The sequence below is a fragment of the Bos grunniens genome, chromosome 3, assembly GCF_055505025.1.
Source record: "Bos grunniens cultivar Pamir isolate PY7600 chromosome 3, Bosgru_T2T1.0, whole genome shotgun sequence".
Classification (NCBI taxonomy): domain Eukaryota; kingdom Metazoa; phylum Chordata; class Mammalia; order Artiodactyla; family Bovidae; genus Bos; species Bos grunniens.
Window position 1 is genome coordinate 113,423,808 of NC_141167.1, and position 132,517 is coordinate 113,556,324.

Consider the following 132,517-nt stretch of genomic DNA (forward strand, 5'->3'; position numbering starts at 1 on the left):
TTTAGTGAGCACCTCCTCACGCCAGGCCGCAGGCAGAGGATAGAGGTGTGTAAATCATGTGGTCCCTGCCTCAAGGGCCCTCAGTTAGGAGAGACAGATGCATAATAACACGCCAGGCCCCTCCATCACGCGTTCCCTGCACGTCTCTGTATGTCCATGCCCAGGGCTTTCTGTGTGTGTCTAACTTCAGATGTTCATCGTCTAATGTGTCCAAGCATCCGCTTGTAACCTGTGTCTGTCTCCACGGAAGGCCGCACACCTCAGCCAAACCGGTTGGAGTGGGTTGTGCTGAAATTTTTGTTTGTGTCAATGGGACTTGGAGGTGAGTCAGGGAAGACCAAGGCTGGGTGGGGTGCTGTGGAGGAGAAGAAGAGTGAGAGTGAGGGTCAGACTGAGTGAGCAGGGGAAGAAGGGAGTGGGTCAGGATGGGAGGGGCTGGGGTGGGGCATCAGCTATCAGGAGGGTATCAGGAGGATGGGTTGGGGGAAGGAGGAGATGAGAGGGCCTCTTAGTGAGTAATATCCTGTTTGTCTGAGGTGAGATCCCAGGTCAAAGAGTCAGAGGCTGGCAGGGAGACCCTTGGGCTTTGCAAGAGACAAAAGCAGACAGTAAAGCCGAGCAGAACCAGTTGGAAGCATGAGGGTGGACGAAATGTCTACATTCCATTTCTATACAGCTTTGTTTCTTTGTGTGGTATTAAGCCATTTCTGCCGTTTGTACAGAGAAGTGTCAGGGGGTTGACTGAGGCTGTAGTGGAAGATTACTGATAGGGGACGTGACTCCATCCCTCAGGACCAAGGCTATTTCCAGTAGAAGCTTCGAGATCCCTCTTCCTGCTCCTCCCTGGGACTCTGTTCACCCACAGAGGGCTGGACAGTGACCCCGATACTCTGGCAGCTTTTCCTCCTCTGAAAAGTGCCTTTGCTCCCCTCCAGCTGGAGCTTCACTGCGCCTGGTATCAGGACGATGGCGTCCTGCTTCCTAAGAGATTTCCTCTAAACATTGCCATGCGCTGTGCTGTTCCTATCTGGCTATCCTGCGAGTCCATTGATTCCCCAGTACCCAGCCCCATCCTTTCCTGTTGCCTAATAACAACCACACTTTCCTGTTGCCCAACAACATCCCTTAGAGCTTAGGGGGCTGGATTTGTTTGTTCCTAAAAAGCCCTGAAGCTGAGTGAGGAAGTAGCTGAGCATAAGGCATATTTGGGTCCTGTTTCTCAGTAGGATGATGCGTGCAGAGCCCCCTCCTCCTTGCGTTCATCCCAGGACCTCCCCAAGCTTCTGTAAATACATAATCACAGAATCAAGGACCACAGTTTGGGTAAAGAGAGAGATGCCTTCATTCTTTGACACTGTGGTCTCTGGGTACTCCTGCCCAGTCGCTCAGTCATGTCTGACTCTTGTGACCACATGGACTGTCGCTTGCCAGGCTCCCCTGTCCATAGGATTTTCCAAGCAAGAATACTGGAGTGGGTTGCCATTTCCTCCTCCAGGGCATTTTTCCTCACCCAGCGATCGAACCCACATCTCCTGCATTGGCAGGTGGGTTCTTTACTATGGAGCCCCCGGGGAAGCCCTGGTCTCTGGGTGGACTAGCACTTTTAGAAGGTTCTGGAAATAGGTCCTGACTGGCCAAGGACAAGAGTAGGAGCCCTTGTGGAAATCAGAGTCTTCCAAGTGCTGACAAGAGCAGGAGAAGATGGCAGTGGTTTAAAGGGCAAAGCTCAGGTGGAGACCAAAGAGTTCAGTGAGAGAATGGATTCTAGCGATGACCCCAAACTGTGCTTCCCTGCATTTCCCCATTCCTGTCCCCACCCCCAACCACAGAAAGAACCAGGCTCCTTCCAGGGAGCCCACCTGTTAGAAAACATGTAGACAGCCCCCAGGGACTAGCCCCACATGCAGAGCCTATACTACCAGGACATCTTTAGGTAATATCTGGCCTCTTAGTTTCTGAAACTTGTCTCCAGGTATCCAGCTTAGATACTGAGGGTGTGGCTCCTCTCTGCACCAAAGAGGCTGCCACTTCCCAGCCATCAGCCTGGGTTTCTGACACCACCTGGCTTGGCTTCCCCAGGGGAAAGCCTTCCGAGGCCCTGAGATATAGCATCACCCCAGGACCAGGCCCTGGGCGGCAGGACAGTGCAGAGCAGAATATGGGGCTGTGGATGGAGAAAAACATCATGACACCCAGGAAGCCTGAAAGGACTGGGAGACTGGAGGGAAGGGCCTGAGGGGAGAGGCCAGTCATCAGATGAGAGGGGCAGAAGCTGAGAGGACATGAGCAGGAGGTAGGAATCAGGGGAACCAGTAGGATCTGGGGTTTCCTGTAATTGGAGGATGGATTTTAGTATGACATTTGTTAGCGGAGTCCTCCTTCTGTATGATCCAGGAGTACTCACCTCTCTCTCACCTCAATTCGAATCCCCTCCTTCCCACGTGCGTGCTAAGTCACTTCAGTCGTGTCCGACTCTTTGCGACCCTACGAACTGTAGCCCACCTCTGTCCGTGGGGTTCTCCAGGCAAGAATACTGGAGTGAGTTGCCATGCCCTCCTCCAGGGGATCTTCCCAATCCAGGGATCAAACCTATGACCCTTACATCTCCTGCATTGGCAGCTGGGTTCTTTACCACTAGTGCCACCTCGGAAGCCCTTTCTCTCCACACCAGGACCCAAAGTTACATCAGACCTGCAGCTCCACCTGTTTCTACAACCATGCTCAACTCTCAGCAGGCAGGCATCGCTGCCCTGGTCAGAGGCCAGGATGCCATGCAGCTGTGGAGGAACCCTAGTCTAAGTGCCCTGGTTCTCGCTCTGCCTGGTCCTGGAAAGCAGGGACTGGGTCCTTCAGGTTCCGAGACACCCCCAAAGCCCCACTGCAACAGGACTAGTTCTTAGTCTTGCTCCCGCTTCTCGCTCTGCCTGGTCCTGGAAAGCAGGGACTGGGTCCTTCAGGTTCCGAGACACCCCCAAAGCCCCACCGCAGCAGGACTAGTTCTTAGTCTTGCTCCCACTGCACTCAGAGACTTGGGCCTGTCCTGCATCAGTTTTCAGTCCCAGAGATAGCCAGGCGGGGAGCTTTTGAGCTGAGGATGGAGGAGGTAAGTCCCAGTTGCAGGAGAAGCAGGAAGAGTGGAAGTGGAAGCTTCAGAGTGGAAGCCCAGTTAGAGCATGCCCCTGACTCCCTCCTGAGCATCTTCCACCACACATTCCAAGATGTACTTGAGGCTTTCTGTGAAGAAATCCCTAGTTACTGCCCTCCAGCCTCATCTTAAAGCCTTCCTGCTGAACCTCAGTTTTTCCTTCAACTCTAAAAGTGGCATAGAAGAAGGGCTGGGGATCAAGAAACAGTGCAAGAGTCCCTTGCCTGTGATAACCAGTGAGATCAGGAAGCACTGGTCTATGGGCTATATGGAGAGGCAGAGGAAGAAGGACTAGAGTCTAATCTCCCCATTCTAGCCGGCTTCTCTCCCTGGGCCCAGGCCTCCACACTCGAAGGTCCTCTGTGGAGAAATACTACTCCCCATATATTGAAGCTCGCTTAGGTCCTCATCAGTGATCAATGATGAGGTCCCTATGACTGTGTCCAGGGACCCCAAACTGCTTCTACATTTCTAGCACACAGCCAAAGGGGAGAAACCTGGTCACCCCTAGAAGGTTCCAGAGCTCCTTGCAGAAAAGTCAGATGGTCAGCTCTGTTCAGCAGCAGAGAGAGGGCACGGGGACAAAAGACAGAGATCCAGAGAGAAAAACACAAAGTGGAAATGGTGAGAGAGACCTCAAGGCATAGTGATACAGGTTGAAACTTAGACAAAGAAACGGAAGGAGAAACTCACAAGTTATTGAAGAGGGGTAATTTAAAGAGACAACAAGCTGAGACAAAATCTGAAACAGACAGAAAGACCTAAAGAGACATTTCTGGATGCCTGCTTGCCCACTGTTGGGATCACTCAGGTATTTCCCTCTTCCACCCTCAATTTCCACCACTCAATTGACCCATTGATACTTTCCTACTTAGTATCACCATGGCTCAGGTTCTTCCCCATCCTCATCCCACTGCTCTATCATTCTCTAACTCACCTGATGTTCACTCCCCTCCACCCCAAGTCTGCTTACAGTTCTGCTTTTCTCTCAAACTCCTTTCAACTCACGTCTCAATCACGACTCAAGATCTGGCCTCTTGAAGTCTCTGGTCCTGGTCATTCCTCTGGCCTTCCGTTTGCCCACTTCCTTATTCTGGCTGAGCTGAGCAAAGAGTCAGTGGGGCCAAGAAGGTATGGGGACAGGAAATCAACTAGCCAGAATGAGCTGTGGGAAAAATGTAGAAAGGTCAGAGGACAAAAAAGCAAGAGCCAGAGAGACCGCCAGAAGGATAGGACAGCCTGGGAGATGTAGGTAGAGGAAATTGAGAGTCCTGACAGTGTGACTAAGACCCCTAGGGTCCAATTGTTGGCTTTCTGTGTGACTGGACAATGCTGAGAACCAGAGATGGTTCCAGGGGAAGAAGATGGGGTTATGGAAGGGTAAAGACAGACTAAGAGTTTTGTGAAGGTTTGAGACAAGCGGGTGTAGATTTAGGGCTGGGACAGATATGAGACTGAAAAGCTGAGCTGCAGGGATCCTTGCTTGCCAGAAATAGCCAACTGAGGAGACTGAAGTCATAGGGTCACATCAGGATTCTGAGACTTTCAGGATGATCAGCCCCTCCCCCTACTCCTGGACAGAGGTTGTCCCTGTATATTATTAGCAGGTGGAAAGCAGGTCCAGAGAAGGAGAAGCCCTGGTAGCCCTTCTCCCTATTTCTCACAATTCTCTCACAGGTGTCTTTCACTTTATCTTAATGCCCTTTCAGCTTTTTACCATTGATGGAGCCATTGCTGCTGCTGCTGCTGCTGCTGCTAAGTCGCTTCAGTCGTGTCTGACTCTGTGCGACCCCATAGATGGCACCCCACCAGGCTCCCCCGTCCCTGGAATTCTCCAGGCAAGATCACTGGAGTGGGTTGCCATTTCCTTCTCCAATGCATGAAAGTGAAAAGTGAAAGTGAAGTCACTCAGTCGTGTCGGACTCTTAGCGACCCCATGGACTGCAGCCTGCCAGGCTCCTCCGTCCATGGGATTTTCCAGGCAAGACTACTGGAGTGGGGTGCCATTGCCTTCTCCAGATGGAGTCATTACACACCACTTAAGATGCTGTCCTGGAGTGTCAAGTGTGTGTCAGACAAGCACAAATTGGTTTATTTTCTTCCTCTCTTCTCTCCTTTTTCTTCCCCTCTTTTCCCCTCTCCAAGTTTTTTTTTTTTTCTTCCTCCAAAATACGGGCTTGATTCAGGCTAACCAGGGGAGGAAGGAGTCCTCCCCCAGGTCTATGTTTGGGATGCCAATGGACATGTCAGACACCTCTGACTACTAGGTGGAACTGGAAGAGGTACAGAAGTGGCAGGAACAGCTAAGGAGCACGTGAGGTTCAGGCTGCATGTTCAAGTGAGATGCGGACTGCTGAGGACTCAGAGTGGCAGCTGGGAGGAGAAGGAAAACAAAGCTGGGAGAGAGGAGCTGGAAAGGCCCCTGGGGTGGGGAGTTCCCTGTTGTGTCCAGGAGAAGCAGAAAATGAGTCTGGCGGAACCGCCAAAGACTTAAGCAAAAGCAAGAGCCTAAAATGGGCATATAGGGCAGGTCGGTTAAAGCAAAACGACACCACCCTCAAGGCAGCTCCTCATTGAAATCTTAGGAGTCCTCAGTGAAATCTTAGGACAGATTTGAATCCAGCATTTGGGAGATTAGCTAGTTAGAAGCCTTAGGGAAAGACTGACTTTCAGATTTCAGCCAAGGATGTTAGTAATGATTTTTTTTTTTAACCACGATCTGGAAAACTGAGGATCCCCTTTGCCAAAATCAGGGAAAGCTATAGTTGGGTGGGCAGGGACTTTCAAAGCTACTGCTGGGTCTCGGCTTAAAGGTATAGGTAAGGAATAGGTCCTCATACCTTCCTGCCCATACCCTCTTCATGCTATTTTTCTCTAAGGACCAAGAGTTAGGATCTGGAGTGGGAAAAGCCCTGCTGTGCTGTTCCTGAATGACACCTCCATCCCTACTGTAGCTCGAGTCACTCTCTAAGGCCTTGGTTTCTGGGACATGATGGGGACCAAGCTGATGCTATAGAAACCAAAGGCAAAAGTAAGCAGTCATCACTCCCATTTACAGCCCAGCCCCGACAGACACAAGGCCTGTTTCTGTCCTACCTCAGCAATGCTGGAAGTAGAAACCTGCCTGCATTCTCACCTGTAGCTAAATCTAGTCAGTGTGGGTCTGGGCCTCTTCATTCTTCCCTGGGTCTTGCAGGGATGAGTTAAGAAGCAGCTCAGGGACCTGGCTTGAATAAAAGGCTGATACCAGGAAGGGGCAGGAGTCTGTTCTTCTCACTCCTCCCCACCTTCACCTCTATCCAGCTTCTAAGGCTGGGCAGCTTCTGCCCTGGATCTTATCAGGAGAAACTCCCTGCCCTTAATTCTGAGTTCCAGATGCCACAGTACCTGTTTCCTTGTGCTGTATGAGTTCATGAGACAAGATGAAATCAGGAATTACTCTTCCTAGGACTCAATAGTGAAAAGTTCTCCAAAGTTCCAGATCTCTTCCCTCACCCCAACCCAATCTCTCCTCTAGCCCTCGCCCTGGCCCCCTCCCCCCTGCACAGTACCCTGAGACTGGGCTCTACTACCCTCTAGTGGCCAGAGAGGAAAGGGCTGTCCCACCCAGTCAAGACTTTCAAGCCTTTACCACAGATCTCTGGTTTGTAAGACAACTAAGAGATTAGCCTTTGCCCTGCTTCATTCCGTATACCAAGGCCAAATTTGCCTGTTACTCCAGGTGTTTCTTGACTTCCTACTTTTGCATTCCAGTCCCCTATAATGAAAAGGACATCTTTTTTTGGATAATCACGATGGTATGATCACTCACCTAGAGCCAGACAATCCTGGAATGTGAAGTCAAGTGGGCCTTAGAAAGCATCACTACGAACAAAGCTAGTGGAGGTGATGGCATTCCAGTTGAGCTATTTCAAATCCTGAAAGATGATGCTGTGAAAGTGCTGCACTCAATATGCCAGCAAATTTGGAAAACTCAGCAGTGGCCACAGGGCTGGAAAAGGTCAGTTTTCATTCCAATCCCAAAGAAAGGCAATGCCAAAGAATGCTCAAACTACCGCACAATTGCACTCATCTCACACTCTAGTAAAGTAATTCTCAAAATTCTCCAAGCCAGGCTTCAGCAATACGTAAACCATGAAATTCCAGATAGTCAAGCTGGTTTTAGAAAAGGCAGAGGAACCAGAGATCAAATTGCCAACATCCACTGGATCATCAAAAAAGCAAAAGAGTTCCAGAAAAACATCTATTTCTGCTTTATTGACTATGCCAAAGACTTTGACTGTGTGGATCACAATAAACTGTGGAAAATCCTGAAAGAGATGGGAATACCCAACCACCTGATCTGCTTCTTGAGAAACCTATATGCAGGTCAGGAAGCAACAGTTAGAACTGGACATGGAACAACAGACTGGTTCCAATTAGGAAAAGGAGTACGTCAAGGCTGTACATTGTCACCCTGCTTATTTAACTTATTTGCAGAGTACATCATGAGAAACGCTGGGCTGGAAGAAGCACAAGCTGGAATCAAGATTGCCGGGAGAAATATCAATAACCTTAGATATACAGATGACACCACCCTTATGGCAGAAAGTGAAAAGGAACTAAAGAGCCTCTTGATGAAAGTGAAAGAGGAGAGTGAAAAAGTTGGGTTAAAGCTCAACATTCAGAAAATGAAGATCATGGCATCTGGTCCCATCACTTCATGGGAAATAGATGGAGAAACAGTGGAAACAGTGTCAGACTTTATTTTTCTGGGCTCCAAAATCACTGCAGATGGTGACTGCAGCCATGAAATTAAGAGACACTTACTCCTTGGAAGAAAAGTTATGACCAACCTAGATAGCATATTCAAAAGCAGAGACATTACTTTGCCAACTAAAGTCCGTCTAGTCAAGGATATGGTTTTTCCAGTGGTCATGTATGGATGTGAGAGTTGGACTATGAAGAAAGCTGAGCGCCGAAGAATTGATGCTTTTGAACTGTGGTGTTAGAGAAGACTCTTGAGAGTCCCTTGGACTGCAAGGAGATCCAACCAGTCCATTCTGAAGATCAGCCCTGGGTGTTCTTTGGAAGGAATGTTGCTAAAACTAAAACTCCAGTACTTTGGCCACCTCATGTGAAGAGTTGACTCATTGGTAAAGACTCTGATGCTGGGAGGGATTGGGGGCAGGAGGAGAAGGGGATGACAGAGGATGAGATGGCTGGATGGCATCACCGATTCGATGGACATGAGTTTGGGTGAACTCCGGGAGATGGTGATGGACAGGGAGGTCTGGCGTGCTGCAATTCATGGGGTTGCAAAGAGTCGGACACAACTGAGCGACTGAACTGAACTGAACTGAAGAGATTAACCAGCAACGTTTTATAAATGAGAAAGAAAAGGCCTAGAGAAAAATAATCACTTTGAGAGTCAGGATATAGCTGGAACCAGAACCCAGGTTTCCTGACTCCCAGGTGAGTATAGTTTACGTTCACTGTCTCCACTCTGAGTTTTGTCTCCTCTTCCTCACTCATCCCTGGGGAAATCAGAACCAAACAGAAAAGTGCCAGAGCGAACTTGCCTGGCTGCCCAGTGGTGAAGACGCCGGGCTTCCACTGCCTGGGGCGAACGTTGCATCCTTGTTGGGGAACTAAGATCCCACATGCCAAGTGGCAGGCCTCTTCCCCCTCCCCTCCCGACCCCCAAAATATGCTAAAGTCAGAAGCACATGGTTCCTCCTCAATATTTGCTGAGCAACGCCGGCACCTGAAACGTCGTAGTCCCAAGTGAATTCGCAGCTTAAACAACAGGGGTCTTTCTGAAGAACTGGCTCTCCTCGGTCTGAGTTCAACACTCATCATTTTTATTGACCTAGCACAGCTCCTGTTGCCATGGTGACAACACTGCTTCCCGGTAGCTCCCCAGGTCTCCTGTCTCCACGGTTACCAGTGCTTTGCGACGTTCAATTTGCAGCGTCGTGCTGCAGCCGCGGCAGTGGTTGCTGGGTGACGGCGGCAAGAGCCGGGGCCTTGAGGTGGGGACCTGGAGGGGCTTCCGGTAGGGGCGGTTCCAGAGAAGCTTGAGCCCCCATATAGCTGGGCTCCGGGCCGCCGGCCCCGCAGCTCGCCTCTACCGGGTCCCATGGCTGGGGCTGTGGGCGAGGCGCGGGGCTCGGGCTGGACCTGGCGGCCGGTGGCGCAGGACCCGCTGCTGGCGCGGGCCTTCCATTCATGCACTGAACTGCGGGGACGGTTCTATCTGGTCGGGGGGCTCCTAGCTGGAGGAGCGAGAGAGCCGAGCAGTGAAACAGTGGTCTTCGATCCGGCTGGGGGCCAGGCCGTGCGTGTGGCAGCACGGGGCGGCCCGAGGCGCAGCCACCACGACGCGGCGCCGGTGGGCGGTCGCTGGCTCTGCGTGGTGGGCGGCTGGGACGGGTCGCACCGCTCGGCCACTGTGACCGCTTTGGACACGGACCGCGGTGTGTGGGAGGCGTGGACCGCCGGCTCCGGCAGCTGCCCCCCCGCCGGCCTCAGTAGTCACACCTGTACCCGAATCTCCGACCGAGAGCTGCGGGTAGCAGGCCGGGAGGGCGGGACCCGCACTCAGCGTCGTTACGGAAGCATCTACACGTTAAGGCTGGACCCTGGCGCCCGCACCTATTGGTATGACCTCCCCTGCCCTAAAATTTTGACCCTTCCTTCACCTGCACCCTGGAAAAACAGATTCGCAGGCAGTTTATCTAACATCCTCACCCTAGCACCATTCTTCCCTGGGAACCTTCCATGTCTAAGAGTTTAACTCCCTTTCAATATTACCCTTCATCTCAACTGAACTACATGTGGCCCTTTCCATGTCTCCCTTCTATCGCTGGCGAGGGGAGTGGGGAAAAGGCAGTATACAGCACTTACATTTTCTAGAAAACCCAACTCAGGCCTGAATTTCACAGCTATAAGGAAGAAGGCTGCCACACTGCTTCACGCTCGGGTCACTGTGCTGCTTTGCTCCAAAGTCCTGGGCCCCACCCAGGTCACCAGCTATTACTCTTTGGGGGCTGCAACTCAGCTGAACCAGAAGTAGCTGGGCATTGGAGTCATGGGAAGATTAAGGTATTGTCTACTCACATCTCGCTAAGGGTGGAACGCGGCTAAACTTTGGATGCCCAAATCCCTCCAGACAGTCCCTTCTTTCTCCCTCAAGGAGGAACCGCCTGTTGCCCCCCATTTGATGGAAAAGCTTTCAAGGCTCGTGAGCAGCGGGCAGGGGTCCCGGCAGGGGCCTCGAGGACTGCGCCATCACTCATGTTCTGTGGTTGGGCCCTTTGCTGTCCTGTTCGGTGGAGAAACTTTGACCAGAGCCAGAGACACCATCTGCAATGACCTCTACATCTATGATACCCGTAAGAGCCAGCTTAAAGGTTGAGAAGGGGGAAAGGTGGGAAGACAGGAGAACCTGAAGACTACAGAGAGATAAAGGATGGAGTAAAGGGGTAGGGAGGAGGAAGAATTAGTCGACAACTTAAAGGAATACACAGAATATTAAATTTTTGAGAGGCCTGCAAATCATGGGAGGAGAAAAACAATGAGCAAGCCTTTGTCTTCTTGAGAGCCCCATGGGAGCCAAAGTGCTACGGCCTCAATAACCACCCTCTGCCCTTACCCAACAGGAAAGTCTCCTTCTCTGTGGTTCCACTTCCCCTGTGCCGACCATCGACTAAAACGCGTGGGCCATCGCACCTGCCTTTGGAATGATCAGCTCTACCTGGTTGGGGGTTTTGGTGAGGATGGCAGGACAGCTAGTCCACAGGTTTGCATTCTAGACCTCTTTATCTAAAGAATAGTGCCAAGATACACTGCCAAGCCTCTGTTTTGTCGCAAACTCAAAGCATTATCACAGAGCTATCTTCCTCTTTTCAAATGCTGATTAAATTGCAACCTGAGAGTCAACACTGTCTCTGAATCTTTTGGTGGGGAGGGAAGTAAATAAGGAGATGCATCTTTATTTGCAAAGGAAAGGATAAAATATAAGACCTAGTCTGATACTGTGAGCCATTAACCTGACAGAACCAAAACCACAAATCATATGCTTATCCATGCCCCATGCAAATTCTACCCCTCATATTGGGTGAAAGGTTCAGGCTAGAGCTAAGCATTCTGACCAAAACATTTAATTAACAAAAAAATATTACAATAGCAGAGAAAATAATAATAACAATAAAGAGAAATTAGAAGTGGGAATCAGGGTAGAAAACAACGCGAAGGCTTTGGTTTCTAGGAGACCAACACGCCAGCTGAGCTGGCCTTAGCCCCAGCGCCTTCTGAGTTTTCCTTGGCTGCTGGCTTCTCGTCTTCCCCCATGAGACGAATGTTGTGCTTTTCCCGGAATTCATTTAGTTCTTTTCCCTTTGCCTGAAGCTGTTGTGTCAGTGTCTCAATGATCTTCTGTATCTAGAGGGCAAGCGACAGGGGTTATGTAAGGATTTCAGGACTCCCTTCCCCCATCTGTTACAGACAATGGTTGGGGGAAGTGAAGGACAGATGATACCTCTAACCTCATCTTTAACCAAATATTAATAGTAGAGCCCAGACACTAAAAGTATTCCTTTCTTTAAAACAATGGCTTAAAACTTTAGTATACATAAGAATCACCTTGGCTGATTATTTTAAAAATGCTCTTCATGGCTCCCATCCCCAGCAGTTTTGAATCAGTGGGTACAGGAGAGGGTTTGGGAAGCTGCATTTTAAATTAGTCCTCCAGGTGATCTGGATGCAGGTACCCATGGACTACACTGTGAAAAACACACTCTAACCACCTTGCTTCTCCCAACTCAGCCAGGTCACAGAACCCATGGTGAGAGGCACAGTCAGCAACTCCTTTGTCTAAGGAGTTAGACTGAGCATAACATAAAGAGCATAGGCCAATAGGCTATTTATGCTGTCTTCAATGAGAGTCCCTACCCAAGCCCTCCTCTCCACATTCCCTAAAGCCCAAGCCTCCCCTTCCTTACTGTTGCTCAGAGCATCTATACGGGGATCTTGCTCACCTGCTCCTTGTTGTTCTCCAGGGCAGGCAGCACCTCTTTGACGGTCCGCTCCACCAGCACCCCTCCAACCATGCGGTAGCACTTGCGGGTTTCATCGACCTCCTTCAGAGTATCAATCACTAGGCTAAGGTAGGAGGACAAAGCAGAGCCTGAGAATTCAGTCCCACTCTGCTGCAACCCTCGTACAAAGTGGCCCATCCAACTCTCCTACTCTTTGCTCCTCACCTATGCTCATTCAACTCCATCTCCAGCTCAGCTGCTTTGGATGCCAGGCCCCGCTGTTCCTGCCTAAGACGGTTGAAGCCAGCAATTACCTAAGATGAGAAAGAGATAAGGTGAGAGAGGGGACAGTGGAAATGGCGGAGGGTCAACATACAACCGACTCACTGGAAAAGACCCTGACACTAGGGAAGATTGAAGGCAAAAGGAGAAGAGGACGGCAGCGGATGAGATGGTCAGACAGCATCACCAACTCAATGAAAATTAATCTGAGCAAACTCCAGGAGACAGAGAAAGAGGACAGAGAAGCCTGGCACTCTGGAGTCCACGGTGTCGCAAAGAGTTGGACATGACTTAGTCACTGAACAACAACATACAACACAGCATGGCAGCCTTTACAAAGACGCAGTAGTCGGCACCTACCTGGCAAAAGGAGAACACGGTCTGCAATTTGTAACTTATGTCTGTCTGGAACTCCATTCAACCAACACTGAGTGCCAGCTAGGTGGCTAGGCCACCTTACAACTTAGTCTGGTGAGGACTAGGCATTTGTTAGCCTCTTGATGAAAGTGAAAGAGGAGAGTGAAAAAGTTGGCTTAAAGCTCAACCTTCAGAAAACGAAGATCATGGCATCTGGTCCCATCACTTCATGGGAAATAGATGGGGAAACAGTGTCAGACTTTAATTTTTTGGGGCTCCAAAATCACTGCAGATGGTGACTGCAGCCGTGAAATTAAAAGATGCTTACTCCTTGGAAGGAAAGTTATGACCAACCTAGATGGCATATTCAAAAGCAGAGACATTACTTTGCCAACAAAGGTCCGTCTAGTCAAGGATATGGTTTTTCCAGTGGTCATGTATGGATGTGAGAGTTGGACTGTGAAGAAAGCTGAACGCCGAAGAATTGATGCTTTTGAACTGTGGTGTTGGAGAAGACTCTTGAGAGTCCCTTGGATTGCAAGGAGATCCAACCAGTCCATCCTAAAGGAGACCAGTCCTGGGTGTTCATTGGAAGGACTGATGCTGAGGCTGAAACTCCAATACTTTGGCCACCTCACGCGAAGAGTTGACTCATTGGAAAAGACCCTGATGCTGGGGGGGATTGGGGGCAGGAGGAGAAGGGGAGGACAGAGGATAAGATGGCTGGATGGCATCACCGACTCAATGCACATGAGTTTGGGTGAACTCCGGGAGTTGATGATGGACAAGGAGGCCTGGCATGGTGCAATTCATGGGGTCAAAAAGAGTCGGACATGACTGAGCAACTGAACTGAACTGAACTGAGGCATTTGTTATAAGAATGGGAAGTGGAGAGCTACTGAACACCTACAGGGTAGCTTAAACTTGCAGGTAAAGGAAAAGCTTTGTAGTGAGTAATTCTTGTTTGGGTCTGCCCAGCATCCCTCTCATTAGGGAACCGCCCCTTCTAATTCACTGGGGTTCTTGTGGGGCTACTAATTACAGGACCCTTGCCCCTTGACCACAGGGACAGTAACCTATTCTATACTACAGTCTCTCTACAGGAGAGACAAACAGGTACAAAATGCAGCTGGAGCTCAGACACCTATGTGAGTATTCAGTCATCTCTGACATTTTGCAACCTTATGGACTGTAGCCCACCAGGCTCTTCTGTCTATGAGATTTTCCAGGCAAGAATACTGGAGTGGGTTGCCATTTCCTCCTCCAGGGAATCTTCCCGACCCAGGTATCGAACCACCATTTCCTGTGTCTCCTGCATTGCAGTCAAATTCTTTACCATCTGAGCCACCAGGGAAGCCCCAACACCGACAGTTGTCCTGTAAAGATTATCCTCCATTCCTTTCCTGAAACCCCTGAAGCTGCCCTAGTTCTTGAACTCTGTGTGGCCTAGATGATTAATGTGTCTTTTCACTGTGTTCAGTTCTACCACCAGCCTTCTAAAACAGTCCTTTAAAAAAAAACAAATGGCCCAAAGCTCATATCTGCAGCCTGTAAATCCTAACTGATAAGAGGTTTCCTGAGAGAGAATGCCTTAACTGAAGCCCAAAGGATGAGAAATCGGGGGTGAGGGTGGGGTGGGCAGTGGTGCAAAAGAAGCATAATAACATACTTAAAGGCCCAGAGAAGTGATTATGACCAGCTGCTTCTTCCCCAGAAACTGAGCAGAGAATTAAAACAGACTGAAAGTCAGCTGGATACTAATGCCACCACCAGCAACACATCTAGTATAGTGCTCTGATGACTGTATTTGGAAAGAAATATCAGATGAAAGGCAGAAGACTAGGTTTCAAGTTTTGTCTCTCACATATTGGTTCTATGACAAGACTTTTAACCCTATTCATTTAACCCTGGCTACAAGTGAGGATCAGGGGATCCGTTTTAAAGCATGAATAGTGGAACCTCAGAGCAGCTACCCAATCACTGGGAGTGAGGCTCTGGGCCTCAGTATTTCAGAGAAGATCTCCCATGAAATTCTGAGGTGCAGCCAGAACTGAAAACCACTGGGTTAATCTCTCTGAGCCTTAGTTTTCTTACCTGTGATATGCAGGTGATACCTACTTCACAGCGCTGTTGTATCACATGAATGAATGAATGTGGACAGTTTTGTAAGCAGTGAAGTACATTAATTACCATCATGACCTCTCTCCAAATGGAGTGTCCCTTGGACCCTCATGGTCCGCTGAGAGCAACAGGCCCACTCATTCCATCATCTCCATTCTCACTGCATCGATGACTAAGCACCTCATCTTTACGAGGATCCCTTATTTCTAGCTCTCTCTCTGCAAGATGCATATACAGCTAATATGCTGTCCTGTACCACCTCTGCATCCCTTCTAAGGCCCAATAAATGAAGGAATAAATTTGACGAGGAACTTGTCATTCCAGCAGCTTGTTTCCCTCTCCCAACCATCCTTTCATCTCAATCTGCTTCATCCATTCATTTCAGCAGATGCGTTGGAAATCTCACTCATCTACAAGCTGTTTTTCCTTCATTTTCATTACCTATAATCGAAACTATTCCATTTATAATTAGCATTTTCTCCACTGTCAACGTAACCTCAAAATACTTTCATCTAAGAAAATTTCACAACTAAGCTAGATTCCAGATGCCCTCCTAGAATCTGAATGACATCCATTCTTCTGGATATATGTTGTATTTAACACACATTAATGAAATCAGCTTAAATGTCTAAAATTTCTGAGACCTGAAATTATTTTCTTTAGTATAATAATTAGTAGGAATCTACTTTTCAACCACCAGTTTAACACCACTAAAGGCAAAGAAATTTTTTAAAATTCCAACTTTTCTTCAAACATTCTTGCTGATTAACAATGCTATATTTCAACCCTACACTTAACAACCCTGTAATAAGCAGAGATGGCCAGGCCACTGTTGACTCCCTCAGCCCTATTAAATCATCTCACACATAAACACTCCTCCTGAAAAAGAATCCAATTAAAATACCAACTCTTTTTCCTTTTTTTGGCCGTGAGGTGTAGCAGGATCTTAGTTTCCTGATCAGGAATCGAACCCCCAACCCCTGTAATGCAAAGGCAGAGTGCAAACCACTGGATCACCAGGAAGTCCCTACTGTTCCTATTCTAAAGTAACTTCAAGCCTGACAGCTATACAGTAGAGCACTCACATTCTCATAACTGGCATGTAGAAGTAATTTTACAGAGGACATGATCATCTTTTTTTGTTTGTTAGTTCCCAGTTTTCTTCAGATATAATTGATAGGGGACTTCCCTGGCAAACCAGTGGTTAGGACCCAGCTTCCACTGCAGGAGTCCTGGGTTCGATCCCTGTTTGGGGAACTAAGCTCCCACAAGACACACAATGCTCCCCTCCCCAAAACAAAGATAACTGACACAGAGCATTGTGTAAGTTTAAGGTATATAACATTATGATTTTATATATATATTTGAAAACGTTAGCACAATATTAGTTAATATATCCATCACCTCACAGTTACTTCTGTGATGGGAACTTTTAAGATTTCTGCTCATAGCAACTTTCAAGTATACAACACAGTATTGTTAACCACAGTTGTCATGGTATACATTAGATCCCCAGAACTAATTCATGTTATAACTCCAATTTTGTTACCTTTTGTACCCCCCCTTCACTCATTCCCCCTCTTCCGGCTCCAAAGCACCAATCTACTCTGTTTCTATGAGTTCAATTTTTTTTTATTCCACATATAAACGAGATCATTAAGTACTTGTCTTTCTTTGACTTATTTTCACTGGACATAATACCTTCAGGGTTCACTCATTTTGTCACAAATAGCAGAATTTCCTTCTTTTTTTTTACAGGTGAATAATATTCTTCTGTGTGTGTATATGTGTGTGTGTGTGACATTTTATGTATTCGTCTATAGGACATGGTATTCTAATTTTTAAGGGCTATATAGCACTTAAACTTTATCGATACTTTCTTTTAATACATAAACCATCTAACCATTCTTCTCTTGTTGGGACATTTAGGTTATTTCCAATTTTCCTGTAATAAATAGCACTGATTTTACATATCTGGACAAACAGCACAAAAACTTTACAGTCATTTCTCTTGAATCATACTCTCCTAAGACTGAGTCAGAAGGGTATTAACATTATTATAGTTTCTTTTTTTTTTTAAACTTTACAGAATTGTATTAGTTTTGCCAAATATCAAAATGAATCCACCACAGGTATACATGTGTTCCCCATCCTGAACCCTCCTCCCTCCTCCCTCCCCATACCATCCCTCTGGGTCGTCCCAGTGCACTAGCCCCAAGCATCCAGTATCGTGCATCGAACCTGGACTGGCATCTCGTTTCATACATGATATTTTACATGTTTCAATGCCATTCTCCCAAATCTTCCCACCCTCTCCCTCTCCCACAGAGTCCAAAAGGCTGTTCTATACGTCAGTGTCTCTTTTGCTGTCTCGTACACAGGGTTATTGTTACCCTCTTTCTAAATTCCATATATATGCGTTAGTATACTGTATTGGTGTTTTTCCTTCTGGCTTACTTCACTCTGTATAATAGGCTCCAGTTTCATCCACCTCATTAGAACTGATTCAAATGTATTCTTTTTAATGGCTGAGTAATACTCCATTGTGTATATGTACCATAGCTTTCTTATCCATTCATCTGCTGATGGACATCTAGGTTGCTTCCATGTCCTGGCTATTATAAACAGTGCTGCAATGAACATTGGGGTACACATGTCTCTTTCCCTTCTGGTTTCCTCAGTGTGAATGCCCAGCAGTGGGATTGCTGGATCATAAGGCAGTAAAAATATGGAACACTTCACGAATTTGCATGTCATCCTTGCGCAGGGGCCATGCTAATCTTCTCTGTATCGTTCCAATTTTAGTATATGTGCTGCCGAAGCGAGCACATTTATTATAGTTTCTACTGTATGTTGCTATAAACTCCCCCAAGATGACCAGAAGACTTTACAGTGCTACCAGCAATATCATGACTGTGCCTGACAGTAGCTCATATTACCTATGTTAATTTAGTAATTTTTAGAGCAGGAAGAGATCTTAATTCCAGAAGCCTTGGAATCATCCTCAATTCACTATCCACCCTCAATTAACTTCTAAATCATATCTATCTACTGAATACCTCAAATCCATCCACTATCATCTCTCACCTGTACTACGGAGCCTCCGAGGTGAGTTCCACACTTGACTCCTTCAATCCATTCCCCACACTTCAGCACAAGTAACCTTAAATTTAAATCTAACCATCCTATGCCTAAACCTTCCATTATTCCCACTGCTCATGGGATAAAACCCAAACCCCTGAAGACAGCAGAAAAAAAAGTCCTTCAGATCTGGTCCTTGCTGCCTCTTGCAGGCAGTCCTCCTCTCACCGCTCACACTCAGCACTATCAGGTCTCCCGCACTGCAGGCAGATTCGCTGCTGTCTGAGCCACCAGGGAAGCCCATGGCCCAGCAGAACCACTTGCAATTCCCCTATCATTTACCTTCAGGTATTTGCAGAAAATCCACACCCTACCTGGTACACTTACCCAAACCTTTCTTGTCGCATTTTTCTCTGCCTAACTCTAATTCGTTCTTCATGTTTCAACATAGATTCTTCTAGGAAGCAGTTCTTGCCATCCCCTAGCCCCATATTAACTCCTTGTATGTACTCACATATAGTGTGACTGAAGTCACTCAGTGGTGTCTGACTCTTTGTGACCCCATGGACTGTAGCCCACCAGGCTCCTCCATCCATGGAATTTTCTAGGCAAGAGTGCTGGAGTGGGTTGCCATTTCCTTCCCCAGGGGATCTTCCCGACCCAGGGATCGAACCCGGGTCTCCTGCATTGTGGGCAGACGCTTTACCATCTGAGCCACCAGGGAAGCCCACTCACATATAAGCATCTATCAATTTCTTACACTTTTTGATAGAAAACTTTTTCTATTTTCACATACTATGTTCTTTATTTTCCATTATACCGCCTACCTCTAAACTTTATTATCTTCTTTGAAAATTTAAAAATATGTAACTGTACCTTCTTTTAAAACACCTGTATCTTTTACGGTCCTACACTAACCTGCCTGCCTTCCACCACAGTCTGCACAGTAAGGGGGCACTACTATGTGCCAGGTACTCTGCTGGACTCTTTATTTCATTTAATTCTAAAACAAACAACAAAAGCAACAAAACACATTATAAGACATGTACCTTCATTATAAGACATTTTACCTTCTGTAAATACAGATCATGAAACCAAGGCTGGTGGAACGTGGGGGTGGATAAAATAACACAGTGGACAGCAGGACTGCTACTTTCACCATGGTTTAACTCTAAGAATTCATTTTCTATTAATGTATTATCCCTGGCTTGTAACATAATAATCTCTTAATGAGTCAAACTATTTCCATTTGATTTATTTTTGTTTTCTTTCTTTTTTGTTTGATACCATATAGTTTTGATAAGTACGGGGAAAATCTATAATCATATTTATCACCCAAAGGTCTTATCTACATGATATTTACTCTTCCTGGGTTTAATGGAAGAATAAAAGAGGTAGAGAATTATGACTGGATGCATCTGGAAGAGCATTTTCTGGGCTGTCACTGCACTTAGTATCTTCTTTTTAGTTCAGTGCCCCCTGTTCTGACTAACATGTGCTGTGTGCTTAGTTGCACAGTCACGTCTGACTCTGTGATTCCCTGGAATATATATAGCCTGCCAGGTGCCTCTGTCCATGGGGATTCTCCAGGCAAACATATTCAACTCTAAAAACTTTTCTGAGCTTATCAAATGATGATTCTCATCCTTTCTCTTCATCAAAGTTTTTAGGACGAGTCTATACTCACTGCCTCCACCTCCTCACCTCCCAATTCACTTTATTTATTTAAATGTTTAACCATGCCATGAGGCTTGTGGAATCTTAGTTCCCTGACCAGGGATCGAACCTGGGCCACAGCAGGGAAAGCACCAAGTCCTAACCACTGGACCATCAGAGAATTCCCAAGTTATGTCTTTTTGAATCTAAGTTTTTTCACCAAAAAATTGGAGGTGTCTATCTCGTACAATGTTGTGAGGATTCATTAATTACATCAAGGACTCAGGACATTATCCAACATACAACAGATTGTCAATAAGCAGTACCTGCTATTATTATAACACAGCTCCACCTAAGTGTCCTACAGATACCTTAAACTCAGGTCATTCAAAGCTCAACTTTCTTTTACTCCTTTTTTCCCCCCCCCATTTTGGCAACTCAAACAGCATGTAAGATCCTAGTTCCCCGACTATGGTTCAAACCCGCACGCCCTGAATTGGAAGCTCAGAGTCTTAACCACTGGACCACCAGGGAAGTCCTTTTACTCCGTTTTAAACTGCTCCTCTTCTTGTCTCCCGTCTTTCTGCTAATGACACAACTCTAGCCTGTTAGGAAACCCTGGTTTCATCTTTGAACACACCCTTACCCCATCAACTGCCAAATTTCTTACCTCTACCTCAGCAATTTTTCTTAGGCTTACTGACATTGATCATGCCAATTGAAGGCCTCATTACCTCTTGTCTGAGGTACTGCAACAATCTTTTAGATTATCTCCCCATTTTTGGACTCTCCAAATCCATCCTATACATTGTTGCTAATTTAATTCTTCTAGCACTTGGATGACACAGAAAAATATTCATGATATAGTATTAAGCTTAAAAGCAGATTATGAAATAGCAAATAACTGTATTTAGAATACTACATAAAATTAAAGATGTAAATGTGTAAAACACACATGTACAAAAACATAAAAGAAGGGGAAAAACCTCTCAAATGATACATTTCAAAATGGTAAGAACAGTTATCTCTGGATAGTAGGGCCATGGGTAATTTATTTATCTTGTACTTTTTCTTGTGTTTTCTACAATGAATATATATTTTATGTAATAATAAAAAAATAAATGATATAACATATATCCTTCTGTGAGTCCCTCACTGCTTACATAAAAAATTCCTGAATTCTTTGCCATGCAAAGACTCAGTATACTTTAAGGACTATACCTCTCTAACTTATAACTCATAATTTAGCTAAACAAAGTAGTCACTGCACTTCATGTCAATCTATGCTTTCTCTAGATCTCCTCTTACCCTATTCTCTATATTCTGTTTCTACTGCCATCTGTTCAAATTTATCCAATCCTTCAGGTTCAGCTCAAATATCTCTAGTAGGATCATGGTATAAGCAGGAAAAAATAGGTCTGTCTGATTCTCAAGTCCCTCAATTAAAAACTCTCCCAGTCTGAGTAAGTTAAAGCCTTTGAAACTCAAACATTCTGAGGACAACACTGCTACTTCAAATGGCAGTAATTAAGTAACAGAAGATAAAACAAGTCAAGTGCGCAGCACAACGTGCCACTTGCCTCCATCCTGTCTATATGGCTCAGATTTGAAGCAGTGATACAGATTTTTTACCCAGTGTTCTCTCTGGAACACAAAGGTCAGAGAATGTTAAGCAAGGAACAGCCTCAGAACTCAATTACCACAATTCTTCAGTCTGTTCTGACAGCCTCTTTTTCTCTATCGTCCCTTAAAACTGGTTTCACTCTGTTCTACTTCTTCACTTTCTGTACAAACCTTAGGTGATTTCACCCACAACCATGGCTTTATCTACCATTCATAAACGTATAATTCTCTGTATCTCCAATTCAGATTTCTTTCTGTAACCTGACATTATGAATCAAACTATCTACTAAATGTCTCTACCTGTATGTCCCACAAGAAACTCAAACTTATTTTCTCCCCAAACCTGTTCATCTTCCTACATTCCCTAAAGGCACCATCCAAGGCAGAAACCTGAAGGACATCGAAGATTCCCCTTTTGTCCCCTTTTCTCCACTTTCAAGTCTTGCAGTAATCCATTCCAAACTTTAAGTCCATCTGCATCCCAAACATATCAGGAAGTTTACTGCCACAGTGTTTTTAAACACATTATTCCCTCTACCCAGAAAATCCTCCAGTTCCTTCTTTGCTTGACTAACTTCTCTCATCCTTTAGAACTGAGCTGAAAGATTATCTTTTTTACAAAACAAAATAATTAACATTTATTATGCACATCAGGTACTTTGGCCACCTGATGCGAAGAGCTGACTCATTTGAAAAGACCCTGATGCTGGGAAAGATGAAGGCAGGAGGAGAAGGGCATGACAGAGGATGAGATGGCTGGATGGCATCACCGACTCAATGGACAGGAGTCTGAGTAAACTCCGGGAGTTGGTAATGGACAGGGAGGCCTGGCGTGCTGCAGTCCATGAGGTTGCAAAGAGTCACACGACTGAGCGACTGAACTGAACTGAACACACAGTAGTATATTTTGTTTTATATCACTGTGCAAAATACTTTGTATACGTTGTCTAAAAACTCTTCTCCCCTCCCCCAAAATTCCATAACACTTCATATCTCTCATACATACACTTCTGCCTCACATTAGCATTTTGTGTATGTCTTATTTTTCTCACCAGACTAAAAGCTCTTTGATTGCCGGAGTCAGTTTTAAAAATCTTTATGCAGAATACCTCTGCCTATAGTAACTGTTCAACAAATAACTGATAGACAAACCTATAATTAAAAGAGCTATTGTTTTAATTACGTTTTCCTATTTACACGGATTTCTTCCCACCCGTAACAAACACTAGCCCCACTATCAGCAAACCACGGTTCCCAGGCCACAAACGGCCTTCTGATTAACTTATCAAACGTTCTCCCGGTGCTAGGCACTGGGAGAAATGCATGCTCGAATTTTTAGTAAAGGATTTCTGGTGTCTAAATTCAATCTAGTAATGACTCTCAAAACAGTATCAAACACTAGACTGTTCGAGTATGTGAGTCACGTGGCTCTGCAGTGACGACGATTTTCAGCGTGGCTTCAGAGTCAAGTAACAGACTACACTAGCCGTTCGTCGACTAATCCCCTAGGACTCGCCATGACCTGCCTCACCTAGCCATATCCTGTTCGAAGGTGCGGAGGAAAAGGGGGAAAGTGGCCACCCATTTTTCCTCAGACCTGGGCATCCTCCCAGCCCCTGCTTCCCCCTCGCCTAGGCTCACCCAACCCTCCGAGGGGGCGTGGCTCTCACCTACCAATCCGCCTACTCTCTCCCCGGGGGCTCGGCTAGCTTCTCCAAGGACCCTCCCCTCTCTGGACGGCCACGCAAATGCGGGACTGGAGTAAAGGTCTGCACAGCCACAGGCTAACCCCCCTCCTCTCACGACGACTCTGGACCCAGCCAGCTTGCCCTACTGCACGTTCCCTGGTCCTCACCTGCTCTGCGGACACCGCCCCCTTCCCCGTGCCGCTCCCGCTGCTCTTGCCGGCGCGACCGCCGTTCTCCGCCATCTTCACCGCCTGCTAAGCTTCCGGCCTTCGCGGCTCAGCCCCCTGCCCTGCGTCACGTCCGGTCTCGGAGTTACCGCCCACTCACCCCTGGCACCGGCACCTCCACCTCCAGGCCGCAGTTTTGTTCGGTTCCCGCGGATGATTTTGGCCATATCTTGATGTAGGACCTACTACCTATCCCGCCCACCCCGATGAATTCCACCTGTGGTGCTTTAACTTGTGCAACAGAGACGCTGCCCCTGGGAGGCGCGGGAAAGAATGGGTTAACTGGAAAGTGGGGCGCTGGTTGAGATCTGGGTGCCAGTGCCCCCCTGCCCACCACTGGGTGGTGAGAAACAAGGGAGGGTGAACTTCCCCTCAGAGATTCTGGTGGGGAAATATGCTTTGCGTCAATAAAACTGACTGTGCTGCACAGTCAGGGAGAGAAGCTGGGAAGACCAAGAAGTAACTCGGAGATGGCTTTTGAACTGCGGAAATATTAGTCTGAGGAAAAAGGCTTTAATTTAATGTGAGATCAAAGGCCTTTCCTCCATCTTCCCACTTTATGATCTCTTCCGGTAGCCCATAATTACCTATGATAAAGAATGTTTTGACCCTTTGGGAGGTTTTGCAGGGAGGGTCCTGATTCAGCCTCACAGTATGAAGAGAGAAGTCAAGGGATCTTAGAAATTTATTGCTTGAGAGAAGGGTTGGTGTCCTGATTTCTCACTTTCTTCAGGCTGGGCTTCATCATCAGGCCTCCTCACCAACTCCTGTCCCTTCTTTCGTGTCCTGGACTCCGGATACCTCGATTTTCAGTACTTTGTGCTCCACCCAGGTAACCTGTTTTGCTGTGCTCAGTTGCCTGGCACATAATAGATACTCAGTAAATGTTTGTTAAATGTATGGATGGTGGGAAACACTGGGGCATCAACCATCCACAGAAATATTTGATTAGTGGCTCATTATGCCATGGGTCATTGTGCCCTTTAAGAGTAAAATTAAAGGAAAGTCCAGCTTTCCTGTCTCCCTATTTTAGCCTCTTATCCTTAAACTTAGGTTTCCCCATGCTAGTCACTCTGAGGCTTGCCTATGCCATTTACAGACTCAGAACCATGGCCGCCTCATCTTCTTCCTCGGAACTGCCCCTGGTGGCTGTGTGCCAGGTAACATCGACCCCAGACAAGGAGCAGAACTTTAAAACATGTGCTGAGCTGATTCGGGAGGCTGCCAGACTGGGCGCTTGCCTGGCTTTCCTGCCTGAGGCATTTGACTTCATTGCACGGGACCCTGAAGAGACACGCCGCCTGTCTGAGCCACTGAGTGGGAACCTTTTGGAAGAATATACCCAGCTTGCCAGGTATCAAGGAAGGGGAGGGAGAGGTAGTTTCTTTTTGAGTAATGTCCTAGGATTGCCAGATATGAGGGTAGAACTTGAGAAGAGTTGTCAGTGTCCCCTCCCCCTCAGGGAATGTGGACTCTGGCTGTCCTTGGGTGGTTTCCATGAGCGTGGCCAGGACTGGGAGCAGACTCAGAAAATCTACAACTGTCATGTGATTCTGAACAACATGGGTGAGACTCTTTAGCCTGCCTCCTCAGGCAATTATACCTAAGATTCTCCAGAATTCTGTTTTCTCAACTGTTTCCTTGGCCAGGGGTTTTTGGGGGTATTTGTACTTCTGTTCCTAGTCTATAAGCTATCTCCTCTTTGGGAGGAGAGGATCTAAGCTGGCTTTCTAGGGCACCAGCACCGAGTATTTTTTTTTCCCTCTTACTCTAGGGTCAGTAGTGGCCACCTACAGGAAGACGCATCTGTGTGACGTAGAGATTCCAGGACAGGGGCCTATGCGTGAAAGCAACTCTACCATACCTGGGCCCAGTCTTGAGTCTCCTATCAGCACACCAGCAGGCAAGGTGGGCACTGTGAAAGGATGAGGGTAGGAGGGGAACAAGAGGGAAGGGAACAGGAATCCTTGAAAGACGTGGTAGAGGACAGAAAGCCCTAAGGAGTGGGGTAGCAGGGTCATGACCAAATGCTGTGACATAAGGGCAGGGGGGCTAAATAGGCTGGTTTTCATTCCAGATTGGTCTAGCTATCTGCTATGACATGCGGTTCCCTGAACTTTCTCTGGCATTGGTTCAGGCTGGAGCAGAAATACTTACCTACCCTTCGGCTTTTGGATCTGTTACAGGCCCAGCCCATTGGGAGGTAAGAGTATACTTCTTTGGAACATAAGGGCTTTTCTTACTTCATTCTCCTTCCTTGGTTCTACCAGTTAAAAGATTTTCTTTCTCCTTCCCAACTAGTGGGAAAATTCACTTTCCCAGATTGTTGCCTCTCAGAGTAGTAAATAATTCATAGGCAATTATCAGGATGGTCACAATGGGTAGATTGGGCTGTAATGTCCATGGCTTATCACTTCCCTACCAGCTGCTACATGTACTTAAGTGAACAGCTGTCTTCTCCATCCCTAGGTGTTGTTGCGGGCCCGTGCCATTGAAACCCAGTGCTACGTAGTGGCGGCAGCACAGTGTGGACGCCACCATGAGAAGAGAGCAAGTTATGGCCATAGCATGGTGGTAGATCCCTGGGGAACAGTGGTGGCCCGCTGCTCTGAAGGACCAGGCCTTTGCCTTGCCCGAATTGACCTCAACTATCTGCAACAGTTGCGCAAACAACTGCCTGTGTTCCAGCACCGCAGGCCTGACCTCTACGGCAATCTGGGTCACCCACTGTCTTAAGACTTTTGACTTCTGTCCACTGAGACCTCCATTGTGAGCTGGTGGTGTTGTGACTTGTAGGCAGGACCCAGGCGCAGCTTCCCTCATTTGGAGAACCTTGTCTCTTGATGGAACACAGGCTCAGCTTCTTGGAAAAGAAGAAACTTTCACCTGAGCTCAGATTTCAGTTTCAGAAAGGTGGAATTTAATATAGTCACTGTTTATTTCATGAAAACTGAAGTTATGCTGAGGGCTGAGCAGCACTGGCATTGAAAAAAAATATATAATCATCATAAAGTCTGTGTCTGAATATCTCTTTTGGGAGCTGAAAGGGGAGGTGGTATTGTACCAGCTGGACTAGGCTCCAGTTCTAGGCCTCCTGGCTTATTCAACATGCCTCCCTACCTAAAGAAAAGTGCAACACTCAGTGCATGTCCCAGCCCCACGCTCCCAAGCTTGGGAGTGGGAGTGAGGGTAGAGGATGGGGAAAGACAAGGAAGAGAGGCATTGCTACCGCATCACTTCACTCTCACCTGTGATGCCCTTTGCCCAAGCCAGAAGAAAGCAAAAGGGGAAAGGGCTGCAGGGTACATTATTTATTTTCACTTGAACATGGAAAGAAAGTGTCACACTCCCCCTTCCCCTTTTCAGGGGGAGTGTATTCTAACCAGCAACCGCTTCTCCATCCACCCTGTGTGTGTGTGTGTGTGCGCACACACCACAGTTGGGACTGACTAGGCTGACCTAGTCCTCTTACCTATTATTCCTTTGAAGAGAGTTTGACAGAGAGGGAAAAGGAAGGAGCCACACCAGGCAGAGGTTTCAAGCCATGGAATGGAGGAAACGAGGCAGAGAGGAGCAGCACCAGAGGCCAGGAGAGAGTGGAAAGGGCCACAGCTTCTTTGTTTTTTAAAAATTCTATAATTTGGGAGAGGGTGGTGATTAATTTCCAAAATACACTTCAGAGTCCCACCTACCACACAGCTCCCTACTGACAGCCCTTTGGTTTTTCAGACAAAGTTTAAGAGCCCTCATAAAGCCAGAAGTACTGATAACCCCTCAATGCACCCCAAAAGCAGTGATCACTTCAATCCCTTACAAAGACTATGACCTATAGACTTTGCTTCTCCCTACACATTTCTTACGGCTCAGTGGCAAGGTGACTGTAGAGACACAATGAGGGGGTAAGTGGAAAAGGAACAAAGGGAAGCCAGGCACATGGGTGCAGGGAGGGGTGGGGGACACCACTTCCATTTTTCTTTTGTCTTTTCCTTTAAAAAAAAAAAAAAAGGCAGGGGTGTGATTGGTTGGAAGGGTAGAGAACAAACCCCAGAACAGTATGTAAGCTCCAGAGGTGGGCGGTGAGAAGTCCCCAGAGAAGTGAGAAGGGGAAAAAGGTCAGGGCAATGCTTGCAGCATCAAGTTCCTCAGGAGTTTCTGTCGGCCCAGCTCATAGTCCTCCTCGTCCACATTCACCAGCAGCTTAATGGCTTCGTGGCCCACAGCCTGCTTGAGGGAGTCTGTGATAAAGACACCTTTAAGTGCCTCTAGTAACGAGCCATTGATGTAGTCGCGCCAGAATGCATCGAGGTAGGTGAGCTCAGAGAACTTGATGTCACAGATGATGGAGCCCAGGTCCCGGGACTTGAGGATGGTGTTGGCCTGGTTAAAGCGCTCAAACTGGCGCTCAAGTGGGTCCTGCTTGTTAGAAAAGACGTTGCCCTGCAGAGCAGTTTCATGCTGGCAGTATTCAGCCCGAACCCGCAGTCTGATGTCTGTGGGGAAAAGAAGACACACAGAAGAGATTGCAGTGAGAGCTGAGTCTACACCCAAGTTTTGAAAAGTTGAAAAGAACGGCAGAGTAGCACAGTTGGGAACAACACCTGACAGCTTCTCTACCTCTTCCCAGGACTAGTTCTTTTCTATGAAGCTCTGAAATCCTTGCCTCAATTCAAGAGGTTCCCTTACATGGGACATGCCCAGGTCAGATTATTTCCATCACCCACAAGTAGCACCTTGATTCTAAGAGATTTTCCTAATTAACAGAAGTTCACTTTAATATTCTATCATGACTTGAGTCATACTACAATAAGGATGTCCTAAGAGCATCCTTTTCATCTAGTTATTACTTAGAAAGAGTTGACATGTACTCTGCCACAAAGACAGAGTTCTCCACCCAGAGACTGTAACATTCAACCTCACTGTGCAACAGCAGTCAAAGTGAGCCTCGCTCTAAATAGCCTAAGCTGCCCAGTGTTCTGAGGCTTCCCAGGTGGCGGTGGGGGGAAAGAACCCAGCTGCCACTGCAGGAGATACGAAGAGACAGGGATTGGGAAGATCCCCTGGAGAAGGAAATGGCAACCCTCCAGGATTCTTGCCTGGAGAATCCCATGGACAGAGGAGCTTGGTGGGCTACAGTCCAGTGTTCCAAAGAGTCGGACACGACTATAAGCAACTCAGCATGCCCAGTATTTCAGCAGTTCTATTTCCCCTCCAGTCTACTCCGCCTCTAGAACCCTTGAACTTTCTCACCGCATGTCTGCTTCTCCTTGGGATCTGGTGTCACTGACTTCCGGCGTTTCCGCTGGCTCCCAAGTGTGGCTCTCCCTCGAGCTGGCCGCTTGCTACACATCTGAGGGCCCGAAGCAGGGCAGCACACCACAGGATAGTGGGGAGGCACTGACCAGAGGGAAACAGGGAGACACAGCAGGGGAAAAGCAGAAACAGAGACAATTCACTTGGAATGTGGAGGGATCATTCAGACTCAGCACTACAGCAGTATCAATAATGGGACTTGAAAGGCAGACACAATATGGGAACCATTATAGGACCTAGATGAAGCATTAACACCTCATCTGATTTTGAAGGAGGAGCAGATGTGGGAGGACAGTGTCCTTTCATTTAGGCTGGCAAAAGATGGGTCCAGCATCCTCTTTCTTGATTATGGAAATTAGGGAGAGTTAATATCTCACCTGTTTTAGGGGGGTGGGGAGGCCTCGGTTCTGGGTCGCTGAGGGCTCTGGGTGTCACATAGCGAACTGATGTCTCCTCCAGGTATTTGTCTACAAGATCAGGGCACACTGTAGGGGGAGAGGGACTCACTCAGGAGAAGATACACCCTTCCCTTCTCCTAGTCCAATCCTCCAATGCACCTCGAAACGTCCTTCTCAGGACTCCCCGGAGTCAATGCCTCCTTCTGCCTGGACGCCTACGCTGCTGACTCCGGGCCGCCCACAGCTCTCCCCTGATCCCAGGGTCCCAGCCCCAAGTGCACCCTCACCAGCCCGTCTCCGCTTGAGAGTGACGTAGGGCAGCAGGTCATGGCGAGTGATGATGCGCAGCAGCTGCAGCACCTGGCGGAAGTTACTCTCATCACAGCGGCCCTGGCGCTCCAGCGCCAGTAAGAAGTCACGTCCATTTCGGATGAGGCCACGCTCGTGGTCATCAATGACGTCAACAAAGAGGAAGGAAAGAACACGCACGTCTCTGTGTGTCAGGTGGGTGCCCACGATGTCAAACATGCGGTGCAGGCTGTACAGCCCGTGCTCCTGCTCACCGTGCTCTTCGGGCCACACCTGGCTTGCCCTCCGCTTTAGGCCCGCCATGCTGGGGGCTCAGGTACACAGTGCTTTCCAGAATCCCTGCTCAGCAGCTGCAATCCCCACTATACTGTAAGGACAAGGAAAGAACCTGTGAACCACTCAATGTTAGGAACTAGTCTTAGCCGATCCTATATTCTCAGAGGCTAACACAATGCCTGGCACTGTGTAGTGCTTAATGAGCATTTATTAATTTTTACAAAGTTGTTGATTTTTTTGGCTCACTGTGCAGCATGCAGGATCTTATGTCCCTTGATCAGGGATCGAACTCACATCCCTTGCATTGGAAGCATGGACCCTCAACCACTGGACTGCCAGGGAAGTGCCTGTAAAATATTTATTAAAAAATAAAGCACAGAGCTCTCTATATTCAGCAGATAGTGCCCTAAGTCCAGATCTTACTAGAGAAAGATAGTCACATCTGCTAAGGAAGACTCACTAATTTGCAAGTTTAGTGTTACATATTCAGCAGACATTGTTGCGATTGTTGCTCTGGCCTCCAAAATACTGTTTTTGGTCCTGTGTGCTCTCCCTGACAGTGCCCCTGATCAATTCATCCCTTAAATGAAAGCAAAATGAAGAGAAGTAGAAAATTCACTCTAAATTCTAACACAGAAGCTGCATCAGATAAACTTAGGGGCTGACAGCAGGGAAACTGAAAGTCTGAACTAGTTTTAATTCTGCCCATATAAACTGTAGCTACGTGACCTTAAGTAAGTCACTTAGCTTGAAAGCCTCAGTGTCCCCATCTACAAAACAAGGAGGAAAGACTACTCCTCAGAGTTATTAAGAATCCAGTGAGAATATGCACATAAAATCACCGTAAAACTTTTCTAACTGGTTAGGAGATTTCAAAGAGACAAGCATCCTTGGCCTCTGCAGACCAGACTCATCCCTTCACAGACCTATCCTCATTTCTCCTACAATCAAATCAAGTCCAGGAGAATAATAACTGCTGAGAAAGTTAATCAAATATCCACCAAAACTCATGGATTTAAATCAACAAACATCACTACGCTCCTACACTGAGCATTCGTGGAATTCTCCTATGCCACCTGTATTCTCCTGATGGTCACACACCATTTGGATCTATGCCACTGTCTAACCTTTCCTCATGGTTGTCGTTTACCAATCCCCCGTCAATGACCAAGCACAGTCCTACATTTATGATGCATTTTGGCATTTGATTCACACATTTCCTCCATCATTGTGGGTAATGTCAGTGACCCAGCTAAAAACCAATCCTCAAGTCAAACAGCTTTCATCTCTAGCCACTCATATTTACTACCCTACCAAGTACCACCCAATACTACTACACCCTCTGACCACAACCTCCAATCACCCAAACAATTATAAATTCCTGTTGATACTACTTTCTATTTCCTAAATTTGCCTCACCTTTCCACCCCCCTACTACCATCATGCTGGTTCAGGTCCCAATAATCTCTCACCTGGATTACTGCAGAAGCCTCTTTAAGGGCTCTCCTTACAACCAATCTTAACCTGTCTAAATCCATCCCCTACATCCAGCTAGATTATCTAAAATGCACAACTGACCACATCACTTTTCATCTTAACACCTCTCCACAATTCTCTCCTTGAGTTTCCCAGGTGGTGCTAGTGGTAAAGAACCCACCTGCCAACGCAGGAGACATAAGAGATGTGGGTTTGCTCTCTGGATCAGTAAGATCCCCTGGAGGAGGACGTGGCAGCCCACTCCAGTATTCTTGCCTGGAGAATCCCATGGACAGAGGAGCCTGGCGGGCTACAGTCCACAGCGTTACAAAGAGTCAGACACGACTGAAGTGAATTCACATGCACAATCCTCTCCTTACCAATAAGAATACTCCAGATTCCTTACCCAACACACCAAACCATCCAAGATCAGGTCTTTGTCACTTTTTATTTCTCTAACGTTAATCATTAGTCTATAGTTCACATATATCACACAACTCATTTCTCCATAACTATCTTTAGACTATTCTCTTTGCCTGAGTGGCCCTTCCCTTCTTTTCCATATGCCCCATTACACCTTTTTTCAGATGGCTAATTCCTACTCATCCTTTAAGAATCAGTTCAGGGACTTCCTTGGTGGTCCAATGGTTAAGAATCTGACTTCCAAAGCTGGGGACACAGGGTCAATCCCTGATGGAGAACTAAGATCCTACATGCCACAGGGCAACTAAGCCCATGTGCCACAACAGACGATCCTGTGTGCCTCAGCTAATACCCCACGCAGCCAAAAATGAAATAAATAAATACTAAAAAAAAATACTAATAAACAAATACTAAAAAAAAAAAAAAAAATCAGTCCAGATGCCATCTTCAAATTCATTCTCTACAGCCCATGCTGGGGTTAAGTAGGCCTCTTCCAAGTTCCTATGGAACACTGTACATATATTTCCCTTAAACCATTTATCAGAGGGTACGAAAATTACCTGTACGCCTATCATATCTTAAGCAACTCAAGTAGAGGGACTAGGTCATATTCATCTTTATAGCTATAGTGCCGAGCAATGGACAGGGCTTGGCATATACTAGGAGCAACCTGCTGTTGAAATGAACTGAACCTCCAAGAGATCTCCACAAGCAATACCAGTTAAGAATAAACTCACTTAAGTCCAAGAGTAAGAGGACCCCATTAAAAGTACACGCAGCTCAGGTAACATGCATATTCTCTAGCGTTCCCCATACTGTAAAACTACCACTACCATAGCAACCTACTCAACAATAATACAGGCTGTTCTGTCCATTTTATACTCCAAGAAACTGAGGCTATGTTAAAAGGGAGAATAAAATGATAAACTACTTCAGAAGAGTCAAGCAACTGTAGACTCAGAAAACTGAAGAGCAAGTAGGACCTGGTCTTCTCTTTTAATCCTGAAACAAATGCACAGAGAGACTCACACCCTTAAGAAAACGGGAGGTCCAACCTGAAATCACCTAGCCCTGTGACATGGGTTCAGAATGTGGACAGGAAACACAGCCCACATCTAGTTATGAGAACCAGACATCCCACCCAAAGCATGGGAAACAACTGGGAATATGGCTACTCAACTGTTGACTGGTTTTCCTCGTTTCTTCCTCTCGTTTCCCCTGCTACAGTCACTGGCTACAAATAGAGGGGCCTGAAGGAAAACAACTTCTTGCTCATAGCAGAAGGCTCACATGAGAAAACTGAGCCTCCTTAGAGCCCCTACAACTTCGCCTTGTTCCTATCCCACCTGTTCCCCTTGGCCAGCTGTCTATTCTGTGGATCCCAGAAAAAAACAGATGGGCAGGTTTCACATTCAACCAATCAGAAAAGTAGGCTGCTCCAGAGTTCCCTAGTTCAAAGTGTCCTGACTATAAACCCCAGGAAATTGTCCCCACATACCTGGTCACTGGAAAATGAAGCAGAATACAAGAAAGCCCTGTGGTCCTAACTATATATCAATGGATGCAATTCTACGATAGACCTCAATTCTGAGGGTTACATCCCTAGATCTGAGGGGGAAACAGCCACTGTTAAGTCGTAGATCCTAGGCTGGGTCAAAGTGACAGGATTTATCAGAGCTTCTAGGTCAGTGGTTCTCAATCAGGGCAATTTTGCCCACCAGGGGACATTCAGCAATGTCTGGAGACTTTTTAGATCGTCATGAATGGGGAGTGGGAAGTGAGGGTGGTAACGGAGGGCGCTGCTGGCATGCAATGAGTAAATGCAATGGATAATGCCAGACATCCTATAAAGCACAGGATGGCCTCTTACAACAAAGAATTATCTGATCCAAAATATCAATAATGCTAAAGATGAGAAATCCTATTCTAGATGGAGCATGATGAAGGGTCAAAAGAAGAGACAGCACTGTCACTTGCCATCTTCTATCTGGAGAAGGAAGTCATCTGGTCCCTCCAACCAAAACCCAGCAAACAATATTCCAGAAGAAGAGCCAGTCAGACAAAGACTCATTTAACTTAACTAAGGAGTTTCATCCTGCTCCAGCTTTGGCTTCTCTATCACCTGCTGCTGCCATTTAGGTGAACAGCAGGGACAGGGCTACACTCCCTTCCACCCCATCCCAGGAGGTATAATCTGACCTAATTCAATCTAAATTGCTGTGAAGATTAGAGAAATGCCATCCTCTGCAAGACAGAAAGGACCCTGCACTGAAACCTTGCAACCATCTTTAAAGTCCCCAAATGAGATCAAGAGCAGACCCTTCTTTGTTAGGCTGCTGAGCAGACTTACAGCACTTATGCAATAAAGCAAAATGTACAAGAGGGAGAAGTTTCCCAAGGCCATGCTTGTCCTTGGGAGAAATGTCAGGAGGCTGACATGCAGGCTAATAGGCAGCCCTCCCCACTTAATTATCATCTGTGATGGCGAGTTCACTCACTCAGCAATCCACATGCGGGTTCCAAGAATCTAACTTCAGCACTCAAAGAACGTGGCCAACTTCCTCTTAAACCAAAATATATTCAGCTTACTGTGGCAGTGAATCGAGGGAACTACGCAGAAATTATACAGAGATTCTAGATGAAAAGTATCAGAGCAGTGAGGAGAATGTACATCCTCCAAACAGAAGATGAGGAAGAACTTCAGAATCTTGGTGCCTGAAATACTGCCAGACAGCAGAGACAACACTCCAGTAAACAAGAGTCCTGATCCTGCAGGCTGGTTTGGGTCTATCTGGGAGCCTAACATCTAGATCACCCCGGAGGGGTTCCCGAGACTAATCCTTTATTCTGATGAATTGCTGCATTTCCGGGCACTGTAGGAGTTTTTATTGTTTGTTTTCTTTAGGTAGGCACAAGCCAGCCAAGGGCCAACAGTCTCTATGTATCTACAGGCCTTCCTCTCGATTAATTGTTGTCTGTTAGGTTTCTACTCCCAAGCAAAGTCTAGTTTCATTCCAACCAGGAATGAGATCTGTATTTTTTGAGGTATTTGATTTTCTCAGAAGCCCTTGGAAGTCATGTGGAAGAAATTAAAGAGAGTGATGTCTTAAAATGAAAACAACAGTAGTTTCATCCCAACAGAACTGGAGGTGTCTGACTCTCTCACAAGCCCTTTTGAGAGGGAAAATCTGAGAAAGGGTGATGTCTTAAAACTTGAAATATAAAGGATATGGAAAAACCTTAAAAATGACTAAAACTACATAAAGAAAGAGCTTTCTTGCTGGTAGGACCCAGAAAATGTAACCAAATATCTGGAAGTCAGAATTACAAAGTATGTTTTCAAAATGAAACTTCCAAAACAACTAGGAGAAAGAGTAAGCTGGAAGAAAAGCCTGCCCGCAGCAGCCCGCAGCAGGTGTCTCAGCAACCCTCCAAGGCAACCTTGGGAGACACTGTGCTAGAGTACAAAATTCCACATGTTTACAAATGTTTCTCTCAGAGCTGACCAAGACAACTAGACAGTGACAAAACAGGGCTGGAGGCTGGTCCTAAGACACCTAATTTCTGTTCTCTTTTCCCTCCTATCAGTTTCCAGCGACCTAAAGAGACAACGACTGTAACAAATCTTATGCACTTGGTTGGGTGAGTGAAAACCCATTTTTCCTGTCATCTACTCCATTACTGCACTCAACCCTCAATATGTCATTTCCATTCCCTTTCATTGTTTGAAAACAAACAAAAAGTTCCAGACTTACCTCTGCAGGAAACTTAATTTCCCAGGTCTCTTCCTAGCACAAGATTCAAAGCCAGCAGCAAAACAAAAACAAATAAGGGGGGAAAGTGTCAATTTTCAAGCTTTACTTTGACACCTCAAAGGCCCAAAGAGTCAATTTCAGCTGCAAAAATATACAGACAAGCCTAAAGCTATTTCAATTGTAATGATACACTCTAAGCTAAATGGGAGAACTCACTTCCAACAAAGTCCCCAGGCTTTCCTAACCTTCTATTACCCAATTCACTAAACAATACCAACTCTGAGAATGTCCAGTCTCAGTGGTTTACGCAAAAAAGTCCCAAATTTAACAACTTGTAGGGGGGAAACCAATTATCCTCTGACACCTCACTCCTCACTCTCTTGTGAGGCCCACCTACTTTGTTATACTATCAACACTGACTTCATCTTTAGATGAACCAGGAGGAAAGTGGTTACAGCGAAAGGCGGCACCTTCTTTTCATCACTTCACTTGAGAGACCGCAACTATCCTCCAAATTCTGTCTTCACTCTTTCCCTTACCTAGTACACAGTGAGAACGAAAAACCCACTGGGGCAGGATCCACTCAAACACCTACATTTCACCGGGAACATTTTTTTATACACGGGTACTGACCCTCCCTCCCAGCACTAAACAGCAAAATAAACAATCTGGAAACTAAAGCGCTCATTTAATTAGCACGGCTGCCCAGATGCCATCCTGCGTTTTCTGATCCCTTTCTCAGACTTCAGAGCCTTGACTTCAGCATACAGAGGCCCAACACGGCATGCATGTTTCCCCATTCCGACATCGATAATTACTTAAAACTAGGAAAGTCCTTTACTCCTTCCACACAACAGCGATACCAGGGTCCGCCTTGCCCCTTCTTTTCGTAACCAGGAAAAACAAGGGTGCTTTGGGAAATCCAGCTGAACCTTCATCCAACCCCAGTTCTCTAAACCCACAAGACCATTCCCTTTCCCCTCCCACCCTAGGAAAAGCTAAAAGGCCTGGCAATTAGAATTGGCTGCAACTGATGCTGCTTAACTCTGCTCTCTCTTCCTTTCCACAGGGGAAAGGGAAACCCCTGAACCTCTATCATTCGTGCAGCTCCACTGTCCTATCTCCCATCCCATTCCCCTTCCTCCCAAACTTTCCTCCTAGTCTCTCACTTTCTCCATTACCTCGTTACACCGACACGCTCTCCAGTCCCCAAACCTCCGTTTTCTCCTTTTCCACCCAAATTCTCCCCTAGGCCCTTCCCCCTCCCACCTCCAATTTAACACCTTCAGAACCTCCCCCCAGACGTCTCAAACCCAATCTTCACCTCTCACCTCCCCACTACAGCCCTAACGCGAGTCCAGCTCTTCTCCCCACCACTTGCCACAAGCCCCCTTCTCCTTCACACCCTCAGCCCCTCCCTCCCGCTCCTGCCCCCTTGGCCCGGCGGGCTCGCAGCCCCACTCCCCACCTCGGCCTCTCTAACACCCCCAGCCCGGCCCAGCCTCGGCCCTTGTTTACGCCCCTCCCCTGCCCCACTCCTCCGCCTCGACCCTGCCTTCCCGCACAGTTGCCACCTCCCCCGCACGCCCCCTCGGCCGCTCCCCTCCCCCACCTCGCAGCGTCCCGTCACCTCCCTCTCCTGAGGTTCTCAAGCTGGACGTCGCCACCGCCTCCCCCTCCACTTTCCTTCCCCAAGCCCTTCGCGGCCCCGCCCGGCCCCGCCCCGTCCCGCTCGACTCCCCCTCCCCACTCCGGCCGCCCCGCCGCCTCACTCTCGGCTCAGGTTCGGCGCCGCCATGTTGGATCCATCCGCGCCGCGCTCCCGGGCCTGTCTCACGGCGCCGCATCCGGGCTCCAGCCGCCGCCGCCGCCGCCGCCGCCGCCACCGCGGGCGTGGGGGAGGGGAGAGGCGGGCGGGGGTGGCTGCATCCTGAACACCGCCTCCCGGAACCTGGCCGGTTAGTGGCGGCTTCGAGACCATAGTGAGGCATGAGCCGGAGTAGCCATGCTAGGTGAGGGCAGCCTGGCAGCGGCATTAAACAGGGAGTGGATAGCTTCACTTTGGTACCGGAGACTAGAGATTGGCAGCCATCTTGCTTTGGGGCAAGCTGGCAACGCACGTTTTTCTTCTCTACGGCTTTAGGGCGGTAGTAAGGCCTGTGAGAGGTTGCACTCTCTAGTGTGGAAACGTTGGTGGGACCCGAGCTGGCTGGTGTCGACCTCAAGATCCACTGACAGACTGCGACTGGCAGCCATGACGCAGAAGGGCGGAATGTTACGAGGGTCCGATTGCCCTACGAACTTGGGGGAAGGTTCACGGTCTGGGTTTGACCTTTGCCCTGAGCTTCCTGATAACCCGGACGTTCCGTAAACTTAGGTCCGGAACAGAAATCACTGGTCTGTTGCCCTCTCGGATTTCACTCTTTGAGCATTTGCTTTTTGAGCACTCGCTTCCTGAAGGAAGTGTCACCTGAGCTGAATCCTGGACTGTTGGGAATTGGGGGGTGGGAGACTGGGTACCTTCTGGAGCTGCCAGCAGTATGGTATGGCTAAAGAGGGGTAAATAGATGAGTTCTGTGAGGTTGGGAGGGGCTAGTTTACGCAAGGCCACGTAAATTATTTTCCTAAGGATAATGAATAGGTTTTGAAGAGTCTTAGCTGAGGTGTAAACAAATACATTTGCATTTTAAAAGATCAGGGGTAGCAATGGGTAGAATGAATTGGAGGGGGCGAAGTTAGACCCAAGAACGGTTAGGACGCTCTTATCCCGAAGAGAGATCACAGTGGTCTGGCCTGTAAAAGGGTGTGTACCGATGGTGGCGGGGGAGGGTGGGAATGATCCGAAATGGATATGAGGCCGAGGGAGGAATCCAAGGTTTTTCTCGGTGTTCTGGCTTAGGCACCTAGGGACTAATGATGCCATTTTCATTATTTGAGGTCGGGGAAGGTGGGGGAGAGAATGAGTTTTAAGTGCCTGTGGGATATCCGTTAGACAATGGAATGTTACATAATGTGGGTTGGGAGTCCAAAAGGAAAGTTTAGTGTGTGTTGTTGAAACCATGGAAGTGGATAAGATGGCCTAGAAAGAGGAATACCTGCATTTAAGAGATGAGGTGAGGAAAGAGGGAAAAAGAGGACACCGAGAAGGGACAAGTAGAAAGAAGAAACCAGAAATATCAAGGAAATTGGTCAGTATTAAAGCAGAAAAAAAAAAAAAAATCGCGTTAAGATGTGGACTACAATGTGTCCGTTGGATTTTGCAACAAGTAAGTCATTTAGTAACTTTGGAGAAAGCTGTTTCAAAAATATGGTGGGGTAGAAACAACGAGGTAAATTGAGTTACTAGAAAGGCACAATGTATAAAGACAATTTTCATCACAATGTTAATGGTAAAAAGGGGATAGCAGCAGGGGATAGCATATGGGAGAATTTCACAGAAAAGGAAGGAATTTTAGATAACTGTGGGACAGCCAGATAGAATTGTCCAAATGACAGTTGAATGTACGAATCTAAAACATGGGAGAAAGTTATATTAAGTTGGAAAAAAAAAAAGCAAGTGCAAAAGAATACACGCATATTTATACAAGTATTAAAAAATGAGTTATGAAATGGGCTTGGGAGGGATGAAACATACTTTTTATTTTAGATTCATTTTTACTGTTTGAATTTGTTTTACTGTGTACATAACATACATTACTTTTATAGAAAGCTGCTTTTTAAAAACTCCAATGATGTATAGGCCAGAAATTCTGAATCATGGACATTAGAGTGGTTGTTGAAGCCATAGATTTGAATACGCTCCCCCAGAGAGCAGCAGAGGGCTATGCAGAGGCCTTGGTGAAGTCTAGCACTGAAGCCGTAAGTAGAAGAGCCCTTGGAGAATCTTTGGAAAGGAACAGCCAGTGAGGAAGAAAAAACCCTGGTTCCTAGTTGTCACAGAATTAGAAGGAAGAGAGTGTGTCAAGAGGAGAAGTTGTCGAAAGCGTCAGCTATCCCCAGAAAGGCAGCTAACAGGGAAAGTTAAAAGCTATCTCCAAACTCAGGTTTCCAGGAAACTTGGCATAAAGGTAAAATCCATATCTTGAACCTTCACTAGATATTATTGAAATTCAACGTCTGTGCTATTCCATCATTATATGTCACAGCTGACAACCCCAGTCTTTCAATGCGTCTTCAAATAAACACCAGCCAATTCTTGCACCATGAATGTTTTCACATCAAGAATGCTTCCTCTCCCATTCTTTATTAAAGCCCTTAGGCTGCCATCAAGAAAAACTTGTGTTGCCAGAAATGGTAAAGTTAAGGAATTGAAAGTAGGAGTATAGGTTGAGAAGACCAAGAACTAACTACTGATCAAGTGGATTTTCCTAAAACCACCCAGATAGGAGGGCTTCCCAGGTGGCACTAGTGGTAAAGAACCTGCCTGCCAATGCAGGAGACCTAAGAGACACAAGTTAGAAACCTGGGTCAGAAGATCCTCTGGAGGAGGGCATGGCAACCCACTCCAGTATTCTTGCCTGGAGAATCTCAGGGACAGAGGAGTCTGGCTGGCTACAGCCCATAGGGTCTCAAAGAGTCGGACGACTTAAGTGACTTAGCACATACATACACATACCCAGTTTGGCACAGAGGGATTATTTAATAGGCACAGGAGTTTTCAGTAAGCAGGAGGGATAAAGGACAGTAGAGCCAAATGGTATAAGCTTCAGAGAAGGAGTTTTTACAAGAGGATGAGAGCATGATCATCTGAAAGTAGCGGTGAACTAAGGAGAAGCATGGTCCCCTGCCCCCGTTTCCTGCAGGATTGGGAAGAATAAACAGTCTCTACTTTACAAGGTTGAAAGGAAGAGATATCCATTAGAAAAAGCCAAAACTGTCTCTCCCCTCTTCACCACCACCCCATACTGGAACTCTTCCCTTGTGAACAGCCTGCACTCCATCCTCATTTTCTTAAGATTACTCTTTTTCCTAGAGTAAGAGTCATCAGGGCAGAGGTTGCTACCTGTAATGTATGATATGGGGATGTGCCCCCACCCACATAAGCTCATAAAAGAGACAGACAGGCACTACTTACAATTGAATCGTATTCTCTCCCTATCCATATTAGGAAGTGGTTTGATGCCTAGCAATCTTGACATCATGGTGGGAATTCCTTTCCAGGAGCCCATCTCTCTTCCAAACTTAAGCCAACCCCATTTAGAGGATTAGAGAAGAGAGGCCTTCTCTACTGCTGTGGTGTCTTATCTGCTCAGTGCAGCCTCTGGGGAGATGACCTATCACCCTCTTCACTCACAATGGAAAGATAAAGAAAAGGACTGGAATTTTTCTTCATTAGGCCTGCAAAGTAATCCCTCTTCCTGTATAGGACTATACCTAATCCTTTTCCCTAGGGCCAAACCTTAACTAAATTTTACAGATTCCAGACATTGAGACAATCGCCTGGCCAGCTGTTCCTAAATTAGTCCATTCATGACTGCATTCATGACTGTAGGAATGTTTACTTTTGGGGGTGGGAGCTGGAAATACACTCTTAAAACATGAAGACTTGGGAATTCCCTGGTGTTCTAGTGGTTAGGACTCCACACTTCCACTGCAGGGGGCACAGTTTCAATCCTTGGTCAGGGAACTTAATATCCCACATACTGCACTGCATGGCCCAAAACAAACAAAAAAAAACACACATGAATCCTCAGGACTTTCCTGGTGGTCTAGTGGCTAAGATCATAATGCCCTTAACAGAAGAGAGCTAAGTAGATTTCCGGAGGTGAAATGGAATAAATGCTAACCAAACCAAGGAGACTGGCACTTATGCCCAGCACTGAGAAAGAAATATTTCAAACAGTAAGATTTTTTTTTGTTCAGTCGCTCAGTGATATCAGTCTTTGCGACCCCATGGACTGCAGCACACCAGGCCTCCCTGTCCATCACCAACTCCCGGAATTTACTCACTCAGGTCCACTGAGTCTGTGATGTCATCCAACCATCTCATCATCTATCATCCCCTTCTCATCCCACCTTCAATCTTTCCCAGCATCAGGGTCTTTTCAAATGAGTCAGTTCTTCGCATCAGGTGGCCAATGTACTGGAGTTTCAGCTTCAGCATCAGTCCTTCCAATGAACACTCAGGACTGATTTCCTTTAGGATGCACTTTTGTTGTTGCTGTTAGTTGTAGCTAAACAGTTGTTTCCCTTTTGCTTGAACTGTATGTCATCTCTACAGTTAAAGCAAAAACTTCATCTCTTGTCTAATGTTCTTTTCCCACCCTCTCCTTACTTCAACTAAAAACTCAAAAAAACTCTCTGAGAAGATTGAGAACCCTATATAGGACTCTGTTGTTCCTCCTCCTTTCATGTCCCTTTCTTTATATTCATCCCTGTCTCTTCCTTGGAGCCTCAACTGAGAGAACATCCCTCCAGCTTTCAGGCAGGCCCCCAGGGCTGGGGGAGCCTGGTGGGCTGCCATCTCTGGGGTTGCACAGAGTCAGACACGACTAAAGCAACTTAGCAGCAGCAGCAGCCTCCAACTGGACCCTGGTTTCCATTCTTTTCTACTTCTCAATACACTCTGTTCCCACAATTATCTCTTCTTCCTTTCGAATCTTTAAACAAACATCCTTCAGCTACCTTTCACATGATCCCATTTCCAGTATGCCCTGCACTTAATTCATTGTAATTTTCAGTGATTAGAAAAGCCTTTTTTTCTGTGCTTAAAAAAAAAAAAAAAATCTATTTGTAACTTGCATTTATTGGCCCTGTCTTTTTTCCTCTGGATCAACACATCAGAGCTAAATGTCAGCCCTTCAGAGACCTACTATCATCTCCCTACTAAAGCATTTTTTTCAAAGTCCAATGTTACTACCACTTAAAATTATAGTAGATCTCTCATCTTTCTTAATCTGAATGCTCTATTGAGATTGCTTGTCTCAGTCTATGCTGTTCCCATTTCTGCCAGATTAAAATCTCTTTTTGAGCCAGACATTTCCTTAAATAATTCTATACCCTGTTAGTAACCCATTGTCACAAGTATACTCTTGACGCTTCCAGGCCCACTCTGATCCCTATGTCATTGCCTGGGCTTTACTCTTGAACTTTATCCTACAGTGACTTGCTGACCCGACAATCCTCTCTAGTTCTTGGTTCCCCATTAACTCTAAGCTGCTCCAATTACTCATTTTCATCTTCACCTAAAGCATCATGTTAGCTAATTTCAGTTGTACTTCTAGTTCGGTCGCTCAGTCGTGTCCAGCTCTTTGTGACCCAGTGGACTACAGCATGGCAGGTTTCCCTGTCCATCACCAGCTCCCAGAGCTTGTGCAAACTCATGTCCATCAACTTGGTGATGCCATTCAACCATCTCATCCTCTGTCATCTCCTCTCCACCTGCCTTCAGTCTTTCCCAGCATCAAGGTCTTTTCCAATGAGTCAGTTCTTCACATCAGGTGGCCAAGGTATTGGAGTTTCAGTTTCAGCTTCAGCATCAGTCCTTCCAGTGAGTATTCAGGACTTATTTCATTTAGGATTGACTGGTTTGATCTCCTTAGAGTCCAAGGAACCCCCAAGAGTCTTCTCGAACACACAGTTCATAAGCATCAATTTTTCAGTGCTCAGCTTTCTTTATAGTCCAACTCTTACATCCATACATGACTACTGGAAAAACCATACATTTGATTAGACAGACCTTTGTTGGCAAAGTAATGTCTCTGCTTTTTAATATGCTGTCTAGGTTGATCATAGCTTTTCCTCCAAGGAGAAGAAAAGGTTAGTTTCTAACCTAGCTGTAAGCCTTTAGCTAGAATCCCAGTGTCTCCTGGCTCCTGAATAGGAGAGTAGAGGCCACAGTCAGCTACTGAATCCTAAGGATTTGCTGTCTAACATTCTCCTTAACTTGTTTCCTTCATTTGCCACCTCTGACCTTCACTAACAAGACTTTGGGTAACTCCATTAACTTCCCTGAGCTTGTTTTCTCATCTGTAAAAGGAGCATATATATAAAATAACATTCATGTCATAGGTCATTGTTTTAAAGATTATATTAAATAATATATATGAGCTGTCAACACAGGGCCTCGCTCATTGTAAACATCAGATAAATGTTACCTAATATTTATATGTAACAGTTTTCACCAGTTTTCAGAAATTCGGGAGGTTCTTTGTTAATGCTCTCTGCTGCTCCCACGGGAATGACTTTTTCCAAGTCATTGGTTATCCTACAGGCAGGCCATGACAAAAAAACAGCCCTGTCCTACCAAACCCTCCAGCTAATTAGATATTTAATTCTCTTTAGTTGTTGTTCGGAGAAGATGATGGCAAACCACTCCAGTACTCTTGCCTGGAAAATCCCATGGATGGAGGAGCCTGGTAGGCTGCGGTCCGTGGGGTCGCTAAGAGTCAGACATGACTGAGCGACTTCACTTTTCACTTTCATGCATTGGAGAAGGAAATGGCAACCCACTCCAGTGTTCTTGCCTGGAGAATCCCAGGGACAGGGGAGCCTGGTGGGCTGCCATTTATGGGATCGCACAGAGTCGGACACAACTGAAGTGACTTAGCAGCAGCAGCAGCAGCAGTTGTCCAGTCAAATAAAAGTATTTCTGTATTCTAGCAAATTCACTATCTTTTTCAAAGAACATATCAGGAAACTGTTAGTTTTTTTTTCTGAAATCAAGATATGGTGTCTCTGTGATGTTCCCCTAGTCTGCTAGTCTAGTAACACTGACAAGGAAAGTCATCCAGTCATTTACTTAATATATATACATTAAGCATTTACTAATGTCAAGTGCTGTTATAGGCATATAGGGTAGGATACAGAGTGGTGAACAAACAGACATGGTCCATGTCTTCATGGAGTTTATTGTTTACATGGGTGGACTGCCTAAGGAAAGAAAATAGCAAATATACCCTTTTAAATTGAGATAGGTGCTATGAAGGAAAAGAACAGACTGCTGTGACAGAAAAGGAATGATCAGGGAAAGCTCTCTTTGAGGAGGTAACACAGAAGCTGAGACCCAAAGAGCCCAAAGGAGCCAGTCTGCTTGCAGAAGACTATCCTAGAATGAGAGGATATGTGCTAGAGGCCCAAAGGCAAGGAAGAGCCACACCCTGGGCGACTGAATCACACCATGGTGAACCACTGCTGGCATTTCTTCTCTCGTTTATAAAATAATCTTTAATAACTGTTCTATGATTGTAAAATAATCAATAATCTTAATTCTTCAGTTTCCAGAATTCACCATCTAGAATTTCCCTCTTTGAAAATGTGGACATTTGCGATATGTGGTGCACTGGAGAAGGGAATGGCAAACCACTTCAGTATTCTTGCCTTGAGAACCCCATGAACAGTATGAAAAGGCAAAATGATAGGATACTGAAAGAGAAACTCCCCAGGTCAGTAGGTGCCCAATATGCTACTGGAGATCAGTGGAGAAATAACTCCAGAAAGAATGAAGGGATGAAGCCAAAGCAAAAACAATACCCAGATGTGGATGTGACTGGTGATAGAAGCAAGGTCCGATGCTATAAAGAGCAATATTGCATAGGAACCTGGAATGTCAGGTCCATGAATCAAGGCAAATTGGAAGTGGTCAAACAAGAGATGGCAAGAGTGAATGTCGACATTCTAGGAATCAGTGAACTGAAATGGACTGGAATGGGTGAATTTAACTCAGATGACCATTGTATCTACTACTGCGGGCAGGAATCCTTCAGAAGAAATGGAGTGGCCATCATGGTCAACAAAAGAGTCCGAAATGCAGTACTTGGATGCAATCTCAAAAACGACAGAATGATCTCTGTTCGTTTCCAAGGCAAACCATTCAATATCACAGTAATCCAAGTCTATGCCCCAACCAGTAACGTTGAAGAAGCTGACGTTGAACAGTTGTATGAAGACCTACAAGACCTTTTAGAACTAACACCCAAAAAAGATGTCCTTTTCATTATAGTGGACTGGAACGCAAAAGTAGGAAGTCAAGAAACACCTGGGGTAACAGGCAAATTTGGCCTTGGAATACGGAATGAAGCAGGGCAAAGACTAATAGAGTTTTGCCAAGAAAATGCACTGGTCATAACAAACACCCTCTTCCAACAACACAAGAGAAGACTCTATACATGGACATCACCAGATGGTCAACACCGTAATCAGATTGGTTATATTCTTTGCAGCCAAAGATGGAGAAGCTCTATACAGTCAGCAAAAACAAGACCAGGAGCTGACTGTGGCTCAGACCATGAACTCCTTATTGCCAAATTCAGACTTAAATTGAAGAAAGTAAGGAAAACCACTAGACCATTCAGGTATGACCTAAATCAAATCCCTTATGATTATACAGTGGAAGTGAGAAATAGATTTAAGGGCCTAGATCTGATAGATAGAGTGCCTGATGAGCTATGGAATGAGGTTCGTGACATTGTACAGGAGACAGGGGTCAAGACCATCCCCATGGAAAAGAAATGCAAAAAGCAAAATGGCTGTCTGGGGAGGCCTTACAAATAGCTGTGAAAAGAAGAAAAGCGAAAAGCAAAGGAGAAAAGGAAAGATATAAACATCTGAATGCAGAGTCCCAAAGAATAGCAAGAAGAGATAAGAAAGCCTTCTTCAGCAATCAATGCAAAGAAATAGAGGAAAACAACAAAATGGGAAAGACTAGGGATCTCTTCAATAAAATCAGAGATACCAAAGGAACATTTCATGCAAAGATGAGCTCGATAAAGGACAGAAATGGTATGGACCTAACAGAAGCAGAAGATATTAAGAAGAGATGGCAAGAATACAGAGAAGAAGTGTACAAAAAAGATCTTCACGACCCAGATAATCACGATGGTGTGATCACTGACCTAGAGCCAGACATCCTGGAATGTGAAGTCAAGTGGGCCTTAGAAAGCATCACTACGAGCAAAGCTAGTGGAGGTGATGGAATTCCAGTTGAGCTATTCCAAGTCCTGAAAGATGATGCTGTGAAAGTGCTGCATTCACTATGCCAGCACATTTGGAAAACTCAGCAGTGGCCACAGGACTGGAAAAGGTCAGTTTTCATTCCAATCCCAAAGAAAGGCAATGCCAAAGAATGCTCAAACTACTGCACAATTGCACTCATCTCACACGCTAGTAAAGTAATGCTCAAAATTCTCCAAGCCAGGCTTCAGCAATAGGTGAACCGTGAACTTCCTGATGTTCAAGCTGGTTTTAGAAAAGGCAGAGGAACCAGAGATCAAATTGCCAACATCCGCTGGATCATGGAAAAAGCAAGAGAGTTCCAGAAAAACATCTATTTCTGCTTTATTGACTATGCCAAAGCCTTTGACTGTGTGGATCACAATAAACTGGAAAATTCTGAAAGAGATGGGAATACCAGACCACCTGATCTGCCTCTTGAGAAATTTGTATGCAGGTCAGGAAGCAACAGTTAGAACTGGGCATGGAACAACAGACTGGTTCCAAATAGGAAAAGGAGTATGTCAAGGCTGTATATTGTCACCCTGTTTATTTAACTTATATGCAGAGTACATCATGAGAAATGCTGGACTGGAAGAACCACAAGCTGGGATCAAGATTGCCGGGAGAAATATCAATAACCTCAGATATGCAGATGACACCACCCTTATGGCAGAAAGTGAAGCGGAACTAAAAAGCCTCTTGATGAAGGTGAAAGTGGAGAGTGAAAAAGTTGGCTTAAAGCTCAACATTCAGAAAACGAAGATCATGGCATCCGGTCCCCTCACTTCATGGGAAATAGATGGGGAAACAGTGGAAACAGTGTCAGACTTTACTTTTCTGGGCTCCAAAATCACTGCAGATGGTGACTGCAGCCATGAAATTAAAAGACGCTTACTCCTTGGAAGGAAAGTTATGACCAACCTAGATAGCATATTCAAAAGCAGAGACATTACTTTGCCAACAAAGGTCCGTCTAGTCAAGGCTATGGTTTTTCCTGTGGTCATGTATGGATGTGGTCATGTATGGATGGACTGTGAAGAAGGCTGAGCGCTAAAGAATTGATGCTTTTCAACTGTGGTGTTGGAGAAGACTCTTGAGAGTCCCTTGGACTGCAAGGAGATCCAACCAGTCCATTCCATCCTGAAGGAGATCAGCCCTGGGATTTCTTTGGAAGGAATGATGCTAAAGCTGAAACTTCAGTACTTTGGCCACCTCATGCGAAGAGGTGACTCATTGGAAAAGACTCTGATGTTGGGAGGGATTGGGGGCAGGAGGAGAAGGGGACGACAGAGGATGAGATAGCTGGATGGCATCACTGACTCAATGGACGTGAGTCTCAGTGAAGTCCGGGAATTGGTGATGGACAGGGAGGCCTGGAGTGCTGCAATTCATGGGGTCGCAAAGAGTTGGACACGACTGAACGACTGATCTGATCTGATCTGCATTCTTCAGACCACCTTTGCGGAAAACAATTTCACTTACAAAATATTTCTGATTTCTAGAATACCATGCGTCCAGGCCCTGAACTCATTTAAAATGCTGAGAATCCTGTTATCATTTTAGCTAATCATCAGTGAAATTATAACTAACAAAAAGAATTTTCCTAACTCATTTTACCTCATTTCTTCATGTTTTCTCCCAAGCTAGCTACTTATAAACATTTTTATATAGCCAAAATAATAATGTAATTATCAGTATTGCAGATGATAGCTTATTATATATATATAATCGTGAAAATCAACTTTAAAATTACTACAAGTAATAGAATTTAGTAAACTGATTGGAAGAGGAACTATTATGCAGAAATAAATATCCTTTATATAAACAATAAACAAAACATATAATTTAAGAAAGACCCAATTGCAACAAATCAGATAAAATGCCTAGGAATAACCAAAAAGAATGAGCAGGATCTGCATAAATGAAATTTTCTTTCCCCCACACTTCAAGGCTTGCAGGATCTTAGTTCCCCAACCAGGAGTTGAACCTGTGCCCTTGGCAATGAAAGTGCCGAGTCCTTACAACTGTACTGCCAGGAAATTCCTAGTATGAATGAAATTTTAGAATGCTACCCACATAAAAGAAAACTGGGTCAAATGGAAAGTAACATCATGTTCTTGGAGAGAGAGAATATGTAATGATGTCAATTTCCCAATGTTATCTATAAATTTAACATCTAGATAAAAATGTCAGCAAGATTTTTAAACAAATTAATTTTAACTCACATGGAAAAATAAGGAAAAAATGAAAGGGACATTCTGAAAAAGATAAGTAATGACTAAAAGTTAACCCAAATATTAACATGTATTGTAAAGCTGCAATAATTAGAACAGTGGGTTAATGCCCTGTGAATAAGCCAACTGAGGAAAACAAGTGGAAGACCCAAATACATAAGAAAATTTTGCATTGATAAATGTGTCACTTTAGAGCATTGGAAATATTATACATACCCTTTAAAATTAATTCCACATGCATTAATAGCAAATCGTAGTTAACATAAGATACTAGAAACTAAAACATGATATGACACAGAAAAGGTTGAAGGTAAAAGAATGGGAAAAGATATATTGTGGAAAAATAAACCAAAAGGAAATTATATAACAGATGTAATAGGCTTGAAAGCAAAAGCATTACTAGAAATAAACAAGAACACTTCACTTGAGTAAGTCTAATATATCTGGATTTAAGCATTACTTTACTAGCGTGTGAGATGAGTGCAATTGTGCAGTAGTTTGAGCATTCTTTGGCATTGCCTTTCTTTGGGATTGGAATGAAAACTGACCTTTTCCAGTCCTGTGGCCACTGCTGAGTTTTCCAAATGTGCTGGCATAGTGAGTGCAGCACTTTCACAGCATCATCTTTCAGGACTTGGAATAGCTCAACTGGAATTCCATCACCTCCACTAGCTTTGCTCGTAGTGATGCTTTCTAAGGCCCACTTGACTTCACATTCCAGGATGTCTGGCTCTAGGTCAGTGATCACACCATCGTGATTATCTGGGTCGTGAAGATCTTTTTTGTACACTTCTTCTCTGTATTCTTGCCATCTCTTCTTAATATCTTCTGCTTCTGTTAGGTCCATACCATTTCTGTCCTTTATCGAGCTCATCTTTGCATGAAATGTTCCTTTGGTATCTCTGATTTTATTGAAGAGATCCCTAGTCTTTCCCATTTTGTTGTTTTCCTCTATTTCTTTGCATTGATTGCTGAAGAAGGCTTTCTTATCTCTTCTTGCTATTCTTTGGGACTCTGCATTCAGATGTTTATATCTTTCCTTTTCTCCTTTGCTTTTCGCTTTTCTTCTTTTCACAGCTATTTGTAAGGCCTCCCCAGACAGCCATTTTGCTTTTTGCATTTCTTTTCCATGGGGATGGTCTTGACCCCTGTCTCCTGTACAATGTCACGAACCTCATTCCATAGCTCATCAGGCACTCTATCTATCAGATCTAGGCCCTTAAATCTATTTCTCACTTCCACTGTATAATCATAAGGGATTTGATTTAGGTCATACCTGAATGGTCTAGTGGTTTTCCTTACTTTCTTCAATTTAAGTCTGAATTTGGCAATAAGGAGTTCATGGTCTGAGCCACAGTCAGCTCCTGGTCTTGTTTTTGCTGACTGTATAGAGCTTCTCCATCTTTGGCTGCAAAGAATATAACCAATCTGATTACGGTGTTGACCATCTGGTGATGTCCATGTATAGAGTCTTCTCTTGTGTTGTTGGAAGAGGGTGTTTGTTATGACCAGTGCATTTTCTTGGCAAAACTCTATTAGTCTTTGCCCTGCTTCATTCCGTATTCCAAGGCCAAATTTGCCTGTTACCCCAGGTGTTTCTTGACTTCCTACTTTTGCGTTCCAGTCCACTATAATGAAAAGGACATCTTTTTTGGGTGTTAGTTCTAAAAGGTCTTGTAGGTCTTCATACAACTGTTCAACGTCAGCTTCTTCAACGTTACTGGTTGGGGCATAGACTTGGATTACTGTGATATTGAATGGTTTGCCTTGGAAATAAATAGAGGTCATTCTGTCGTTTTTGAAATTGCATCCAAGTACTGCATTTCGGTCTCTTTTGTTGACCGTGATGACTACTCCATTTCTTCTGAAGGATTCCTGCCCGCAGTAGTAGATATAATGGTCATCTGAGTTAAATTCACCCATTCCAGTCCATTTCAGTTCACTGATTCCTAGAATGTCGACATTCACTCTTGCCATCTCTTGTTTGACCACTTCCAATTTGCCTTGATTCATGGACCTGACATTCCAGAAAAGGCAGAGGAAACAGAGATCAAATTGCCAACATCCGCTGGATCATGGAAAAAGCAAGAGAGTTCCAGAAAAACATCTATTTCTGCTTTATTGACTATGCCAAAGCCTTTGACTGTGTGGATCACAATAAACTGGAAAATTCTGAAAGAGATGGGAATACCAGACCACCTGATCTGCCTCTTGAGAAATTTGTATGCAGGTCAGGAAGCAACAGTTAGAACTGGACATGGAACAACAGACTGGTTCCAAATAGGAAAAGGAGTATGTCAAGGCTGTATATTGTCACCCTGTTTATTTAACTTATATGCAGAGTACATCATGAGAAACGCTGGACTGGAAGAACCACAAGCTGGGATCAAGATTGCCGGGAGAAATATCAATAACCTCAGATATGCAGATGACACCACCCTTATGGCAGAAAGTGAAGCGGAACTAAAAAGCCTCTTGATGAAGGTGAAAGTGGAGAGTGAAAAAGTTGGCTTAAAGCTCAACATTCAGAAAACGAAGATCATGGCATCCGGTCCCCTCACTTCATGGGAAATAGATGGGGAAACAGTGGAAACAGTGTCAGACTTTACTTTTCTGGGCTCCAAAATCACTGCAGATGGTGACTGCAGCCATGAAATTAAAAGACGCTTACTCCTTGGAAGGAAAGTTATGACCAACCTAGATAGCATATTCAAAAGCAGAGACATTACTTTGCCAACAAAGGTCCGTCTAGTCAAGGCTATGGTTTTTCCTGTGGTCATTTATGGATGTGAGAGTTGGAATATGAAGAAGGCTGAGTGCCGAAGAATTGATGCTTTTGAACTGTGGTGTTGGAAAAGACTCTTGAGAGTCCCTTGGACTGCAAGGAGATCCAACCAGTCCATTCTAAAGGAGATCAGCCCTGGGATTTCTTTGGAAGGAATGATGCTAAAGCTAAAACTCCAGTACTTTGGCCACCTCACGTGAAGAGTTGACTCATTGGAAAAGACTCTGATTCTGGGAGGGATTGGGGGCAGGAGGAGAAGGGGAGGACAGAGGATGAGATGGCTGGATGGCATCACTGACTTGATGAACGTGAGTCTTAGTGAACTCTGGGAGTTGGTGATGGACAGGGAGGCCTGGCGTGCTGCGTTTCATGGGGTCGCAGAGTCGGAGATGACTGAGCGACTCATGTGATCTGATCTGAATATACCTGGAAGTTTTAAAGTTGCATTTAAGTATGAAGTTAACTTGAAAATATATAGAGTGACAGAGCTACAAGGAAAAAATACACGAATTCACTATCATAACAGATTTAACACACTGCTCTTACTCACTGATAGAGCAAACCTCTTTCAGAACCAATAAAAACTTAAATAACATGAGTAGCAAATTTAACTCAACAGTATAAATATATATATACAGCCACTATACTCCAGAACTGCAAATTACAGATTTTTTTCAAGCACACTTGGGACATTTTGAAAATTGACCATATAGTGTATGCTCAGTCATATCCAACTCTTTGCAACCTCATGGAAAACTCCTCTGTCTATGGAATTATCCCAGTCAGAATACTGGAATGGGTTGCCATTTTCTCTTCCAGGGGATCTTTTGAACCCAGGGATGAAGCCCACATCTCCTGAGGCTCCTGCATTGGCTGGTGGATTCTTCACCACCACTGAGTCACCTGGGAAGCCCTACCCTATACTGCCATAAGGCAAATCTCAACAAATTTCAAAGTTCTGAAGTGACACAAAGTATGTTTCTTGACTTGCAGTTAAGATACAGATCAGTAACAAAAAAGTAACTAGAAGTTATGCAATACAGTACTTCTAAGTAACCTCCCCCCAAAAAATCACAGTTGGAGTTAGAAAATAACTTGAACTGAATGATAATAAAAATATTACATACAAAATGTGGATGTGACTAAAGCTATGCTTATAGGGAAATGTATAGTCTTAAATGAACATATTAGGAAAAAAGAAAAACTGAAAGTTCAAGAGCTTTGCATCCATCTTAAGTACCTATATAACAGTAAATTAAAACCAAACAAAGAAAAATGTGTGCATAGAGATGTCTGGAAGGATGTGTACTTAAAATGATAGCAGGCTTTTTTTTAATATGGGGTAGAATTTTGAATTTATTTTTCTGTATTGTTTAAATAAGCTAGAACAAACAAAGCCATTTTCATTTTAAGAGAAATAGTACTAGAGGAAAACATGGGATAATTTTTAAAAAGTAATATAGACTGTTGTGGTGACTCAATACCAGAAATTTTAAGCAAAAAAAGACTGTGGGGAAAAAAAATTTCTACATGGTTAGAAATACTATGAACAAAAACTAAGATAAACTGAGGAAAATATTTATAATTCATCACAAATGACTAATCTCTTTAATATATATTTTTTAAAAACTCATAAAATCAGTAAGAAAAAACAAATGACAATTTAAAAGGAGCAAAGCATATAAGAATTTATAGAAAATGAAATGCAAATGAATCCTAAACCTATGAAAAAAATATTCAACCTTACTCAGAATGAGAAATAGACTCTAAAATTGTCTTGAGATTCGACTTCAGTCATGAAATTGGCAAAAAGAACTCTGTTGTTAACACTGATTTTTTTTTTTTTTAAGGAGGGGAAACTTGTCATTTCATATATTGCTAGTAGTGATACAAATTGGTTTAATTTTTATAGAGGACAATTTTTAACAAATTGCCTTTTATAGAGGCAATATTTAACAAATTTTAAAAAGCACAAATCTTTTGAGGCCACAGTACTATATCTAGGTATTTATTACATGTGTACAAAGTGATGAGTAGACAAAGCTATGAACTGCAGTACTGTTTGTAATAAATAGCAAAAGACAGTTTAAATATACCTCCGGAGGGTCTTGCTGAAGAAATTATGGTAGATTCATACAGTGGGATGTATCTACAAAAGAAGAAAGAGTCGGGGTGGGAAGAATGAGGTAGTTTAATTATGTATTAATATAGAACAGCCTCCAAGATATTTACTCAATGAAAAAAGAGCAGAAATTTGAACAGTATGCTATGACTTATATACAGAGTTTTCAAAGAAGGTATATGTGTGTACATGTGTAAGTGCACAGAGTATATCTGGAAGGATATACAGAGAGCTAGTTCGAGAGGAGAGCCCTGGGGAAGAGGACTAAGTAGCCAAGGAATGGGATTAGAGGGAGACTCACATTCACATTACATTACATTACAGGCTTACGTTGCACTCTATAGCATTTTCTACCTTTTGAATTTTGAGCAGGTGCATGTATTTGTAAGTATTTTGAAGCTACATCTGTGTATAATTTTGTTTTGTGATTTTATGCTTATTTTATAAATGTTTCTATATAGCATATTGCACATAATTAAGTCCTGCTAGGCGCTTTCTTCCGTCTTCTCTTATAAACAACGATCTGGATATCTGCTGTCCTTAATATACTACTTTATTCCTTCATGACTTCCTGACTTCCAGAATGCTCTTCTTTCTGCCTAGAATGTCACATTTACCCTGTTCTCTCCTTTTCTGCATATTCAATATGCTCATCCTAAGGGATCCAGTTCAAGTACTATCAGCCTTACCTGATTCTCTCAGGCATATGTACTTGGACTGTACTGGTACATGTCCAGAATAGAGATTTATTTTATGGTAATTGACTACTTATTAATTTCTCCTCCCCAAAGAATATGTATTTTCATCTTTATTAACCAAATCCTCTGACACCCCCAACCCTTGCCAAGATCTTGCTTTGAACTCAAAGTCCATAGTTCTATAATCTCTAGGGGTGACATTAACACCTCAGAGTCCTGTGCACACTTCAGCCCATTCCAGGGAGGGGGCTGGTTGTCCCATTTATGTTTCTGCAGCTCTATTGTTTGTTTCTGCAGTCTCTCTTTGTGTTTTGATAACTGTCTGCCCTTTAAGGGTGATGAATAGCCCTCTAATACGAACTCTGACCCCTCAGATCACTGCTACTAATTTCACATTGGCCCAGAAACGGTAGAAAGCTGGTTGTGGATGTGATCTCTAGAGCCAAACTGTGCTTGGGACTGAATGCCAATTCTACCATTTAGCGGCTGTGTGATATAGGGGTTTCTTTCATTGAGCCCAACTTCAGTTTCTTCAAATGTAAATGAAGCTAATGAAGTAACTATTAAGATTGTTGCCAGAACTAAAGGATCCAATTTTTTTTTTAATGTTTAGGACAGTTCCTAGCACATTGTAAGCATTGTATAAATTTTTTTTTTTTAAATCATTCTCTCCACCAAGTTCTCTTCAGTGTTATAAGAATTCTTTGCTGAAGTCTCCAGAATAATTAAAGGCAATAACAAAAGGAAAAAAGTTTTCCGAACTGGTTACCCATCTATCAGATCAGATCAGATCAGATCAGTCGCTCAGTCGTGTCCGACTCTTTGCGACCCCATGAATCGCAGCACGCCAGGCCTCCCTGTCCATCACCAACTCCCAGAGTTCACCATGACTCATGTCTATCGAGTCAGTGATGCCATCCAGCCATCTCATCCTCTGTCCTCCCCTTCTCCTCCTGCCCCCAATCCCTCCCAGCATCAGAGTCTTTTCCAATGAGTCAACTCTTAACATGAGGTGGCCAAAGTACTGGAGTTTCGGCTTTAGCATCATTCCTTCCAAAGAAATCCCAGGGCTGATTTCCTTCAGAATGGACTGGTTGGATCTCCTTGCAGTCCAAGGGACTCTCAAGAGTCTTCTCCAACACCACAGTTCAAAAGCATCAATTCTTCGGCGCTCAGCCTTCTTCACAGTCCAACTCTCACATCCATATATGACCACAGAAAAAACCATAGCCTTGACTAGACAAACCTTTGTTGGCAAAGTAATGTCTCTGCTTTTGAATATGATATCTATACTGATCCTGTATATGGTGGTACCCTCTCCTCACCATTCTGAGCTATATTCTCTGAGAATATTAGAGTCCAGACTAACCCCTTTAAAATCAGAATGAGGAAAAATTTAAATTCCTCCCCTAGTCCAAAGTTTATTTCCCTAATACAATATTTCTCCTTTTGTCCCTAGGGCTACTTTTCTCCATGATGACTGACAATGGGATTTTCAACTACTTTCAGGGGCACCCTCGTGTACCCAACAGTACTATCCATCAAAACCATGGTCTGATGTCAGTACACTTCCCAGAATTGAAGTTTCCAGTCATTTCTGTCCAATTCCTTTTTATAGCTGTTTTAGGACAATTTCCTTCAGGGCAAGTACTCTGCCTGCCTTATGCACTACTGTATTTCCAATGCCTGAATGTAGTAAGAACTCCATAAATGCACAAATAAATAAAAATAAGTAAAATAAAAATGAAAAGCTCGTATATATAGTTAAAATTGCCCTATAAACACTACTATCCTTTCATAGGTGAGGACATGCAGCTCACAGAGATAAAGTAATTCATCAAAGTCTGGCCCTCCCCTACTTTACTGAGGAATAATTGACAAATATATATTTTTAAAATCGTGGCTTGATATACATCTGCATGTATCTATCATATATATGTGGTGAATACATCTGCATGTGTGAGCACATATACGAATGATTACCAAAATCAATATCCATATCCATCACTTCACATAGTCAACACATGTGTGGTTAAGAACGTTTAAGACTGGACTTCCCTGGTGGTACAGTGGATAAGAATCTGCCTGCAATGCATGGGTTCAATCCCTGGTGTGGGAAGATTCCACATGCCATGGAGCAACTAAAATCCACGTGCCACAACTACTGAGCTCACATACTATGATTTCTGAAGCCACTGCACCTAGAGCCTGTGCTCCACAAGAGAAGCCACCACAGTGAGAAGCCCATGCACCACAACAGAAAGTAGCTCTTGCTCACCCACACACCACAACTAGAGAAAGCCCATCTATAGTCACCATGTGGTGGTGGTAGTGGCAGTCTAGTCACTAAGTTGTGTCCAACTCTTGTGACCCTGTGGACTGTAGCCACCAGGCTCCTCTATCCATGGGATTTCCCAGGCAAGAATACTGGAGTGGGTTGCTATTTCCTTCTCCAGGGGATCTTCCTGACCCAGGGATTAAACCTGAGTCTCCTGCATTGCAGGTGGATTTACTGCTGAGCCAGCTGTACATTAAATCCTCAGAATGTATTCTTTTTATAACACTGTGCACCCAATTTGACCTACATTTCCCTATTTCTCCTCCTCCTCCAAATTCTTATGACAATCAAATTGCACGCCTCATTCCAAATCTCTGCTTTCCACCACACCACAAAGCCCACACTCAAAATGGAATAAATCTTTATTTCTCTAGGAGAGAAAACTCTAGTGAGATACTACAAAGCTTTGCCTTAGCCTTATCCAATATCCAATATTTTAAAGAAACATATTGCATGCTAATAAAAGAAAAAAATTACATCATCATCTCAGTGAATAAAGAAAAAGCATTCAGGGAGGGGGGAACACTCCCATTCATGATAAAAACCTTCAGCACTAGGAAGAGAAGGGAACTTCCTTAACCTGATAAAGGGCACCCATGAGAAGCCTATAGAGAATAGCATACTTAAAAAAGAAAGACAGTGCTTTCCTCCCTGAAATCAGAACAAGAAAAGGGTGTCTGCTCTCAGCATTGTACTGGAGGTTTCAGCCATAAGAAATTAAATTTGTAGATAAACTATAGAATTTCATGATTAATAGGATTTGATCCAAAATTACAGCTAAAGGTTGCAGTGATTAACGCTGCAAACAAGACATGTAAGTTAAGGCCAAAAATAATGTGCTTCTGTTTAAAAACCAACTGGAAGATACAAAATTCTGAAAAAGGATTACTGGGTACCTACTGTGTGCCATGCACTGGAGATAAGAGACATGATTCCCTCCTAGATTCGTTAATTTCATACCCAAAAATGACTAGGCTAGAGGAAGGCAAGTTTTCTAGCGGCCTTTCAACAATTTTGGCATTTATTAAGAATTCTCTAATTCAATTGTGTTAACTCTTTCGGCCTGAGACTGTATATACTTTGATTCTCCATGGTTTCCAATAAGTTTCAGAAGTTTAATACCTTCCTAATGGATGACTTTTGATGCTTTTGAACTGTGGTGTTGGAGAGGACTCTTGGGAATCCCTTGGTCTGCAAGGAGATCAAACCAGTCCATCCTAAAGGAAATCAGTCCTGAATATTCATTGGAAGGACTGATGCTGAAGCTGAAACTCCAATACTTTGGCCACCTGATGCGAAAAACTGACTCAATTGAAAAGACCCTGATGCTGGGAATGATCGAAAGCGGGAGGAGAAGGGGACAACAGAGGATGAGATAGTTGGATGGCATCATCAACTTAATGGACATGAGTTTGAGTAAGCTCCAGGAGTTGGTGATGGACAGGGAGGCCTGGCATGCTCCCGTCCACGGGGTCGCAGAGTCGGACACGACTAAGCGACAGAAATGAACTGAACTGAATGGAAGACTACAGTGGCTCCCTGCTACCTCAGCCTAACTACAAGGAAGTTAAGGAAGTTTAATCAAAGCTGAAACAGGTGACTCGCGCATTTTAGGATGACAGGAACCAGAAGAGCGCCTAAAACTGCCTGAATTCTAACAATTCTGCAAGTGTCCAGAAGGGTTTTCTGAGATTACGTCTCTGAGCATGAGCGGAAGTCACCCTTTGAGCAATCTGCAGTTAAATGATAGGTGCCATATTCAGGACAGAGTCATCCGTTTCCATTCTTTCCTCCTCGTTGCGCCCACAAGCAGGTGATCCGGTGACAAATTTGTCTTCGTTACTAGAAAATAAAGATCGTATTCAGCGAAGTTTTAAGGCAGCCACTCCCCATCTTCCCATAGTAAAGATGGAGGCGCCCTGAATGTAAACTACAGGTAATACCACTTCCGTATTTCTCTTCTGCCCTGGTCTAAGATGGCGGACGAGGCCACCCGGCGTGTCGTGTCTGAGATCCCGGTGCTGAAGACCAACGCCGGACCTCGAGATCGGGAGTTGTGGGTGCAGAGACTCAAGGAGGAATATCAGTCTCTTATACGGGTTAGTTGTGCTTCTACTGTCAACCGTGTCGTAAAAGGTTTGCGGGCAATCAGGTGTCCATCGGAATAGGCTCCGTGTGGAATCCACTTCCGGTTTTAAAGTTTAACTTAAAAATTCAAAGATACTGGATGACTTCGGGGCTGGGGGACTTAAGGAGCCGCGGTGGGCAGGAGGCAGAAGATACTCAAGCTAGGAACTACAGTGGGGCCAGATTTTCTTCCTGAAAGCAGCAGTTATTTTAGGGATACGCGGCCCAGGAAAATGACGTGTCTTTCTGGCTCCAGGTGATTGCTCTCCTGGATGTAGGGGAGGTGGTCTTAAGGATTTCTTAGAGCCCTAAGTCCGGGCCTGAGTCCCTCCGCTCTTTCACTTGTCCTAAGGTAGGAATACATATTAGAGCGAAAAATTAAAGTAGGTATTAGTTGCAGAGAGATGAGGAGCTCAGCTCAGTTAGGAATGAACCGTTTTCTCAGCTAATCTCCGTTCTGTGGAAAAAATTTGACTTCTTGCGGTGGTCTCTGTCTGTTTCAAAGGTTTCCTGGTGCATGTATTCACTAAAAAATAAATGTAAAAAATAATGTACATCTGGTACCTAGGAAGGGTATCCAAAGCCGAATAAAGTGGAGCCTACCGATAGACAGAAACATATTATTATAATACATAAGGTGGAGAAAGAAGGAGAAGGAATCTGAGAAATTGCTAGGATGTTTTGAAGCAGGAGGTGAGATACCTAAATCTAGCCTGGGTTTGGTCTGGGAAGGCTTTTAGAAGAGGCAATGCTTGAGCTGAGACTGAAAGAGTAAACATAAGTTAGCCTTATAAAAAACGAGCATAAGAGAAGAACATTCAAGGCAAAAGGAACAGCATGAGCAAAGTTATGGAAGCTAGAAACACATGACCTATATGAAGAAACACAAGTAGTTCAGAGTTGTTAGAGCATCAGGGTGTGTCAGGGAGTGGTAGATAAGACAATAAATAGATTGGAGCACTTGAATTCTATCTTGGAGGCCTTGGGATACCTTTAAAGAATGTTAAGCAGAGGATGTTAACATGATGAGATTTGGGTTTAAATCAATCACTGGCAGAAGAGAGGAAAACAGAATTGGCAGGGCTAAGGCTGAAGTTTGGAGGCTGTCATTAATCCAGGCAAAAGAAAAGTGATAATATAAATTCAGCAGTTATGGTAAAGAGAGGAGAGGTAGACTTGAAGAATATTCAGAAGGTAAAATCAGCAGGATATCATAAAAGATTGGTTTGTAAAGGGGAAGGAGACTTAAGGATGATTTCCAGATTTTTAGCGTGGGTGACTGCACGCTAATACTGCCAATGGAGATTGGTGCTGTGAAGAAACAAGTCTGAAGGACTAGGGGGAAACTGGCACTGCCAAGTTTGAATTGCACCTGTGGAATGAAGGTAGAAGTTTCAATATACATTTGGATGTAGACTTTGAAGCTCTGGGAAAAGCTCTAGTTTAAAGATAAAGATTTAGAAGTCATCAGCATATGAGTGCTAGTCAACATCAGGACAAAATGAAGTCTTGGGAAGGAATATGCCATAAAATGAGTTGTCGCTGAGATTGTCAGAAGTGAGAAGAAAAGCCAGGCAACATCATAAAGTTTTTTGTGCCTGTTAAATTGAGTAGAACCCAAGCGTTCTATTCTCTCTTCTGCACAAGTGCCCTACTTACCAATATGGCTTTGACTTCAACTTATGTCAGAAAAGTTGGGTAAAGAGAGTAAACATACTAAGTTGGGTAAACATACTAATCACACTTCTTTTGAGGGAAGGCGTACTGCCCTTGGCTCCAATTCCCCCCTCAAAAACCTCATTTTCTGCTTTTAGTATGTGGAGAACAACAAGAATGCGGACAATGACTGGTTCCGACTGGAGTCCAACAAGGAAGGGACTCGGTAGGCAGACCCTCTCGGGAGTTGTGGCGGTGGGGATCTTACCTAGCTTAAGCATTCCGGTGTCCCAGAACCCACTCTCAGGCCTTTCCTGCCCCCTTCTAGTCTTCACTCCCACAACTCCAGAGTTCCCAATTCCCAACCTATGGGTCTCCCAGGCTGGTCACCTAAGCCAAAAAGATGTCGTATGAGTATTAGAAGAATGGGAAAATTGGACTGAGGTTTGGTTTCTGTTATAGGTGGTTTGGAAAATGCTGGTACATCCATGACCTCCTCAAATATGAGTTTGACATCGAGTTTGACGTGAGTATAATGGAGTGGTAGTTAATGGAGGTTAGTTGAGGATGATGGATTAGGTGATTGTTAACAAGCTAACCTTTCTTGGAGGGACCAAAGAAAACTTTTTAAATGGGAGGGAAAATCTTAATGACGTTTGAAACAAGCACAGGTTTTAATTACTCATCTCCATGTCCAGAACCCTGCTATGTAACTGCTGCTTGGGGGAGTTTGCAGCACCTTTTAATTTCAACCAAGAAATGTGTATATCTGATTAGATTAGTTCCTTTCTATTCTGCTTCTGTCATATTAAAGCCTTGTAATTCTTCCAGATTCCTATCACATATCCCACTACTGCTCCAGAAATTGCAGTACCTGAACTAGATGGAAAAACAGCAAAGATGTACAGGTAGGACTTAACAGGAGATGGGAAAAGGTCAAAGAAGGCCTTGGTGAAGAACTCTCCAAGGCAGAAATTTCCCCAGAGTCTGCCGGCCTAGAGAAATTCTACATCTCCCTCTGCCAAGCCTGGGCAAAGCACTTAGATGACCTCGTTCTCAGTTCTGATCCCCAGTAGTCTTCCTGTGCTCTCAAGAATCTGCTTTGCTTTGTGGTGTACCTTGCATGTCAACACCTTCTGATCTTGTTCCTCTCATAGGGGTGGCAAAATATGCCTGACTGATCACTTTAAGCCTTTGTGGGCCAGGAATGTGCCTAAGTTTGGACTAGCTCATCTCATGGCTCTAGGGGTAAGTTTGGAGTATCTGGTGTATAAGAGGGGAAGGGGTTTGGTCCTGAGTGATATAAGAACAGTGAGAGTAAACCTGGAATAACAGTGTTTTCCTTTGGGTCTGTTCTCCCAGACTATCTCTAGGAAGGAGCTTCTGGTGGAATACAAGGCATTGACTGGCTGGTAGTAATCTCACAGGGTCTCCCTTGTATTGCAGCTGGGTCCATGGCTGGCAGTGGAAATCCCCGATCTGATTCAGAAGGGAGTGATTCAGCATAAAGAGAAATGCAGCCAATGAAGGATCAAGCCACTGAGGCAGGACAGAGGGACCTTTGATAGGCTACTGTTCCTGTTTTCCTGTGCATCATTCTTCTTACTCATCTAACTGCTTCCCTTCATACCTCTTCACCCATAATTGTTACTAAGTAGCTGCAGCAGACACTGCTGAAAAAAACAGCACTGCTGCTGAATTTCTTAAGTTGGGCTACACAGGAAGAGGAAAGACTACGGCCTTGAAAAACCAAGAGGCAATTTATATCCCTTCCCTAGGTGGAGCACTGCGAGGTCTAGAGGGATGGGGGGGACCAAAAGTGGGTACATAGTCTTTCTGGTTTCTGGAGATAACTCATCAATAAAAGCTGCTTTCTCTGGTGGCTTGCGGCTCTCATTGGTGGCTGTAATCGTGGGTGAGTAGCCTAAGGGTCAGCAGGCTACCACCCAAGGCACATGTACGACCATCCTAGTTCAGGGGGGAGGGGGAAATGGAGGAAGCTCTGGTCTGGACCAGAATGAAAGGAAATCCTGACTGCTGTCCCTGCTGCTGAAGTCTGCTCATGTGCTTGAGCAGGGAGCCTCCTGCTTCGGCCTGCAAGATGACTGAGGACTGGTTTTGAAGGGTCAGTATTCCCTACCCTCCGAGGAGCTTCCCATCCCTATGTGGATACTTCTCTGTTCTGTGGGCTGGACCCTACGTTCGCATCCCTGCTCCCTGGGAAGGTCTGTGCTGCAAGCCGGGGGGCCATACAACGATTGTCAGGTTTATATCCTTTAGGGCCACAAGATGGGGCGATGGGACTCTACTTTAGGGACTTGCTTTGGAATGATGGTCTAAAGAAAATTTTTGGCAGAGCTGGGAACTGGCGGTCCTAAAGTTGGCTGTGTTTCCATGGTGTCAGCGGCGGAGCCAAGGGGGCGGGTTCACGCAAGCGCCGAGGATGCAAGTGGGTGGATTCTGAGTGTGGGTGCGCAGGCGCCCTGAGAGACAGTGAAGCCGGTGGCCGGTGGCCGGGCGGGACCAACAAAGATGGCGGCGGCCCCTGCGGCGGGAGAGAGCTGGGCGATAGCTGCGGCTAAAGCTGCAGCCGGGCCCGCGGGGGCGCTGCGCGAGGGTAGTAGGGGGTGGCCCTGAGCTGAGGCCTGACCCCGGTTGGCCTCCCCCGCCGCCTCACTCGGGGACAGGTACGGTCCGGGGCGTATGGCGTGGGGGGTTCCGAGGGAAGACTGCTCCAGACTCGAGAGATCGCCCTCCACAAAGGCAAAGCCGCTGGGGTCCTGACAGGCCTGAGAGAACTGGGCTGGAGGGACCAGCATCCTTGGATCGTGGAGAATATGCCTCTGGACCCCGTAGCCAATCAGCAGCCTCGGCCTTTCTGCCCTCGAGGGGGGCGGACCCGGTTGAAAGCTGCTGTGGTGGGCGAGGTGCAGAGCTTGAGGGTCAGGGAATTAGTTGTTCGTCCTCCCTGCTCGCCACTGCCCCTAAGCCCCGACATCACTTTGGAGCTCAGAGGCGGGGGGAGGGAGTGATTGGCAAGTCACCCTTTTAATCTGCTTCATTTGCAGCCCGGAGGGGCAGAGGTTTGAGAATGGAATGCTATCTTTGGGGCTGTTGTACTTGCATCCACACCCCTATTTGACCACAGGTTCTAAATGACCCAGAGCACATCCCACTTGACTAGCCAAGTATGGGGGACCTTCATGAACATTTAGATTATAAAGACAGGCGAGATAGGAACTGTCTTTTCATTGGCTCTCCAGTAAAGCTATATTCTGCAGGAAGAGGGTAAGGAATGTAGAGTCAAACCTCTGGACTGCTATCATTCATTCATTCATTTACTCAATGGTTACTAAGTGTTTACTTTGTGCCAAACACTATGCTAGCTATTGGGGATACAATGACTGATATGATACGGTTCCTGCCCTCCATGCATATAGCCAGGTATGGTAGCCTAGGTTCCCACCTCCCTCCATGTTCAAATGTTGACCCTGTCTTCTTCTCCCAGGTCCAGCCTGTGGCGTCCACAATGCCCCAGGCTTCTGAGCACCGCCTGGGACGGACCCGAGAGCCACCTCTTAATATCCAGCCCCGAGTGGGATCCAAGCTACCATTTGCTCCCCGGGCCCGGAGCAAGGAGCGACGAAACCCAGCCCCTGGGCCAAATCCCATGTTACGACCTCTGCCTCCTAGGCCAGGTCCCCCTGAGGAACGGCTCAAGAAACTGGAGCTGGGACGGGGACGGACCTCAGGCCCTCGTCCCAGTGGCCCACTTCGGGCAGATCATGGAGTTCCCCTGCCTGGCTCACCACCTCCAACTGTGGCTCTGCCTCTCCCATCCAGGACCAACCTAGCCCGTTCCAAGTCTGTGAGCAGTGGGGACTTGCGTCCAATGGGGATTGCCTTGGGAGGGCACCGTGGCACTGGAGAGCTGGGGGCTGCACTGAGCCGCTTGGCTCTCCGGCCTGAGCCACCCCCTTTGAGACGTAGCACCTCTCTCCGCCGCCTCGGGGGCTTTCCTGGGCCACCCACTTTGTTCAGCATACGGACAGAGCCCCCTACTCCCCATGGCTCCTTCCACGTGATATCTGCCCGGCCCTCTGAACCTTTCTACTCCGATGACAAGATGGTGAGGATTCGCCAGCACACGTGGCCTTCCATGTCCACACGTTCCTCCATGCCTCCAGCTTTCTTGCCATCATATGGCTTTCCTTTCTCCTTTTCCCCCAAATTTCTTTTTCACCCCTTCATTTCAGTAGTGTGGACTCTCTTCTCCCTTACTTAAGTACTCTTGAGCCTCATAGACCCTTTTTGGGCTTGTCTGTGACTCCCCAGCATGGTTTGCCATTTCATTCTCCAAGGAATTAACTCAACCATTTGGAATTATTTGGGTCCCCAGGCCCTTAATTTCCCTTGCTGTGCCTTCTCTCCTAGGATGCTTGCCTAGGTTTAATTAATCTCTGGAGCGAAGGAGGGGCGGGCTCAGAACATCTGAGCTAATGTGGTTGCCCATTTCCCCGAGCTAAGTGAGCTAGGCTGATTGAAGTTGGAGCCATCAGGAGAGGGTGTAGAAAGGGGCCACGGGTGCAGGAGGGGGCCTTGCGGGTAGCAAGGTGGGGGTGGGGAGCAGCTGGGCAACCATGCCAGTGCTTGGAGAGTTGCCCCAGGAGTTGCATCGCCGGCTAGCTGGGCAGAGGAGTAAGTGGGGAACAGATGGGACAGCCATGGCTGAGACCGTGGTACACTCAGCTGTGATGGGCTTACTGCTCATGGCCAGTGAGGTAGGGAGACCCTGATACTCAGTGAGGGAAGAAGTGTAGAGTTTGGGGGTGAAGGATGGGACAGGGAAGGCAGTGGGCAGCATGCTGTGGGAAGGTTAAAGTGCCAGGTACGGTATACAGGCACCTGTTGACTGTTCTGTACTGACCTTCCAGGCTCATCACACACTGCTTCTGGGCTCTGGTCATGTTGGCCTCCGAAATCTGGGGAACACGGTGAGAGCCATTCTTCATCCTTCCGAACAGGAATGTGGACTGGTGCTGGTGACAGGCATGGGGAGGGAAACTAGAAGCGCAGCACTGAAGTTCTCCTAAGGCTTCTTGGGTCTCTCCTGCTCCCCAGTGCTTCCTGAATGCTGTGCTACAGTGTTTGAGTAGCACCCGGCCTCTTCGGGACTTCTGTCTGCGAAGGGACTTCCGTCAAGAGGTGCCTGGAGGGGGCCGAGCCCAGGAGCTCACTGAAGGTAGGGCCACAACTCCTGCTCCCCCCTTTCAAGTCCTCTTTCCCCCAAAAAAAGGACTTTGTAGGTTCCTCTGCCAGTAGCAGTGACCCTGAGCCTGAAAGCTGGCAGTTGTATCTGTTTTTCCCTGTGTCTGATTTCCTAGAGGTTGTTTTCCACCCTCTGGGCCTCCTCTTGCTTCCCTCTTGTAGTCATTAACTTTTGTTTCCCTTCCCCACTCCCATCCTAACAGCCTTTGCAGATGTGATTGGTGCCCTGTGGCACCCTGATTCCTGTGAAGCTGTGAATCCTACTCGATTCCGAGCTGTCTTCCAGAAATACGTCCCCTCCTTCTCTGGATACAGGTGGGAGAGCTGGAGGGTATGGGATTTCTCTCTGGCCTTGTCTGGGGGTAGGAGCCCTGGCAGCCTCATTCTGAGCCTTGAGATGCTCTTCATCCAGGAAGTGGGGACAGATGTCTGGGAAGGGATTAGTGACTGTGGACTAGGGAGGAGTCAGTTGCCCATGCTCTTTGTCTGGCTGCAGCCAGCAGGATGCCCAAGAGTTTCTGAAGCTCCTCATGGAGCGGCTACACCTCGAAATCAACCGCCGAGGCCGCCGGGCTCCACCAATCCTGGCCAGTAGTCCTGCTCCCCACCCACCCCGCCTTGGAGGGGCTCTGCTAGAAGAACCTGAGTTAAGGTAAGGTTGCTCCCCCTCCCTCTTCTCCCCAGTAGTTTATCAGCAGCATTCATCCTTCATAGAAGTGAGTTAGTCATGGTTGAGGCTGTAGGGTCCAAGGAAATACATAGTTCAGAAAATGGTTTGTGAAGCAGTGCAGAAGCAGGAAGAAGGAAGGAGGAGGCTGAGGGGCGCAGATGGAAGCAGAAGATAGTGCTGTGGCTGTCACCATATTGACGGAGGAGGGGATAATTAATTTATAAGGTACAAAAGGGGTTTGGAGCCAGGTGGAGGAAGACGGCATGTTCTTCCCCTGTCTACATTCCTTTGTTTTCCTCTCACCAGAAAGTCCTCTGAAGGAGGGCTCCTTTGACTCTTTCTTGAAATTCAAAGAAGGAGCCGGGGCACAGAGGGGGTCGGGTATGGGGTGGGGTGGGGTACAGGGCTTTGTGGATCATTTCAGTGGTGGTGGGGGTGCCCAGCGTTCCTGCTGTCTTATGGATGCTTCCCACTTGCCTTGCTTTGTGGTAGCGATGACGATCGAGCCAACCTAATGTGGAAGCGTTACCTGGAAAGAGAGGACAGCAAGATCGTGGGTATGGAGTAAAACAAAGTGATGGAGGGAGTGTCTGTGTGTCTGTGTGTGGGGGAAGATCGTGGGTATGAAGTAAGGCAGTGATGGGGGAAAGTGTGGTGGGGGTGGCGGTGCTGGCTTGGCAGAAAAAATCAGTACTGTTGAGGGGTATGGGAACAGGACTGGGTGGTAAAGCTGTTGGGGGTTTGTGAGGAGTGTTGGTGGTGGGAAAGGAAAGGTCAGGTAAGGGGGTGGGATTCCAAGAAAGCACCTTAGGCATCCCATAGTGACTGTTTCTCCTGCCTCTTTGCTTCTATCTAGACCTGTTTGTGGGCCAGTTGAAAAGTTGTCTCAAGTGCCAGGCCTGTGGGTATCGCTCCACGACCTTCGAGGTTTTTTGTGACCTGTCCCTGCCCATCCCCAAGGTGGGATTCCAGAAGATTCCAGGGGTGGATGGGACATGGGTTCTGTGATGCAACCCTCCCACCCCTAGTGTGGGAGGGAACCCTGTGGGTCTCTGGAGCAGAAATGAAGCTTGGATTACTTGCGAAGAGTTGGAAAAGTAAATTCATACCATGCTGACCCTTCACTCCCCTTTCCCCCCAGAAAGGATTTGCTGGGGGCAAGGTGTCTCTGCGAGATTGTTTCAACCTTTTCACCAAGGAAGAAGAGCTAGAATCGGAGAATGCCCCAGTATGTGGGGGTTCACAAGGGATATAGTAAGGGTGGGAAGCCGGGGTGGGGAGCTCCATATGTGTAAAAGGGGTTGCATGGTGCCTGAGTATGAAGAATGACACGTGTCAGGGTTTGTAAAGGAGTTTCAGGTATGTCCTGGTGCTTCCAGGGCAAAGGGCAGCGGCCCAGAGGATGCAGAAGTGTATGCAGAGCACAGTGAATTTGTGAGTCAGGATGCCAGAAAAGCTAGCTGAGGTGAGAAACACATTAACCTTATAACATAATTTGACATTTATTTAGGTGTGTGACCGATGTCGGCAGAAAACACGAAGTACCAAAAAATTGACAGTACAGAGATTCCCCCGCATTCTCGTGCTCCGTATCCTAATCTTCAGATTATTTCTCCCATTCATTCTTTTTTCCACATTTTCCATGTTTACAGAAGCTGGACATTTGGGAATTCAGTTTGCCTTAGGAAAAGCCGGCCACTCCACCTTTCCCTATCACGCTCCCCAAATGTGTTCCAGGAGGGGTGGTGGACAACATTCAATTCCTCAGCCCCCCTCAGAGGCCCTCTGCCTCCCAAATTCTCCTTAACCAGAGCTTAGATCTTAATCGATTTTCCGCCTCCCGAGGCTCCATCAAGAAAAGTTCAGTAGGTGTAGACTTCCCACTGCAGCGACTGAGCCTAGGGGACTTCGCCAGTGACAAAGCCGGTGAGTCTGATAGGGAAGGTCTTGGGGAGCTCCATGCAGGGGAGGGAAGAGTGAGAGCGGGGCACAGCTCTGACTGTAAGATTTGGTCGTCTGTAACCCTGAAGGAAGCCCCGTGTATCAGCTGTACGCCCTTTGCAACCACTCGGGCAGCGTCCACTATGGCCACTACACAGCCCTGTGCCGGTGCCAGACTGGCTGGCACGTCTACAATGACTCTCGGTGAGAAGAGCCTGCTACTCCCCTCTGGCCCTGTCCCCACAGCAGCCCTGACACCTTTCCCAAAGACGAAGCCCCAGGAGAGCACAGTGCCGGGCGGTGGGGGCGGGGTTGGTATCCTGATCACTACCTGGATGCTGTGAGGTTGATCTTGTGGGGAGGTAGAACACGCAGAGATGATCACACCTCTTTCCCTATGTCCCTTCTTCCTAGTGTCTCCCCTGTCAGTGAAAACCAGGTGGCGTCCAGTGAGGGCTACGTGCTGTTCTACCAACTGATGCAGGAGCCACCCCGGTGCCTGTGACATCCCTTTTATGCCCTGGCACCTGTGAAACCCTTTCAACACCCTTAAGCCCCCAGGCTCCCCGTTTACCTCAGAGACGTCTATTTTTGTGTCTTTTTAATCGGGGAGGGGGGAGGGGGTGGTTGTACCTCCCATTATTTTTTTTATTAAAAAATACCCTTTCACCTGGAGGCTCCCTTGTCTCCCAGTCCCATGTACAGAGCTCCACAGGCCCCTGCCCGTGTACAGCCCCCAGATCCTCTACAGTCTCACTTTTTTTGTGAATAAATTTATTAAAAAAAAAAAAAAAGATGTCCTTATTTGTATTTGTGTTTTAAGGGTGTGGAGATACAGAACTAGGCCGAATGGGGAGTCTTCCGGGGACCCAGTTCCCTCTCCGAACAGATGGGGGCACGCTCAGAGCCGTGGGGGTGGGGATGCGATGGGACCAGGACACGGTGATGCCAGGGTTTACATTGGGAGGAGAAGAGGGAAGGCAAACTTGAGACCCGTGAAGCTGTAAGGAATCCTGGAGCTAGAGGGCGGACACGGGGGTCCACGGGTTTTGCCAGCGTAGGGGGCTGCCTCTCGAGAGCTTGGTACCCAGGGACCCCTGTGGATAAACACGGTACGCTGCCGGGCTGCCCTAGCTCCCACAGGCCCAGGCTGTTGCTAACATCAAGGAGCTGTTGATGAAGCCATCTCCCCACGGACCAGCCTCCAGTGTCCCTATCTACTCTCCCTACAACCAAAGCTCATGGGACCCTCCCTGCAGGGTTCTCACCCTAGGTGGGGCCTGGGAAGCTCGACCTGGGGAATGCTGACCAGGATTCAGCTCTCGCCGCTCCAGCCCTGAAGGGAGAGTCGTGCGAGAGATGGCCGCTCTCTCCAGCCCGGCACCGAACCAGTTAATCTCCAGCTTCAGAGAACCGCCTTCTACAGGCTGAGCATCCGCGAGACTAGAATGGACGGAGAGTCGGAGAGGCCAAAAAGCTTGGGGGCGGAGGCTACGGGCTGAAAGCACTAGGCCTAGATAGGGGTGGGAGGGAAAGCGCTCCAGAACACGGGCGTCCAGTTGGGTCCCCGAGCCCTGCGCGAGCAGATAGCGTGGGCGTGGCCCTTATCCGCCTCCCCTGTCCCCCCGGATCGCCGGCGGGGTGATGCGCTGAGACCTCTACCTCCTCCTTTCGCCTCATTTTTCTCGTTCCCCTCGTGGGTGAGTCCTAGGCCCTGGGAGGGGACCTCAGAGTTCCACCACCCCATCCGCCGGCTCTGGGTTTCCCCGAAAGCAGCGAATGGCCGGGGGTGGAACGCGGAGCTCGCAGGTTTTCTGGAGAGCAGGCTGCTTGCAGTCACGCTGTTCGTAGTGCCTCTTCACCCGCAGGTTTCTTCATGGGCCGGACCGTGGTCGTGCTGGGCGGAGGGATCAGCGGCTTGGCCGCCAGTTACTATCTGAGCCGGGCCCCCTGTCCCCCCAAGGTGAGTGCGCCACGCTGCCAGAGGGAGCGCCTTTAACACTTCTCTCCCATTTCCAGCAGGAGCGAATGCGCCGCCCCCTTTTTCTCCTGACCACTTATGCCGCCGAAGCTGTGGCTGTAGGCTGCAGTGTCTCCCTCTTGCCCTCAGGTGGTCTTGGTGGAGGGCAGCGAGCGCCTGGGAGGCTGGATCCGCTCAGTACGAGGGCCAGATGGTGCCATTTTTGAACTTGGACCTCGAGGAATTCGGCCGGCAGGAGCCCTGGGAGCCCGGACCCTGCTCCTGGTGAGCGGCTTGTGCAATGCCTAGGAGGTATTGCGGAGAGGCCTTCACTAGAGGATAGAGTTAAGGGGAGCAAGTGGATTTGGTGGCCAGTCCTTTCCTTAGTATATCCTCTTCTTGAGGACGTGTGGAGAGCAGGTTTCTGAGCTTGGCTTGGACTCAGAAGTGTTGCCGGTCCGGGGAGACCATCCAGCTGCCCAGAACAGGTTCCTGTATGTAGGTGGTGCTCTGCATGCCTTGCCCTCTGGCATCAGGTAACGTTGTCACTTCCTTACTACCATCCTTCTCCTTTGCCCTTGTCCTCACATCCCTTCTATTTCCTCATCTCCCAGTCTGTCAGCCCTCCCAGCAAAAGGGGCCAAACGAATAGAAATGATCCCCTGGAGCTGGAGAGGTAAATCAAAGCTCCCTTTTCACTGTGCCTTCCTCCATGCAGGGGGCTCCTCCGCCCTTCACCTCCCTTCTCCAAACCTCTGTTCTGGGCTGGGCTGAGGGATTTGACCACCCCTCGTGGCAAAGACCCTGATGAGACTGTGCACAGTTTTGCCCAGCGCCGCCTTGGTCCCGAGGTAACACCACCCAGAAGCCCCCAGATCCCTCCCCTTCTAAACCGGCTGCAAATCTACCACTGGGGCCCAAACCTACCACTGGGGCCTCTTCTGTAGCCTCTGAAAATGCCCTCTTCTCTTCGTACCCAGTAGCCCCCCAAACTCAGTGTTGAGGTGAATGCCTTCACTTCCTTCCCATCCATCTGTTGTAGCCAGACTGCTTTCCAAGTAAACCCATGCTGCCCCCATTCCCTACCAAGCAGGGATTAGTGGAAATTAGTGCAGTTTATTCCTTGGCCTCTCAATCCTAGTCTCACCCTTAAGGTGGCGTCTCTAGCCATGGACAGTCTCTGCCGTGGAGTGTTTGCAGGCAACAGCCGTGAGCTCAGCATCAGGTCCTGCTTTCCCAGTCTCTTCCAAGCTGAGCAAACCCATCGTTCCATATTACTGGGGCTGCTGCTGGGGGCAGGTGAGGGGGCAGTTGGTTCAAGGGTTGAAGATATTAAGGACTGCCAGAATGAGGGACTGGAGGCAAGGGGTGCTATTTTAATGATTCTTCTCTGCTTCCTCCCCTGCAGGCCGGGGCCCACAGCTGGACTCAGCACTTATTCGCCAAGCTCGGGCTGAGCGCTGGAGCCAGTGGTCACTCCGTGGAGGGCTGGAGACATTGCCCCAGGCCCTCCACGCCCACCTGACTAGTAGGGGTGTCAGTGTTCTCCAAGGCCAGCCAGTCTGTGGGCTCAGTCTCCAGGCAGAAGGGCGCTGGAAGGTAGGTGAGCCTCCTGGGCTGTAATGAACCTGTGTGTTAGAGTTTTCATCTTTGTTTAAACTCCACGACTGGAGTTTCTCTTTTTCTTCTGTCCTACAAGCTGCTTAAGTATGGGCTACCCCAGGTTCTTAGGCCTTCTTTGTGGACATTCCTCCAAGACCATCTGATCCAGATCTGTGGATAGAAGTAGTACTTATATATAAGTGGCTCCCAGCTAAGGGAAAGAACCACCCAGCTCTACTAAACATTTCAAATTGGCCCACTGGCTTTTGTCTGGCCCACTTGCTGGAGTAACAGGGGGATGGTTTTTGTTCTGACAACATAGTCAGTCTCTTCATCCTGAGTCAGCATCCAGTCTGTCTCCTGCCACTTGGGTGCTGGGAAACTGAGGCACAATTCCCATGATTGCTGTCTTTTAATGTTTTCATCCTTTCAGGTGTCTCTAGAGGACAGCAGCCTGGAGGCTGACCACATTATTAGTGCCATTCCAGCTTCAGGTAATGGGATAGCCACCCTCCCCTTCCCTAGCCAGGGTGAGGCACCCTAGCTTCTTCCTGGGCCAACGGGACCATACCATGCCCTTGAACTGCTCATCCCTGTGGGGATCTTATCCTAAGGAGGGTGGCCAAAACTGCACTGGGAATGCCTCCTGAGGCAGGCTGCTCTCTCCTCCAGTGCTCAGCAAGCTGCTCCCTGCTGAGGCCGCACCTCTGGCCCGTGCCCTGAACACCATCACTGCTGTGTCTGTGGCTGTGGTGAATCTGCAGTACCGAGGAGCTCGTCTGCCTGTCCAGGTGTGACTCAGAAAAGGAGGCGAGACAGACACGGGCTCAACTGGAACCCTTCCGTCCTGACCCATTCTCTGTTTTCTCCAGGGATTTGGACATTTGGTGCCATCCTCAGAAGATCCAGTTATCCTGGGAATTGTGTATGACTCCGTTGCTTTCCCTGAGCAGGATGGGAGCCTGCCTGGCCTCAGACTGACTGTGAGAGAAGGCAGCCATGCTTAGTGGGGGTTTCCAAAGGGCTCCTCTCTGCCCCAGTGCAGTAAGGCCAGGCTGGTCAGTGCCATCTTCCCTCCTTAGGTGATGCTGGGAGGTTCCTGGTTACAGACACTAGAAGCCAGGGGCTGTGTCTTATCTCAGGAGCTGCTCCAACAGGAGGCAGAGAAAGCTGCTGCCACTCAATTAGGACTGAATGAGCCACCAAGTCACTGCTTGGTCCATCTACACAAGGTGAGTTGGTAACACAAGGTAAACACTCTTCAGCTACCTAGTAGAGGCAGGCTTGGAAGCACTGTCTATCCAGGCCTGTTGTTGTTCAGTTACTAAGTCATGTTTGACTCTTTGTGACCCCACGGAATGTAGCACCCAGGCCTGCGGTATCAATAATAATGTTTTCCCTGTATCCCTTTTTCTCTCCCCAGAACTCTATCCCCCAGTATACATTAGGCCACTGGCAAAAACTGGGTAAGTTGAGAAAGCAGCTGGGCTGAGAAGAGCCATGAAAATAGACCCCAGCTGTAAAATTCCTTTTCTTTCCTTTCAGAGTCAGCTGCCCAATTCCTGGCTGCTCAGAAGCTGCCTTTGACTCTGGCCGGGGCCTCCTATGAGGGGGTTGCTGTCAATGACTGTATAGAGAGCGGGCGTCAGGCAGCAGCCCGTGTCTTGGGCACAGAACCCAACAGTTGATCCTCAGCTCCCACTTCTTCTTGCCCCTGGTGGCAGGGATTCTCTCACCCATGAAAATAAAAGTTGCTAAAGCTTGGCTTGGCCTGGCTGTTCTGTCATCCAAGGGCAGAAGGTGGGGGTGGGTGAGCAAAGATAGGCAAAGAGTGCCTGGGACGCAGAAAGCAGGAGCGGAGGCGAGACAAAGTCCTTTATTAGAAAATATATCAAAATCCCAGCCCCCTGAGCCAGGTCCAAAAGAGGGAGCTACTCCATTACTGGCAGAAAGTACCCAGGGAGGGGCTTCCTTCAAACACACTTCCTGGGAACCATAAATAGAATAAATATTCACAGAGGTCCCGGGAGAAGCCAGATCACTCTTCTCTCCATGGAAGAAGAAGGGATTTTGGGTCCAGCCCTGCTCCTACCCCATGGGCAGGGGACTCCTAGGAGTCATCACATAAGTCATGACATCAAGGATTCACAGTCATAAGCCCTGGCAGGTGACCCTAGAAAGAGAGACCTCCAGGGCCAGAGGAGCCCAGCTCCAGTCCAGCAGTGAGGAGAGGCCCCTGCCCCTAGCACAGCAGTAAAGTTCATTTCCTCACATCCCTCTAAGAGCAGTGAGGAGCTGAGGGTGGGGAAAATATAACCCCTCTGATTCAGTTTCATGATTAAAGTGGGAAAGAGTCAGTTTCATGATTAAGAAGGAGTCAGTGTGAACCATGAGGAGCTGTGTGGTTGGCAGTAGGCAGAGGGCCAGGCCTGGCTGGGGGCCGGCGCTGCAGCATCTCCTGACGGAAGGCTTGGGAGGAACCAGGCGGGTAATGGGGACCAGAGGAAGTCCGGGGACCCCGAGGGTCAGTTCCAATGTCTGCTGTGATGTTCGTATAGAGAGGGCCCAGCTCTCGAGACAGCAACTGGTATGTCAGTGAGTTCATTCCATCTTGAGTCCAGGAATTCTGGGTACGGACCAGGAGGTCAAACCTGAGGGTTACAGATTGGAGACTGAGACCCGGAAAGGAACAGCCAGGAATCTAGAAACTGTAGAGCCCTAAGGGTTCACTAGTAATTCCCAGGCAACCCTCCCGTCCTACCTGTGGGGATTTTCCTCGTTGCCCTTATCTCCTCGGTGCTTCACCATCTTATAGTGTCCCACGGATGTGGGGGGACGAGATATCTTCATCCCAGCCAAGCGAACCCTATGGGAAAAGTGAGGGCACCTTGGAGGATCCAGAGTGGAAGAAAGCTGCTGACAGGTGAGCAAGAAGAGCTAAGGCCAGCGAGGGAGGAACTGCATGTTTCTTTACACAAAGAATAACTATCACTAACTCCACAAAGGGCCGAGTACTGGAAGGGCGAACAGAAAAGTCAAACAGAAAGAAGGAAAGGCTGAAGAGAATGTAAAAGCTGGCTGTCTCCAAACCCTCAGGGCCTAGTGCAGGCACGCTGGGGGCTATAAACCATCAGCAGAGGTAGCTTTGCACCTCCCACCTGTTTCCCAAATGGCTCCCAGGAGCTGCCTTTGCTATCTGGAAAGGACAGGGAGAGGAACCATTTTGTCAAAAAAGGTAGGACAAAACTGGGAACCACAGACCCAAGCTCAGCAATTCTTACTGAGATTAGTGGCTGAGCAGCCTCAGCTCTGATGCACTCCTGTCCCCCACCCACATTTAAGAAAAGTGTGGAACCAGGAAATCAAGACCTGGGAAGAAATGAACTCCAATTCTGATACACAGAAGCAAGAAGTGAGGATGGCTGGGGAAGGTACTGAAAGAATACATACATTTAGAAATTGCTGGGTGCTTTACACACATACAGAAGACAAGAATTCATAGAGATCTCTTCCCAGAGGACAAAGCGGGAGGAGAAGCAAGGGGCCCAGCATATCAAGCCCAAATAGTCAAATGACATATGAAATTGGGTCAGCTGAGGCTGAAGGTCAAAATGTTTTATATGCTAAAAATAAGCTGGCATCATGCCAATGGCACAGGCCCTTTATTTAAAAAAAAAAAAAAAGTGATTCTGGACTATGTGGAGCAGAGCCTTTCCTCTTCCAGCTCTGCAGGAAGTGGTTTGGATGCAATCCTAGCAGAGGCAGGACTAAACAGTCTCTAGGCCCCTTTCCAGTTCTGGAATCCCATGATACTATTGGGATTGATTGTATTGATCTTGTCTTCTCTCCCGGGAATGTTATTAACCAGCACTAAGGGACTGAAAGATAACAGAAGGGGGAGCAGCATGCAAAGCCTGACCTGGGTAGACCGCAAAGATAAGGGAGAGGAATAGGCACCGTTCAGGACCAGGGAGCTAAATTAGTGTTAAAAGACTAGGGCTAGAGGTGGTCTTAGAGGATAGGGATCCAGGCTGGGGTCAGGGAAGAAGGTGGTGGCAAGAAGTCTGACCTGGTAGCAATGTCGTCATCCTCACCACCCCAGCCCCAGTATTCATTGGGGAAGCCATTCATCTTCAGGTACTGGTCAGGAGTGAGCGCTGAGACCCCGCCAAAGTACTGGGGATACGGGAGGCTGGGGAAAGAAAGATCCTTGGATTCCACACGTCTTTTGGGAGCCATCCCTCCTTCTTCCACTGGATGGTGGAATACCCTGCTTCCAGTACCCTCCTGTGCCCCCTACCTGTATCCAAATTTGTTCATGGCAACAGCAACGTGCCGAGGTCCTCGGGGATCGCACACATACAGGTTGTGGTCGTTCTCTGGCAGGAGATCCACATCATGCAGAAACAAGCAGTCCCATTCTTCATCTCGCAGGGCCTCCCGCACCCCAACATTCAGCAGCTTTGCCCTGTTAAATGTTCCATTTCCAGCCTGGAAGATAATGGAGGAGGACCAACTAGGTCTATAGGTGGCATGGAGAAGAAGCATAAAAGTGAATGGAGGGAAGTCCAAGTAGGTTATGGGATAAAGAGGATGAAGAGAAAGACAACTTCTTTGTTTTCTCATTCAACAAAATTTTTTGAGCATCAGTATGTGCCGGATGGGCTTCCCTGGTGGCTCAGATGGTAAAGAGCCTGCTTGCAATGCAGGAGACCTGGGTTCGATCTCTGGGTCAGGAAGATCCCCTGGAGAAGGGAATGGCAACCCACTCCAGTATTCTTGCCTGAAGAATCCCGTGGACAGAAGAGCCTGTCTGGCACAGTCTATGGGGTCGCAAAGAACTGGACATGGCTGAGCAACTAACACACATGTGCCTGACACACACATGCTACTATTTAGCATTTAATCCCAACAACCATGTGAAATAGGTGGTATATTGGTTACCACTCTTTGCCTCATTTTAGCAGGTTGGGTGTGTTGCTCAAGGTCACATATGGAACAAATAGCAGAACCAGAACTTTAGCCCAAATCTATCCACTTCCAAATTCAACAACAGAAAAATCATGGAAGATTACAGGACAACGGGAATATCCTTAAGAAGAAGCATGGGGCTAACATGTTGGCAGAGCAGTGCAAGCTGCTGCTTTCTTACATTCCACAGTCTGACCCTCTTTTAATTATTTTGAGACCCATTATATGAAAGTGGAGTGGAATTTGCTTGAGGCTTCCTTATAAAATCACAGTGGCGTGGGAACTGGGAGTACCTGGTGGATGACATAAATGCCGTAAGCAAGCTGCTGGCGCTGCAGGAACGGGTGCAGGTGGTAGAGCAGCAGGCGCAGGTGGTGCTCCCGGGCACGGTGGGGCACAATGATGGCTGTCCGGGACCGGGGCTCACACCTTGCAGGGCGGTATCGGCCCCCCGGTTCTACCCGGGGATTCCTCTCCACAATCTCTGCCAGCGATGGCACTGGGCTAAAGGACACGGATATGGGACCCACTGTCGGGAGGGAATGACGAGGTCAGGGATTAGAAGGTCAAGGAGAAATGTCCCTGTCAGTCTGATTCTGGGACTCAGCTCCCCCAAGGGCTTGCTCAGAAATCTCACAAAACCTTGAGTTCCCCATCATTGGGATGACTTTGCAAAGTCTGGAAGGTGAAGGCTCCTCACCTAGCCTGCTTTATTTTAGGGTTCCTTAACTCTCCCCTGCCTCACAAAGTTGGAAGCTTACAGTTAGCAGGTGGAGAGAACAGAACTTCCAACTAACTCCTAATCCTACCCTGAGGCATGAAGAGCCCATAAACAGGCAGGCAATGGAAAGCTGTGGCTCAATCAAAGAACCCAAGTCGAAACTCCAAATTTAGAGTCCATCTATCTCAACATTAGCCTACCTTCCAGTTCCATGACCCTCCAGTTTGAAGACCCACTGCTGCCATCCTATACTTGTCCAAGCCTCCCTGTCCCCACACCTTGGCCTTGCCTTCTGCTTTCCTTCTGCACTCACCTAAGAGAGGAGATCGTTCGGGACAGTATGGCAGGCCTTGAGGAGCTGGGAGGCCCCCTGGGGCAACAGGGGCCCCAGGCATGTGACTGAGGTTACTGTAGACATCATGGGGATGAGAATAGTCAAATGCCGGCTCCTGCTCTCGGCCAAAGAGGGCACTGAGGCTTCGAAAGCCCCCCAATGACAGGTACATCATGACTGCCAGCTGGGAGCCCACAAGTAGGGCCAGGGTGCAGGGCCGCTCCAGCAACCTCCGCAACATTCTGTGCTGGGGTCTGGATGAGAGAGAGAGGAAAGTTCTGGGAGTGGGCAGGAAGGCAGCATGCCAGAAGAGAGATCATTGGGTATTGATGAAGGTGGTGGGCAGGGGTAAAGAGGAAAAAGGAAAAGAACAGAGTCACAGAAGGGAGCACACACCGATACAGAAAGAAATAGAATGTAACCATCGGCAGGCCGCACCACCTGTCACTCCCAGCCTAAGTTTCACTCTCCCCCACCCCTCCCACCACCTACTCAGTCCCCACCCCCAAGAATGCTTACATCATTCAGGTCCCAAGGCCATTCCAGAGCATTCTCTGGAGAACATTCCTTCCAATTTTAGAGGGGGAGAGATAGACTCACCTAGATTCAAACTGTCTTCTTCAGGATCATGGGGACTCCAGGAGGTCCCGGGGGAGCAGAGATGTGAAGCATTATATAAAATTGGAAACGTAACAGAGGACAGAGACAGGCTCCATCCAGCACGCCAACAGCAATCTTGGGACCAGCTGGAACAGAAGTGGTCAAGGATAGCCAGCCACCCCCAGAGGGGCAGAGGGCAGAAACAGGGTGAAGCCGGTTTCCCAGCTCGGGAAGCGAGCGAGGGAAAGTGGTTGGAGAGAAAAGGGGTGGAGCAGGAGATGCTAGGTCCCCGGCTCTGCCCCAGCCATCCTATAGCGTGTCAGATTCACTCGGTATGTAACCATCCCCCACCCCAACAGGACCAACCTGTTTGGGGAGTGGGGACAGGGCAACTACTGGAGATCTGGGTGAGGCAGTCCTAACAGGACTGTGAAGTGGCCTCAAGAGAACCCAGGGAGGCGGAAGAAACTGGCTCCTTTCCGTTCTTCACATTTATGGGAGCTAGCTCCGCAGGTGCAGGGAGGTGACCACCTGGGAGCTGCAAGCAAACAACCCCGGAGCGCGGCAGGAAATAGGATGGGGGTGGCGTCCTCTACCTTCTTCTACCTTTCTCCATCCTAGCGAGGATGGGGATCAGGGTTATTGATGAAATGAGATAGGGAGAGGGAGGGCTGGGCAGAACCTGTCAGGACCCTGGGCTAGCTCACCTAGAGGGGCGTGGTCAGCGGTCTGGAAGGGGTTACAGCCCAGTTCTTCCGAAGCAGCCTCATCTCATCCCACGCCAACCTCCTCTGGCGATTGCTCTACCTTGCAAAGTGAGACCGCCGGCCTCTGTCCGGACTTGCACTTAGGTCTCCCTCCTTGCTCAAGGCTGTTTACAGCCTTTACCCAAAACTTCTCACCTTCCCAATCTCTCAAACCTTTCTCCAGGGCCTCTCACCCCACCATCTCCAGCCTACACACCTGGCCTTCTGCCGCCCGTCGTCACCGCCACCCGGACAGCCGGGCAGGAATCGCTGCCGCCATCTTGGAAGCGGGCGTCGCGGGGGCGGGGCCTCGCGTCACGGGGCGGGGCCTCGGAAGGGTGGGGGTCGTCCAGGCGTGGAGCGCAGGGTCTGAGCACCGCGGGGATGGTGGGGCTCGCTTCAGGCCGCAGGCAACGAGGGGCTCGACGTTTTGGGAACCGGCGCAGGGTCTCTTCCCCATTGGACCGACTCCTAGCAGGATTCCATTCCCCACCCCTCAGTTCAGCCTCTCAGTCGTGTCCGACTCTTAGCGACCCCGTGGACTGCAGGATGCCAGGCTTCCCTGTCCTTCACCAACTCCCGGAATTTGCTCAAACTCATGTGCATCGATCGAGTCGGTGATGCCATCCAACCGTCTCATCCTCTGTCCTCCCCTTCTCCTGCCTCAATCTTTCCCAGCATCAGGGTCTTTTCAAATGAGTCAGTTCTTTGCATAAGTTGGCCAAAGTATTGGATTTTAAGCTTCAGCATCAGTCCTTCCAATGAACACCCAGGACTTATTTCCTTTAGGATGGACTGGTTTGATCTTGCAGTCCAAGGGACTCTCAAGAGTCTTCTCCAACACCGCAGTTCAAGAGCATCAATTCTTCAGCGTTCAGTTTTAAGATCCAACTGTCACATCCATACATGACTACTGGAAAAACCATAGCTTTGACTAGATGGACCTTTGTTGGCAAAGTAATATCTCTGCTTTTTAATATGCTATCTAGGTTGGTCATAACTTTTCTTCCAAGGAGCAAATGTCTTTTAATTTCATGGCTGCACTCACCATCTGCAGTGATTTTGGAGCCCAAAAAAATAAAGTCTGTCACTGTTTCCATCGTTTGCCCATCTATTTGCCATGAAGTGATGGGACCGGATGCCATGATCTTAGTTTTCTGAATGTTGAGTTTTAATCTAGTTTTTTCACTCTCCTCTTTCACTTTCAGAATCAAGAGGCTCTTTAGTTCTTCTTCACTTTCTGCCATAAAGGTGATGTCATCTGCATATCTGAGGTTATTGATGTTTCTCCCTTGATTCCAGCTTGTGCTTCATCCAGCCTGGCATTTCGCTTGATATACTCTGTATATAAGTTAAATAAGCAGTGTGACAATATGCAGCCTTGACATACTCCTTTCCCAATTTGGAAGCAGCCTGTTATTCCATGTCCAGTCCCCACCCCTAGACTTATAAAAACAGCCAGTCCTACCAGGACCTTCCTCGGGGCCAAGAAGGACCGAGAGGCTGCTGTGTCAGAAGACCTATCACCCCAGGCTGGTCGGAATACGATTCTCAATGTGTCAGTGGCCCCCCCTGCAATCTAGTGCCACTTATTATCAAAATTGTTTCCTGCTTGGGGTACATCTTTGCAGACCACTCTGGTGTATTTTTGTATCCCCAAGGTATCCCTCAGGCCTTGAAATAGAAATGGTTAATAAAACAAGGAAATATTGAGTATGAAGGGGAGGGCAGCATCTGCTTTAATGTAAAAATGTGTTTCCCCAGATGTTAGAATAAGACGGAAGCTCTGCTAATATGCAGTATGTTTATCTTGTGGCTTCTTGTGGCTACCCGCTTTGAATATTGTGCTCCTTTAGAAGCAGATGATCAGACTGAGAAAACTTTGAATAACTCACAGTGTCTGCCTCAAAAACCTCATGTTCTTATGTGGGGATGGGAGGAGTTACAGACAATATAGTGTAATAAATATGATAACCTAGAAATTGCACCTCATTCACAAGTTGAAGTTTGGGAAAGATTTCCCAGAAGTGACAGGAAACCTAAAGTACGTGTCTATAGCGTGTCCTGTTGCATAAGTTTCTGTTTCCACGCGGCTATTTTACAACTCTGTAGGTAGCTAACCCAATGTAAATTCTATTGTCTGACAGAGGTTCAATTAACTCCCTCCTCCCAAATTTGTGGAAAAACAGTTTTGCCTTCATTTACATATTTCTGTATCCCTGATCTACATAAATGTGTCTATTCTTTTGTTCAGTTGTTCAGTCGTGTCCAACTCTTTGCGACCCCATGGTCTGCATCATGCCAGGCTTCCCTGTCCTTCACCATCTCCCAGAGCTTGTTCAAACGCATGTCCATTGAGTCAATGATGCCATCCAAGCATCACATCCTCTGTCATCCCCTTCTCCTCCTGCCTTCAGTCTTTCCCAGCATCAGGGTCTTTTCCAATGAGTCGGCTCTTTGCATCAGGTGGCCAAAGTATTGGAGCTTCAGCTTCGGCATCAGTCCTTCCAATGAATATTCAAGATTGACTTCCTTTGGGATTGACTGGTTTGATCTCCTTGCTGTCTGAGGGACTCTCAAGAGTCTTCTGCTTGTTTCCTTGTGAGTTAAATAAAACCTTTAACAGGTGTTCATTTTTATACATGTATTAACAAAAAGTCTCTTCACTGACCAAATTTTAAACAGGTCCCCTGAGCCCTCTTTTCCGATAGACCTCATCCTTGGGCCTGTAGCCATTTTTAAGAAGAATCCGGTATCAGTTTAGCAAGAATCCCCTTACCTTTAATTTCTGATCTCCTTGGCCTGCTTTTATCAAGAATTTTAAGTTGGTTTAGCAAGAATCTTCTTATCCTTGATGTAATTTTCCATCCATTGACTCTTTCATTCTGCTTATTGGCTATAAATATCTATTTGTCCTTACTGTATGTAGAGGGAATTCCTAATAATGTACTTTCACAGCCTTGAGAAGCTCCATAGAAATAGCACCTGGAAAAACAGCATATATTAAGAAACTATGTTAATAATTATCTTTCATGTTTTTCTTAGAATAATATCCTTGTTAAAAACCCCAAGGCCAGACCCAGAAGGAAGTATGACTGGAATCATGAAAGCATGGACCTTGAAACACCGGGTCAGAGTCAGGCATGAATGTTGCTTCAGTTCAGTTCAGCCACTCAGTCGTGCCTGAGTCTTTGCGACCCCATGAACCCCAGCATGCCAGGCCTCCCTGTCCATCACCAAGTCCCAGAGTCCACCCAAACCCATGTCCATTGAGTCGGTGATGCCATCCAACCATCTCATCCTCTGTTGTCCCCATCTCCTCGCTGTTTACTTGCTTGCTAATTGTTCCCAAGACTAGCCCAGAAGGGAGAGGCCTGGGGTGAAGACAAAGAGATCTGGACTCTGTCAGTGTCGTCCAGGACATTTAGGAGTATGTGACTGAAACAGCATGTGTCTTGAGAAAGATAATATCTGAGACAGTCTTGTGGTCTACAATTAGGAATAAAAGCTGGACTCAGAGTGGACTCTGCACCTCAGTCCAATAGAGGCTGCAGGTCCCTGACCCATTGCCCCAGATTTCGTGTTCTGTCTTCATTCTCATTGCTCACTTCCGGACCATTAGAGCAACAACTATATTCAGAGTTGAATCCAGTCTCTCTCTGACTGGGACAGTGTTGGCCCCTATTGTGATAATCCTGAATAAAATCTTTCTTACCATTTTAACAAGTGTCAGAATAAGTTTTTACAGAGTGAGAGTTGTAATTTTACCCTTTTCTGAAAATTATCTTTTAACAGATGGATTGTGTTCTAGACCAAGAAAACCATAGTGCAGTCTGAAAATGAGGAATAAATTAGGGCATTGGGGAAATTAAAAAATGGATCAGTAGAGCTAAACGATAGGGTGAGGGGAATGATGAGAGATGAGACTGATGAGGTAAATAGGTGCCAGATAATGAAAGAGTCCATAAGCCACATTAAAAGAGATTTTTATCCTGAGGGCAAGACAAAGGCCTTAAAATGCTCAAAACAGAGATTTTAGGAAGTTTGCTCTGGTGGAAATGTGGAGCATTATCAGAGGGGTCAAGGCTGGAAGCAGGGACCTATTAAGGTTACTGCAGAAATCCAGGAGTGAAATGAATCTCATGCAAAGTAAGGTAATTTCAGTGGGACTAGAGGGAAGAAGACAGCTTTGAGAACTTTTGGGAGGCAAATAGGACTTGGTGATTGATGGCATGTGCCAAGTCAGGGAGTTAGAAGACTCCAAGATGAATCTTGGATTTCTAATGTGGACCAATGGACATTTAATGAGAAACAAAACTTAGAAGAGGCAAATTTGGGGGAAACAGTAGTGATGACAAGTTAAACTTTGGCCTTAATGAGTTTGATGTGCCTGTGAAGGCTTATAATTATATAATACTGGATTTCAGTACAATAGCAACTTTTTTTTGGCTGCATCGGGTCTTCGATGCATCATGGGGAGTCCTTCATTGTTGTGCAGATTCTCTAGTTGTGGTGTGTGGGCTCAGGAGTTGCAGCACACAGGCTTAGTCACTCCAAGGTATGTGGGATCTTCGTTCTCCCCTGCATTGCAAGGCAGATTTTTAACCACTGGACCATCAGGGAAGTCCCACAATGGCAGCTTTGAAACCTCTGTCTGTGTGATGTTGAGCAATACACTCTCTGGGTTTATCTGTACAGTGAACCCATCTTAAAGGGTTTTGTGATATTTAGTGAGAGGTATGGGAAAGGGCCAGCAAACAGTGGATATTCAATACATCTTAATTTTGAGCACAAAATAGGAGTCAAGTAAAAGCCCTACTTTTTTTTTTTTTTTTAAGTTCTCACTATATAATGGAAAAGATAGACTTGTACAGAAAATTGATATAGATCTCATCTAGAGGACTTTTCCTCTGAGCCTCTCCCCCGCCATGATGTTCTACTCTTATAAAACTGATCTTCACCTTCTATCCTTCATATCTACCATCTTCTGACAACTCCTCTACATTCATTTGCAAGCTCCCTGTTTTCAGGAAACTTCACTTCCACTCCTTTTCATGCCGGCCCCACCCTGGGCTTAGTCATCATCTAGAACTGCTACATTTCTGAAACCTTGGATTTTAATATGCTGGTTTCTACCACAACATCCTGCCTTTTTGTATTCTGAATAAAATGATGGGGCCCCTAGAGGCCCACTCATGACACACAACGTAATAGAAGAAACCCAGTCTAATAACTAAAAATAATTAAATCTCTACTTGCGCTTCCCTGGTGGCTCAGTGGTAAAGAATCCACTTGCCAATGCAGGAGACGTAGGTTCAATCCCTGGATCAAGAAGATCTCCTGGAGAAGGAAATGGCAACCCACTCCATTATTCTTGCCTGGAGAATTTCATGGACAGAGGAACCTGGCAGGCTACAGTCCACGTGGTTGCAAAAGAGTCCGGGAGTCGGACTCGACTTGGTGACTAAACAACAACAGCAACAAATCTCTACTTAGTTTCTCCAGGAGACATGGGCATGGGGGAAGGGAGAGGGAAGCAAGAGCACATTCTAATGCACAGCTCAATGTCTTTAAAATCCTCCCCTGCCACTTAACACTTTCTACTGAGATGGTAGCTTCTTCCCAAAACTACCCCTTCCAACTACTCAGTTCCTTACAGGTATTATCCACCAGCTTCAAGTCTGTTTGCTTTATTTTGATTTTGCATACTGGAGAAGAGCTTGGGAGCTGACCTAGCAAGCAGAAATTCTTTTTTCTTCCACCACTACCCTACTCTCCACAAACGCTTACAGTTTACTTCTCAAAGGTGAGGCAGATACCTCTAGGAAGACTTCTGTGACCTCATACCCTATGACCCCCCCCTCTATCTTGACACCTGTCACACATGTCTAAAATCTTTGTCTTACCCAAATGTCTGAGCCATCAGACTATGAACTCTCTGAGGACAGAAAGCATGTCTTCCTTTTTATTATCCCCTGAATGTAACCTAGAACTTTTGGCACAAATTTTTACAAAATAGCCCAAGTAATAATAATATTATTATTACAATATAATATTAGATTATATAATATAATAATTGATCAAGTAATTTAAGATCATGCCATTGCATCTTGGCTCTTGCAAAGCTTAGATTCAGTCCAACTGCAAAAATCTGTGTCCTTTCCAGACACTGTGAGAGAATGATTTGATTCCGGTTTATAACCTAATTGGTTTATTTATTGAACAGGTAAGTGTGATTAAGTCAATTAATTTATTTCCTCTGACCCACGTTCAGACCACATTTCCAGCTTCTCAGTGCTTCCTTGCATCCGTATTTGAACATGTGTGTCAACGTGGGTCACCGTTGGTGTAATTTATTACTGGGTCTGCAGGGCCTGTTGTTGGTTGCCCAAAGACTATGAGGGATGCCTCCAATCTACTTCCTGCCCTCCCTTTCCTTCCTAAAGCTACGTAAGTACTCAGGGCCTGTCCCCATACAAGGTCCTTTCTGAGGAAGTTTTCAGCATTGTTGCCCCCCCTTCCCCTCGCCCGCCTCTTTCAGAGTGGTTTTTTAAGAACTGGTGGTTTCCTGCAGCTGTCAGCTGGTTACTCTTGCTGCCAATGATTTTGGCTTCCCCCCAGCAACAGTCAATGAGGAAGGTGTTCAACTGGTTCAGAAGCATCCTCTTATACGTATTAACAATAAAATGTTAATACATTAAGTTCTACTCTCTTCCTCCTTCCTCCCCAACAAGTCCTGACCATGAGATGAAGGTTTTGTCACTTACCATCACTCTGGTATTTTAGAAAATAAAATATTATAATACTATGTGAAAATCAAAGAAGTGGGGCTAGAGAGGGGGTGGAAATGTAAATTAATAGCTCATTCCACAGCATACACCCCACCCCAAACACTGGCTCTCCCACTCCCATCACAAAATTAGTGATTGGACAAATGCCCAGATTTCTTCTGCTCTAACCACTAAAACAGAGAATCTCAGGGACAGGAAGATTTAAAAGAAATTGGTCCAAGTCACAGCTATTGCTTCAATCTCCTCCCCCACTCAAACACACAGTCACCCTTGCCATCCAATAAAATAGTTGTCTCTGCTTGAACTTCTGAAAGGACTGGGCTCTCCCAGCAGTCACTGATTCTTCTTTCTTCAGCTCAACATCATTCTTTTCCCCTTAAGGACCAGATATCTGAACTGTCTCCGTGCTTTCCTCCCTCCTGTTATTCCTGTTTCTCCTCTGTTTGTCCATCCATACCCCAGCTCAGCCCCATGAAGGCAATAGATTAGGCAGACTGAGGAGTCAGGGCTCATCCTGGCTCTTCGAGTGAGGTATGCACCCCTTAATCCATGGGAAGAACTTGCTGGACTCCTGACATCAGGATATTAGGTAGTCTATGGCCTTGTTCTGGGGAGGGTGCTATGATGAGAACATTCTGGAAAGGGGTGAGGCCTTGCTTGGGATTTAGGGCCAGAATGCCCATCACTTCTCTTTGGGGAGCAGCCCTCTCTTCTCTTTCACTGTCTGACTCCACCCACCTACCCGCCCAATCATACAGGTGGCCTCTGAGCTCAGCGCCTTCCTGGGAAAAACTTCTTCATGGCAGTCAGAACCTTATTCAGTGAGAAAAGGGCTTTCTCTTAAAATAGTACATATGAAAGTGATTTACAAAGTGTGAATTACCATAGACACTAAAGAAACGTAAGAAGGGGTATCACAATTACCTGTTCGTAAGGCCCAGCCCAGGACACTCTCCTTTTTTATTTTATTTTATTTGACCACACTGCACAGCATGCAGGATGTTAGTTGACCAGAGATCAAATCTGTATCCCCTGCAGAGGAAGCACGGAGTCCTAACCATTGGACCACTAGGGAATCCCAGGATTCATCCTCCTGAAACCTCAGAGCCCACTGAAGCCTGGGCATCAGTTCAGTTTGCCTTTATTATACAGTTCTTCATATCATCCTATCTTTCTCTTTGCAGAGGTATACTACAAAACATTTCCCCAGGTTGCGGTGAGCATCTTTAGTCATGTATTGTTTGCGTTTGTACCTCAGGTCTACTTAGGACCGAACTTGGCTGATTATACCATTAGCTCATGTTATTGGCGGCCCAATTTTGCTACTTAGATGAAACATTTGAAGATCACTCTGGCCTTGTCCCACTCTCCTGTTTCTCCCTCCTCTAGCCTCGCTGGTAGGAGGATGGGAGGAAGGGCCAGGGCCAAGCACAGCAGTGGGGCCATACACGATGAAGAGAAGAGATGGAGCGGAGCAGGGGCCTGCTCCGTTCCCGGTGCTGCTGAGGGAGCAAGTGCCATGCTCGGTGGCACAAACTCCAGTGCACTGTGCAAGGCACTGCCTGGTACAGAACGTGAGCAACGAAGCCCAGCCCCAGTGAGCACGGCACACACCGCCACTGTCTATGGCTTGCCTTAATCCCCTATATCCCAAGCAATGCATGGCAGCCCAGCAGGAGCTACTAAGGCAGACTGAAGCACCTCTATTTTCCCTGCTTCCTCTTCCTCAACTTCCACCTCAGGGTCTTCTTTACCTATAGTTCCTCCCTCACCTCCACATTTAGACCTTCTTTAATCCCTAGCAGTCCTGCTCCTGCCTCAAGACTCCAAATTCTTGCAGGGTCTACCTGCCACCCTATCACAAGCCTGTTCCTTTAATCAAAGTCACCCAGTCAGAAGGAAAAATAGAATTGTTTAGTATCCAACTGCCCTTCAGGTGTTTTCTGCCACCACTGAACAATTGGCTCCCCCTTGCCTCAGCTTCTCCACACCTTTTTTTGTTTTGGGCCCTCCTGACTATCTCCCACACCTCTTCTTAAATTCCATTCTAACCTCACGTCTTCAAAGAAGTCTGCTAGGTTTACACTGGTTTCTAGGGACTCTGTGCCTGTTACTCAGTACTCACAAGGGTAATTCACATGGGTACAGTCTTCACGGTTTTGAAAATACTGTAACATTTGTTCAGAATAACCCTGTGGGAAGAGGTATTTTTAGCCCTCTTGCACACATGAGCAACCTAAGGCTCAAAATCCGTGACTTATCTACCACTACCAGCTAATAAGATGCTGAACCCCAGCTCAGATTTAGACCCACCAGCGCCTGCTCCAGTGACCTTCCTGAAATAGCCTCCCCAGGACCCCCTCACCTAGCACTCTCATTGCTAAGCACTGTATGTGTTGACACTTGTTATTTTTCACCTTCATGTTCTTGTCAACTGTGCTTGTACTGCAGTGTTTATTAAGTCTCCACGTGGTTGGGAGCCTCCAGGTATCAGGGACAGGATTGTCCTTTCTCTGACAGTCCTTCAAAATCCAGGCTAGGGCTCTGCCAACCAAAGGAATTGAGCCTGGGGGCGAGGCCAGGCACCACTGACGCAGATCTTTGCCACCTTCAGATGCACTACAGACTCCGGAGACAGTGGAGCCGAGGACAGCAAGGTGGTGATAACAACAACGGACAGCAGTTGCCATTTGTTGAGCACTTACTGAGTGCTAGGCATTATGCTAGTTCTTTATTTACAGTATTTAATCCTTATAACAAATTTACAAAGGAGGTATTATTATCGTCAAATGAGGAAACTAACGTTCAGAGATGTGGAATCAGGGTGCAACCCACATCTGTCTGACTCCAAAAGGAGCACATAAATAGCAGAACTCAATTTATATTTAAAAAATATGATAATCCCTTACTCCCTGAAGGCCTATCCTACCCTTGACTCTTCCTTTCCGAGAAAATAAAATTCAAGGAGAGGAAAGCTGGGCAGGATGAACCACACACACACACACACACACACACACACACACTTTGTCACACACAAACACACACAGATCACGTACACCTATCACCACCACCCTGGATTTCCTAGACAGGGTGAGAGCTAGGAAGGCAGGGGATCAGTTTCCCCAGGACCCTGACCCTCATCCCCATCCCTGGTGCTAAATAAAAGTGAATAAATATGAAATAAATACAACTGGGGCCCACCCTGCCTTCCCCCTCCCTCCTGTGACCAGCAGGGCAGAGGGGGCAGTTTAGATAGGGGACAATCTCCCAGCCCCTTCCATCCACCAGCCATCCAGGGCAGGAAACCCCGGCAGGGCCAGCCTGCTCGGTAGCGCGGGGAGGAGAGGCGGGGCTCACTAAGCCCCTCCCCCACGATGTCTCGGGGTGAGGCCGCTGCAGAGGTCTCTCGTTCACCCAGCTAAGTCCGAGGCCCCGGTGCCCAGAAAGGGCAGCCGGGATGGTGAGGTTATTTCCTGCCGGCCCAGGAGCGCCGCCGGAGGATCTCCAGAATCTGTGACTTGCGGCGCAGCCAGTCCTGGGGAGTGGGGCGTGGCGTGGAGGGGACTGGTCGCGGTCGCGGCACGAAGAAGCTGTATCTGAGGCGGGCGTTCTGCGGGTTGCCAGCCACTAGGACCTGCAGCGTTAAGGGCTCAGCCAGGGGCCCGTGTCCTGACAGTGTCTCCGAGGCTGCAGTGGCCCCGCTGTAGCGCAGGCTGACGGCCCCGGGCAGTACCACGTCTGTGGGGGACGGGATCAGCGTGTATTCACCATTGAGGGCATAGGAGCCATCCGGGAGCTTCAGGGCCAGGTAGAGGCTCCGGACGCTAGGGCTCCCCTGCTGTCGCACCAGGATGTGGGTGGCCCCAGCGGGGATGGTGACCACGTTGTTGTATCCGTACCTGTGTTCGAGTAGAGGAGAACTCAGCATTTCGGTGAACCCTCTCTGCCATTCTGAGCAGGGTTTGTACCATCACACGTGTGCAGCAGTTGTCTCCCCAGACCTTCCTGAGCTGTCCAGCCTAGATCTGAGCTATCTGCAGATGTGTCCTTCTCCCTCTTTGTGGGCCCTTACACCTGCCGCCCCTTCTTGAGGTACCCTTCTAAGCCCCGCTCCTTGGCACGCTCCAATCCCTACTCCCTCCAGGAGGGAGGTCGCCTCCTGGGGAAGCCTTCCCCAATGCCCACAGGGCCCTCATGGCAAGCCCAGGCTGACACTCTGGAGCAGGGGTCTGTTTGTGTCCCTTACTAGACTCCCAAGTCAGCTCTTTGAGAGGAGAAACAGTGTTGAGGATACCTTTATATCCCCAGGAAGGTGGAAGTGAACAAACCTGAATTTTTTGAAGGAGCCAGACTGCTTGCTGCAGCTGGAACCATCCCCACCACACACCATGCACTTGTCGAACTTCTTTTTGGAGCCAATGACGCGGTCACAGCCGGCATGGATGCAGCGGCCCTGGACACAGACTGAGGAGCTGTCCGGGGAACAGGGGGTCCCATCTGCCACCTGAGGAGAAGAGAGGGAGTGATGAAAGGGTCTTCCTAAATCAAAAGGTGTTGGTAAGCCAAACAAAAACCATATCCCATCAGGGAGGGGATGTGGATGGAATGCGGAAGGAACCCCAGGCTCTGTAACGGATGATAATCATAATGACAGTGATAAAAGCCACCATTTTCAGAAGCTCACGCTGAGTTAGACACTGTGCTAAGTGCCATATAAATCTCACAACCACTATTTGAGGTTTGTAGAGATGGAACACTGAGGTTTAGAAAGATTAGGAGCTTGCTCAAAGGTTACACAGCTGGCAAGAGGAGATGCCAACACGGGAATTGCAGGTCTGAGTCCGAACACCAAGCCCTAAACTTTGGTGTAGTGTCCCAGCTAGACACTAGAGGGCAGTCAACAAGTAGGCATTCTCCCCAGAAGAGGGTGAAGGAGGCAAGACTGCTAGTCTAGTTCTTCCTTCTTCAGCTTCAGCCCAGGGCCCCATCACAGAGAGGGGCGGGGCAGGGCCATCACCCTCTCCAGGCCTGTTTAGTGGGGGACTGGCCCCCCATGAGCTCAGTGAGGCCACCACTGTAATTCAACAGAGCAGCCCATCCGATGGGGGTCAGAGCCATGCCCAAAAGGCCACAGGCTTCCATTCTCACCACATGGAGCAGTGAAAGATGGGGAGAGGAAGACCGAGAAACCGATGGAAATGGGACAGGCTAGCACGTCCTGATGGACAACTTCTCCAGAGTCCAGGGCTGGTTTTCCAAATACCCTTAGACAGAGAAGTCTGAATGGAGCCCTGGGCTGGCCAGGCATGGCCGTGGGAACTCCAGCAATAGCGCTGTTTTGGATCTTGGCCATCAGAAAGCAGAGGGCCTCTGGGGGGGTGAGTGAGCACAGACAAGGCCCGGGAGCATTCTGGTCCTCACCCGTGGGTCCAGCACGTAATAGTAGCCCAGTGCCCGGGTCTGGCAGGTGAGTTTGCACTGGTCCCGGGGGGCCACACCAGTGTAGCGAGGAACCCAGTCCATGGGCCCGGGGAAGTTCTTGAAGAGGTCAGTGCGGTGGTTGTAGGCAGCACACTGCTCTTCGCGGAAGGTCAGTGCTGTAAGGTTAAAAATGGACAGTCAGAGCCCCTCTCCCTCACACTGCCCCACCAGCCTCCCATTAGCCTCTCACACCTTCTAGACAGCATGACAGCTCTCTACCCCACAGACTGCCTGTCACTCCCCTCAACAGCAGGACCCTTAACACTTCCTTGGTCCCTGAACTTAAGGGACAGTGCTTTCTGCTCTCCCAATGCTTTCCAAGGGGTTCCCTACCTCCCACTCCTCACCTGAGCCAGTTGGGCAGTCCTGGGTGTTGCAGGAACGGAAGCGGGTACGGCGGCCCTCACAGTACTTGCCACCATTCCGGGGGACGGGCCGTGTGCAGTCCCGGGAAGAGAACTGGACGCCACCCCCACAGCTCCGAGAGCAGTCACCCCACGATCCCCAGGGACCCCAGCCACCAGCCTGTGGGACCTGCAGAAGGACAGAATGGAAGAGTGGGGTCAATATACGCTCTTGGGCTCAGGGCCAGTCACCACTCCCCCAGGCCCTCTGCCCCACCCCTGCCCTTGGATCTCACATTGAAAGCCTGGAGCTGGTCCACATGGAGGCAGCGGCCACCCATACAAGCCTGTGCGGGCCCGCAAGGGGTACCGTCGGCCCAGGGTGAGTGCTTGGTCTGGCACATGGCATGGCCATTCAGATGGCCAGAGCACCAGAGGGCAGCACAGGGCGGCGGCAGCTGTGGACAATGGCGCGAGTCAGGCCCAAAGGTCAGCTGGCACTGGCGGTCAGCGTCGTAGTCCTTGCCGGGGAAGGTCACGGGCAGATGCAGAGGAGCCTCCGGCTTGTCTAGGAGACAGTGCCCTGGGAAAAGAGGCAGGGGCGTTATGAAGCCAGCAAGAGGTTGCAGAGGGGCCTGCTGGTCATCAGCTGAAATCTTGGGTTCCCGGGTGGCTGAGGGATCCTACAAATTCTAGTACTAGAAGAAGCTTTAAATAGCAGCTGTAATTTATTCGATGTTTATTTGATGAGCACTGACTAAATGCTTGACCAGCAATATGTGTTTAATCATGGCCAGCACCTGTGAGGCAGGTGCTATTTTACAGATTTTTTTTACAGATTTTTACAGATCGGCTATGCAGAAGTGAAGTAACTTACAGTCACACATCTACACACATCAAAAAGTAGGATCAGGAGAGGAGCTCACAGCACTAGATTTTCCTACCTAGTCTAACCAAATACAGACTTCTTGATCTGCTTCTCATCAACAGCACTGTTCGATCATAGTCATACTGCTAAGTCTGCACACCTCAAGTGACAAGGCCTCCTTCACAATTGGCCCCTTCTGGTGTCAAACAGTTCTGGCCCTTAGAAGGTCAGTTCTAATTCTTTTGAGGCCAAAACTTGCCTCCTGTAGTTGTGCTATTCATCCTGAGAGGAAGTGGGAACCACATAAAGGCAGCAACGTTTCTCACCCCATCCCACATGTAGAGGAAGCATGTTGGAGAGAGTCAATTTGGCCCATGTGGGATACGACAGAAGAGGAAGTACTATGCAGGGGGCAGGAACTGTGTCCTGCACAGGGCGAGGGGAGCGCCATCTGCTTACCGAAGCCATTGTCTAGGAAGTCAGTGATGAAGCGGGCGCTGCAGGGGGACCAGGGCTCCTCGGGATCCACGTGAGCCATCACAGGAGCCATGACGTGGCGGGAGGTGCTCTCAGGCCCATTCAGACCAGTGCATTGCTTCGAGTTGTCATGGAGCATGCTGAAGACATGGCCTGTGGAGCAGAGGCCCTGTTAGTGGCCACGAATCCCATCCCTGGGCCCTCAGTGGGCTGCAGACCCATCAAAGCCTGGTTGCAGCTTTGGAGGATCAGATCCATTCCACATCTCCTTCTGCCCCCAGTGTCCTTCTGGTGCTCCAAGGGCTTCTCAGTGTGTAGCCCCCATTTCTCTGTCTCCCTTCCCCCTGATATATTCAGGGGCCCTCCCTACTCACTTTTCCTTACAGCCAACATTCCCAACCCTGATTCCATCCATTCTATCACTGACTCTTGTGAATAATCTCTCTCAACATTGTCCCACCTCCCCCTCCAAACACACACACACACACCCAAGTTCACAGTAGATTTCTACACACTATCTCATTGAATAGAAAAATGTGTTTGTCTACATTCTGAGCAGAGAATGGTAGTGGCCCTGGACTGAGGCTTGGGGAGAAGGAAGAAAAACCTGGTGACCTCCACTTGTACGCTGGTGAGCGCACCGTTGCCTCACCTCACCCCTGACAGCTCTCTCACTCCTCATGCGTGCCCCATGACCCCACCGCCAGCTTACCCAGTTCATGAGCAGCGGTGAAAGCTGACTGCAGCCCATCATCCTCCACAATGGCACAGCTCCGGGCGGGGTCACACACGGTGCCCACGTCAGCCATGCCTAGAGTGTCACAGGTAGAAACTCCGCACAGGTCCTGTGGAGAGGGATCAGAGACACTGCATGAGGGAACAAGACAGCGGGGTGCGTTGAGCTGAGATCCAGATTAGTGGGGACCTGGGCACTGCGCCTTCGGCACTGTCGGGGCCAAGATGGCACTGGCAGTGTGGCTGGGGCCAGGCACCATGTCGAACTACCCCAGGGGCACCATTTACACTAGAGTCTGTGCAGCGGTGCTTCTTGGAGTTGTGCAGGGCGTTGCCTGAGGTGCTGCCCGGGGCCTCACCTGCCGGGTAAACAGAATGGCTGTGTCAAAGTGGCCAGGGTCCGCGTCGTCAGGGGTGTTGAGTCCTCGTTGCCAGGCACAGAAGCTGCGCAGGGTCTGGGCGGCACTGGGGCCCACTTGGGGCCCTTCCTCACCTGGCCCCAGAACCACTAGCCGAGTCACCACCAAGCTGACGGGGTTGCGGATGCTCGGGTGCTTGAAGGCCTTGGCCGCCGCTGCCATAACTGTCAGCAGGTAGCGCTTGAGCCCTGCACCATGGAATGCCGCCATCTTGTCATCTGCCACCACCAGAGTCTCCACAAATCTGCTCAGTGAGGCAAAGCGCTGCAGAGGAAAAGAGGGGAAGAGGATCCTGAAATAGCCTCCCAGACCCGTGGATAACTTCTCCCCTCCCTCACTTCCTAGGTCTGGAACTCAGCAGAGCCAGCTGGGCCTCACATATCCCATGGGATTCTTGACGGGTCTGGTGAGGCCTCTCCCCCGACAACTCCAAATCCCTGGGCTTTTGCGGTAACTCTGAGAAATCATCTGTTGGTTCTGAGAAGAGGAGGGGATAGGGAGGCCACGTCCCAGGGCTGTGTGGGCCCCTGAAGTGAAAACCAGTTGGGACGGCCTCTGGGAGGGACCATGGGGTCCTCCAGGCCCAAGTGTGGCTGGGGCCTGCAGGACTGGGGCTAGAGGGCTGGGCTGCAACGTGTCTGCCCTGTGTGGTTGGAGGAATAATTCAGTCAGCAGCTAGGGCCAGGGCCAGATCTCAGCGTGGCGGGTGCGGAGGGAGCGTCTGGTCTGGATTAAAGCTAGAGAGGGAGGGAGGGAGGAAGGGAAGAAGGGGGAGAGCGGGAGTGGGAGGGAGGAAAGGATGGAGCCTCGGGCAGCCTTACAGTCAGTCCGCAGTGTGGGAAGAACCGACCAGAACGGACTTCAGGGTGCCTTGCCTCCCTGTCCGCTCCTGCCCTAGTTGGTCGTTTGCCAGAACAATTTTGAAGACAGCATCAGAAGCCAGAGGCCAATCCCTCGGGCCTCAAACCTCATTCCTTTAGCTGGTGGTGGGGTGAAAGTCAAACTTGGGGCCCAGAAAAGAGTCAAGGCCAGGGGGCTGTTAGGAGGGCCTCACTGTTGGGGACTGTGCCAGCAGGATAGCCAGGGCCATAGCCACGCAGGGGCGGGATGCGGAGAGGCAGCAGTCACTCCCAGCACAGAGTCTCTGACCCACCTCTGGGAAGCACCCCTTGGGATCAGCGATCTGGCCAGAAGAAGGGTTGGGGCAGGGAGAAGCCAGAAGCTTCCCAGGGAAGGAGGCTAGTGGAAAAAGAAAAGGCAGGCAGAAGGGAGGGGAGCAGCAGACGGGCCAGAAGTGGAAGTGGGTGGAGAGAAGACGAATGGGGGTCAGTAGGACAGACACGGCAGGACACGGACTCCAGGACTGCCTACCTTAGCCCTTCGGGGGCTGGGGCTGGGTTTCCCAGGAGGAGCCTTGACGTTGCACATGGGGCCCTGGCCGCTGACAGGACTCTTCCGGCGTAGGATGTGAGCCCCAGGCCCCCCAGCGGAGTTAGGCGCGCCTCCCTCCAGGGGCTGGATGTGGAGTTCAGTCCCTCGGTACTGCAGCACCCCTAAAAGTGCTCCCCCGTCCCAGTGCAGAGATGCCACCGACTCCGGATCTCCGTTGATGGTGCCGGTGAGGTAGGTGCCTGGCTCCGCCCCACCTAGCAGCTCAGGTGCTCGGCCCAAGTATTGCACCGTCAGCCCCTCAACCTGCACGCCGGGGTCCTTCTCCAGCTCTAGCAGCAGCGTCTCCCCAAAGGCTGGCAAGCGGTACAACAGCCTGGCAGGGGCGCCCAAACCAGGCAGGACGCTGCCGTTGAGCTTCTCTGGAAACACGATCTCCTCCTCCCGGGGGAGGGGGCTGGCCGGCCAGGCTGAGGGCAGAAGGGAGGCTAGCAGCAGCAGCCACACTAGCCTGGAGCCGGAGACGGGCACAGTGGGGAGCAGCAGGCGGGGTTGGATTCCCCACAGCCAGCCGTCCGCCAAGCCCCTCCCGGGATGCGAGTCCATGTGGGACATGGCACTGATGCTGTAGCTGGGAGGGACTGAGGCCATCTGGGCACCAAGTCCTCCCTGTCCCGGCTTCGAAAAGCTCCTCTCTGCAGCCTGGGGGCTCAGACTCATGCCAGGGTCAGAGGCAGAGTTTTCAGAGGGCCCGGGGACCTTCAGAGGAGTTGGAGAAAACTTGGCCCTTAGGCTTAGGAGAAGTGCCTAGTGGTCTGGTTCCTCCACACTCTCCTCCCACTCCCTCCTTCTCCTGGGTCTGTTTCTCCCTGCTTGTGTCTTCTGCAGCTTCTCTGGCTTCTCCCTCTGCTCTCTCAGACTCTCTCTGGCTTCGCTTCAATGCCTGTCCTCTCTCTCTGCCTCCTTCCGCCGTGCCTTTGTCTCTCCTTTTCTCTCTCCCGTGTCTATGTGTCTGTGGGTCTCTCTCTGAGTTCTTCCCAGCTTCTCTCCGCGCCAGCTCTTTTTAAGCATCCCCAGCTGCTACGATTGGCTGAGCTATAAGCCATTCAGCCCAGAGCTCTGGTGGCAGAACTCAGATGGGTGTCTCATTGCTTCCCAAAAATCCATTTGTTTTTCTTTAAAAAAAAAAAAAATGGGACTTGCCCAGTCCCAGTTGCTAGAGGGGACTCTCCCAGGCACTGGGCCAGCTGATGACATAGCCTTTTCCCAAACTCCGAAGTCGGCTCTCAGCTGTCTCACTCTCTTTGGTGGGGTAGGAAGTCAGGGAAAGGGCCTGACCAACACGCAAAGAAAGGATCAAAGTCCCAGGAGAATTCTTGCTCCCACTGTCTAGCCTTTTCTCAGGGATCCTTCATGATGCTCTCTGCGCCTATAGGCTGGTTTCCAGGGCCAAGGGAAATGAGTGAGCTGCCAGGGAAAGAGGGTGGGGAACAGGTAAGGAAGCATCAAGAGGGTAGAACAAAGAAAGGAGGTGACTTGACACAGCTCAGGAACCAAGCAGTTGGAGAGAGTACAGGAGGCTGGAAGAAGGGACAGGCAAGGAGACAGTGATCAGGAAGAGTACTCCTCAAAGGCAGGATGAGTCTGCCTAGAATGGGCACATGAAGCAGGCAGAGGCCACGGCAGACAGGATTAAGGACTTTTATAGAAGGAAGGCCCAGGGTGGCACCTCTGCTTCCCTTCTCTTTCCCTTAGGCTCCCCCTTCCTGAATTACCATTCCCCGCCCCCTCCATCGCCCAAACAGCCATTCCGCCTCCATTCCCCCCAGGGCTCCCCCTCCCCACTTCCTGGCTCCCCATTTCCCTGGCCGGGTTCCCAGGAGCTTCCCCCAGGCTCCGGGCCTAGCTCTTACCCACTCTCAACTGCCCTAACCCCTCCCCCAGCCTCAAGTCAGTCAACCCCCAGCACAGGAAAGACTTGTTTGCTCAGGATACACCCTGTGTCAGTCCATCAGAGGGAATCCCCACTTGGTTCCCTTTTTTTGGCCCCACTTTGTCCTAAGAACCCAATGTTTCCTGGAATACCTAGTAATCTTTCTTTCTCATTCCCCATGGGGCAGGAGAGAGTGGATGCAGCATTGTGTATATAGGAAACTTAAGGCACTGAGAGAAACAGAAGCCCAGAGCCCAGGCCGGGGAGAGTGCTTGAGGAGGAAGAGGTAATGTTTGGGAAAGGAAACAAAATGATTCCCTTGGTTCGGGACTGGAGAGAACTCAGCAAAGGAGTCTTGGGGGTGGACTACCAAGGCAAGGAAGGAAAGGGTTCAGAAGTAGGGGCGATTTCTGCTCAGCCCGTGCTATGGCCACTCCTTTCCCCAGGATATCCCCAGGAAGGCGAGTGCAGTCAGCACTTTCCTTTCCCAGCGGTGGACCACCTGCCCCTACCCCCATGCCCCTATTCACTCTCTGCCTTGTCACCTCCTGTCCTCCACAGCACATCCGCCAGAACACTTCCTCTCCCCTTCCCTTCCTGCTCAGGTTGCTAATACCTGCCCTGGTGCCCATCGCTTCCTGTATCACCCACCAGCTTCTGACTGCCACACCCGCCTGTGGACCCACCACACACCCGGACCCTGGTCTTAAGTGGAGGGGGTTGATGTTGCAGGAGTCAGACAAAGGCTAGGAGACCAGAAGGGGCAGGGGCAAGAGGAGCTATCACCAGAGGGCTCTTACCACCCCTTTCTACCCCCATCTGAGACGAGGACAAAGGGGGTGACTAAGCAGTGAGAGACAAAGGGCCTTAGAGCCACAGCGGCAGTGTGTGAGTGTGTGGGGGGTGCTGGCAGCAGGCCGGAGGCACAAAAGATGCAGTGTCCTAGGCAGCCCCCCAGGATCCCTCACCCTAGCTCAAGTTGCCCCCAGGGCCAAGCAGCCCAGAGTCTATCCTGATTTCTCATCTATCCTGACACGCGTCTATGTGTGTGTGTGTGTGTGTGTGTGTGTGTGTGAGACTCAGTTGTGTCTGACTCTTTGCGACCCCTATGGACTCTAGCCTACCAGGCTCCTCTGTCCATGGAATTTTCCAGGCAAGAATACTGGAGTGGGTTGCCATGCCCTCCTTCAGGGCATCTTCCCGGCCCAGAGATGGAACCTGCATCTCCTGCATTGCAGGTGGATTCTTCACTGCTGTGCCACCAGGGAAATACCTCTTAGGCTGGATTAAGGCAAAAAAAAAAAAAAATGCAGTCCCCACCTCGTTCTCCCACACTATTACCACATTGACTGTGTTTCAGGGAGACAAGGCCCAGGGAGCCGAAGGGGAATGAAGGGGGCAGGGAGGCCCAGCCTCTGCCTGGCTCTTGGGGGCTGCCCAGTCTTTATCGTCAGTTCCCACAGCGTGGGATATGGCCCCACCCTTTGGTACAGTTCCCATTAGGTTAACTAGAAGTTTGCCTTTCCCCTCTTTATTTGAAGCTAAGAGTTACTTGTGTCTGCCACTCTCTTGGTCTGTCTGTCCCACCCTGCGGCACTGCTGGTGGGCTCTGGCCCAGGGACCCTCTCAGGGGGATATCTGGGGGAAAGCCTCTGTCCAGACCCCAAGTGGAAGGGATGTGCAAACTCAACGGGTGGCCCAGCTGGAGCTCAGCTTAGAGGCCGAGAGAACAGGAACCAGATCCAAGGCTGGGAAACTCCTCTTTGTCTATACCGCACAGAATTGGGATCAGACTCCTATGGTACCACATTTCTATGCCATTGGCCACGGGAGAGGCCAGGTCAGAAACACATGAGGTAAAAGAGACTGACCAGGGATGGAAGTGGGATGCTAGGGATCACTAAGGGCATTTACCGAGTCTGTAATTCTGTAGGTTCTGGAAAGCTGGCAGATATCAGGGTCACCTACAGGGGACCTCCTCTCCTCCACTAGGATGAGGCGACTCCTACACACCCCAGCAGCCTGTTCCAATGCTGGTGGCCTTGGCCTCCTCCTCTTTTTTTCCATTCAGGTTTGGCGGGAGTTCTCAGACCCGCCCAGTCCCACTTGGGCCCCTTTTCCCTAACCCATTTAGGCCATCTGGAAATTAGCTAGCTCCCTCTGCTCCAAATCTTTTGGATTTGGGGATAAGAAGGTAACTGGCAAAGCCTGGCGCTACCCTAGAAGGGCAGGACTACAGCAACAGAGCGGCGCAGGCAGAAAGTGGGGAAGGGTCTCCATGTCAGTGTGTGTCTGGGACCGGGCGGCAGGACACTTTCAAAGGCGAGCACGGGCAGCGCGGCGAGGCTTCGTGAGGGGAGCCGCTGCCAGCGGCAGCGGTGGCAAGTTTCTGTGGCTCAGCCTTTGAAGAGCCCGTCAGGAGCGGTGGGAAGCACGGTCCCCAGCCTCAGGTGTTTAAGCGAAAGTGAAGCCGAGGCGCAGAACCCGGATGGTGTCAGGTTAGCGAGCGGCGACCCAGCCAGCTTGCAAAAGGGCGGGTGCGTGGCGCCGATACGCGGGAAGCCCGCAAGGAGGCGCGCTAGAGGCACTTCCGCCAGATTCTCCCTCCAGCAGTGCACGGCGGGCAAGATGGCGGCGCTCAGGGCTCTGCGCCGCCTGCGGGGCGCCGCGGCTCAGGTGCTGCGGCCCGGGGCTGGGGTCCGACTGCCGATTCAGCCCAGCAGGTGAGACCAAGGGCGGCGCCCGTTGCGCCGTCTCCAGGGCTGGGGTTTCTCGAGTCTGGGAGCTCCACGGGCCCTATGACCCCCTAGGAAAGAATGACCCGGGCCCGTGACCCCTCTCCCTGGCCTGCTCTCTCGGGTTCCAGGATCCAGCGGTACCTGTTCTGGAGGAAGGAGGAAAGATTGTTTCAACTCCATCTGCCAGGGCTGAAATCATGTGGAGGGAGACGCTGCCCCTCAGCATTAGCGATATGTCACCCACCCCCCATACGCCCGGCTGCTCCTACCAGCCCCATAAGGGGTGGGGCGCGACTGGTGAAAAGTCTCCTTAGACGCTATGAAAGAAAAGGAAAACAACCCCGATGGACTTAAAGGAGGAACGTAAACCAAGAATCCCCGGGCCTCAGTGCATCCCTCTGGCCATACTTGAGCAGAGCCAAGGAGCGAGCATGCCCCACCCCCCTTTTCTTACTCTTCGGTTGACCTTGAATAAACGCCTTTCTTGGATTCGTATTCACTAAGATGGGAACCATGAATATGACCATAAATTAAAGGACCTGGGATCCCTATCTTTGCATGCATAGGGTTGTTGGGTGAAGTGATTCCGGGAATGTTATTAGTAAGAACGGAACTTCTAGAGTTCCAGTTTGTTCTGCCAGAGTTACACAGCTCTGTCACGGACTTGGCATTGATGAATCCCAGACACCCTTCCCAGGGCCCATGTGAAAGTGAATGGGAACAGAGGATCCAAGCACTGTTCAGGCCTTTTGTCTAGGATTTGTCATTACCTCCCCAGGGGTGCTCGGCAGTGGCAGCCAGATGTGGAATGGGCAGAGCAGTATGGGGGTGCTGTCATGTACCCCACCAAGGAAACAGCCCACTGGAAACCTCCCCCTTGGAATGGTGAGTGCCCAGGGTCACTGTCCCAACCTATACACTTCCCTGCCCTACCCTGATTTCTGAGTGCTGTTGAGCTGTCTGTCTGAGGCAAAATTTAGCCCCCAACTTTTTTTGCTTGCAATAGTCTACTTGCAACTCACCACATATGATAATAATGATAATAGGAGGTATTTATCAAGTAGAATATTCCAACGGAAAAGAAAGAGGAGATTCCAGACAACCCTTGAAGATCCCTACCATATTTATATATTTAGCTTCAGCTTTTTCCAGAGGTTTAATATATTTCGTGCTAAAGGAGTTTTTTCCCACTGGCACCCAAATGAAACCTTTCTAAATATGAAACTCCCCCCCACCCCGCCATAAAACTAGACCTTCTTGTGATTTTTAATTTTGATCAATGACTCCCTCATTTTCCTAATCCCTTAGGATTGAAACTTTTCAGTCACCTTTGGCTCTTTTTTCTTTCTTCCCCCCCATGTCTATTTTCAATATGTCACCAAACCATGCAGATTCTTTTGTAGTAATGTTTCACATCTGGTTATCTTGCCCTTTGTTGGTTTGGTTTATTTTATATTAGACCTTGATTATCTTGGGAATCTCTTTGATGGGTTCCTGCACTGATCTAGTTCCCCTTCAGCTGTCCTGTACAATTTCATCACCTTTATCTTCCCTAAACATTGTTTTATACTATGCCATTCATTCTTTTGCTCAAAAACCTTTAGAGGAACTTCCAGTTACCTTTCAGAAAACTTAACAGTAATAATAGCTGAGTGCTTATCATGTGCTGAGTGTTTTTTGTATGCGTTATTTTACTTGCTGCTGCTAAGTTGCTTCAGTCGTGTCCGACTCTGTGCGACCCCAGAGACAGCAGCCCACCCGGCTCTGCCATCCCTGGGACTCTCCAGGCAAGAACACTGGAGTGGGTTGCCATTTCCTTCACCAATGTAAGAAAGCAAAAAGTGAAAGTGAAGTCACTCAGTTGTGTCCAACTCCTAGCGACCCCATGGACCACAGCCCACCAGGCTCCCCCGTCCATGGGATTTTCCAGACAAGAGTACTGGAGTGGGGTGCCATTGCCTTCTCTGTTATTTTACTTAGTCATTACAATAACCCTATGAGAACCCCCAAAAGACAGCAAGGAAACGCACCCTATGAGAGTGATATTATCTCAGTTTTGAGGAAATCATGGTGTAGGGAAATTAAAAGGTGATCGAGGACACAGGTGGATTTGTACGTGGGTCTGTCTGACTCCAAAGCCCAGGGTGAAGAATTTTGGTTGCATAAGTAGAGTCTGGTTTCAGATCTCAACCCTCCATTTACTAGTGAATGAAGTACCTACTTTCATAGCATTATTGTAAGGATTAAAAGATGCTAGTAACATAAACCACTCAGTGTAGTGATTGGCTTGTGCTCAGGCCTCCCTAAGCGTTTCTAATAATCCTGATAATTGAACCATATCCTCCACTGCCTGCCAACACTAATCTTCTGCCGCTTGGTAGATAAGAATTCCACAGATACTTACTTCCTTGTTTCTAAGATTTGACGTATGTTCATTCCATAGCCTAGGATGCCTCTTCTCTCTTCCTATCTGTATCATTCCCTGTATTTAAGAAGCAGCCTATATCTTGCCTCCACGAAGTCATCACAGACTTCTTTCCTTTCTTTAAATACTTAGCTAAACAATTTACCGGAGAAGGCAGTGGCAACCCATTCCAGTACTCTTGCCTGGGAAATCCCATGGACGGAGGAGTCTAGTGGGCTACAGTCCATGGGGTCGTGAGGAGTCAGACATGACTGAGCGACTTCACTTTCACTTTTCACTTTTATGCATTTGAGAATGAAATGGCAACCCACTCCAGTGTACTTGCCTGGAAAATCTCAGGGACGAGGGAGCCTGGTGGGCTGCCGTCTGTGGGGTCACACAGAGTCAGACACAACTGATGCAACTTAGCAGCAGCAGCAGCAGCAGCAAGCAACTTACTTGGCAACTTGTAAATTTGACCTGTGTTACTAGTTTCTCATATGTACTTATTTCCCAAACTAAATAGTAAGCCTCTTGAGGGTACAAGCTGTCAATTAGTAGTGGTAAAAATGAAGTATTGCTCTTGCTCTTGCTAAGTCACTTAAGTCGTGTCCGACTCTGTGTGACCCCACAGACGGCAGCCCATCAGGCTCCCCCATCCCTGGGATTCTCCAAGCAAGAACACTGGAGTGGGTTGCCATTTCCTTCTCCAATGCATGAAAGTGAGAAGTGAAAGTGAAGTTGCTCAGTCGTGTCCGACTCTTAGCGACCCCGTGGACTGCAGCCCACCAGGCTTATCCATCCATGGGATTTTCCAGGCAAGAGTACTGGAGTGGGGTGCCATTGCCTTCTCCATAGTGACCCCATGGATTGCAGCCTAACAGGCTGCTCTGTCCATGGGATTTTCCAAGCAAGAGTACTGGAGTGGGGTGCCATATACATTTCCCAGTTAGTTGGACATTCAGCATACAGCTGGAGAGCAGTGTATCTTAGTGGTTAAGAGTGTGGAGTCTGAAGCTGCCCAGGCTGAGTTAAATCCTGACTCTGCCACTTACTGACTCGGGGGAATTCATTTATCCTTTCTGGCCTCAGTTTCTTCAGTAAGATAGTTACTAATAAGGTTGTTGAAATGATTAAATTAATTAAAATAAATAAAATGCTTAGAGTAGTGCCTGGCATATTATAGGGACTGTATAAATGTTATCTATCATTTTTTTTTAAGGTATTCTGAGAGATGTGGAAAGAGTGAGGTTCATGGTCCCTCTCCCTCTCATCAGAAAGTTTAGGTCTCCTTCCCTTTTCCCCAGCTGATGGTGTTCTTCTTGGTTATGTTAAAGATTGGGAAATTAGCAGGATGTGGAATGGTGAGATGGAAAGTATTCAGGGAGATGCGTTTCCTTGCTGTCTTTTGGGGGTTCTCAAAGGAATCACCATTTGGCTCAACTATTTCCCACTTGTCAGATGTGGACCCTCCAAAGGACACACTGGTGTCGAACCTGACCCTGAACTTTGGGCCCCAGCACCCAGCAGCCCATGGAGTCCTGCGGCTAGTGATGGAGCTGAGTGGGGAGATGGTGCGGAAGTGCGACCCCCACATCGGGCTGCTGCACCGGGGCACTGAGAAGCTCATTGAATACAAGACCTATCTGCAGGTGTGTGGGGTGAGGGGCACTGAGAAGCTCATTGAATACAAGACCTATCTGCAGGTGTGTGGGGCGAGCGGGGCCTGCCGACAGGACTGGGCATGCTTTAACCCGGGGCTTTGCCGGTTTGCTGGCCCAGAAGCCCAGAGAAGGAGGGTGTTGTGGGGGTTGGGAGGGAACCCTGTTTAGGTTATCAGGACAGTTTCGGTTGGGAGGATGGAGAGATGTGGCAGGGGATGCTGGGCTTGAATCATCTGGATTTGGTTTACCCAACAGAAAGGCTTTGGAGCCAGAGCTACACTCCTAACTCTTCTCTGGCTGACTTTTGGCTGGCCCCTTTACCTTTACTCCAGTGCCTCAGTTTCTCTGCCCTCATATCATGCTAGTACGTCAGAGCTGGCGTCCCTGGGGTCAGGGAAAGAGGAGAGCGACGTCAGCTCCCCAGGACTAACAGCTGATTCTTGTATCTTCCAGCTTTCTAAGTTTGTTTTCGAAATACTCAGTGAGTCAGAGTGACCGGGAGGGAGTTTGTGAGAGTTTGCTGTTTTTGGAGAACTCTGTGACCCAAATAGTGAGGGTCAGATTTGAAGAAACTGGATCCTGGGATAGGAATCTGAAGTTTTTCTTCTTACTGTCACGAAGAAAGCTCTTGATAACAGGATGATGGAGTTAGGATTTAGAACCAGCTGACTAGAATGTGATTCTCCCAAAGAGTCCCGGCAATGATGGTTTCTGGTCCTCTGGTAACTGTCCACAGAGTTAACCCCTGTAGCTTTATCCCACGTCACAGTGACATCAGGGCAAGAACTGGCTGTTCCAAAGAGAGGCGCCTTAGCTCCTCCTCCTTCCTGGAAACTGAAGTAAACAGCTGGGACTTAGCTTTCTTGGTATTGTGCGGATGAGTCCTTTCTGTCTCTTTCCATCCTTGCTCTTCCTTAACTTCCTCCTAAGATTACCTTTCCTGGTCAGTATCTTGGATAGACTGTTCTTGGACAGAGGTGTCGCCTGGCCCGGAAGACAAGCTTGGCAGGGGTGTGCTGCAGCCAGCTCATACTGGCTCGCAGGAACAGATTGTTAAATTTTCAGTTCTGTGGGCCAGTTGTTAAACACAGCTATCATTAAAAATTAAATTATGCTAGCTTGCAGGTTAAGATACTAAAAATCAAGGTAAGAAGTATGACAGTCCCCAATTCTGTTACTTTGCTGCATTCCTCTGTGCCATGCTCTCTGGGCGTTTGCTTTTGTGGCATCTGTGTAGTGGCAGTACTGCGTGGTGGTGTGGTACCCTGCCCAGTGCTGTCTGTTCAGTTACGTAGCGTTGGTAGTCAAAAATGGGACCTTGAAGGAGTATTTTTACCGTGGAAATTGGCAAACCCGACAGATCAGGGTCCCCCCCACCACACCCCCTCCACCGCTTCTGAGATCGGGAAGACTTATATAGCACTGACCTCTGATGCCCACTGAGAACAATGCTTCTAGCAGCCAGACTGAGGGTTCCTCTGCCTGTTAGATGTGACCCAGATTTCTCCCTCTTCCCAGGCCCTTCCATACTTTGACCGGCTGGACTATGTATCCATGATGTGTAATGAACAGGCCTACTCACTGGCCGTGGAGAAGCTGCTCAATATCCAGCCTCCTCCTCGTGCACAATGGATCCGAGGTGTGCCCCAGCCCCTTCTTCCCGTGGCCCACTGTGAGGATCGCATAGAGCCCGCCCCCTGTCTCAGGAGCACTGAGCCCAGAACTGTTCTGTCAGCCTGGATCCCTGGCTCCTGTATCCATCTCTTCCTGTCTTCACTTTTCTACAGTGCTATTTGGAGAAATCACTCGACTTTTGAACCACATCATGGCTGTGACCACACATGCCCTGGACATTGGGGCTATGACCCCTTTCTTCTGGATGTTTGAAGAAAGGGAGAAGGTATGAGGAGGCGGAAAGGATGGGAAAAGGGGAGGAGGTACCTGAGATGGAGCAAGAATGAAGGATGTGAGAATAAAAGGAACGCGAACATTTATGGGGAGAAGGTGTATTTAATCTGGGTTTTATATATATATGTATTTTAAGTTTTTGTTATGTATTTTTATTTATTTAGCTGCATGGGGTCTTAGTTGTGGCATGGGACTAGTTCCCTGACGAGGAATCGAACCCAGGTCCCCTGCCTTGGGAGCACAGAATCTTAGCCACTTTTTCACCAGGGAATCCCCTGGGTTATATTTTTAAGGAGCTTTGTGTTGTGAAGTGTTGGTTGGGCCCCAGAAGGCTGGAGGCGGGGGAGTAAACCACCATGGTGTTGGACTTAGGGACCCAGGACTTTGTCACTAACTCAGTGTGTCCCGTCAAGATGTTCGAGTTCTACGAGCGCGTGTCTGGGGCTCGGATGCATGCTGCTTACGTCCGGCCAGGAGGTGTGCACCAGGTGAGCCGGTTCCCCTGCCGGCCTCAAGGGCCAGCCCTTGCTTGTATCCTCCGTGGCCACTGGGGGGCAGCACTTCGGATGGAAGCGCCAACCCTATGCCTCCGAGGCAGAGCTGGCTCTCCCTAGCAGAGCCTCGTACTCATTGTTGATCCTCCGTTTGTTTTCTAGGACCTACCCCTTGGGCTTATGGATGACATTTATGAGTTTTCTAAGAACTTTTCTCTTCGGATTGACGAGCTGGAGGAGGTAAGTTACGAGTCAGTGGGAAGAATCCCTTTTCCCCCTAGGAAGGGTTCGTGGGGTTTTAGTCCCCAGTTGTAAAGAAATACAGAGATATCTGAGGAGTGTCTTGAATAGTGTTCATACAGCAGTTTTCTTGATCAACAGATGCTGACCAACAATAGGATCTGGCGAAATCGGACAGTCGACATTGGGATTGTAACAGCAGAAGACGCACTGAACTATGGTTTTAGGTGGGAGGAATAAGGCTTCTCTCTTTAGGGGTGGGTGGGTTCCAGATTAATATCTTGGCTTCAGCTGTGGCACCTTCCTTGCCAGGCTGACTTTCTATCCCATGCCCAGAGTGTGCGGGCAGGAGAGGGGAGCCTGAGGAAGAGAGCATGCCTCCTTTCTTGGTCTGTGGACAGTGGCCCTTGACTCTTTTGCACTCTCTGCAGTGGGGTGATGCTCCGGGGCTCGGGTATCCAGTGGGACCTGCGGAAGACCCAGCCCTACGATGTCTACGACCAGGTGGAGTTTGATGTGCCTATTGGCTCTCGAGGGGACTGCTATGATAGGTAAGGCCCAAATCCTTTCTTAGCCCATTGTCCCCCTGGTTTTTTCCCTGTCTAAAACCTTTCTCTTAGCTACTTTCTTTTTTCTCATACTTTATAGTATCTATTAGAACACCTGTGTGTATTAAATTAGGTTGCTTTTTAAAGTACTTTCACATATGTGGCATCTTATTTTACCCTTACATTCTCCTTATGTCTTGGATAGAACTAGTTTTGGCCGCATCTTATAGCTGAAAAAGCTGAAGCATAAAAGTTAGAGATTAGCCTGGGACTGTTCTGTCAGTAATGCTTGAGACTAGAAGCTTCCTGATACAGTGCTCTTTCCACTAGATTCCAAGCTTCAAATTCCACTGCTCTTTACTGACCCCAAGAAGAGTTTGCTACTGTTTTCCTTTTGAGTCAATTTGACTCTCACCTCCAAAAAAATGTTTAATAAGAGAGTAGCTAAAGAGGGAAATACTACAGGACATAGCCTGAGAAAACTAGGAGAGGATTTGGGAAAGGGCCCAGTGCTGAAATCAGAAGACTAGGTTTTATATAGGTGCTCAGGCCAAGCAGAGATGCCGTACTAGGGGAGTGAAGAAAGTTACCTGCACTGTTCGGTTCAGCCCAGCGCATTCTCCCAGCCTCACATCCAATCCTCTGGCTGCTTGTCTCTTGTTCTTAGTCCGTCTCATCTCCTTCAGATACCTGTGTCGGGTGGAGGAGATGCGCCAGTCCATTCGAATCATCTCACAGTGTCTGAACAAGATGCCTCCTGGGGAGATCAAGGTTGATGATGCCAAAGTGTCTCCACCAAAACGAGCAGAAATGAAGGTTGGCTCGTTGTTATTCAGTTGCCCAGTTGTGTCCAACTCTTCGTGACCCCACAGGCTGCAGCACACCAGCCTCCCTGTCCCTCATCATCTTCTGAAGTTTGCCCAAGTTGGCTACAGGGATAGAAAAAAGCGGGGGTGATGAGGGGCAGTGACTGGGGAGGAGTGTCTTTGGATTAAATCCTACTTTTCAGTTTTCCTTTTTCAAAGAATTCTCTGTGTAAGATTGTTAACCTCCAATACTCTCCTCTCTTCTTTCTGTATCTTCTCTGCTCACTGACTTACATGGGGGATTTTAGACTCCCTGGGGATAGAGATTATGTTCTGTGTGTGCAAAGGCCTGCCATACAGTTTGGATCCGGCTTACTGATGTGGCCTTGTTCCTTTCTCCAGACGTCTATGGAGTCACTGATCCATCACTTTAAGCTGTACACTGAGGGCTACCAAGTTCCCCCAGGAGCCACATACACAGCCATCGAGGCACCCAAGGTGAGGCGGGCAGGGGGAGAGACTGTGTGCAGTGGGCGACTGGAGACAGATGTGCAATTAAACTCTCGTTCATCAGTGAAAGAGAGGACATGAGGGTGAATAGAAAGGATTTTGCTGGCAGAGAAAAGTGTTCTTCCCGTTAATGAAGGCAGGCAACCTTCTTCGGACAGGGAGAGTTTGGCGTGTACCTGGTGTCTGATGGTAGCAGCCGCCCTTACCGATGCAAGATCAAGGCTCCTGGTTTTGCTCACCTGGTAAGAGCCAGCCTCAGTGATTCTAACTCTTCATACGTGAATCCAGTAATGGTTGAGATCTTTATGAACTTTCATTCCTTCTCCTCCACCTTGCTTCTCTTGCCTAATACTTGCTGTCTTAATCTCTCCAGGCTGGTCTGGACAAGATGTCTAAGGGACACATGTTGGCGGACGTCGTTGCCATCATAGGTACAAGGCCTGTTGTGTAGTGGAGGGGTTCTAGTCAAGGGGCTTTGGAACTCTGATGGGAACAGAAACCAAACACCTCTCTTTAATAGACTGCAGGCATAGACTCAGATCCTCAGTCTCCTGGGCACTATAGGGACTGCTAGATCCTTGGTAACATCACTTTTTTTTCTCCTTGCCCTGACCTCCTAGGTACCCAAGATATTGTGTTTGGAGAAGTAGACCGGTGAGCGGGGGAACAGCGTCGGATCTCCCTGCCCTCTGTGCAGCCTCTCCATCGTTGCAAATGGGCCTGTGCGTGCGTGCGTGTGTGTGTACACGTCCATGAATGCTTAGCTGTCAGGCTTTCTGTGCATGTACTAGAAAAGGAGAAATCACAATAAATTAGCCACGTCTGGCCCCACACCCAAATTTCTGGTTTGTCTTTCCCAGTGTCTTACCGTCTTTCACTTTAAAGAGAAACTTAGGGCGTTTGTCAACCATCTACTTCTCTGTTAGACTCAGTCCTTGGCAGTTTTTCCTGTTCATCTCCACGCCCGTTTCTGACTCTTGTTCCACTTCTCCATTCCCCGTTTCCTCTTTTCCCCTCACTTGCCCCCCCTTGCCCAAACCTTGCTGCCCACACTAATTGATAAACTCCTCAAGTCAAGCCTGGGTACAGAGTTCCAGATGGGAGAGAAGGGTTATCATGGGGTCTTAGAGAATCTTGAGGGGCAGTTTATCACCATTCTGTCTCTGGACAGGGCTGGAGTGAGAAGGTGGGTTTAGATAGCCTTTCTTAGATAGCCTTTCCCAAGCACAGGCGTCCCCTCTTTCCATGGTGACAGGGGCTTGGTCACTGAAGGACGGAGGCACGAGAGTTCAGATCTCCTAGCTCCCTTCCTTAGTTGGCCCTTCCGGGAGCTGCTCGTTTTCTCTTGCAGGAAGGGGAAGGGGCCAGAGCTCGGAGGAAGGCGTGGCAGGAAGGGGGGAACTCTGTGGTCAGGGAGCTGCTCACAGCACAGCTGCGCAGTGCCGGCAGAGCGTCAGATCCCCAGCTCTCAGCCCCTCAGCCCCTGGCCAGGATGATCCCAGCGGTGCTCCTGCTCTTACTCCTTTTGGTTGAACAAGCAGGTGAGAGGGTTTGATGAGGGACGGGGAGCTGGGCTCCAGGGTGGGAACCGAGGGCATGTGTCTGAGGGACAAGGCGGGAACAGACGGATGGAGGCTGGCATGGGGCAGGTGGACACAGAGACCCTGAGGCTGGTCCCATCCCGTCCCCATCAGGGCACAGGAATTGTTCCCTCTTGTCCCCTTCTTATTTTTTCAGGGCTAATACACCATAAGGCTTCAGTTTGGCAGAGGAGTGGTTCTATGACGTGAAAAGCTGGTCCGGGGGGAAGCTTCCATTTCCCATGATGAGCGTTTTCTGTGGGGTGCATTTGGTCTTGTCCATTGGGAACTGATCTCTAGCTGGTTAAATAACAATTATAAAGCCCCCTTTAGGAAGGCAGGGGGCTGTCCTTGTGTTTAGGGGTGAGGCAAGGATAGTTAAACACAATTGCTGCCTCTAAGGGGTTTTCAGTAAGGCACAGCTGAAATGAGGGCAGGCAGCACACGATGCTCAGGTCTAGAGAGCTGGGAGCATCAGCTGAGAAATACTGAGGCAGAAAAGGAAGGTCTCTGTAGTTCTGAGGTTCCATCGTTCTCTGACCTCTTCTTGCTCTCTTGGAGTTGTCTGTTTTTTTAAGACAGGATGGTCACAGCTGGGGTTCGGGGAGGAAGAGGTTAGTGAAACTTAAAGGGAAGTGGGGAAATTAAAAAAGATGGAGTGGGATGGACTTCCACCAGCCCAGCTGTGAAGGTGGAGGGAAGGTCTAAGTGAGGGACCAGTCCGCTGCCATAAGATGAGGCAGTAGGGCCACTGAGGCATAAAAGAGAGGGCGCAAGCTTTAAAAGTGGAAAACCTGGGTTTGAATTCAAGTTCTGTCACTTAACTCTGTGGCCCTGAAGAATTACTTTCCTTGGCCTCGGTTTCGTCATCTACAAAATGGCGATGATGTTTCCGTCGAGGGGTAGTTTTGAGATTTATGCAACACTGTGTGTGAAAGAATGTCACACCATAAAGCGCACTTAACCGGCATATCACATGCTCACGAGCTCTTCTGATAGGGGTCGGAGCTGATAGAGGCTGGAGCTCAGACGTTATTTGATTTTTTTCATTGCACAAAACTTCCTCTCTCGGTGGCCGAGAGTGAGTAACAGGGCAGAGTACCCGGAGCCGGAATCCATACTGCTCGTAGTCGTCCCCTTGAGCCTGGGCCGAGACGCTCACTCGACCTTGTGTGTAGAGCCGTCGGTATCCATAAGGCCAAGGAAAGCAGGCACCTTGTTTTTATGTATTTAAGTGTCTCAGGATGAGGGTGGCGAGGGGGGAAAGCAGTGTGGCTGAGGCTAGATGACCAATAATAGAGTGATTGCCTTCCCTCCCTTCCTCAGCTCACATCCTTCCTGTCCAGCCCTCAGCCACAGGTCACAGGACTTAGCAAAGACACCCCTGTGGTTTCTTTGCTGAAATTTGTCACTGCCTCCCCTCACTTTACCCCTCTGGGCTGAGGTTTTCAGCCCAGTGAACACAAATGGGTCCCTTGAGGGCTATGAAGTGCTCAGTGGTGCCTGAGGAACCCACAGTGCTAAAAAGTTGGTTGGGGGCTAAAAGGGGAAGGCTGTCAACTCTCAGAGACTATAAGTTGCATCACAATGAACCCCTTCACACTCCTGTCCTACCCCTACCCTAGGGTGAGGGAGAAAACTGAGAGGTAAGAGAAACAGGAATCCAGAGAGGAAGATGAAGTTGCTTCCCCTGGAGGGTGCTCCTTCAGGCCCCGTCCGACCTCCCAGAGCCCTTCCCTTCTCTCCTCTGAGCACCAGATCTCCCCCGCTGCCCCTGACCTGATGCGTGCACTCTCTGCCTTCAGCGGCCCTGGGAGAGCCTCAGCTCTGCTATATCCTGGATGCCATCCTGTTTCTGTATGGCATTGTCCTCACCCTGCTCTACTGCCGACTCAAGGTAAGGCAGGGGCAGGGTGGGCTGAGGGCTGGAAGGAGAAGTGGGAGGTTGGTGGCAGCATGGCTTCAAGGCAAGGGGGAAAGGGGGTTTGAAGTTCCCCCATGAAGTCTGGAGGGGGAGCTGGGCCAACTAACTTCACCTTTGCTAATGACTTTCCTCCAGTTGCAGGTGCGAAAGGCAGCTACAGCCAGTGAGGTATGAACCCACCCTCAAAGGGGTGTCAACAATTTTTCAGACTCAGCCCTTCTAGGGTTTTAGCCTTGGGGTCTGTGGTCTCTGGGGCGGGGCATGGGACTCAGGTGCTGATCTGTTTAGCTTCAGAGACCCCCTCCCACCTCATCCTACCTACCCTGCCAGCTAGCCAAGTCACAAGTAAAATATTCAGCAGGCAATGAGGAAGAGTCAAGTGTAGACTGACAATGAGTACATGAGAGAGTTGAATGTTGTGTATGTATGTGTGTTGGTAGTGTTATGGGCAAATGTGCGTTCATGCCCCAGAGTGGCCTGAGGGAACCAGTCACCTCTGGCCAAGTACCTCCCTGGGAGAGCAAGATGTTGAGGGGTCCTGTGGGACATGTTGGTCTCTAATGCTTTGCCCCTTTTGCCTCTACAGAAATCAGATGGCATTTACACGGTAAGTGAACCTGCCTCCCCCCACCACCTGGACTCCCTGTCCAGGAAGTCAGCAGAAGAGGGTGGGCTTTTGAGTGACCTTTGGAAGGGGTGGAGCCTGCAGGGGTGGCTAGGAAGCCCAGTGATGGGCTCAAGCTCCTGACTGTCCTTTGACCTCTATCTCCAGGGCCTGAGCACCCGGACCCAGGAGACTTATGAGACCCTGAAGCATGAGAAACCACCACAATAGCTTTAGAACAGATGCCCTTTGTCACTTCCTTCAAACGCTCTCCTCCCAGCCCTTGTGGTTGGCATCACATACGCCTCCCCACCATAAATGCCAGTTGACCCTACCCCTGTAATGACCTTCTGCCCCTCATTAATAATCACCAGTGATTCCTCCTCGTCAAAGACCTCAGATGCTCTTCACTGATGTGTATATTCTAGTCTCACCCCTCTGTGCCACCCTTCCCCTCTTCCCCACCCCCAGGTCCTACTAAACAGTGGGAAGGGACTAACATCAATAAAGACACCATAGACTGGACTCCATTCATTCATTCATTTAAGATTTATTCAGCCTCTACTAGCCTAGGCTGGATACTGAAGATACCATTTCGAGTAAGGCAAACTCGGTTCCTGACCTGCCAGAGCTCGTAGTCTAATAGACTTCAGGGTTGTTTTACTTGATTGAGGGATGAATGCTGACTGTAACTGGGGGAATGAAGAAACTCCTGACCCCCAGGTTCTCTAACATGGAGCTGGAGCAAGGAGTAATGTGTTGGGAGTCTAGGCACATTCAGAACAGTCAAACCCAGGAAATGACTTTCTCACCCAGCATGGCCCTCCGTGCCTGACAACGGGAACAAGGTTGGGTTGCAGGCAAGCCTGGCTGTCCAACCCCCGATAGTCACCAACCCAGATCAGAGTGGGCTACAGGGAGCAGAGTAAGCACATCTCATAATACACATGCATATGGGCATTAGCAGAGCTGGAAAGCCAAACGTGCAGAAGGGATGGTGTGACAAACGCATGTGAGACTCCCAATGGAGGGTTTAATGGAAGATGTTTTCTGTGGATTCTGGGGTAAGACGGACCTCAGGGGGCCAGGTTGGAGGTGGAGGAGGGTAAGGCAAAGGGGAGGGCTTCCTAGGTGGCACGGTGGTAAAGAATCCACCTGCTAAAGCAGGAGGCACAGGGATCTGGATTTGATCTCTGGCCCAGGAAGATGCCTTGGGGGAGGAGATGACAACGCACTCAAGTGTTCTTGCCCGAAAAATCCCATGGACAGAGGAGCCTGGAAGGCTACAGTTCAAGGGGTCACAGAGTCGGACACAACTGAGCATGTGAGCAAATAAGGCAAAAGGGAACAAGTCGGGTCCGGGTAGGAGGCCAGCTCCTCTGAGGGCACGGGTGGGTAGTGAAGGGGTGCCCCTTGTCAGTGCCGGTCCTGTTTCTAGGCAGGACTCTGTGGCAGTATCTGAGTCCCATCTGATGTCAGCCCTACCTCTGATCCCGCAGGCCTGTGCAAATGGGTCCAGGTCTCCAGGCTTACCCCCATCTCCCCCTACCTCCACCCCGTGCTGGGCAGCACTTTGCACTGCATGGTGACTGACACTTTTCAGTGTTTCCAGCTTGTACCATTTGATCCACTCTTTAGCCCTGTGAGGAAATTCAAGCTCTTTGAAGTTAATTAACGTGTCCAAGGTCATCTTGCAAGTGAGGGACAGATCTCTGTCCCTGCATGTTTTACCACATGTTGGGGGGTGGGGGGAAAACGATACTGAGAAAGAAAGGGGAAGAAAGTAATTTTGAGTGGTAAGGGGCTAGAAGGCCAGACTGAAGAGGTTGATTAATATACAGAAGAGGGGGACAGGGATAGAGTGGGAGTTTGGGATGGAGATATGCACACTGCTATATTTAAAATAGATAACCAACAAGGACCTACTGTACAGTACAGAGAACTCTGTTCAATCTCTATAATAACCTCAGTGGGAAAAGAATTTGGAAAAGAACAGATACATGAAATATGTATAACACAATTACCCTGCTATGTGCTTGAAACACCACATTGGTAATCAACTATACTCCAATATAAAATAAAAGTCTTAAAAAGTATATAGAAGACATTGGAGCCATTTCTGATGTCTTGGGAAAGGTGGTTTCAGATGAGATATGAAGAATGAGTTAGGGTAGGGAAGTAAATATTTTAAAGATAAAGTATAAACAAGCTTTTATTGGAAATGCCCATTTTCCCATTTGGGGATTGTGAATCTCCTGCATCAGGCCAGCCTGACTTCCATTCCATTTTGATTTAAGCCAGGTTATCTCAGCTACCAGAATTTCTCAAGTCCTACATGTCCACCAAGTTGGAGAACTGGCAGGCCTTTAACTGGCTATCACGTCTGCTAGCTCTAGGCTCTAAGATAGCCACGAGAATTTAGGCCAGTTCTATGAACAGCACCCAGATAATGGTAAGGGAGGGGCTTTCCTGGTGGCTCAGACAGTAAAGAATCTGCAGTGCAGGAGATCTGGGTTTGGAGAAGGGAAAGGCTACCCACTCTAGTATTCTTGCCTGGAGAACCCTATGAACAGAGGAGCCTGGTGGGCTACAGTCCATGGGGTCACAAACAGTTGAACATGACTGAGTGATTAACACTTTCACTTTCAATAGTGGGGGAGATACTTGGAATGAGTGTTCTGCAGACAGGGGTCTAAGTGAGAGGTTTTAAATGGAAGGATTAGAGCACCTCTAGGGAAAGCTTCCCTGGTGGCTCAGCTGGTAAAGAATCTGCCTGTAATGCAGAAGACCTTGGTTCAATCCCTGGGTAGAGAAGATCCCCTGGAGAAGAAAATGGCTACCCACTCCAGTATTCTGGCCTGGAGAATTAAAGATTTGCACACGACTGAGGGACTTTCACTTTCTTTTCAGGGGAGAAGCACAGTGTCCCCTGGCTCAGAATGGAGGGGAGGGGCCTTGGGTGACACCTCTGGGCTCGTTTGGGGAAGCTTTCTCCTCTTCATAGTGTGGTAGAGGAAATTCTGAGGGGTGCTTTCATTTCCCATGACTCTAGGAGTCTAGGGATTCAGATAATGAATCTTTCGTGCCTTTCAAGGTACCATGTCCAAGGCAAAGTCTCTATGTCGTTCCCAGGCCTGTGAAAAGATTCCTTGAGTTTGGAGAAGAGTCACCAGCACCTCCCAGCCTGTCATTTCCACCACTGGTCTCGTCAACCCTTTCTCCACCCCTTCACACCAAAATCCCTTTCCTGTTAGAAGCAGATTTCTCTTTGTTCTTAGTCCTACTCTTCCCCCGCGACCCTTATTTCTCCTGGATCCCCAAACACAGCAGGCTCACAACTTAACTCCTGCAAAGTTTATTGTAGAAAACAAGGAGTGGGCAGGGAGAGGCACCTCAGGCCTGGCCAGCGGGTGTGCCAGGGGCGAGCGAGGGGTGGGAGGCCCGTATCTGCACACCTCAGCGGGTGGCAGGCTGCTTTTTGGGGTCTATAAAACTGCTCAAGAAGTTAAGCAGGTCAGTCCCAGCCTTCTTGAAGAAGGGCGTCAGTTCCTCCTGCGTCTTCTCAAAGTAGGCCCTGGCAACGTGAGGGGTTAGAAGTGAGGGCGAGGGACGGGTACTGGCCTTCTTGTGGTGGGAGGTGAGACCCGAGGCCCCAAACCCTAGTGCCTGGTCTGTCCTGGCAGACAGACAGGAGGGGAGACAAGCTCTCAACCGGGCAGAGGAACAGACCATAGAGAGAGAAATTCGAAGCCCAGTTCCTGCTGCCCCTCCCTGTTGAAGAGGTCTGAGGGATGTGTAGGATGATAATGGCATTTCCTCTACAATTAAACCTCATCCTCCCTAGCCCCCCACCCCTGAGCTCAGTGCTCTGTGGGATCTCCCAACTTCCCCTCTTGCTCTCCACAGCCCCCTGGTCACTGAACTCCCTTTGCTGAGACTTACTTGGCTTGGGTTTGAAGCTCTGAGCCCTTGGCCTTCTCCACAAGGTCCTTGCCATAGTCCGCCACAGTCTGGAAGTACTGAGAGACCAGGCTCTGCAGATTCGGCTCCTCGGCCTGTCTCCGAACCAGAGCCCCTGTACATACACAGAAACACACACACGCTCTCTCAGTTGAGTCCCCAACAACGAGTCCCACATCTCTGCCAGGATTCAGCCTCAGCTCTCAGCCCTCTCCCTGAACAGGTGTCCAACTCCAGGTCTTTGGATGGGTTTTCTGGGCTTTAGAGAGGGGATGATTTTCCTCTTCAGCTCTCTGGTTGCCAGACCTGGGCATAGCAGCACAGACAGCGGGGCACCTTCTCCTCCTTGGGACCCCTCTTCAGCTCACACCCACCTTCAAGGCCACAGATGGTCAGGAGCAGCACAGTCAATGCAAGCAGCTTCATGGTGTTAACGGCAGGGAAAGTGGCCTGCGAACAGTTGGGGGCAGGGGAGGTCACTGACGCTGCATGGGCTTCCCCCTTCCCCCGCGGCCCGCTCCCTACATGTCCCCTCCAACTTGGCTCCCTTGTTCTGCCTGAAGTCTGTGGACGCGCCCTCGCCTCTCAATCTCTTACTGTACCTGGTCAGGGATGCTGTGTCTGTGTCTGTGTGTGGCCTGGCTGAGGAGGAAGGGGCTATATATCTCTCTGCTTCCCCACTCCACCCCATCAGGTGATAAGGACTTTGGAGGAGTCCAGTGGGGCAGGAACTATGCTGGAGTAAACAAGTTAGAGAAGTGGGGGGAGGAGAGGCCAGCATATAGGAGATGCCTGGTGATGGGGTTGGAGGCAGGGACTTAATGGATGCCAAGGGGATACATTTTAGTCCTATTCAAGATTCATTCCTTTGGGGCCTGGGACCAGTAGTCCTTGGATCCGAATCCTTCAGTAAGCAGGATTTCTAGGGTTTTCTTCTCTTTTTTCCTGGAAAACTTTGATGTATCAGATCTAACGACCTCAGCCCTTGGTATCTTTGTACCATTATGGGTAAATTTCATCTCCCAACCCTACCCCCATTCACTGAAACTTGACGGAGAGGTATTGGGGGACAGAAAAAAGGCGATAAAATCAGGGACAGGGGTGAGGGGAATGCAGGTTAGGAGAATAAGGATTAGGGCCAGAGGCCAGGTGTGATTGACTCTGTACTCTTTTGAGTTAATGTGTAATGAATGAGATGGGGGAGAAAACACTAGAACCAGAATGACCTTCCTGAGTGCAGATCAGCAAGCAAGCCCACCCCCAGTAAAACAAATTCAGAGAGCAGCTGCTGCCCACACCACACCCCCTCCCGCCACCCCACCCCCCCATCATTGGCGTGCTCTGGCAGGATAAAGGTTGAAGGTCTCTGGGCATTCGATTCTCTTATCAGGTCCAGGCAGTGGTCAGCCAATACAAGTCAGCAGGGGCCATAACATCCCTCCAACCAAGGTCCTGGCCCTTGTCCCTGTCCTGATTGTGAGGGAGGACAGAGATGCATTTCCCAGGCCCAAGGCCTTTGGGTGAAATCAGCTAAATAGAGATCACAAGTACTTGTATCTTTCATCCTTTGACCTCTTCCTGAGAGATGGGAGTGGTGATGTGAGCGCTAATAGGGGAGGCGACTAGAGCCTAAGAAATTTTATTCTATCTTCAACTATTCCCCTGTGGAGCACTTAGTGCTTGAAAGGGAGCTCCACTGATTTGTCCCTGGCTTTGGAGTGGAGCGCATTTGAGGGCAGGAGCCTATATTTCTCAATTTTATTTGCCAACTCTGCCTAGGGAATCTTTTCACTTTCTTTCTTTCCTAGCAAACCAGGGGAGGAAGAATCAACTTCAGAGGTCAGGTGTTTCAGGGACTACTTCTGCTGGAACTCAGGTTGCAGCCCCTGCTCCTCTACCCCAAGCTCTCACATCCATTCCCTTTCTACAGAGAGGACTCTTGGGTGAACTTTAAAAGGTTTGGACCTCCAGGAGGGAGGGTGGGTCCCTTTTCCTACGGAGAGCTGTACCTATGAGTGGAATTCATTTGAGGGTGTATCACTGCAGATGGTGACTGCAGCCATGAAATTAAAAGACGCTTACTCCTTGAAAGGAAAGTTATGACCAACCTAGATAGCATATTCAAAAGCAGAGACATTACTTTGCCAACAAAGGTCTGTCTAGTCAAGGCTATGGTTTTTCCTGTGGTCATATACAGATGTGAGAGTTGGACTGTGAAGAAGGCTGAGCGCCGAAGAATTGATGCTTTTGAACTGTGGTGTTGGAGAAGACTCTTGAGAGTCCCTTGGACTGCAGGGAGATCCAACCAGTCCATTCTAAAGGAGATCAGCCCTGGGATTTCTTTGGAAGGAATGATGCTGAAGCTGAAACTCCAGTACTTTGGCCACCTCATGCGAAGAGTTGACTCATTGGAAAAGACTCTGATGCTGGGAGGGATTGGGGGCAGGAGGAGAAGGGGAGGACAGAGGATGAGATGGCTGGATGGCATCACTGACTCGATGGATGTGAGTCTGAGTGAACTCCGGGAGTTTGTGATGGACAGGGAGGCCTGGCGTGCTGCGATTCATGGGGTCGCAAAGAGTCGGACACGACTGAGCGACTGAACTGAACTGAACTGTGTACTGTGAAGGACTGCGAAGAGGAGTCCCCAGGGGTTCGTATGGGTCTGGGTTGGGGCGGGGCCCCTAGGTGAGATATGAATCAGTGTTCGAAAGAAGTAGTCAGTCTTCCCTGGGCCACCTTTCACAGGCTATATGTCTCCAGGCTACACAGTGGAGGGAACTTCAGTGACTCAGGCCCCAAGATGCTCCCTCTAGTGTCTTGTTAGCTAGAAGGTTTTTCCCGACCTTGGAGAGGCAGGGCAATCTAACGCCATCTATTTGAGTAGATTGCCTGGAGAATCCCAGGGACAGGGGAGCCTGGTGGGCTGCCGTCTATGGGGTCGCACAGAGTCGGACACGACTGAAGCAATTTAGCAGCAGCAGCAAGGACCTAACCAATCAAGTACCGCCTGTCCCTGCAGTGCCGGAGTTGGAGCTCTCTGGAAGTAAGGTCGGCCACTCCTTTGCGTTTTCCTCTCCTATTGGCCAATGCTCGGCAGCCAAGCAGCCTTTTCATTTTTTTTTTTTTTTTAATCCATTGGGCGGAGCCCAATCAAGGAGGGTTGGGTCTCTGAAATCTTTTTTTCGCCCGGTTCCAAGATGGCGTCCATGACCACGCTGGGGGTGCAGCGTGAAGCCGCAGTTCTGCCATCACTCAAGATGGCTGCCCCCATCAAGATGACCGGGGTGTGCCTGGGGGAAAGGGGCAGCATGATGGTCTGAGAAGGTAAGGGTTATTGCCTCATTGCAAGCCTCGCCATGTGGCCTAGGAATGAAGAGTAGAAAGACTAGGAAGCTGGGTGAAATCTGTAGTGGAGACTAGGATTAGAGAGTGGGGGAGGTCACAAGGGTGGCAGCGGGATTAAAGATGAAAGGGGAGTGTGCCTGGGGTTCAAGCTCCCCACCGGTGCCTTCTCTCCTTATTTTTCCTGTTCCAGGTCTAGCGTCGGACTATGTGGAAGTTTCTGGGACTGGGGAGCCGGATAATGGGGGGTGGGGCCCGTGGAGGGTAGAGGGAGCAACAGCGTCCTTTCTCAGGCGAACCCCGGCCCCTCCCTGACCTCTCTACTGAAATGGGGAACACACTGGGCCTGGCACCTATGGGGGCTTTGCCCCGCCGGAGCCCCCGTCGAGAGGAACCTCTCCCCAACCCTGGGAGCTTTGATGAGCTGCACCGGCTATGCAAAGGTGAGAAGACACCCAAGGCATTTGAGTGTCTCAAGTTGAAGGGGCAGAGAAGGGCGGGGTCTTGAGTGCTGGGTGTCCAGCGATGGGAGCAGAAAAGGGGAGATCACAGTTGGGGCATGCAGCCTCAGGGAGGATCAGGCGCCCCCATGGAGTGGAGCATTTCCTGTTGCAGGACTTGAGAGGAGGTCAGTTCCTCCAAAGCACTTCTGTGGGATTGAAAGGGGAGACGACTTCGTGGGGTGGGGTTCCTTGTCTGCTTATTCCTTCCCTTCCCCCTCCCCTCCCTTCAGATGTATTCCCAGCACAGATGGAGGGAGTGAAGCTCGTTGTCAACAAGGTTCTGAGCAGCCATTTCCAGGTGCCCCCACTTCTCTGGCCCCTCCTCACTATTCCTCCCTGCCTGTCCCTGGATCTTTTCCTTTCCTTTCGTGCTCCCCCCTTAGCCAGGCTAAATGGGACAAAAGAGGAGGGATATGGGGCCCTTTCGACTTCCTTTGCCTGTGGGACTTGTTGCTTTTAATCTGGCGACCCTCTGTATAAGTTGGAATGTTTGGGTTTCTTAAAAGACCTGCTGGATGGGGAATAGATGAAGGTAGGATGGGGGATTGAAATGGAGCAGGAATGCCGTCTTCTCCATGGATTTCTCTTTCCTCAGGTGGCCCACACTGTGCACATGAGTGCTCTGGGTTTGCCAGGCTATCATCTTCATGCGGCCTATGCAGGGGACTGGCAACTTAGTCCCACTGAGGTGAGGGCTCCACTGACCTGGGTTATCTCCCCCAAAGGCCAGTTGGGACTCAGGTGTAGAGGAGGAAGAAATGTGTTTGTTATGGGGAAGAATGGGCAGGGTATGTCCTCTGCATTTCTTCTGAATGGGAGAAGGTGGGGAAACCTATCTGTGTGATGGGTTGAGAGTTTGTCTTTGTGATTCCACTAGGGGGTGCTGCGTACTGTTAAAGAAATCCTACGTTTGGACTGGGGCCGAGAGGTGCCCCTCTGCTCGGTGTTACTGACTGTGGACACTCTTCAACAGGTGTTCCCCACTGTGGTGGGAGATATGGACAGCGGTGGCAGCCTCAACGCCCAGGTCCTGCTCCTCTTGGCGGAGCGGCTCCGAGCCAAGGCTGTCTTTCAGGTGACCGGGGTTCCCGCCTTCATCCACTGAGGCATTTCCTCTTTCTCCTCCTCGAGTGTTCTGCTCTGGTGGCTGAGGGACAGCAGTAGAGGCAGCAGTGATTGTAAGGAGAGCGGGAGCTTTTACTTCTTGCCCTCCCTATCTAGACGCAGCAGGCCAAGTTCCTGACCTGGCAGTTCGATGGCGAGTATCGGGGAGATGACTACACAGCCACTCTAACCCTAGGAAATCCGGACCTCATTGGGGAATCAGGTGAGGAATGGGTGCAGGGTTCTTTTGGTCTTGGCCACCCACCTGCCCATGTTGACTATGCCTCTGCATGTCTGTACAGTTCAGGGATTAGAGAAAAAACTTTGGGGGCAGGCTGGGGTGGGAGCCATTGGGAATGAGAGAGCAGGCCTATCTCTATGACTGACTCCAGGTCTCCCCACTCCCCTGCAGTGATCGTGGTCGCTCACTTCCTGCAGAGCCTCACTCATCGACTGGTGCTGGGAGGAGAGCTAGTTTATCACCGGCGGCCAGGCGAAGAGGGGGCCATCCTGACACTGGCTGGGAAGTACTCGGGTATGGGGTGAGGAAGAATAGTGAGGGGGAGGGCAATTCTGGCCTTGGCTGGAGATGCTGGCCTGTGTTCTACTGCAGTAACGCTCTTTGTCTCTTGTACTTTGGTTTTCACAGCTGTACACTGGGTAGCTACGTTGAATGTGGGATCAGGTGGGGCCCATGCAAGTTATTACCACAGGGCGAATGAACAGGTGAGTCTACTGACCCCATGCCCTTCCCCCAGCAGGCCCCTGCGGACCCCTGCAGGCGCTGCTGACCTGCTGATTTTCCTGCCCACACTACGTATACATTTCACGCGTGCCTTCATTCTGCCGGTCCCCTGTCAGGACTCCTCTTGTCTTCACTGAGACAGATCCGTCTCCCATCATCGCCCTCCATTCTCAGGTTCAGGTTGGAGTGGAGTTTGAAGCAAACACAAGGCTACAAGACACAACCTTCTCCTTTGGTTACCACCTGACTCTGCCCCAGGCCAACATGGTATTTAGAGGTGAGAACTGTTCAGATGATATTCTGAGGTGCTGAGGGATTGGGGCAGGCAGTGGGAGGGAAGTGTTACCTTGAATCCGCTGACCCCTTTCTCCAAGCCCTGTTAAATAGCATAGTGTGTATTCTCTTCCCCATCAGGCTTGGTGGATAGTAACTGGTGTGTGGGTGCTGTACTGGAGAAGAAGATGCCCCCCCTGCCTGTCACCCTCGCCCTCGGAGCCTTCCTTAATCACTGGCGCAACAGATTCCACTGTGGCTTTAGCATCACTGTGGGCTGAGGTCATCCCAGAGCCAGCCCACACAACAGCTGGAGCCTCTGAGTTAGGTGTCCTGGGGCCAGAGCCCTCTCCAGAGCCCACCTTGCTGGGTGACCTCTGGGTCCCAGGAGCAGAGTGGGGACAGGACCACAACCTCCTCAGAACTGGAGCTGCCACGGGGCAGCTGCTGAGGCAGTGGTTGAGTCTCCCACCTCTGCCATCAGTCCAGTATCATCTTCCCATGCTATTATGGCTCTGGACTAGAGGAGAAGAATTAAGGGGTATGTCTGGCTGAATTTTCTCTCCTCACTACCACCTCCTTTATTTCTCTGTGGATTAAAGCTCCTAGCCTCTTTCTTTTCAGAGCAGAAAAATCTGCATGGGATTCACTCCCCATCCTGTGTTCCATCCCAGAGTTTCCCAAACTGGGAAAAGAAGGGCTGAAGGGCTCAATCTTTGACCTCAGAAAGTGGGGCCCACCTGTTCCCGGAAGGAGCTTCTTTACCTCTTAGCTCTGAGGCTTCCTCCTTCCGCATCTTCTGTGCTTCCAGAAAACAACTTTGTCCCCACAGCCACCCCTCACTCTCCCTATTACTGCATGAAGAGGCAGTTACTGCTTTAATCTTTCTTTGCAACCAATGGGCTCCCTGTTTACTGTCTCCAACCTCTGGCCCCAGGATTCTCCCCTTTCCAGTCCAACGTGTCCAGGTGGGGCTGGGGAAGGAGGTAGATTGGGCCTCAGCTGCAGATCTCCTGGAGCAGTGGCATCATGGTGGACAGTCCCTGGATGTTCTGGATTTGGTACCAAAATGCATCGTGAATACTTCGGAGATCAGCCAACAGGCCCAGCAGCTTTGCATATAGAAACCTTTGTGGTCACCAGGGAAAGAGGAGAGAAATAAGGCAGCTAAGAGTCTTGTCCTGAGGCCCTGACCCCCTGAATTGCCTCTCAGTGAAGCTAGGTCTGAACACCAAGTTCCAAAGGGGCCTCTGTGTGACACTGACTTCTCTCACCATGCTGTTTGTCTTGAACCCAGAGCCCAAAGGGCCAAGTGACAGATCTTCAGCTGTGTGGATCTGGCCTTGTAGAGCAGATTCTAGAAGGTGGGTGTGTTCTATGGTATTATAACCCTCTTCTGATCAAACTGGCACATTGAGAAATAAGCAAAATAGAAGTGGAGTGTGCCCCAGAGCCTGGTTAGCTCATGGACTGTGGAACCAGGGACTGGCTTTGGCCATGAAACTGAATGACCATAACTTCAAGGGGAACGAAAAAGTAAAGGAATTGGACCAATGGAGAGGAGAGGAAGGGCCAAGAGAGTGAACAAGACTCTTGATAGGATGGCTTTAGTCTGGAGAAGTTGGCTTGGTGAGGTGATGGATGTCATCAATCTCAGGAATGCTATTACACAGAGCCTGTGAGCTACCACTTTGCATCTCTGCTGAATAAAAAGATCTGGAAAAAGTGAGATGAAACAGCAGTAGGAGCAATTTGAATGCCGAAACTCTGTGAAATGGGAGGGAAGGACTAGATCCCCAGGGGCCCTGGTAAAAGTACTCATCCTGAGTTTAGTTCACGCTAACTCCTTTGGTCCAGCCTCCACGTGCCCAGTCCCACCATACCGGTCCCGGGGTCGTGGCTGCTGGCCTTGGATGTAGTTCTGCAGAGTCAGCGCCATCTCCTCTTGCAACTGATCGATCTCCTCCCTGCAGGTTATTCCAGGCCGGTCTATAACATAGGGAGTGAGGAAGGATAAGATGGGAGGTTGTGGGTGGCCTGGAGAGCCAAGACTGGGATAGACCCACTCGACAGGTTTGAAGACTACAAGGCCTGGATGGATGGATTGAGGGAGCTGGGAGTTTGGGCAGAGGTGGTAGAATGAAAGCTTCTGGGCTTTGGAGGATGCTCACCAGGAGAGAAGAGGGCCATTGCAGCCATGAGCACATACTCAGGCTCCTGGAGCTGTAGTCGGCGCAGTGTCCTATGGAAGCCAAAGAGGAACTCCAAAAACTCTTCCTGGAACCCCGCTGTGGGAGATACTAGGCTTAGGAGCCTGTGGGTCACCTTGCCACATACCCTACCAAAGGGATGCATGCCCTCTGCTGCCCGAGCACCATCTCACCTTGTGCTGCATCTTCTATGGTGTAGCGAAGAGGCCCACAGAGGAAGTTTTGTGTTTGGAGACAGAAAGTGGTGTTAAGTGCAATATGACAGATTTCTATAGCTGCTCCCTTGAGAAGGGAGATCTGGTCCTCCATGGGCAAGGACCTGTGAGGAGCAGGAGACCTGCACGTTAGGCTGAACTTCAGAGAGGGAGAGGAACCCCCAGTTCTTACTGAGATGCTTAAAAGCCAAGCTGAGAATTCAAGATCCGCTACTGGAAAGGGCTGAGGGATGGGTTAGTTTGGTTAGTGACTTTTTTTTGATGGAGTGGGATTATAATTTACTGGAGCAATTTCTTCCTGAAAGGCACAGGGAGGGGTCACGTACCGAAAGAGGGGCAGATCCTTGGTGAACTTGATGATTTGCTGTACCATGAAAGTGATGACATCTGCAAAATGCATGAGCAGGGGCAGTACAGGGGCCAGGGTGGGCAAGCGCTGGTGATGGGTGAACAGATGAGCTGGTGGCTGCAGAGATCAGAGCCTGAGTGAGAGCCCCAGTCCTAGGGGTCTCTTTTAGGTTTCTCTAGTTTTATCTGATGGCTCAAACGGTAAAGAATCTGCCTGCAATACGGGAGACCCAGGTTCAGTCCCTGTGTTGGGAAGATTCTCTGGAGGAGGAAATGGCAACCGACTCCGATATTCTTGCCTGGGAAATCCCATGGACAGAGAAGCCTGGTGGGCTACAGTCCATGGGGTCACAAAGAGTGAGACATGACTAAGCGACTAACCCAACAGTTTTATCTTGGAAGGATTCCAGGCTGAGAAGTCTGCCTTGGCTGGGGTTCTGGAGAAGTTCTGTCCTCTATCAGGGCATGGCACACAGTCCCCTCCCTCGGGCCAGCCTCCTTGGACACCCTTTTGTCTTATTTCATCTTGAATCCTATAAATGCTCACCCTGAACTGCACAAACTGGTCAAACATGGTGCCCACATGGCGAGCGTGGGCCCCCAGGAGTGTCCGGACTAGCTCTTTCTGCTCCTTACTCAGCTGCATCGATGCTTGCTGTGCCCGTCGCTGGGACTGTCTTGCTCGCCGCAATGCCAGGGCTTCTGCCGATAGGATCACTGTGCCCGGGGAAGGGATGTGACAAAGCTATTGAGACCAGCAGAGAGCACTTCTCTCTGCCAGCCCCTGGCTTGGGACCCTTGGACACTCTGCACAGTGGACACAAGGAGGGAGGAGAGTTCCTGACATTTCCTTGGGCTCGACTGGAGTCCCAGAGGCTCCAGGTGGTAGGGGATTCCTGTAACATTTGCTCCGACCCATGGGACACTGTGGCAGAAAACAGCACTGTGGGAGGGAAAGGAAGGATGGACAATAAAGTGGGGAAAGTATTAGGAGATGTTCGGCTTCTGGGGGAATATTGAAGAGGGAGGGCTTGTGATACCAAAAACATCACCTTATGTTGCAGTAGCTTTATAATTTCAAAGCTTCTGAGGTTAGGTCTCAGTGAATGAAATAATCCTATGGGTAGAGAGGGCAGGTGTGATTTCCATGTTTTTCAGAAACAGAGAGAGGCTGACATTCTAGTTCCAGGGCCAAGGTCACGAAATACTTATGTGATGTAGATTGGATTCAAGATTTTTTGACTTCTACAGTTTCTTTTCTACTACTCCATGATGAAAAGTAATGTGATGTCACAAAGAAAATAAGGGTCTGGTGAATACTGACTCTCCAGTTTTCAGCTGAGTGTACTTAGGCAAGCTGGTTTCTGTTAGTTTAAGTTTATTACAAGTTACATTGTCTTTGGGGGGCTGAACCTGATTACTTGGCACTGAGTTGAGTAGTTACTAAGTAACAGGCACTATACTTGAGAGATAAAGGAGAAAAAGCAAGCCATAAGAATACCTAGGAAAAGAGCATTCCAGATAGAGGGAATGGCAAGTGCAAGTGTAAGTTACGTAAGTCCCCAGGAGAGCGTACTTTGGTGTGTTTGAGAATGGCATTGCCATCAGTGTGGCTGGGATGGATTGAGCAAGGGGAAAGAGTAGGAAAAATATGAGAGGTGGATGGCAGACATGGGACTGTGAGACCATGGACCATAAGAGAGATGAGGAGCCCTTGGAGATCTTAAGTGACATTGTCTGACTTGTTTCAAAAAGCTTACTCTGCCTTCCAGGTGGAGAATAATGCTGTGGGAACAAGGGCAAAGCATGGTCAGGGGAGGACACTGGATTCTTGGGATGGTAGGGGGCAACTCACTGTCCTTCTTCATGCCAGCATCCAAGCACTTCTGCAGCCTGCAGGCAGGGCAGTGGCGCCTCTGGGCCTTGTTGACCTCACAGCTTCCAGCGAAGGGGCACGTGAGACTGGTGCTTTTGTTGACTGTTCGCCTGTGGAGACAGACGTTGTGAGGGGCTACAGTGATACGGTCCCAAAAGAATCTATGGTGGGGATTCCCTGGTGGTCCAGTGGTTAGCACTTGGTGCTTTCACTGCCAAGGGCCCGGGTTCAATCCCTGGTTGGGGAACTAAAATCCTGAATCTATGGGGACATGGGCTAATCTGAGCTGTGTCCAGAAGTCCCTAGGGGTAGGGAGGACACAGTACATCTCAAGCATTGCCATGGGGCACAGAATCAGTCAGGAGTCTATACTTTCTATAAACTGGGCTAGTTTGGTGCTTTGCAGGTAGTGAGTACACTTGACTCAGGGGCTGTGTCCAGAGGACACACTCTCTGCCTCCCTTTGTTCTTTTGCCACATGTTTATACAGTGTTGAGGTTGCCAGCGTGTCACATGCTAGCTATAGGATGGTTAGGTTCCAAGATGCAAGAGTGCTGTAGCCGGGCAAGCCCTAGCATGTGCCAAGGCTTAAAGGCTGTCTGGCAGGCAGTTTGGGAGGTTGTTTGTGTTGAGGAGGAGGTTCTCACCTGAAGAAACCCTTGCAGCCCTCACAAGTCAGGGCATGGAAGTGGTAGCCTGTAGCCCGGTCCCCACACACTGCGCAGTTCCTCGGCTCGTCTTCCCCACTGGCCATGGCTTCAGGTATTGGGGTGGCTGTCGCAGGCCCCTGAATTTGGGAGGGGTTAGCAGTCAGCTCTGGACCCCCCTTGACATTCGACCCCCCTTCTGCAGAGCTTCTCCCCAAACCTACCCTGGGCCTGACCCCCTGCACTATCTGCACTTCATTGCTTTTAATCTCTGCCCACCGAGAGATTTCCTACCTGCTCCTCTTACACAGCATGTAGCCTGCAGGCCACAGAATCTGGTGTTGGGTTCTTCTCCCCAGACTCCCCCTCTGACCTGCTTTCCGCTTGATTTCAGGAGCTGTTTAGAGTGAGGGATTATGGCCCTCAGTACCTGGAAAACAAGGAACGTCTGCTGTGTGTAGCCTCTGTTGTTCTCAGCGATTACCTGGATGGGGCACAGACTCTGGACCCAGGGCAAAGACTTGGGTGGGAGGTTTTCCCGGCATGCCCATGGTGCTGGCTGCTGGCACATGGGGAGGGACCCTGGCAGGAGGGGACCTCATGACTCATTAGAAACTGCTCCTTATCAGATCCATAGGGACTTTCCCGACTGCCGAGTTTCATGGTAGATCTGCAGCCTCCTCTGTATTTGGATTCTGGGACAAGCTGAGAGGATGAAGGGAGAATGGGAGACAACAAGCTTTTTCACATGTGGTGTGTCCACAGTAAAAGAATAGGCATAACAATTGTACACTGCTCCTCTAAGGTGAGTTCTTCAAAAGAGACTGGGGCCTAATTAAGAGCTTATGTATAAAGAGCTAGAAGAGGCACCACTTCCGAAGCAGGGAGGGCTGAGAATTAAATCAGAGTGGCTTCTAGAATGTTAGAGGTATTTGGGATTGATCTGGGGACTTGTGCACCAGAGATGGCTTCATGGGAGTGTGCCTATGAAGTCACACAGGCTCTGTGCTCAGAGGGATCTTGGGCTTGTTTTAATGCTCTGCTATTTCTACTGGCTTGAAATTCTTAATGATGTTTGAAAAAGGGGCTCTGCGTTTTTGTTTTTCAGTGGGCCCTGCAAATTATGTACCTGGTCCTGTATGGAGCCAAGATGAAGGACTTCTAAGTAATAAGTTTAAGAATCAGAAGTAGGAGCCTTCACTATGGTTGTCTAGTGCTCCATAAATACTGAAGAATATTTTTGCAAGTATAAAAAGTGTGCATGTGTTCAGATGGTCAAGAGGCACTTGAAAAGATGTTCAACATCATTAATTATTAGAGAAATGCAAATCAAAACTACAGTGAGATATCACCTCATACCAGTCAGAATGGCCATCATCAAAAATTTACAAGCAATAAATGCTGGAGAGGGTGTGGAAAAAAGGGAACACTCCTACACTGTTGGTGGGAATGCAAATTGGTGAGGTCACTATGGAGAACAGTAAGGAGATTTCTTTAAAAACTAAAAATAGAGCTACCATATGACACTGCAATCCCACTCCTGGGCGTATGTCCAGAGAAAACTGTGGTTTGAAAGGATACATGCACCCCAGTGTGCATTGTAATGCTGTTTACAATAGCCAAGGCATAAGCAATCTAAATGTCCATTGACGGATGAGTGGATGAAGATGTGGTACATATATACAATGGAATATTACTCAACCATTGTAAAGAATGAAGTAATGCCATTTGCAGCGACATGGATGGACCTGAAGATCATCATACTGAGTAAAGTAAGTCAGACAAAGACAAATTCATATGTTATTGCCTATATGCAGAACCTAAAAAAATGATACAACTGAACTTATTGACAAAACAGACTCACAGACATAGAAAACAAATTTATGGTTACCAAAGGGGAAAAGAAAGGTGGGTGGGAAATATAAATGAGGAGTTTGGGATTGACATATACACATGACTATTTCTAAAATAGATAACCAATAAGGACCTACAGTATAGCACAGAGAAATCTGCTCAATATTCTGTAATAATATAAAGAGGAAAAGAATTTGAAAAAGATTGACATATGTATAACTGAATCACTTTGCTGTACACCTGAAACCAATACAATATTGTAAATCAACTACTGTGGCTGTTGTTGTTTAGTTGGTGACTCATGTCTGACGTTTTGCGACCCCATGGAGTGTAACCCACCAGACTCCTCTGTCCATGGGATTTCCCAGGCAAGAGTACTGGAGTGGGTTGCCATTTCCCTTTCCAGGGGATCTTCTTAACACAGGGATCTAACGTCTCCTGTATTGGCAGGAGGATTCTTTACCACTGAACCACCAGGGAAACCAGAATCAACCACCGTTGATTAAAAATAGCAAATAAAAAAGTAAAAATTCTGAAAAGAATAAGTGTGTATATAACACTCTCTCCGAAATTTATGAATGGAAAAAAAATAATTTCCAAAGCTATTTGGATGTGTTGGAGATGGGTAACATGTTGGGTAAATCTATGCTGGATAAATCTGATCATGCAAACACTGCAATAAGGTACAAATCTCAATCCTTCACCTTGAAAGTTCGATCTCAGTGCACATCCCCATGGGTGTTTGTTGTTCCTGTGCTTATATAGTCTTCTCCTACTAGAATACAGCATTTTTTCTTTTTGTCATATTGTTCGTTTCTTCAGTTAAGGAATAAATTATAACGAATGTTGCTCTGACAATGAGTTAAAAACCAAATGCAGGCTAGAACCATAAAAATACACTTAGAAGAGACTGGCTTAGAAAGAGCTTTGTTTAGGTCCTCTTCATCTCAAGTAGGTGCAACATTCAACTATGTATAACTTACTGCAGTTTGAAGTAAGCTGAGTTCCAGAGAGCACAGACTTGGATCTGGTCCTTGCATATGTATGTGTGTGCATCTGTTGTTATCTTTGCTTGAGTGGGACTATTGTGAGAATTTACACTAACTCATTCAATCAACAAATACTGAGAATCTCCTATATATTAGACACTAGTACTCTTGCCTGGAAAATCCCATGGACTGAGGAGCCTGGCGGGCTGCAGTCCGTGAGGTCGCTAAGAGTCGGACACGACTGAATGACTTCACTTTCATTTTTCACTTTCATGCATTGGAGAAGGAAATGGCAACCTGCTCCAGTGTTCTTGCCTGGAGAATCCCAGGGATGGGGGAGCCTGGTGGGCTGTAGTCCGTGGGGTTGCTAAGAGTTGGACACGACTGAAGTGACTTAGCAGCAGCAGCAGCAGGGATTAAAAAGATGAATAAAAGCCCAAGGGAAAAAAAGATGAATAAGATGCTCTCCTGTCCTTGTGGAGTTTAAATGTGCGGAGTGGGGAGACAGACCTTTAAATAGATATAAGGAAATATAACCAGAGACTTCCCGGGCAGTCCAGTAGTTAAGACTCCATGCTTTCAATTCAGGGGGTGCAGGTCTGGTCCCTGGCAGGGGAACTAAGATCCCACTGGGTGGTGAGGCAAAAAAAAAAAAGAAATATAATCAAATCACTGATGATGCTATGCACAGAGCTTTATGGAACCACAGAAGAGGGACATTTAATCTTGCTTTGGCAAAGAGGTGTTGAGAAGGAGGCAGGAAAGGCTTTCTGGAGGAATGACAACTGAGTTGATTTTTAAAGGATAATGAGGAGTTAGCCAGATAAAAAAATAAAAGGTAGTTCAGGTAGAGGGTGCAACCTGAGAAGTTTGAGAAGCCAGATACAATAAAGTAGATATGGTAGAACCACAAACAGGCTTTTCTTGCTGGAGCATAACATTTCAGACTGGAGTGGGAAGAGAGAAGTCTAGAGAGATGGGGTATGAGGCTAGGATGTAGGCAGTGCTGGTTCATGGGAGACCCTGTGTGCTGGAGATAGCAACTTAAGTCCGTCAGGAAGCTTTTAAAGGGTTAAATGGGAAATTACATGGTCAGATCTACTGTAGATATGTAACTACCAACTGTTTGGAAGATGGATCCCGGCAGGACTGGAGGCAAAGAAACCAGCTGGAACTTTTGCCATACAGTAGATGCAGGGCTGATAAGCCTGATCTAGGATAGTGGGAAGATATAGTGGAGGAGAGGGTTTTGAAAAATACACGGGAGGTGAAGTACTTGGAACTTGGTGATAACTGGCATGTCTGGGTTGAGAAAGAGGAAGAGGAGTTAAAGATGACTCCAGGTTCCTAGCATGGGTGATTGAGAGAACAGTGGTACCACCAACTGGGGTAGAGACTGCAGAAGGAGTGTAGGGCCTTCCATGCTTGGGCCCATATCCACTTTCACAGTTGCCAATTTCCTTTAGCATTAAGTTATTAGGTACCCACTCTGTGGTGAGGAACTATGGGGAAGGAGAAAAGAGAGGGTTCCTATTATCAAGGAATTTACTGTCTGATTACGGAGACTGCATAAATAAATGGAACTCCCAGCTCTTACAAGGAAATGTATAATCAAACTCTAACTTGTGTGGTAAAGATCATGTTTCATATTATAGATATTGCTTCATTAATTTGTTCTTATTATGAGCAGTGTACTGTGTAAGAATCCTTACTAATATTTACCCTAAAAGATAGGTAAT

General features: G+C 48.3%; 14 protein-coding genes, 2 long non-coding RNA genes and 1 other non-coding gene across 59 annotated transcripts; 9 read left to right on the top strand and 8 right to left on the bottom strand.

The window, feature by feature from the left end:
* The first annotated feature begins 9,118 nt into the window (after positions 1-9,118).
* Positions 9,119-11,068, top strand: KLHDC9 (kelch domain containing 9). 2 transcript variants are annotated; one of them, XM_086393687.1, is made up of 4 exons: positions 9,119-9,787; positions 10,072-10,231; positions 10,323-10,521; positions 10,789-11,068. In XM_086393687.1, exons 1-4 carry the CDS (start codon positions 9,267-9,269, stop codon positions 10,953-10,955), a joined length of 1,047 nt encoding a protein of 348 aa, XP_086249813.1. In that variant the 5' UTR covers positions 9,119-9,266; the 3' UTR covers positions 10,956-11,068. The 2 variants fall into 2 exon arrangements, 1 of the variants encoding a protein (XP_086249813.1); XR_015161269.1 differs by lacking the exon at positions 10,072-10,231.
* A 205-nt stretch (positions 11,069-11,273) lies between these two features.
* PFDN2 (prefoldin subunit 2) lies at positions 11,274-23,244 on the bottom strand. The gene is made up of 4 exons (XM_086393726.1): positions 23,141-23,244; positions 12,391-12,479; positions 12,166-12,289; positions 11,274-11,569 (listed from the first exon to the last, which is right to left on the bottom strand). The coding sequence occupies exons 1-4, from the start codon at positions 23,213-23,215 to the stop codon at positions 11,393-11,395; spliced, it is 465 nt and encodes a 154-aa protein (XP_086249852.1). The 5' UTR covers positions 23,216-23,244; the 3' UTR covers positions 11,274-11,392.
* On the bottom strand, positions 17,648-17,754 carry LOC147376891 (U6 spliceosomal RNA). The gene has a single exon (XR_015161760.1). It is a non-coding gene; the product is annotated as a U6 spliceosomal RNA (small nuclear RNA).
* On the top strand, positions 22,921-26,212 carry NIT1 (nitrilase 1). Of its 4 annotated transcripts, none has more exons than XM_086393685.1 (7): positions 22,921-23,052; positions 23,934-24,032; positions 24,300-24,554; positions 24,663-24,766; positions 24,975-25,108; positions 25,278-25,403; positions 25,670-26,212. In XM_086393685.1, the coding sequence occupies exons 3-7, from the start codon at positions 24,310-24,312 to the stop codon at positions 25,934-25,936; spliced, it is 876 nt and encodes a 291-aa protein (XP_086249811.1). In that variant the 5' UTR covers positions 22,921-23,052; positions 23,934-24,032; positions 24,300-24,309; the 3' UTR covers positions 25,937-26,212. The 4 variants fall into 4 exon arrangements, with proteins under 4 accessions (XP_086249811.1, XP_086249808.1, XP_086249809.1 ...); XM_086393682.1 differs by having other exon boundaries at positions 22,973-23,052; positions 24,254-24,554; XM_086393683.1 differs by lacking the exon at positions 22,921-23,052 and adding an exon at positions 23,207-23,375.
* Positions 26,098-37,042, bottom strand: DEDD (death effector domain containing). 8 transcript variants are annotated; one of them, XM_086393689.1, is made up of 6 exons: positions 36,920-37,042; positions 35,148-35,180; positions 29,196-29,584; positions 28,888-28,995; positions 28,448-28,594; positions 26,098-27,690 (listed from the first exon to the last, which is right to left on the bottom strand). In XM_086393689.1, exons 3-6 carry the CDS (start codon positions 29,518-29,520, stop codon positions 27,314-27,316), a joined length of 957 nt encoding a protein of 318 aa, XP_086249815.1. In that variant the 5' UTR covers positions 29,521-29,584; positions 35,148-35,180; positions 36,920-37,042; the 3' UTR covers positions 26,098-27,313. The 8 variants fall into 8 exon arrangements, with proteins under 8 accessions (XP_086249815.1, XP_086249816.1, XP_086249817.1 ...); XM_086393690.1 differs by lacking the exon at positions 36,920-37,042 and adding an exon at positions 36,760-36,851; XM_086393691.1 differs by lacking the exon at positions 36,920-37,042 and adding an exon at positions 36,616-36,719.
* Positions 37,043-37,523: 481 nt separating this feature from the next.
* Positions 37,524-61,921, top strand: UFC1 (ubiquitin-fold modifier conjugating enzyme 1). 6 transcript variants are annotated; one of them, XM_086393722.1, is made up of 7 exons: positions 37,524-37,690; positions 58,233-58,355; positions 60,198-60,265; positions 60,502-60,565; positions 60,871-60,947; positions 61,197-61,287; positions 61,486-61,921. In XM_086393722.1, exons 1-7 carry the CDS (start codon positions 37,688-37,690, stop codon positions 61,564-61,566), a joined length of 507 nt encoding a protein of 168 aa, XP_086249848.1. In that variant the 5' UTR covers positions 37,524-37,687; the 3' UTR covers positions 61,567-61,921. The 6 variants fall into 6 exon arrangements, with proteins under 6 accessions (XP_086249848.1, XP_086249849.1, XP_086249847.1 ...); XM_086393723.1 differs by having other exon boundaries at positions 37,659-37,690; positions 61,402-61,921; XM_086393721.1 differs by lacking the exon at positions 37,524-37,690 and adding an exon at positions 57,725-57,852.
* Positions 61,922-62,531: 610 nt separating this feature from the next.
* Positions 62,532-68,712, top strand: USP21 (ubiquitin specific peptidase 21). 5 transcript variants are annotated; one of them, XM_086393651.1, is made up of 13 exons: positions 62,532-62,726; positions 63,548-64,168; positions 64,974-65,033; positions 65,161-65,281; positions 65,511-65,622; positions 65,804-65,959; positions 66,470-66,534; positions 66,834-66,937; positions 67,119-67,205; positions 67,488-67,566; positions 67,796-67,903; positions 68,008-68,122; positions 68,333-68,712. In XM_086393651.1, the coding sequence occupies exons 2-13, from the start codon at positions 63,569-63,571 to the stop codon at positions 68,421-68,423; spliced, it is 1,698 nt and encodes a 565-aa protein (XP_086249777.1). In that variant the 5' UTR covers positions 62,532-62,726; positions 63,548-63,568; the 3' UTR covers positions 68,424-68,712. The 5 variants fall into 5 exon arrangements, with proteins under 5 accessions (XP_086249777.1, XP_086249779.1, XP_086249778.1 ...); XM_086393653.1 differs by having other exon boundaries at positions 63,548-63,907; XM_086393652.1 differs by lacking the exon at positions 67,119-67,205.
* Positions 68,713-68,716: 4 nt separating this feature from the next.
* On the bottom strand, positions 68,717-69,363 carry LOC147376896 (uncharacterized). Its single transcript, XR_015161273.1, has 2 exons — positions 69,187-69,363; positions 68,717-69,015 (listed from the first exon to the last, which is right to left on the bottom strand). It is a non-coding gene; the product is annotated as an uncharacterized LOC147376896 (long non-coding RNA).
* A 44-nt stretch (positions 69,364-69,407) lies between these two features.
* PPOX (protoporphyrinogen oxidase) lies at positions 69,408-73,244 on the top strand. Of its 14 annotated transcripts, none has more exons than XM_086393668.1 (13): positions 69,408-69,618; positions 69,770-69,881; positions 70,029-70,190; positions 70,283-70,414; positions 70,597-70,729; positions 71,033-71,177; positions 71,287-71,477; positions 71,914-71,974; positions 72,153-72,271; positions 72,353-72,463; positions 72,563-72,712; positions 72,904-72,946; positions 73,026-73,244. In XM_086393668.1, the coding sequence occupies exons 3-13, from the start codon at positions 70,180-70,182 to the stop codon at positions 73,166-73,168; spliced, it is 1,239 nt and encodes a 412-aa protein (XP_086249794.1). In that variant the 5' UTR covers positions 69,408-69,618; positions 69,770-69,881; positions 70,029-70,179; the 3' UTR covers positions 73,169-73,244. The 14 variants fall into 14 exon arrangements, with proteins under 14 accessions (XP_086249794.1, XP_086249792.1, XP_086249790.1 ...); XM_086393666.1 differs by having other exon boundaries at positions 70,029-70,163; XM_086393664.1 differs by having other exon boundaries at positions 70,029-70,163; positions 70,299-70,414.
* A 96-nt stretch (positions 73,245-73,340) lies between these two features.
* B4GALT3 (beta-1,4-galactosyltransferase 3) lies at positions 73,341-79,141 on the bottom strand. 4 transcript variants are annotated; one of them, XM_086393678.1, is made up of 8 exons: positions 79,070-79,141; positions 78,107-78,252; positions 77,486-77,760; positions 76,745-76,980; positions 75,781-75,971; positions 75,550-75,672; positions 74,242-74,346; positions 73,341-74,131 (listed from the first exon to the last, which is right to left on the bottom strand). In XM_086393678.1, the coding sequence occupies exons 3-8, from the start codon at positions 77,745-77,747 to the stop codon at positions 73,858-73,860; spliced, it is 1,191 nt and encodes a 396-aa protein (XP_086249804.1). In that variant the 5' UTR covers positions 77,748-77,760; positions 78,107-78,252; positions 79,070-79,141; the 3' UTR covers positions 73,341-73,857. The 4 variants fall into 4 exon arrangements, with proteins under 4 accessions (XP_086249804.1, XP_086249806.1, XP_086249805.1 ...); XM_086393680.1 differs by having other exon boundaries at positions 77,486-77,784; XM_086393679.1 differs by having other exon boundaries at positions 78,814-79,141.
* Positions 79,142-88,326: 9,185 nt separating this feature from the next.
* Positions 88,327-96,395, bottom strand: ADAMTS4 (ADAM metallopeptidase with thrombospondin type 1 motif 4). Its single transcript, XM_086393733.1, has 9 exons — positions 95,339-96,395; positions 93,908-94,231; positions 93,526-93,658; positions 92,796-92,966; positions 91,765-92,051; positions 91,472-91,658; positions 91,065-91,240; positions 89,972-90,147; positions 88,327-89,542 (listed from the first exon to the last, which is right to left on the bottom strand). The coding sequence occupies exons 1-9, from the start codon at positions 96,074-96,076 to the stop codon at positions 89,110-89,112; spliced, it is 2,625 nt and encodes an 874-aa protein (XP_086249859.1). The 5' UTR covers positions 96,077-96,395; the 3' UTR covers positions 88,327-89,109.
* A 3,505-nt stretch (positions 96,396-99,900) lies between these two features.
* NDUFS2 (NADH:ubiquinone oxidoreductase core subunit S2) lies at positions 99,901-109,440 on the top strand. 3 transcript variants are annotated; one of them, XM_086393734.1, is made up of 14 exons: positions 99,901-100,012; positions 100,806-100,912; positions 103,893-104,137; positions 105,614-105,734; positions 105,883-105,995; positions 106,417-106,491; positions 106,660-106,737; positions 106,879-106,964; positions 107,169-107,288; positions 107,972-108,101; positions 108,494-108,589; positions 108,760-108,843; positions 108,975-109,032; positions 109,222-109,440. In XM_086393734.1, the coding sequence occupies exons 1-14, from the start codon at positions 99,918-99,920 to the stop codon at positions 109,257-109,259; spliced, it is 1,446 nt and encodes a 481-aa protein (XP_086249860.1). In that variant the 5' UTR covers positions 99,901-99,917; the 3' UTR covers positions 109,260-109,440. The 3 variants fall into 3 exon arrangements, with proteins under 3 accessions (XP_086249860.1, XP_086249861.1, XP_086249862.1); XM_086393735.1 differs by having other exon boundaries at positions 103,893-104,083; XM_086393736.1 differs by lacking the exons at positions 99,901-100,012; positions 100,806-100,912; positions 103,893-104,137 and adding an exon at positions 104,584-105,241.
* Positions 109,441-109,944: 504 nt separating this feature from the next.
* On the top strand, positions 109,945-113,234 carry FCER1G (Fc epsilon receptor Ig). The gene is made up of 5 exons (XM_086393744.1): positions 109,945-110,142; positions 111,987-112,078; positions 112,241-112,273; positions 112,692-112,712; positions 112,878-113,234. The coding sequence occupies exons 1-5, from the start codon at positions 110,094-110,096 to the stop codon at positions 112,938-112,940; spliced, it is 258 nt and encodes an 85-aa protein (XP_086249870.1). The 5' UTR covers positions 109,945-110,093; the 3' UTR covers positions 112,941-113,234.
* A 2,814-nt stretch (positions 113,235-116,048) lies between these two features.
* Positions 116,049-117,304, bottom strand: APOA2 (apolipoprotein A2). The gene is made up of 4 exons (XM_086393743.1): positions 117,272-117,304; positions 117,044-117,119; positions 116,652-116,784; positions 116,049-116,283 (listed from the first exon to the last, which is right to left on the bottom strand). The coding sequence occupies exons 2-4, from the start codon at positions 117,093-117,095 to the stop codon at positions 116,166-116,168; spliced, it is 303 nt and encodes a 100-aa protein (XP_086249869.1). The 5' UTR covers positions 117,096-117,119; positions 117,272-117,304; the 3' UTR covers positions 116,049-116,165.
* A 2,615-nt stretch (positions 117,305-119,919) lies between these two features.
* On the top strand, positions 119,920-124,375 carry TOMM40L (translocase of outer mitochondrial membrane 40 like). 4 transcript variants are annotated; one of them, XM_086393739.1, is made up of 10 exons: positions 119,920-119,996; positions 120,208-120,457; positions 120,748-120,815; positions 121,113-121,205; positions 121,395-121,592; positions 121,739-121,844; positions 122,034-122,156; positions 122,271-122,347; positions 122,541-122,643; positions 122,781-124,375. In XM_086393739.1, the coding sequence occupies exons 2-10, from the start codon at positions 120,343-120,345 to the stop codon at positions 122,918-122,920; spliced, it is 1,023 nt and encodes a 340-aa protein (XP_086249865.1). In that variant the 5' UTR covers positions 119,920-119,996; positions 120,208-120,342; the 3' UTR covers positions 122,921-124,375. The 4 variants fall into 4 exon arrangements, with proteins under 4 accessions (XP_086249865.1, XP_086249866.1, XP_086249867.1 ...); XM_086393740.1 differs by having other exon boundaries at positions 121,491-121,592; XM_086393741.1 differs by lacking the exon at positions 120,748-120,815.
* Positions 123,223-128,537, bottom strand: NR1I3 (nuclear receptor subfamily 1 group I member 3). 2 transcript variants are annotated; one of them, XM_086393737.1, is made up of 9 exons: positions 128,366-128,537; positions 127,936-128,075; positions 127,268-127,398; positions 125,960-126,129; positions 125,391-125,530; positions 125,023-125,168; positions 124,811-124,927; positions 124,523-124,628; positions 123,223-123,767 (listed from the first exon to the last, which is right to left on the bottom strand). In XM_086393737.1, the coding sequence occupies exons 1-9, from the start codon at positions 128,504-128,506 to the stop codon at positions 123,638-123,640; spliced, it is 1,221 nt and encodes a 406-aa protein (XP_086249863.1). In that variant the 5' UTR covers positions 128,507-128,537; the 3' UTR covers positions 123,223-123,637. The 2 variants fall into 2 exon arrangements, with proteins under 2 accessions (XP_086249863.1, XP_086249864.1); XM_086393738.1 differs by lacking the exon at positions 128,366-128,537 and adding an exon at positions 128,230-128,360 and having other exon boundaries at positions 123,638-123,767.
* A 63-nt stretch (positions 128,538-128,600) lies between these two features.
* On the top strand, positions 128,601-130,057 carry LOC147376905 (uncharacterized). The gene is made up of 2 exons (XR_015161276.1): positions 128,601-128,740; positions 129,044-130,057. It is a non-coding gene; the product is annotated as an uncharacterized LOC147376905 (long non-coding RNA).
* Positions 130,058-132,517: the final 2,460 nt, after the last annotated feature.

Excerpts from the sequence above, each read along its gene's own strand:
- KLHDC9 (XM_086393687.1), top strand. The coding sequence starts at position 9,267 with ATGGCTGGGGCTGTGGGCGAGGCGCGGGGCTCGGGCTGGACCTGGCGG. Across the intron at positions 9,788-10,071 it reads CCTGGCGCCCGCACCTATTG|CTATAAGGAAGAAGGCTGCC; the intron begins GTATGACCTCCC and ends TGAATTTCACAG. Across the intron at positions 10,232-10,322 it reads GGAGTCATGGGAAGATTAAG|GAGGAACCGCCTGTTGCCCC; the intron begins GTATTGTCTACT and ends TTCTCCCTCAAG.
- NIT1 (XM_086393682.1), top strand. Across the intron at positions 24,767-24,974 it reads TGTGATTCTGAACAACATGG|GGTCAGTAGTGGCCACCTAC; the intron begins GTGAGACTCTTT and ends CTCTTACTCTAG. Across the intron at positions 25,109-25,277 it reads TCAGCACACCAGCAGGCAAG|ATTGGTCTAGCTATCTGCTA; the intron begins GTGGGCACTGTG and ends TTTTCATTCCAG.
- PFDN2 (XM_086393726.1), bottom strand. The coding sequence starts at position 23,215 with ATGGCGGAGAACGGCGGTCGCGCCGGCAAGAGCAGCGGGAGCGGCACG. Across the intron at positions 12,480-23,140 it reads GGGCGGTGTCCGCAGAGCAG|GTAATTGCTGGCTTCAACCG; the intron begins GTGAGGACCAGG and ends TTCTCATCTTAG. Across the intron at positions 12,290-12,390 it reads ATGGAGTTGAATGAGCATAG|CCTAGTGATTGATACTCTGA; the intron begins GTGAGGAGCAAA and ends CTCCTACCTTAG.
- DEDD (XM_086393688.1), bottom strand. The coding sequence starts at position 29,520 with ATGGCGGGCCTAAAGCGGAGGGCAAGCCAGGTGTGGCCCGAAGAGCAC. Across the intron at positions 28,996-29,195 it reads TCTCAAGCGGAGACGGGCTG|TGTGCCCTGATCTTGTAGAC; the intron begins GTGAGGGTGCAC and ends CTCCCCCTACAG. Across the intron at positions 27,691-28,447 it reads CAAGGAGAAGCAGACATGCG|ACATCAGACTGCGGGTTCGG; the intron begins GTGAGAAAGTTC and ends TTTTCCCCACAG.
- UFC1 (XM_086393722.1), top strand. Across the intron at positions 60,948-61,196 it reads AAAACAGCAAAGATGTACAG|GGGTGGCAAAATATGCCTGA; the intron begins GTAGGACTTAAC and ends TTCCTCTCATAG. Across the intron at positions 61,288-61,485 it reads CTCATCTCATGGCTCTAGGG|CTGGGTCCATGGCTGGCAGT; the intron begins GTAAGTTTGGAG and ends CTTGTATTGCAG.
- USP21 (XM_086393650.1), top strand. The coding sequence starts at position 63,419 with ATGCTAGCTATTGGGGATACAATGACTGATATGATACGGTTCCTGCCC. Across the intron at positions 64,169-64,973 it reads TCTACTCCGATGACAAGATG|GCTCATCACACACTGCTTCT; the intron begins GTGAGGATTCGC and ends CTGACCTTCCAG. Across the intron at positions 65,034-65,160 it reads TCCGAAATCTGGGGAACACG|TGCTTCCTGAATGCTGTGCT; the intron begins GTGAGAGCCATT and ends CCTGCTCCCCAG.
- PPOX (XM_086393677.1), top strand. The coding sequence starts at position 69,795 with ATGGGCCGGACCGTGGTCGTGCTGGGCGGAGGGATCAGCGGCTTGGCC. Across the intron at positions 71,478-71,913 it reads AGGCAGAAGGGCGCTGGAAG|GTGTCTCTAGAGGACAGCAG; the intron begins GTAGGTGAGCCT and ends TCATCCTTTCAG. Across the intron at positions 71,975-72,152 it reads TAGTGCCATTCCAGCTTCAG|TGCTCAGCAAGCTGCTCCCT; the intron begins GTAATGGGATAG and ends TCTCTCCTCCAG.
- B4GALT3 (XM_086393678.1), bottom strand. The coding sequence starts at position 77,747 with ATGTTGCGGAGGTTGCTGGAGCGGCCCTGCACCCTGGCCCTACTTGTG. Across the intron at positions 76,981-77,485 it reads CGAACGATCTCCTCTCTTAG|TGGGTCCCATATCCGTGTCC; the intron begins GTGAGTGCAGAA and ends CCCTCCCGACAG. Across the intron at positions 75,972-76,744 it reads GCATTTATGTCATCCACCAG|GCTGGAAATGGAACATTTAA; the intron begins GTACTCCCAGTT and ends ATTATCTTCCAG.
- ADAMTS4 (XM_086393733.1), bottom strand. The coding sequence starts at position 96,076 with ATGAGTCTGAGCCCCCAGGCTGCAGAGAGGAGCTTTTCGAAGCCGGGA. Across the intron at positions 94,232-95,338 it reads CCAGCCCCCGAAGGGCTAAG|CGCTTTGCCTCACTGAGCAG; the intron begins GTAGGCAGTCCT and ends TTTCCTCTGCAG. Across the intron at positions 89,543-89,971 it reads GGCTCCTTCAAAAAATTCAG|GTACGGATACAACAACGTGG; the intron begins GTTTGTTCACTT and ends ACTCGAACACAG.
- NDUFS2 (XM_086393734.1), top strand. The coding sequence starts at position 99,918 with ATGGCGGCGCTCAGGGCTCTGCGCCGCCTGCGGGGCGCCGCGGCTCAG. Across the intron at positions 104,138-105,613 it reads AATACAAGACCTATCTGCAG|GCCCTTCCATACTTTGACCG; the intron begins GTGTGTGGGGCG and ends CCCTCTTCCCAG. Across the intron at positions 108,590-108,759 it reads CAGCCATCGAGGCACCCAAG|GGAGAGTTTGGCGTGTACCT; the intron begins GTGAGGCGGGCA and ends TTCTTCGGACAG.
- FCER1G (XM_086393744.1), top strand. The coding sequence starts at position 110,094 with ATGATCCCAGCGGTGCTCCTGCTCTTACTCCTTTTGGTTGAACAAGCA. Across the intron at positions 112,079-112,240 it reads TGCTCTACTGCCGACTCAAG|TTGCAGGTGCGAAAGGCAGC; the intron begins GTAAGGCAGGGG and ends ACTTTCCTCCAG. Across the intron at positions 112,274-112,691 it reads AGGCAGCTACAGCCAGTGAG|AAATCAGATGGCATTTACAC; the intron begins GTATGAACCCAC and ends TTGCCTCTACAG.
- APOA2 (XM_086393743.1), bottom strand. The coding sequence starts at position 117,095 with ATGAAGCTGCTTGCATTGACTGTGCTGCTCCTGACCATCTGTGGCCTT. Across the intron at positions 116,785-117,043 it reads GACCATCTGTGGCCTTGAAG|GGGCTCTGGTTCGGAGACAG; the intron begins GTGGGTGTGAGC and ends GTGTATGTACAG. Across the intron at positions 116,284-116,651 it reads GAGCTTCAAACCCAAGCCAA|GGCCTACTTTGAGAAGACGC; the intron begins GTAAGTCTCAGC and ends TCACGTTGCCAG.
- TOMM40L (XM_086393739.1), top strand. The coding sequence starts at position 120,343 with ATGGGGAACACACTGGGCCTGGCACCTATGGGGGCTTTGCCCCGCCGG. Across the intron at positions 120,458-120,747 it reads GCTGCACCGGCTATGCAAAG|ATGTATTCCCAGCACAGATG; the intron begins GTGAGAAGACAC and ends CCCTCCCTTCAG. Across the intron at positions 121,206-121,394 it reads GGCAACTTAGTCCCACTGAG|GGGGTGCTGCGTACTGTTAA; the intron begins GTGAGGGCTCCA and ends TGATTCCACTAG.
- NR1I3 (XM_086393737.1), bottom strand. The coding sequence starts at position 128,506 with ATGTGCCAGCAGCCAGCACCATGGGCATGCCGGGAAAACCTCCCACCC. Across the intron at positions 126,130-127,267 it reads TGCTGGCATGAAGAAGGACA|TGATCCTATCGGCAGAAGCC; the intron begins GTGAGTTGCCCC and ends CCCCGGGCACAG. Across the intron at positions 125,169-125,390 it reads AAGGATCTGCCCCTCTTTCG|GTCCTTGCCCATGGAGGACC; the intron begins GTACGTGACCCC and ends TGCTCCTCACAG.